This window comes from Nelumbo lutea, chromosome 3 (assembly GCF_056320005.1).
Source record: "Nelumbo lutea isolate HS-2025 chromosome 3, American lotus-T2T, whole genome shotgun sequence".
Classification (NCBI taxonomy): Eukaryota; Viridiplantae; Streptophyta; class Magnoliopsida; order Proteales; family Nelumbonaceae; genus Nelumbo; species Nelumbo lutea.
The window spans coordinates 102,509,139-102,653,317 of NC_142686.1; the positions used below are offsets into that span (position 1 = coordinate 102,509,139).

At 38.7% G+C, this 144,179-nt stretch overlaps 4 protein-coding genes across 7 annotated transcripts; 1 reads left to right on the top strand and 3 right to left on the bottom strand.

Annotated features, from left to right (window-relative positions):
• The first annotated feature begins 219 nt into the window (after positions 1-219).
• On the top strand, positions 220-2,619 carry LOC148867250 (scopoletin glucosyltransferase-like). Its single transcript, XM_088981639.1, has one exon. It carries the CDS (start codon positions 827-829, stop codon positions 2,363-2,365), a length of 1,539 nt encoding a protein of 512 aa, XP_088837765.1. The 5' UTR covers positions 220-826; the 3' UTR covers positions 2,366-2,619.
• Positions 2,620-6,827: 4,208 nt separating this feature from the next.
• Positions 6,828-7,403, bottom strand: LOC148867251 (uncharacterized). The gene has a single exon (XM_088976473.1). The coding sequence runs from the start codon at positions 7,401-7,403 to the stop codon at positions 6,828-6,830; it is 576 nt and encodes a 191-aa protein (XP_088832599.1).
• Positions 7,404-31,367: 23,964 nt separating this feature from the next.
• Positions 31,368-34,311, bottom strand: KPL (kokopelli). Its single transcript, XM_088980884.1, has one exon. It carries the CDS (start codon positions 34,150-34,152, stop codon positions 31,543-31,545), a length of 2,610 nt encoding a protein of 869 aa, XP_088837010.1. The 5' UTR covers positions 34,153-34,311; the 3' UTR covers positions 31,368-31,542.
• A 10,316-nt stretch (positions 34,312-44,627) lies between these two features.
• On the bottom strand, positions 44,628-115,004 carry LOC148867253 (protein ENHANCED DISEASE RESISTANCE 2-like). 4 transcript variants are annotated; one of them, XM_088978916.1, is made up of 23 exons: positions 114,522-115,004; positions 114,040-114,323; positions 113,629-113,703; positions 111,611-111,664; positions 100,567-100,632; positions 94,088-94,191; positions 71,616-71,683; positions 71,406-71,522; positions 71,208-71,248; positions 71,004-71,104; positions 68,057-68,152; positions 67,878-67,942; positions 67,715-67,786; positions 67,362-67,517; positions 59,055-59,287; positions 58,942-58,981; positions 58,674-58,822; positions 58,460-58,561; positions 50,401-50,445; positions 50,172-50,312; positions 46,307-46,402; positions 46,100-46,201; positions 44,628-44,967 (listed from the first exon to the last, which is right to left on the bottom strand). In XM_088978916.1, the coding sequence occupies exons 2-23, from the start codon at positions 114,175-114,177 to the stop codon at positions 44,854-44,856; spliced, it is 2,175 nt and encodes a 724-aa protein (XP_088835042.1). In that variant the 5' UTR covers positions 114,178-114,323; positions 114,522-115,004; the 3' UTR covers positions 44,628-44,853. The 4 variants fall into 4 exon arrangements, with proteins under 4 accessions (XP_088835042.1, XP_088835039.1, XP_088835041.1 ...); XM_088978913.1 differs by having other exon boundaries at positions 71,406-71,525; XM_088978915.1 differs by having other exon boundaries at positions 114,423-115,004.
• Between the last annotated feature and the right edge of the window lie 29,175 nt (positions 115,005-144,179).

A 144,179-nucleotide genomic window follows, 5' to 3' on the forward strand; every position in this document is an offset into this window, starting at 1 on the left:
CCCAACTGGTGGCTTGACCCATATATATTTATAGTTATATATTATATATATATTCATATATAATATATATAATATATAATATATTATAATTATATAATAATATATAATAAATAATATATTAATAAAATAAATAATTATATACATCAAAATTCATATAAAATAAAAATTTTTAAATTTTCTTTTTCAAATTTTTAAATAAACCTCATAACTTTGGTCCAATTCATAGCCTCACCTAACCCAAGACTGAATCTATAAATCAACCTGCCTAGTGGCATGGCATCGCTCGACTTAAGCCGGGCAACCTCAAGCTGCGAGGCTGATCCCCAAAATATCGTAGGGGAGGGCGGTACAGCCCGCGTGATACAATTTTATTGTCAATCCAACCCAATTTTTTCGAATTGAGTATAAAGGGAGCTCGGATCTCCCGTTCACGAGAGCTCTGCCCACCTTTATCACAGCCACAGATGCAGAACATCACCTCTGCATATCCGGAGTCGTACAAAGGATGAAGTTATGTCGTGGACAGATTTCTCGCGGGCAAAGATATCCGGAGTCGTACAAAGGATGAAGTTATGTCGGTCGTGGTCGGTGATGTTAGCTTCATCTTCACTTCCTCCGACGACGAGTAAAACAATAATCTAACAGTCAAAACTCAAACAAATCGTCAATCCACTCTGTTAGTCTTCCCCACTTTTTCTTAACTCCTAAGCTTTCTCTCACTCTTTCTCTCTCTCTCTCTTGTTACTTCAAGTATATAACCAGCTTCGGGCCTTCAGCGTGGCAAGAGATATCATCGAGTTGATCGGCAGAGAGAAAGAAGCAAAAGATGTCAGCACACATTTTGTTGGTTCCCTTCCATGGACAAGGCCACCTATTCCCCTTCTCGGAGCTTTGCAAGCTCCTTGCTTCCCGTAATTACAAGATTACCCTCATCGTCACCTCTTCTCTCTCCTCTTCCATCTTTGCCTCTCTTCGCCACCACTCTCTTATCCAAGTTGCTGAACTCCCTGCAGTTGTCCCCTCTCCCTTGCCGTTGCCGGATTCCGATCGACACCACCACCACCACCACCCCGACCACCACATGGCCCAACCCTTATCTGATTTCCTCGCCCGTCTATCCGACGGCCCTTCGATGCCTATCTGTGCAGTAGTTGACGTTATGATGAGCTGGACCCGTGATACCTTCGGAAAATTCAAGATCCCCGTCGTTAGTTTCTTCACCTCCGGAGCTTGCTCCGCCGCCATGGAATACGCCCTGTGGAAGCTCCAGCCCAAGGATCTTGCTCCCGGGGAGACTCTTGAGCTTCCTGGCTTACCGGAAGACATGCGCCTGACGTTCTCCGATATGTCACACAAGGATCCGCCGCCTCCTGCTCACCGTCCTCCACCCGGCGGTGGTGGTGGCGGAGGCTTCCCTCCACCTCCCGGTCCAGTACCTAAACCCGGCCATAAACCACCGTGGGTTGGTGAGACAGAAGGGTCCATCGCGTTGTTGATCAACACGTGTGATGATCTAGAACGTCCGTTTATCGACTACGTTGCTAGGGAGGTCGGGAAGCCGGTCTGGGGAGTGGGCCCGCTTTTGCCGGAACAGTACTGGCGTTCTGCTGACGCAATTGTTCACGATCGCGACACCCGCACTAAACGCGAATCCAACGTTACGGAGGATGAAGTCAGTGAATGGTTAGATTCGAAGCCACGTCGCTCTGTGATATACGTATCTTTTGGTTCTGAAGTGTGTCCCTCCGCGGAGGAGCTCTCTCAGCTGGCCGACGCCTTAGACGAATCGAAGCAGCCTTTCATTTGGGTCGTCCAATCAAATTCAGGCCGACCCGGTCCACCTGGAGGCCCTCCAGGTCCACCGGGTCCACCCGCAGGCCCTCCCGGTCCACCCGGCCAATCTCATCTACACCTACACGGAGGTGACAGTTTCTTTCCAGATGCCTTAGCCAGCCGAGTAGGAGGGAGGGGATTGATAATACGTGGGTGGGCACCACAGCTTCTTATCCTGAGCCACACATCAACGGCTGGATTCATCTCGCATTGTGGCTGGAACTCAACAGTGGAAGCAATGGGGCGAGGAATGCCGTTGCTAGCATGGCCGATACGCGGTGATCAGATCTATAATGCAAAGTTGGTGGTGAGCCATCTGAAGGTCGGGTTGATGGTCCAAACCGAGAGCCGGGCCGAGCCGGTTAAGAAGGACGAAATCTTGCGTGGGATCAAGAGGTTGTTGGCTGATGAGGAGACCAGAAAACGGGCAGCTTCGCTTCGAGCCACATTTGATCATGGCTTCCCGGCCAGCTCTCTGGCTTTTTTGGATGCTTGCAGGGACTTCATCAACAAAACTTGTGGGGATAAATGAAATGACAACCCTATCCTCTTCCACGTGCATATTATTATGGAATATGATCATGTATTATTCGTGTCTGAAATAATGAAATCTGAAACTCTGGATAGGCAGGCAATAGTGGGATTATGACGAAAGGAAGGTAGTGTATTGTCCATTCCGATTTTTTACCCTTTTCTTTCAAAAAAAACTGATTTAGGCCATCTTTGATACTAATACATGAAACATTTTGGGTTCATCAATACATAAATGATGGGTTTTGAATTTAATAATATTTTGAAATTTATGTGAATGATAATTGATAGTTTATGTATTTTTTATATGTCTTAATCAAATAATTTGAAATTTTGATGTTTATTTGTATTGTTTTGCTTATTTATCGCTTATATATGACAATAAATAATAGAAAATTAGATGTAGGTTTTAAACCCAATCCACCCCTATCCTTAAATGCGGGAGGGTATGGTTGGGGAGGGTTTTGCACTTTCATATGCAAGGAGGGTTTGGATTCTCAAAATCCAACTTGCTAAGGGTTTTGGAGTGGGTACATGTTTAGAGATTTAAGGAAACGGGTAGGGACTAGAATTTATAAAGCCCTCCCCGAATCCGCCCCATTGCAATCACTAGACATACAAACTGTTATTTGAGGTTGCTTATAGTAATGTGAGGCTACTTGTAGATTTTGCCTCTTTCAGATAGAAACAACAATGATTTCAAATACAACGTACTCTTTATGAACCCAAGTGAGAAGATTCATATTGTTGTTTTCAAAATAGCCTTAAAAGATCACATTGGTCACGACAAGGATAAAGCATATCAACATTTAGAACAAGTTCTACCATACAACAAAGTTGGTTTTTATTTCATTGGAGCATCTTGTATTTCAGGTTATTTGGCTTTAAACCCATGATGGAGATTTCCTGCAAACAAAAACTTTGCACATATTTTCCCTATAGATAGAGTCGAAGACCTCAAAGAATAATTGGGCATGATTAGAAGAGCATCGACATTGATCTTATTTATAATGAGAAGATGTTTACAACAAATGGAACTCCATCTTTAATAGAGTTTTACAAAGATAACAATAGGAGAGTACATCTCATTAGGATAACAATTATCCTAAGGATTAAAGGGTAATTGTTATCCTAAGGATAGATATCTGGCTGAGCTAAGAGATAGAGATAATACACATGGAGGTGGTGTATCTCCAATATGCCACCTCAAGCTCCATGTTCATCAAGAACATGGAGTTTGTCTCTTAAGAAACATAATTGATTACTAGTGAGAGGTTTGGTGAGAATGTCAACAATCTGATTGTTGGAGGAGATAAACCGAACACTCAACCTACGTGCAAAAACAAGATTCCAAAGAAAGTGAAAGTCAACATTGACATGTCGAGTGTGAGCACAAAAGATGAGGTTGGCAGCAAGATAGGTAGCACCAATGTTACCACACCAAATAGTAGGAGCCTTGGAAAGAGTGACACCAAGATCTCGAAGGAGAGATGTAATCGAAAGAACTTCAGTAGCTGTGATGGCACAAGCACGAAATTCATACTCTATGCTAGAGCGAGCAACTTTAGCTTGTTTGTAGGAACTCCAATCAACTAAGTTGGGACCTAGATAGACACCAAACCCCCCTGTAGATCTTCGATCATCTGGACAACTGGCCCAGTCAGTATCATAATATGCATGAAGGGAGAGAGAAGAGGAAGAATCTCGAGATAAGTTCAGACCAAGCATGACAATGTGTTTGAGGTAACGCAAGATCTGTTTCACTGTTGTCTAGTGTTCATCAATTGGAGATTAAAGAAACTGGGAGGCTTTGCTTACGACAAAGGAGATGTCTGAACGAGTAATGGCCACATACTGGAGGGCACCGACAATGCTTCTATACTCTGTAGGATCATCAAGAGGACGACCACTGTATTGAGAGAGCTTAGGGTGAATTGCCATAGGAGACAAGATGGGTTTAGCAAATTCCATGTGAACACATTGAAGAAGATCGATGATGTACTATCGCTAACTAAGTACCCCATGAGGATGTCGAATGAACTCAATATTGAGAACGAAGGTGGTAGGTCCCAGATCTTTGAGAGAGAAATGACAAGAGAGCTCCATAATGCAGCAGTGGGTGGCATTCTTGGAGTTCCCGATAAGTAGAACATCGTCCACATATATGAGCAGATAAAGAGTGACGGTTTTGGAGAAGTACACAAATAAGGAGTTATCGGTTGTAGAAGCCCAAAAACCCATATGGATTAGTTGGCAAGTGAGACGAGTGTACTAGGCCCGAGGTGCTTGGAAAAGCCCATATAGGGCTTTGTGTAACTTGCAGACATTAGTTGGTTTGGAGGGTCTTCAAAATCCTTAGGTTGTTTTACATATATATCCTCATGAAGTTCCCCGTTAAGAAAGGTATTGTCAAAATCAATTTGATGAATACACCACTATTGGGAGACCGCAAGAGAAAGGATAGTGCGGATGGTTACTGGTTTCACATATGGGTTGAAAGTAGCAATAAAGTCGACCTCGGAGATTTGATTGAAACCCTGTGCAACCAAACGGGCCTTGTACCTATCAATGGTTCCATCGGCCTTCCATTTTACCATATAGACCCATTTGGTTCTTACCATGTGCATGTGAGAAGAGTATGGGATAAGACTCCAAGTACCGTTGGTGACAAGAGCATTGAACTCCTTTGTCATAGCCTCATGCCAATGAGCAGATTTTACTACTTTGGAATAGTTGGATGGTTCTGTAGTATCATCCTGTGATTGAGCCAATAATGACTGTGGTGAGAGATACTTGGTAGTGAGATGAGAATGAGAAGGGAGAAAGTCGTGCATGGACTGAGTAACCATAGTGTGTTGGCGAGAAACTATAGAATGCTGAGGTACGATAAGAGCCATATTATCAAGAATGTCCTGAAGAGGACAGGTTCCACATGGTCCAACATCATGGGAGGTGGAACTAGTTGGAGAAGCTGAGGAATCGCTAGTACTATTAGGAGGTACGAAACTAGTAGTAGAATCATTTTGTGGTAAAGATGAGGGAATTGGGGATGCAGGTGCTTGGGAGCAGTGGGAGACGTTATGAGGGTTTGTAAATAAATACCGGTTGGCTGAACTGGATCTGATGAAGAAACCACAGGAAGCCCAGGAAAATGATGTTCATCAAAGATAACATGTCGTGAGATATATTCTCGCCCAATTGTGAGGTGCAAACACTGATAACCCTGGTGTTTGTAGTTGTAGCCAAGGAAGATATACTATTGAGAGCAATAGTCAAACTTGTGTCGATTGTATGGTTGAAGCAATGGGTAGCAAGCACAGCAAAAAATTTTAAGAAACCGATAATTTGGAGGAGAACCGAACAAAACTTCATAGGGAGATTTGTGGCGGAGAGTGCTGGTCGAAAGCTGATTAATTAAGTATACAATTGTAAGAGTGGCATCCGCTCAAAAGGAAAAGGGAAGAGACGAGGAGGTCAGTAGAGACAAAGTTGCTTTGATGATATAGCAATGTTTTCATTCAACACTTCTGTTTTGTTTATGTGTGTGAGGACATGCAAGCTGGTGAGCGATGCTGATGGATCCAAGTAAGTAGAGAGTTTCCGATATTCTCCACTCCAATTGATTGCAAGGCATTGATTTTAGTATTAAATAAAATTTCAACATGACGTTTAAAAGACAAAAATACACTAAAGACATCTGACTTATGTTGCAACGGAAACAACCAAGAAAATTTGCTATAAGCATCAATGAAAATTACATAATAACGAAACTCTGCATTGGATAAAATTGGGGCTAGTCCCCATACATATGAAAAAACCAAATCTAACAGACTGGAAATAAATGTAGAAGAAGGGGGGATAGATAATCTTTGACTCTTAGTTATTTGACACGACCCATATACTAAATTAAGGCTGAAATTAAGTTGACTTTCATATGGTAATCCGAACTGAGACACTACTTGCCTCAAAAAATAAATTGTTATCACGAGCAAACTTGTGAATAGATAGCAAATTTTTAGGTAATTCTGGCACATGAAAAATATTCTTTAAAGCAAACTATTGAGTAGCAATTCTAGTAACTGAAGAACCAATATTCTTAATTGCCAAACTTGAACCGTTCCCCACTTTAACTTGATCGGTTCCTCTATACTCAAACCATACTTGTAGGTTATCAACGTCAGGTGTCATATGATGTGTGGCACCACTATTTGGATACCAAGCTGGGTCGAATGGTTAAGAGGGAGCAATGCTACTGTTGTAGGTGGATGGTTCTGTCTCTTTGTTCTTGTAATTCAGATCATAACGCCGATGGCATTTCACAACTCCATGTCCCAGTTTATTGCATAGTTGACAAACAATTTGATTGCCGCGCCCTCTACTTCCATTATTTGTGCGGTTGTCTAAAGAATCACGCCCCTACCTCTGGCACGATTATTCCCGGGAGCAGTGTATTGATAGTTGTTCTAATTTTTGTTCTTAAAATTAGCAATATTAACTGCAGGGGGTGTGGAGTCGATAGGAGTAGCATTATGTTCTAGCCAGCCCTCATGGCCAAGAAGAATGCCTAAAAAATCATCAACATCAAGGTCCTCCATATCGGACCTATTAGTAATAGCAGTCACAACAAATTCATATTCAGCTCCTAATCCAGCAAGTATGTAGAGAGTTAAACCACTCGTGTTAATGGGTTTAACGACAACAGAAAGGCTATCAACTATAGACCTAGCTTTCCAAACATATTTAGAAATAGTCATACCTCCTTTCTTGAGACTTTGAAGTTGTCTTCTGTACTGAAGCAATATGGAGCAGGAATAATTGGCGAAGGACGTAGCGAGGGCATTCCAAACATCGCGAGACGACCGATGTCCTACTACTTGTGCAAACATGTTCTCTGTGAGAGATGCAATAATCCAAGATAGTACTAGCTGTTCTCTCTCAAACCAATCTGAATATGCTGGATTGAGAGTCATCCAATTGCCATCGATCGGATCTGGTATATACTGCACTGGTGCAACAATTGATCCGTCTATGTACCCCATCAACCGGTTAGTGTAGAGGATCAACAATTGTTAGGCTTTCTAGAGCATGTAATTATCATCGATAAGCTTAATGGGAAGATATTGTATTCCATTAGACTGGGTTGAATTCGAACCTGATATGTTGTTGGTGGCGGAGGCACCTGTTGAGTGTTCAGTCTCAAAGCTGAAGCCGCTAGAAGCCATGGGAATCGAAGAAGGCTCTGATACCAAGATAAAGTCGAAGATCTCAAAGAATAATTGGGCATGACCAGAAGAGCATCGACCTTGATCTTATTTATAATGAGAAGATGTTTACAACAAATGGAACTCCATCTTTGATAGAGTTTTACAGAGATAACAACTAGGAGAGTACATCTCATTAGGATAACAATTATTGTAAGGATCAAAAGATAATTGTTATCCTAAGGATAGATATCTAGCCGAGCTAGGAGATAGAGATAATACACGTAGAGGTGGTGTATCTCCAATACCTATGAATTTCATATACATCTATGGTTAGAAGAAAACAAATCTTTAGAGTCAGTAGCCCACAACCTGTCCTCTTGAGTCTTGTACTTTGGATCTACTACCCACAAATTGTTTCCACATCCTGTAATGTCTCGTGGGTAGTAGATCCGAGCCACTCATCTTGCCCAACCAAGAGAACCTCCACCAAAAGATTTGGAAGATTTATAACCACAACAACATTTATTATTATAAAATAATTCCAAATATTACCAATCAAACAACAAAAAAGTTAGCAATAATCTCTCTGGCTTCATGACATTCTTGCTAAGGACAATAAAGTAAGGTAGGCTCAGTTTGGAAGGAGTACAAACACAAATATGTATAGTGCAAATACATACAAAATATTACATTTTGCACTCTACATATTTGTATTTGTATTCTTTCCAAACTGAGCCATAGGAAATGCCGAAATTGGACAATTTATGAGGACAACATACAATCTGTGGAATGTGGATTTCAAAGTAGAGTCTTCAATAAAGGCCTTTCAAAAATGTAACTCTAAATCTATAGATGAGTCATAACAAACACAAATAAGAAAGTCGTCAAGGTAGATATCTTTCCAAGGAGATAACAAGTTTACTCTTCTTAACAACCCCAGATTCCCATCCATTTCAACTTCCATTGCCTCTTTCAACTCAAGTTCAGAATGTGCCTTCACAAATGAAACGAGCTGTATATTTCTGAGGGATCGATGCAAGCAAAGAGTGTATATTTATTCATTCAATTTCAAGTATGTATATTTTCAAGTGATGCAAGCAAAGAGCGTGGACACAACTGTCTTTGGAATTGCACAACTTCATCTACTATACAATGCAAGCTGGGCAACTTCTCTAACAAATCGAATGTTAGCATAGAAGCTTTTGGCCTTGTTGGCCAATCAGAATATCCCACGAAAATAGTGGGGCAGGCATTGTTCTTCTGGAGTTTCCAAACCAAGTTTGCATGTACTTGTGTTTCCTCCATGGAGCCATGTGCAACTTGTTTTCTTTCAGCAACAAAAATAAGCAGGTTCTAGTATAATGTATAAGAACTCGAGCTGCCGAAGAATCTTTCCTTTCCGGCGATGATTGCTGGTGAGATAGTCCGAATTTCTCCTTTTCCATTGACGATTAAAGGTATTCTTAGGTCAGTTAGATTTAAAGAGAGAATGGCAAGAAAAAGAAAATAGACAAAGTTTAGTGGGATATTTTGGTAATTTGAGGCCTTTCATCACCAGACTTAATGGTAGAGGGGGTATTTGTTGCAATGTAAAAGTTTAGAGGGGTCTTTGTCACGAACCCCATAGTACATGGGGGTTTGTGTAATTTACCCTAATTACAATTACCTTTATGCAATGTAATGAGAAAATTAAGATCACAGGGACACAATGTAATGATAAGACCAAGATCACAGGGAGTAGGACATGACAAATTCCTAGGACAAGATATAGGATGAGAAATACCTGGATAGTCCTATACAATCAATAGGATGAAAAATACCTAGATAGTCTTATACAATCAACTAGAAGGGGCAAAGACTAGTTTTCACTTTTCAATGGGAACACCCAAAGAAAAAGAGAGTAATAATTAGAGACAATGAGAAAACACTTGTCTCTTAACTTGCACTATCCCCTTGAAAGATGTAAAGAAAGAAGTGTCATTAGGGTAAAGAAAACTAAAAAGAGTTTTAAAACCTTGAATATGAGAAAGCATCTTGTTGATGGGATAGTTGGCTGTATAAAAATATTCCTAACATTACCAATATCCCGTCATTTTTGTCTTTGCTATTTAGGTTTACTTTTCTCTCCTTTTGGCTGTAGGTGGAATCCCCCATCATATCCAAAGAGGCTATTTAAGAAATTTTTTTTCTCATCATCCAAGAAAGGGGAAAAACAATATGGAGGTGCTTGAGATCTGTAGTTCTGTGGACAATATGGGGAGAACAGAATAGCAAGATCTTTGAAGGCAAAAGCCAAGCAGAAGAGTCTTTAATTGAAACAATTATATATATATATATATATATATATTGATATATTGGGTAAAATTGTTAACAATCTTTGCCTTTGTATCTGATGACACTGCCAGGAACTGGCAAACCATAGCAAATTCTTCCAAGGCAAGAGTTAAACCATGCACATCTTGGAAACCACCTGATTTACTAAACTTGAAAATGAACTTTGATGGCTGCAGCTTAGGAGATCTGGGGAGGTCAGTCTTAGGAACGTTGTTTAGACGTCATGGTGGAAATGGAACTGTAATGGCACTCTACTCAGGACCCATTGGACACAAAGGCTCAATGATGGCTGAATTGATGGAAGTCTCACATGGATCAAGAATGGGAAGAGACTTAAATTATAGGAACACCATTGTGGAGGGAGATTCAAAAGTGGTAGTGGGATGCTTATGAAACAATGCCTTCGGAACTTAAACATACAAGTATTTGTTAAGAGGAGTCAGGTCTTTGCTAGTAGTACTGAATGCTGTTTATCAATGGACCCCTAGATGTAAAAGTAGTATGGCTGACGATCTAGATATACAAGGGGAAAATAGAGCAAAACTATTTTGGGATGAGATTCTAGGGAAATCTGATGAATGTAATGATTGGGGTTGATGGTGCAAATTGATCTATTTTCTTTTGTAAACTACAACTTGTATATTTATTCATACAGTTAATGAAATCATGACTGTTACTAATCAAAAAACATAATACTTCCTGCCACCTCAAGAATGTATTTACAATTCTTTCTTTCAACCACTCCATTATGTTGGGGAGTTATAGGCACAATAACATTAACAAACAACTCTATAATCATATGATGAAAGAGTTTTCTTAAAATATTCCTTGGCATTATCAGAACTAGAGATTTCTATTTTGGTACTGAATTGGTTTAACACCATTTGATGAAAATGATGAACTAAGAAACCTCATCTTGATAACAAGTATAGCCAAGTAAAATAGAAAAAAGAATTATCTACGAAGATTTACAAAGTAATGGTAACCACCCAAAGACCAAAGTAGGCCATGATATTGTTCCCACATATCAATATTTTTTTTGATAAGTGTCCCACACATCAATATGAACAATATCAAAAGGTCAGTTTTACACTCTCTATAGGGGTGTCAATTGGACGAGACTTGGTCCAATCTGATCCAGTCCAATGTGAGTCTATTATAAATGGATCAGGTTCAACCCAATCCAATGAATATTTTGGATCGTTCTGAAATGGTCCAATTCAACGTCTGGACCATCCAATCTATTCAAAATTGTTCTAATTTAGATTGATTCTAACCCAAACGTAGTCCATTGACACCTATATTCTTATACTCTATCAATGGGCCAGATATTGGCTAAATTCAACCCAATCCAATATAAATTCATTATGGATGGACCAAGTTCAATCCAATCCAATAAATACTTTGGATCATTAAGTCTAGACTGGTCCAATTCAATGTCTTGTTGGTCTGTCCAATCCTTCCAAATTGATTTTGGTTTGGACGGGGCCTAATCCAAAACCAATCCATTAACACCCCTATCTCTCTATCATCCTCCTAGAAACTGGATCCTAGGAAACATAGTACTTGGGAAAAAATTGCACAACAACTGGATCCTAGAAAACACCCTTAACTCTCTGTCCAATCCCTCCAAGTTGCACATTGACAGTAAGAGACCCATCTTCAATTGACACCCTATCCCTACTAAAGAACAATTGATATAAATGGATAACGAAGAAACCCTTTCATATGATCAAACACACCAGGAACACAAAAATAAATTATCCAAGGAAAACTAATAGAATTATCTAAGATTGTAGAAAGATCCACAATAGCATCAATACCTAAGTGAGCAAAAATAGTACATCTTGGAGAGAAAGATGTTGGAAGTAGCAACTGGAGCATTTGTACTTCTAGCAACACTTTTGAGAAGTAAAGTATCAATTCATTCAATAAAAAAAAGTACAACTAGAGGCTGTACAAAGGAGTTACAAGTATAGACTTAAATCATAAATCCATTGGGAGATACAAACAAACTTTCAAAATTAAACAGAGATCTATATAAAGAACTGTCAACTTTAAGCTGAGTTGATGACTAGGAAAGGAGCTTCCCCACGATCTCCTGCCACACTTCATCTTCTTGATAACTTTTGTTTTGAAATATTCTTGAATTTCTTTCTTGCCAGATCACCCATAACACGACACCTAGACCATAAAAATTTCCCTTTCTTGCTTAGGCCTTTTAAATTCTAGATGTTGACAAAAGAAGCCAAAGATTTTGGATAGCAACTTCTGATTGCAAAAATTCTGAGAATCAACACCTAGATTTTGTGAGTGAAGCCACAGTGCAATCCATTAGAGTTTGTTGTGTCTCAACATCCTTAGAACTTTCCCATTCCACAATTTCAAGGTGATTAATTTGTTACCAAAGTGACTTGAGAAAAGAGAAGCAATGATGATTCTCCCCTTGTTTAAAATCATTCAGCTCAGTATGAAATTGGTTGGCACATACAACGTTTAGTTGTTGGAGTAGGTTTCAAAGACACCATCTTAAATTTCTTTGGAACTTTTCATCCATAAATAATTTCTATTAAAATGTGGTTGTATGGAACATACCAACCACAACAGGTATCGTGAGATTTTCTTGCATCCACCAAGCAGGCTTGAACTTTTTTGAGTTATGTTCCTTATAGAATCTAATAATAAAGTCAAACATACCATGACCCTCAATGTCCATTCCAAATAATCATTTCCATTTAACCTTATAGTGATTATTTAGGTATTCAAATGCTCCACAACACCACCCAAGATGGACCCAAAATCCATATTTTGCTTGGATTCACTACTAAAAAGCTCCATTGTGCTAGAAAAAAAATAAGGGATTTACCACTACCAAACAAGTAGCAAAGAAGATTTTTTTTGAGAAGAGGTAAAGTATTGATTCATTAAAAAAGAAAAAAAGGAAACCCACTATCCCATTTGTCATTAAAAAAAGGATTTCAAAAAGAAAGAGGGCACTAAGGGGAACACTGTTTCTTGATAGATGTGCAGATGACTAGGAAAGCAGTTTCCCAACTATTTTTTGCCACACTTCTTCTTCTTGACAGCCTTTACTTAAAAAGATCCTTGAGTTTCTTTCCTGGCAGATTGACCAGAAGACTGCTCATGGTCAAGTGATACAATGACCCAAAGATGCTTGAATCAAAATAGAGAGAGAATCCTTTACAAAAATTGATGCCGCTAATCAAGTTACAAAATTTACAAGAATCCAAAAAATACTTCATTGCCGAGTTGAATGAAGCCAGACTGCATCAAGCATTAGAAAACTTTAGCTTCTGCTTTTTTTTTTTCTGATTTTTGAGAGGCAACAATCAGTCTTCCCATATCTCCATATGATTTGGCTAATCCTAGGTATTCAAGTTGCTTACTAGGAACTTATCTTTCCTTAGTACATGTGCGAACTTCAAAGATATCTTTCTTGCTCAATTCAACTACCCAATCATCACTTGTGAATTTTAATCTCAATATTCGATATACATGAAGTTTCCTATTCGCCACAATCTAGTTTGTGGCATAGGAATTTAAATATTTAAAACTGCATTTAGACATTTAAAATCATGATTGGTTTTTCGGAAATGAATTGTGCCGTTTATGAAGGCATAGTATATCCTTGTTATTTGAAATAAAACTCAAACATGTTCCTATTTTTGGTCAATACATATTAAAGATAAAAAGGGTACACAAGTATGTATACAAAGCATACTAAATCCTTACAGAATAATAAAAGCCAAAGAGAGAATGGAATACTAGATAGATGAAAGAAGGAAAAACCCAAACCCCAACCACATCTATGCAAAAAATTTCCAAGAGACCACCTAGCCTCCACCAATGCAGAAGTCATGGCTCTTCTCATAGGTACAAGGATTGCATTGAATCTATGCCATCCTTGCAATTGCATTAAGGGGATTTGGAAATGCCATCAAATGGAGTTATTGGAAGGATTGGTAATGGATTGTGGAGGATTGCCCACTTTCTTGGTAAGATTAGAGGCATTTGTTTAATGTATGTCTAAATTTCTTGGACTCCTAGAGTATTAAGCTCAGCTGCAAAATGGCTTACAGGCTTAGCTAGATCAGGTATGTGAGGGGTGGTGCTATTTAGTGTATAGTTATAGATCTATGCCTCTAGCTTTTATCATTACTTTGTTTTTTGATCGATCAACTTTTCTCATTAGTACCAACATACATATCAGTTTGTCTTAGGAAAAAATATTATTGTGAAAGTAATAGCAGAGTATAACAATTACATAAAGAAGATGGAAGAAGTTTCAAAACATTAACATATGATTACGTGCGTATCTCCATTAACTTTCCAAACTGAAAAGAACACATTAATTATAGGAATATACCAGCTACACAACTCTGCATCCGGAGAAAACAATGCTGCTAAAAAGATGGAAAATAACCTACTCCTCACCCTTTTAGATCAATTTGCATATGATGCTGCATCTTTACTCGCAGTCTCCCATTTCGAGATTTTAGAGGGGAAACAATTAATCCACCACCTGCATCAATCATAGTTTTAGAACTAAACGAGACAACTTGGAACTCGACCAAGTCAACTCAACTCAAAAGCATACCAAGTCAAATCTGAAGTAAGTTTTAGCATACCACCATGCAATTCTTATGCTCATGAATCCTGAGCATAAATGAGAAAGAAATAAAAAGTATACTCACGACATGAGCCCAGACAAATAATATTGACTGTGGATCATAGTTTTCATGCTCTTGCAAATGAAATAGAACAACTGCAAAATAACAAGAAAGAATCATAGACAACTCAGGAATTAAACAACAAAAGGAATCTAGTAACTAAAGCTAATATAGAAAAATATGCACCATAACAAGCTTTGAATCACCTTCATTTGCCAACTTACGAATTTGCATGTCCTTAGCTTTCTACATTCCTTCCAAGACAACCAATATTTAAAGCTAACTCTTTGTACATATATACTTGGCTTTACAGATAAACTTGATTTCCCTTTATGAGGCATTTAAGACACAATTAAACTCACACTGTTATTGGAAGATCCTCAGGCAATGTAATAAAGAATTAGATGTTCAATGCGATTCATCACAAGAGATTTTTTGACCCAATCCCTTACAAAGTTGAAGCATCCCAGCTGAATATAATCCTAGGTGACTCAATTATTAAGTCGACACATGCATAGGTGCCATTGGATGGGGGTGATGATATCTTAGCCATTTGAGAAAAACTCCCAACTTGTGTGTGGGCATATACAGGGTACACAACATTTCTTATTTGGCCTATTTGTAATTCTAGTAAGTCTTTCTAATATTGATTGCTGATAATAATGAATTATTGGAGATTCCATTTTGAAGTCCAATAGATAACTATCTCTTTGCTAAACCCCAACCAAAAGAGATAGTAACCCTAATAAGATCTCACACCATATAGTTGGGATAAGGCTTGGACAGTGATGAACCCTAATAGGACCTCACACCCTCCATAGGAGTCTCTTAAGATTACAGATACTCCTTATAGGCCTCACTCTGAAAACAGTTTGCTAAGACTAAAGGGTTTACAACATGGATCCCATTAGAGGAGATTGAGAAATGGCTAATCATATGAAACATGTACATCTTCAATAAAAAGGTATGGATTAGTTAGAAAAAAATAAAAATAACTACACATGGAGATCTTGGGTTCAAAGGTTAAGAGCTACTTAATTTTTTCTTGTTTTTCAACCTCTAGGTTGAGATCATCCAGCATTTCAAACAAGATCAAGATGAAAGGACAAGTTCACTTGTAAAAGAAGTTAACTTCTTGAACTGATGTGTGTGTGTGCACGCGCATGTGGAAGGGTCCAGTCTAAAAATAAAATATATCAAAAGTAGCAAAAAGTGTTATACAAGAGGCATATGGACAAAGAACTCATAAAATTGGAGAGAATAGAAAAAATGGAAAGAAAGTGGAGAGAGGCATAATAGAAAGAAAAGAAAAAATATAACCAGCATGTAAATGCCTTTAGAAAAATTTAGATGCAAAAGCAGAACACCTCAAGTGTTATGGTCCTGCATGTAGGATCTCATCATGGGTCAGTCCATGGGGAGAAAGCCCTGCTTTCCCTTGTGCCTTCTCTTGGTGCAGACCCTATTGCAGAAGCTGAATGGGTGATTTGTCCAAGAGACCACCCGAACTCTCCTTACTCTTTTCTTGACTGGAAAAATGAATACTTTATTTCAACTCGTAGCTCCTTAAATAGGAGATTACAGAAGGGAATTCCTAGTTGGATTCGGCTAGGCTAGGGTAATCCAACTCAAACTCAAACTCCTAATTACCTACTCCTAATAGTAACACAACTCTTACTTAAGATAAGATAAGGATAAGGGATAAGATAAGATAAGGGATGGTGAAGCTGGCGGGAAGTTGTGAGGAGAGCTGATGTGATAAGATAAATGTGGACCCACCCTGATGATCTGTCATGTGGGCCCCACCCTACTGTTGCTACTGGGCAGTGCGCGCGTCTCGCGGTGCTGCTGTCGTGTGGTGAGTGCTGCTACCATGCAGTGCATGCTACGCACTGTCAGGCGGTGCGTGCTACTGTGCGGTGCGTGCTGCACTGTCGGGTGGTGCGTGCTACGTGCTGTTGGGCGACGCGTGCTGTTGTGCGGCTCTGCCAGGCGGTGCGTGCTGTTGCCTATGACTGCGTCGCAGTGCGCTGCGGGTCGGTGTGTCCATAACATCAAGCTTCAAACAAGACCACCCAAGCCACCAACAAATAGAAGCAAACACCAAGAAATCCCCAACAAAGCACCAACAAAAGAATTCAACTTACTAAACACCCACACCTGACCATCTCCCAGCCACCTCTTCAATCCCTTGCCCTAAACATTACCTCTTCTCTTAGTGCTTCTCACGCCTCCTCACTCAATCTCCTTTTTATTCGACCACTTTTGTCACATGGTGACGCAGTGTGGAAGCACTGAACCGGGCTGGCTATGCAAGCACCGGGCAAACACCAGCTTCTAGTGAAGCTAAACATAAATCTCTAGAGGAGAGAGAAAAGGTGGCGAAAAACTGAAGTGTCTATTAGCTTGGAAAATAACAATATTTATAATACATCTGGAAATTGTAGAATAACTAGGAAAGAAAAATTGTGATAGATCTCTAATCTGCTAGGATCGAACTCTTCTTGATCTTGATCTTTGTCTTGATAGGATCGAACACTCCTGGGCTTGATCTCCACCGTCCGATCTCCCTGGACGCATGAGTTATCCTGTCTTCTTGGAATTGCCTTGGATCTTGAACTTCCTTGAGTCTTAGATCTGGATGTGTCTTGAATTCTTGAATTATCTTGGATTCTTGAATTCTTGATTTATCTTGAACTCTTGAATTATTTATGGATCTTGAATTCTTGAATTATGGGATAATCTTGAATTCTTGAATTATCCTTATCCTACAAGTTCCCTAATCCTATGAACTGCCGCCCATATGGTGAGATGGGCCTCCATCATTCTCCCCCACTTGTAAAGAACTCGACCCCAAGTCGTGACTAGGATATGCAAGTGTCATCTCTAGTAGGTAGCGATGAAGGTCAGCAACATTGAATGTTTTGGAGATACCCATATGATCTGGTGGTCCACGACATAGGCATTGTCGTTGATTTTCTTCATGATTTTGTATGGACCATACTTCCGAGGCTGTAGCTTGTTGTACTTTCCTACGGGAATCATTATCTTCCTCAAGAATACCATAACTTCATCACCGACATCAAATACTTGGTGCTGACGATGTCTGTCTGTTGCCAACTTATACTTGGCATTGGTTTGTTCCAGTCTCTGCTTCACGGCTTCTTGAACGGATTGGACTGGTTTGCCATCTGTTCAGCGGAGGTGCTGACACCAGGCATTCTGGGTAGTTTTACTAAGTCCAGTGCATGATTAAGAACCTTCATGTAGACAATGGAGAAGGGAGACCTACCTGTAGAGCTATGGACTGCATTATTATATGCGAACTCGGCCTGTGCTATGGCAAAATCCCACTGTTTCAGTCTCTCCCGATAGATACTGCGAATTAAATTACCAACGGTCTGATTCACCACTTCTATTTGTTCGTCTATTTGCGGATGGGTTGTGCTGCTGAAATTTAGTGATGAGTCAAATAACCTCCATAGGGTCATCCAGAAGTGACTTAAGAACCTTGTGTCTTGATTTGATGTGATAGTCTTGGGTACCCCATGTAAACGGACAATCTCTCTGAAAAATAATTTGGCTGTCGCTGATGCATCTGCTGTTTTCTTGCATGGAGGAAGTGAGCCATCTTAGAGAACCTGTCAACCACTATGAAGACGGAATCCATATTTCTTTGGGATTTTGGCAAGCCTAGCACAAAATCCATGGATAAGTCTTCCCAAATAGCAGTAGGAATGGGTAGAGGTATGTAGAGACCAGTATTTTGGGTTTGTCCCTTAGCTGTCTGACAAATATAACATCTACTCACAATAGTGGTCACATCCCTTCTTAATTTTGGCCAGTAGTATCGCCCCTTAACTGTTTCAATTGTTTTGTCCCTTCCCAGGTGTCCTGCTAATCCACCCCCATGCAAATCCCTAATGATCTTTCCGTAGAGGGAGGTGCAAGGGATGCACAATTGTTCCCCCTTCATAAGGAACCCATCATAAATGTAAAAATCATCTGCTGGCTGTCAATTCACACACTTCTCCCATACCTGTTGGAAGTCTTCATCTTGGGCGTATAGGTCCTTTAGGCACTCAAAACCCACAATCTCAATACTGAGGGTCTTGATGAGGGCTACACGTCTACTAAGGGCATCAACCACTTTATTTTGCTATTCAGCCTTATACACAATTTTGTAGGGGAATTTGTCAAGGAAAGCAGACCATCTGGCATGCAAATCACTTTTTAATTGTTTATGCCCACTGAGATACTTTAGGGCCTGGTGGTCAGTGTAAAGAACAAATTCTTTCGTAATTAAATAGTGTTCCCATGTTTTCAAGGCTCTCACCACAACATAGAACTCTTTGTCATAAGTGGACCACTTTCTTCTGGATTCACATAACTTTTCACTGAAGAAAAGCAATGGGTCTCTTTTTTTGGGACAATACAACCCCTATGCCAACTCCACTGGCGTCACATTCAACTTCAAATAATTTATCAAAATCTGTTAAAGCAAGGACAGGAGCAGTACATAACTTTTCTTTTATGAGAGCAAAACTTTGCTCTTGCTCTTCCCCCCATTGAAATTTTCCCTTTTCAAACATTCAGTGATGGGAGCTACAATACTGTTAAAATGTTTAATAAATCGCCTGTAGAAAGTTGCTAACCCATGGAAGCATCTTACATCTGTGACATTTGATGGGGTCGGCCACTCCCTAATGGCTTTCACCTTTTCTTCATCTACCTTAATTCCATCCTTGCCCACAATGAATCTCAGAAATAACAAATTATCACTCGTAAAAGTGCATTTCTTCAAATTAGCATATAATTTATTCTCCGTTAATGCATTTAGGACCTCCCTAATATGTCCAATGTGCTCAGTGATAGATTTGCTGTAAATTAAAATATCATCAAAATATACCACAACAAATTTACCGGTAAGGGACGCAGTACCTGGTTCATCAGCCTCATGAATGTGTTGGGTGCATTGGTTAGTCCAAAGGGCATGACTAACCATTCGAACATGCCATCTCTAGTCTTGAAGGTTGTCTTCCACTCATCTCCGAGGCGGATTCTGATATGATGGTAGCCACTCCTAAGATCAATTTTTGAGAAAACCATAGCTCCATTAAGCTATTCTAGCATGCCGTCCAGCCTAGGAATGGGGAATTTGTAGCCAATAGTAATTTTATTAACGGCCCTGTTGTCGACACACATCCTCGAACTTCCATCATTCTTTGGTGTTAGCAATGCTGGTACTGCACAAGGACTCATACTGACTTGAATGTGTCCTTTTTTCAACAATTCTTCTACATTTTCCTGTAAAATTTCATTCTCTTTAGGACTTATCCTGTAATGTGGGAGGTTAGGTAGACTAGCTCCAGGAACAAAAACAATATAATGTTGTATATCTCTCATGGGTGGGAGTTCATTTGGTAACTCCTCTGGAACTACATCATGGAACTCATCAAGTAGTCCCTGCACTTCCACTGGAATTTTATTCCCATCCAGGGTATCATTCATATCTTCTCCCTTTACTACCAACAAATGTACCTCGTGGATATCCTTATATTCTTTTACAAATTCAGCATGATGATGAGTAATAGTAAGGAAATTTTTCTCATTTGTTTTTGGGACCTTTGGAACATTCTTTTTAGCCATGGGTAACAAAGTGTAACGTATACCCTCTTTTTCAAGTCGGTAGGTATTCTTCCTACCCATGTGTCTTGCATCTGTATCAAATTGCCAATGCCTACCTAACAAAATATGGCAAGCATCTATATCTACAATATCACAATATATTTCATCATTATACTTACCAATAGAAAATGGTACCTTGCAGCGTTCCTCCACCTGTATGCCGCCTCCTTCCTTGATCCACTCAATTGTGTATGGGTTTGGATGTTTTTCAGGAAGTAGTTGTAATTTTTGTATTACATCCCTGCAAATGATATTTTCTTGACTGCCACTATCAATAATTAAATCAAATAATTTACCCTTAACAGTACATCTGGTACGGAACAATCTGTGCCTTTGTGAGATATCTTTATTTCTTTGGGACAACATTAATTTTCTCACAACACATGTATATTCTTCATGTTCGTATGGACCTTCTTCATTTTCCCCATTAGGTCCACAATATACTTCCTCCTCAACATCTTCCTCCTTCTCCGTCTCTATCATATTAACTGCCTTCCTTTTGGGACAGTCACTGGATCTATGCCCAACCTCATTACATTTAAAGCATTTAAAATGAGCAGGTTTTGAATAGGGATTTCTAGGTTTAGGAGGGTTGGAAGAGTTACCTCGAGTATTTCCCCCCGTGATGGCCTTATCGACGTTAGCTGTACTTGTCGGGTGAGAATGTTGTACTATCGGGGCTGATTTGTTCCTGTCGATAGTTGTCGGTCTGTTGTCGCTCCCGCTGTACCGGCGATAATTATCACTATGAGCCATTTCTTGGAACATTAATTCAGCTTTCAAGGCTAGGTCCCTTGCTTCCTGCACACTAAGAACCATTTGGACATCAATTTTATCTCTGATAGCCGGCCTCAAACTGCTCAGATAATGGGCTGTCTGCTGGTTATCACTTTCAGATAATTGATTTCTTTCAGCTAATCTTAAAAATTTAGATGTATATTCATTAACACTCTGGGAACCCTGCGCACACCATTGATATGATTCAAACATATACTGTTTATAATCTGGGGGTAAAAATCTACCTCTTATAAGCTATTTCATGCGCCTCCAGGTTCGAACAGGACCCCTTCCTTCCTTGATCCGAGTCTCCCTCATGCGTTCCCACCAAACAGATGCGCCTCCCTTTAACCAGAAAGCTACCAATTTTACCCTTCATTCTTCTGGTATCTCCATGTACTCGAAGAAATGATCGACTTCTGTGATCCAATCTAGAAGTCCCTCTATGCCAAGATCCCCACTAAAAGTAGGAATGTCTACTTTGAGTTTAAATTCATCATTATTCGGGTGAGGACTGAAATTACCTGGGTTGCGCCAATTCCTGCCATTTTTGCGGTTGTCGGGAATAACTGAAGCAGCACCGAACTCTAACTCGTCGTCACTGTCATCATCGAAAACTGGGTGCCGGGATGTAGTGTTGACGGGTGGTCTGTCGTGGTCGTCTCCTTCGATTGGTTGTGGATTTTCCCGGTTCCGTGGAACAACCTCCCGTAACAAGGCTCGCAGTTGTTCATCCATCTCTGCTAACTGTTGTTCGATGTTATGTGTGGCCGTGCGCTACTCTTCAATTGCTCTCCAAACAGTTGGGAACCCCTGATCTCTGTCACGGGGTGGGTTGTGACTGCTACCGTCTTGGTTGGCCATCTGACTGGACGAACTCCCTGCTCTTATACCACCTGACGCAGCATGGAAGCACTGAACCGGGCTGGCTATGCAAGCACAGGGTGAACACCAGTTTCTAGCGAAGCTAAACATAAATCTCTAGAGGAGAGAGAAAAGGTGGCAAAAAACTGAAGTGTCTATTAGCTTGGGAAATAACAATACTTATAATACATCTAAAAATTGTAGAATAACTAGGAAAGAAAAATTGTGATAGATCTCTAATCTGCTAGGATCCAACTCTTCTTGATCTTGATCTTTGTCTTGATAGGATCGAACACTCTTGGGCTTGATCTCCACCGTCCGATCTCCGTGGACGCATGAGTTATCCTGTCTTCTTGGAATTGCCTTGGATCTTGAACTTCCTTGAGTCTTAGATCTGGATGTATCTTGAATTCTTGAATTATCTTGGATTTTTGAATTCTTGAATTATTTATGGATATTGAATTCTTGAATTATGGGATAATCTTGAATTCTTGAATTATCCTTATCCTGCAAGCTCCCTAATCCTATGAACTGCCGCCCATATGGTGAGATGGGCCTCCATCACATGGCTCGATTGAACCTCATTTAAGAAGATGATGGAACTCCCCATAAACATCATCATCCTCCCTCTCAATTGTATTGGGTTCAAGATAACCATGGTTTGCAATTTTGATATCTATAGATGTTTATCATGCAGAATGGGATGTTTTCAAGAATATTTTGCTAACTTCATTGAGATATTTCGATTACATAAAGAAATTAGGGGAAATTACTAAAAATATGGAATTCGTTGGTGAAACTTAATGGATTATTACCAGTATAATTTCAAACTTAAGACTCAAAAAACAATAGAAAACAACTATATATGTCAAACAAGTGAAGATCAATATACTAAAATAGGTATCTCTTCCGGTCTCCGTTTTAGTTTTTTTTGGAAATCTTCTCTTTTGTATATTTCACTTTATATTTTGATGTGTCTTTTTCATACTACATGTTTTTATTAGATTGAAATCCTCTTTCTAGTTGTTCATATTTTTGTTTTTCTTTTTTGAATTATAGTGACTTAGTAAATAAATCACATTGAAAATAATAGGGCAGTCATCTTCTTATAGGAAAAAAAAGATTTCCAAAAATTTGACTTTTGATCATCAACGAAAAAGGATTGCTTTCATTCAAAGATGAAAGCATATACAACCAGTGGTTGTGGTTACAATCAAGGAAAACAAAGTGAGCATAGCCTCACCTCTCTCATCCCAAAACTAATTTTAACTTTTACATTTGTGCCCAAAACAATTGATGCCTGTTAACCCCTTGCTTTGACAAACCATCAACCAAGCAATTGGCCAATCTTTCTACCCATTGAATTTCAAGTTCATGTCCCTTGATGATATGCTAATTGTTTTTTACTATTTTAATGAAATATTAGAAAGAATTGGTGATATTCTAAAATTTCAGATCTTATGTTTTTAATTCATGAATGAAATTCAAAATATCGCTGATACATTAGCAATATATCATAGATATGAGGCAAAAAAGTTTCTAGGAATATTTCATATCACCCCAAGCACAATAGGGAGATTTCATAGGGATTGTGCAAAATCTAGTTGATATTCCAAACCATGAGCACATCCACCAACCTGCTGCTAACTGCATCCCCTTGTTACCACTCTCCTAAAAGTAGCTACAATAAATACATCACTCCCTATAAAGAAGAGACCACTTACAATTAAACTGCTTGCTTTTCTATTTTTGTTTGCAACCCTTTTCTATAATTATTTGTGTCCTTTCTAATATATTTCATTGATAAAGATCCAATAAATAAATATAATTGTTGGAATGTTAGTTTTATTTCTTATGTTTGTATTCTGCTGAGTTAGGGTCCATTTGGACTATTTAAAAAAGTGTTTTCTTTTATTCTTTATACTGCAATTTCAGTAGGGGCGTAAGGGTTCTTTCCCTTCTAATTATGGTCACCCTATATATATTAATATAACTGGCGCCGCCAATCATGTTTGTTGACTCCAAATCTCTCTCTTCTCTTCTCTCTTATCTCCTCTCTTCCTCTTCTCTTCTCCTTCCTCTCTTCTCCTCTATTCGACTATTAATATGGTATCAGAGCGGTTTTGCTAGGCCTCTGAGAAAATCGATCAAGTTTCAACCCACTACCTTCTTCAACTGAGATCAAAAGTATAGACCTATGATTGGTACAGATTTTTTTAGTATTTTTTTTTATCTTGGTCGTGTACTAAGAAGAAACCATATGAATCCAGACTGTTGAATGTCTTCTGAGAAGCTGTGAGGTTTGAAACTTTTTTTTATGAATCGTGTGATCCCATATCTGAGAATTCAGATATGTAGGTCGTGGATGACCTGATTTTTTACTTCTGGTGGTGTAACTATATTGGTTTATGACCCCTCCTAGCAGTCGATGTGTTTGGGTGGTCTGGAAGATGGTGGAGTGTGACTGCTAGGTCAGTTCAGCTCTGAGATCACCCTAAAATCTTGCCATTTTTGGACAATCTAAGCTGGTTTGTGCTCAGGTTTTGTCCAGACTCTAGTGTGTGCATGTGGTATTCATCCTTGGTGTGTTTCTAAGACTATTTTTTTGGTGATATGAGGGATCATAAGGTGTGTGTAAGGTCTAAAAGGTGTTTGAATAATGTCCTCTGAGAATTCTACAACTTTAAGACTTTCAGGAGGTCAAAATGGAATGAGTGGGGGGATGGATTTGAGTTTCACCATGGCTGTAATCCCCTTTGATGGACTAAATTATCTTGAATGGTCTAGGGGAATTAAACTTTATATTAATGCTAGAGGAAAAATTGGGTATATTAATGATAAAGTTAATGAACCAAAGACTGGTAGTGCTGAACATGATAGATGAGACCAAGAAAATAGTATGGTGATGTCATGGCTCTTGGCTTCCATGCTGCCACAAGTAAGGAGGACTTTTATGTGGCCTGAAACAACTTGTGAAATATGAGAACAAGCAAAATCTACCTAGTCAGAATAGAGACACTATGCAAAGATATATTAATTACAAGCTGAATCCTCCACTTGCAAGCAAGGGGAGAGGAGTCTCTCGGTGTATTATTCAGATCTGACATCAATTTGGAAGGAACTAGATCATTATCAAAATGTGAACTAGAAGTGTGATGATGATGCAAAGGCCTACAAATCACTTTCTCCCAACAACATGTGTTTGCTTTTCTTTTGGGGCTGAGTCCTACATATGAATCGATGAAATTACAAATCTTAGGAAGTAAGAATCTACCTTCAGTTCAAGAAGTTTATGCCCTAATTTAGTCTAAAGGGAGTAGAAGAAGTGTGATGAATTGTACAGAAGGGGAACTGATTGCACTAGCTGTCCGAGGGGGTACAAGTTCAAATGTTGGAGTTCTTTTAAAAATGGTGATTCATAGAAGAAAGTGGATGACAAAGACAAACTTCGGTGCACTCATTGTCAAAAGCCCAGGCACAACAGAGACACATGTTGGGATTTTCATGGCAAGCCTAAATGGGCTCAGGAATTGAGTAAGAAGTCTGATCCAAGTCACAAGCCAACCTAGTAGAGTCAGAAGAAATATAACTCAACAAATGTGGCATCTCAAGAGACTAGTACCATGGTACCCCAGGAGTGACGCTTTGGTTCTAACCCCAAGGAAGAGATCATCAACTCCTTTCATGACCACTTAGAATTATATGGTAGGACACTCCACTAGATGAATCCTAGCCCTACTCCTTCTACATCCTTTGCGTCTACATTAGGTAACACTACCACTGCTTTCCATGTGTCATCTCATACATTTGATTCCCCTTGGATAATTGACTCCAAAGCCTCAAATCACATGACTGGTAAGTCAAATTTATTTCAGGAATCTCCTCTCTGGGAGAGATAAGGTGAAACTGGCTGATGGGGCTTTTTCCACCATAGCCGACCAAGGAACAATCTCCCTTCCTCTTGGTCTTACCCTCTCTAATGTGTTGCATGCTCCTAAATTACCTATCAATTTACTTTCCATTAGCAGTATTACTCATTCCTTGAAATGTTCAGTGACCTTTCCTTCATGTGTGTTTTAGGATTTGACATTGAGGGAGACAATTGGTAGAGGAAGCATGGTGGATGAACTTTACGTGTTGGAGAATAAAGCTGGTCTTGTGGTTATAAAGTCCTTAAGTTCTTCTAGTGAGAGTCATGCCTACTTGTGGCATAATCTTCTTGCTTGAAGGGATGAGAGATCCATCCTATGGATGGCCGAACCCTACAGGAAGGTTGGGCGAAATTTCAAAAATTTCTCTCTCCCATATGGAAATTACATTCCCTATTTTAGAAAATTGCATTTTCAATGATCGTTCTTGAATCCAAAACTGGACCAAATCTTGAACCAAAAGAGGAGGAGAGGGATATACCTGATATGAAGTAGCAGTAACTCCCAGTGAAGGTGTTCACGTCCAAGGAGAATACCAAAACCCGCTTCCACCGAAGATGATGTAGTGTGTAATGGAGCAGGATCAGCAGGATGGCTCTTCAGCAAGAACCAGGATCCTTCAGCAAGAATTGAACAGGGGTTGGGGAGCACGACTTCAAATTGTTTCTTCAACTAAGAAACAATATCAAGAACCTTTCTTGATCAATTCCTCAAGAGGAGATCTAACTGGGTAGGGATGACAAGAATATGAGAGAATTCTGCAAGTTGCTGTGTTGTGTAACTGAGGAATTCGACTCCTTTATTTATAGCCTTCTCAGGATCAGCCTCCTAATCTAATTAGGAGAGAGTTCCTTAATCCAAATATGATATTTGGATCTGGATTCTTGAATGGATAAGACTTATCTTATCCTTCGGCTAATCCTAATTAGATTATAAATCCTATCTTGCGTCCTTTTAATTAACTAATTTAACCCCAATTCGAATTAGGCTTTAGGACCATTAATCTTATGTGCTCACTTAACCTCTTAACTTGCTGTCCAGTTGACTCTCTTTGTATGGCGTGAGACCTAAACATTGATTTACACATCAACCACATGGGTTCAGCCCAACCCTTGTTACAAGGCTTGGCTGAATTCACTGTAGGAGACAATGAACCCCTGAGTCCATCACCATGGGCTCTTAATGGGCCTAACATTTACACTAAATTGTCCTTGGGTCCAGCCACCTTATGAAAACCCTAGGACTGTGGGTAAATGCAAGATTAGCCCATCAGGCATTACCCTCAATGGTCTTACACTTAACCTCCTAGCCTATAATGATCAAACACTGTCCGACAAGAGAGGACCTCTCCCTCGGCTGCAAAGAACAATGTTGCACTCTCTACTCACATGGATCCCAGGAATTAAAACCTTTTGTAAACATTTTGAAACCATAATATATATAAGTATATCTCTATGTAAATATATTTTGCAAAAACAAATTTCAACGGTTGAAATCAACTGCCGGTAGTTTAGGTTTCCATCAGAGAGAGTGCATTACCCGATCATTCACTTTGTCCGACAAAGGGGCTGATCCTGTCACTATGATCACCCACTCAGATGAATTCTCGGACTGTCCCAACATACCTTGGTTTTGACCCTCTCTAAGGATCTCACTGATTGGCATATCAAAGACAACCCAATCCGACACCTAGTGCAGTACCATAATCGAGTCTAGGGGTCAGGTGTAACATTCCAGTTTTGTCCATCTGTTTCCAAGGTCTAGGGAAATACTGGAATCTGTTCCGGTTCAGGTTTCAAGAAAACCCACATTGCATGTACCTCAGGTCTCACATTGGCAGCTGAGACAAGCCACCCCAACCAACTTGGTGACACATCAGTGTCAGCCTTGGTAGGATAAATCTCCCCAGATCTATCCAACGACTATGAAGATTCTAAACTTACACGAGTCTTACAAGTGTCCAGTTTAAGGGTATTACACAGAAACACACCACGATGACATGAATCAATTATGTACTTTTATTCATTTACAAGAAATGTCAAAAGATACATCAATCTGATTAGAGATAAGGGCATAATTGTCTAACATTGGTCACCTTTCGTTTGAGTCTTTAAAACTTATGTTTCCTGAGTTGTTTAAGTCTTTGTCAATTAGTAAACTACAGTGTCATATATGTCAACTAAGCAAACATTGTAGAAATTTCTTTTCTTTAAGAAATAAATGATCTAAATTTCCTTTTCATATTGTCTATTCTGATGTTTGGAGCCCTATTTCTCTACCTACTGAGACTGGATATAAATATTTCATTACTTTGACTGATGACTACTCTAGATATACTTGGGTTTTTCCTATGAGATCTAGAGATGAAGTGCCAAAGATTGTGAAAGACTTTCAACGAATGGTTTTCACTCAATTTCAAATTGAAATTCACATTTTCCAGTTGGACAATGCAAAAGAGTACTTCCATAGTGATCTCACGGAGTTCTTTGCTTTGTGTGGATCCCTTCATCGAAGCTCTTGTGCTAGGACACCTTAACAAAATGGTGTTGCTAAAAGAAAAAATCATCATCTATTTGAAGTAGATCGTGGTTTATTACTTCATATGAATGTTCCAAAATGTTTTTGGATTGATGTTTTTATGTGTGTTACATATATCATCAATCGTATGCCACCTTGGCTACTAGAGTATAAGACCCCACATAAATTTTGGTTTCCTACAACCTTGTTGTCCCCCATTTTAATGCATGTCTTTGGGTGTCGTTGCTTCATTCATGGCTTGTTTCCTACTCATGGTAAGCTCGACCCCCATGCCACTCCTTGTATTTTTCTTGGGTTATCCATTATCTTAAAAGGGTTACCGTTGCTATGATCATTCTCCACGCAAGTACTATGTCTCCATGGACATATCATTCTTTGAGAGTCAACATTTCTTCTTCATTTCTCCTCAGGGGGAGAGTAGAGTTGAGGAGAAACACACTCAGGTTCAACTACCTCCTCTTCTTGACCCTTCTCCATTTCATGTCTTTCGTTGCCACCATAAGAGCCAACAAAGTTCAAGAGCCATGGAACCTAAAATTATGCAACCAATATCATTGGACTCTCCAGAGGTAGATCCTCCTCATCATCCAAATACAATTGTTCCCATTGATATGCCTGAACATCTTAACATTGATCCTCCTGTAGTTAATGATCTTGATGTTCCTATTGCTAAGAGAAAGGGTGCTAGATCTTATACTATTAATCATCTTATCTCTCACTTTGTGTCCTATGATCATATTTCACCTTCATACCGTGCGTTCCTTTCCTCTATTGATAATGTCTATGTTCCTAAAAATGTGGCAGAAGTTTTATCCAAACCTGAATGGATAGATGCAATGAAGGAAGAAATTAATGCCTTATGCAAAAATGACACCTGGGAGTTAGTGGATCTTCCTGAAGGGAAAGACCAGTGGGTTGAAAGTGGGTATTCATAGTAAAGTATACTGATGGTTCAGTAGAAAGGTACAAAGCTAGATTTGTGGTCAAAGGGTTTACACAAGTGTATGGAGTAGATTATGCAGAGACCTTTGCTCCAGTAGCCAAGATGAATTCGATAAGAATCCTTCTCTTACTCGCAACTAACATTGATTGGGAACTTCATCAGTTGGATATCAAGAATGCATTCTTGAATGGTGACCTAGAGGGGGAGGTCTACATGACTCAACCTCCATGTTTCTATGCCAATGGTAGTGAGAAGAAGGTGTGCAAGTTGAAAAAATCATTATATGGGTTGAAGCAATCACCTCAGGCCTGGTTTAGTAGGTTTCATTTAGTAGTACAGTAGATATGATTCAAACAGTGACAGTCAGATCATACTTTGTTTGTGAAGAAAGGTGAAGGGAAAATTGCAGCTTTATTTGTGTATGTTGATGACATAGTAATCACTAGAGACTGGAAGACTGAAATACAGAAGTTGAAGAAATTTCTAGCCACTCAATTTGAGGTGAAAGATCTAGGCCCCTTATGTTATTTCCTTGGAATTGAAGTTATCCGTTCAAAAAAGGGCATCTTTATTTCCTAAAGGAAATATGTACTAGATCTATTAGAGGATATAGGCAAATTGGGAGTGAAACCAATTGATTCACCCATTGAACCCAACCATCAGCTAGGAGACAATCAGGGGGAGTGTTTGAAAGATGTGAAGAAGTTCTATATTTTTCTATGATTAGACCTGATATTGCCTACATAGTGGGTGTCCTTAGTCAGTTCATGCATAACCCTAAGACAACTCACTTTGAAGCTACAAAAAGAATCCTTAGATACCTCAAGAAGTACATAGGAGCTGGTTTGCTTTTCTAGAAACATGGGCATTTGAAAGTGGGGGTATATACAGATGCTAATTGGGTAGGGGCAATCAATGACAGAAAATCTACCAATGGGTATTGTACATTTGTGGGAGGAAACCTAGTCAATTGGAGAAGTAAGAAGTAAAGTGTGGTGGCTAGATCCAGTGCTGAGGAAGAATACAGAGCCATGTCTCATAGAGTTGCTGAAATTATGTGGATAAAAAACTTGTTAGGAGAGTTGGGTTTTGCAGTTGATAAACCTATGTTACTCTACTGTGACAACAAAGCTGTTATCAATATTGTTGCTAACCCAATCCTCCATGATAAAACAAAACATATTTTAGTGGACAAGCATTTTATTAGAGAAAAACTTGTGAGTGGAGACGTGTGCACTCCTTATGTTAATTCAGAGGAATAACTTGCAGACAGACATCTTCACCAAGGGCGTTCATCATGTGCAGCATAATAATTTGTGTGACAAGTTGGGCATGATTGACATCCATGTCCCAACTTGAGGGGGAGTGTTGGAGTGTTAGTTTTATTTCTTATGTTTGTATTCTACGGAGTTAGGGTCCGTTTGGACTAGTTAAAACAGTTTTTTCTTTTGTTTTTATGCTATAACTTAAGTAGGGGCATAATGGTCCTTTCCCTTCTAATTATGGTCGCCCTATATATATTAATATAAACCGGGGCTGCCAGTCATGTTTGTTGACTCCAAATCTCTATCTTCTTTTCTCTCTTCTCTCCTCTCTTCCTCTTCCCTTCTCCTTCCTCTCTTCTCTTTTGTTCGGCTGTTAATAATAATCAAATAACGGTCAAAGGGCAATTTCAACATTTAATCATTATTTGACACTTACTGTATACCCCTTGATGCATTGTAATTCTTTAGACACTAGAACTTTTACCCCACCATTCCTGAGCTTCAAATTTCTAAGAAAAAAACTCCAGTTTTATTGGAGATCCATTTGGTCCTATTTTCAGTTTTAAAATCATCTTAGACCACAACCAACCTTCAAATATACTATGTATACCATAGAAATTTCTCCATACACAAACACCATAAGAAAGGAAAACTGCATAAGCTATATGATAAGTTCAAATTGAAATTGATAATAATAGTCAATGACTAGAAAGCAGCAGGACTATTGAATAATAGCAACAGTACCAGACAAAAACTTAATTCTAAGAACTCCTTTATTACGAGTCCAAGTGAGAAATAATTTCCATCGTTGTTTTTGGATGATACATAAATTTGAAGTTTCAAAATAGTGTTAAAGAAGATCACTGGTCACTGCAGGGCTGAACTACTGTATCATATCAACATTTAGAAACAAGTTCTACCATACTTACACAATAATGCCAGTCCTTATTTCATGTGAGCATCTCGTAATTGAGGTTTTTTGGCTCTAAACCCTAGTCTGATACGTGGCTTTATTTTATTGGCAAGCTTCAATCCTCCACGTTTGTGAAAGTTCTGCCACCAGTGTAACTTCTTCACATCCCCTTTACCATTATAGGCTTCTCCTAACCGTTTGATATTAGTCATTGATGGCTTGGATTTCTTTCGGTGCCAAATGTGCCTCAACAGTCCCTCTACAAGTGCATGGAGGTGCCCTTGTTGGACCTTACGTGGCATGTTCCTGGCTTTAGATCTTGTGAAATTCTCAGCTGCATGTTCTCCATATACCTCAGCCATCAGTTTCCCGTGATCTGCTGCTTCGCTAGAATGGTGTAAGATTTTTCCCAAGTGTTTCCAAAGAGAACCATGGTGCTTTTGTAATGACCTATGGCCTTTAACGAATTCATCACCATCATTGTCATGCTTGTTATGGTGGTGATGGTGATGGTGATGATGGTGATGGAAGATGATTGCAAGTTTGTTTTTCAATCTCCTCAGCCGTCCGATCTTTCTATCAGGGGGGCTATCTGAACATGATGATGACCTCTCAGCTGTGATATACCGTCTCCGCATGTGACAAGGAGGAGGAGAGTTCTCCTGGATGCCTTTTTCCCGGCTCAGATTCCTTCTCATCCTTGATGTGGGACCCACATGCCATGAGGGCGACCTTGCTGTGTGTTGCATTGGAATCCGTTGTGGTGGTGATGGATCATCTTCCCTTTCGCCAGTACTGGTGCTACTTTGCTGCTGGCTCGTCCAGCTGGAGAAAGAGTCTGATGTGGCCTCGTGTTGCCGTGGCAGGTTCCTTCTTTGTGGGGCCATCTGAGAAATCTTGTGGCTCCTCATTCTTGGTCTATCCAGTGGATCTTTAGCTTTACTGGGGCTGGGGCTTATTGCCATTTGATTTTGATGATCTCGCATAGTTGGACGACTGATAACCTCATGTGTCTGATCCTTTTTGCTACCTGATCTAGATCTGTCCATCATCTTCTGATTCAGCTTAGAGGACCTTCTCTCAATTTTCTCACTTCTTTGGTCTTTCTTGGGATGAGGATCCACCAGGTCTTCTAGCATAAGAGTGGAGCCTACAAAATGATGAGATGGCTTTAATGGCTTGGACGTGGTAATCTTCATCGTTTTATTTGTCGGCCGGTCTTTAATTTTACCGTGAGCGGGAAACCCAACCTTCTGACTTGGCAAGAGATGTTCCTCTTGAATGGGTTTGGAGCTCTGGCACACTTTCTGATCTTTCTGACTCAATATTATTTGACTAGATAACTCATTTCTCTGTGGATCAAGCTTTCTGGACTCACTTGCATTGGTCATAGTCACTACCATGTTTCTCCTATCCTTCTGACCCGTCACCTGGCTCAGTGAGTCATTTATCTTGAGAGCAATCTTGGGAGTCTGACTTAGTAACTGATCTGGTAGGGCGGTTTCCTTGTTCTTCCCTCCCATTTGGCTCAATCTGCGACTCTGGAAATCATTACATGCTGGAACCTGATTGCTTTCCTGATTCACTAACAGCTGATCTGTTAGAGTATTTTGCTTGGCCTTCCCATCCTTCTTACTTGTTAACTGATTCAGCACTTCAATTTTCTCTGCCACTGGGTTGCAAGACTGACTCATCTGACCAGTATGCAGAGTGGCATCCTTGTGCTTCAGACGCTTATGACTCATCCTCAGACTCGGCAGATAATTTCCATCTAGAACAGATTTGGTAGTCTGATTCATCACAAGATCTTGTTCAATAGGGCCACTTGTTTGAGTGGCCCCATCTTTCTTCTCTACTAACTGGTCCAAAATATCTTCATCATTGATCGAATTGACTGTCCTACAGGACTGATGACAGTGGGTTACATTCCGAGTCAACTCCTGATCACCTAGGATACAAGCTTCTAATCGCTGTATTGCAATGGCTACTTCATCTGCTAGGGAAATATTCTTCTCATCTTTCTTCCCATTCTTGTCTGAATGATTATACTGAGACTCTGATCTGACCCACATTGCGGGAGAGCCCATGGGATCAAGTATTGAGCTAACAGTGCTTAGATTACGCTGAATTTCACGAACTCTTTTCATCCTTGGCTTCTCACTCTTGTTCTCACATTTACTTGTCCTCTGTTTTGATTCCAAGTCCTTAACAGGCCCTCTGTCTCCCTGACTATGACGATCAAAATTGTGAAGATGGAGATGCTCATCTCGGGGTTTGTCCATTTTCTCAATGGCTCCATCTAAAACCTTCTTATCCTTGGTCGAATCCAGTCTCTTTAGCCTTCTTTTCTCGCAACCCTGGTATTGTTTGGACCTGTTTTCTGATGTGGTGGCACTGAATTTGAGTACTGGCAGTCCTGGAATGGTTGATAGAAGTGTCTGCTTGAACTCTGACTGATCAACTTGCAATGTTGCTGGATGACAATTCAGATCTTTGTTCCGGATACACATGGGAGAGGTTTCTGGTGTACCCATGACAGATTGTAGCTTTAGCTGGCCTTGAGATCTTTCAGGCTTTATTGCAACTGACTGCTGTGCCATTATCTGTTGCAGCAACATATCAAAATTAGATGATACTGTCATCAAGCAAGAATGGTCAAGCCTTGGGCCAGCATCAAGGTTGAAGCTTTCTAGGTTCAATGGATGACAATGGGACTCTGCTTCATGCAGGTTGGAGCCCGTTCAGTTGGTTTGAAAATGGGAGTGATGAATTCCATGGAAATTTACCTTGGAATGGGATTGCAAAACCTGTTCAGCAGCACCATCCAGTAGTTTCTTCAATAGAAGTCTTGCTTTCTCATCCAGCTGTTTACATAGAAAATACTCGTTTTAGATGTGCAAGTTTAATTTGATTACTACCAGCAGAATCCACATGGTCTTGACTAACCCACAAAATTTGCCTAGAAACTTGGCTAACCAGATGCTTGCTTAAGGACAGTTTGATTATTTTCTGACCTAAACGGCTAAACCCATTTCCAATTCTATTTGCTTTGCTAGATATGTAGCTAGCAAGAAAGGAAAAGAAAAAAATAATAATAAAACAGACCTGTAATATGTTTAAAAACTTACATTTATGGAGGATGCCTTTTGATCATCGTTTCCTTCAACTAGGAGAAGTCCATATAGTTTCTTCAAAGAGTGCAGATTTGACTGCACATCCCGAAGTTCAATCTCTCTTGATCCACGGCCTACAACAGATTATTGAAACTGAGTAAGAAGAAGAAAATGAAATTATTCCAATACAGAAAACAAGTCTTGATCATATATTTTGTTTATGACCCGATTGTGAGCCCCCTGATCATCAGCTCAATGAGCAAATGGGTACCCACTTCAAATCATTTTCACTCTCTCTGGTTAACCCCAATCTCAACTCCACAGACAAAATCATATTGTTGCAAAAGCCGGAAACAGATTGCACAATGCACAGAGAAATATATAAATAGAATACAGAACGTTCACCAGATAGTCAAACAACTTTTAAACCAAATTTATCTTCTTTATTTCTGTTATTATATGGCATCAGAGGCAATGGCATTCTCAACCATGGCCCCAATAAGATAGTGCTAACGAAGAACATGGAACCAATTCATTGCTTCAATCTTTCAATACTTGGTAATTTGGGGTATAACTTAATAACAAAAATCCTCACCTTGTCCCGGGTTTTGTGTATTAGCGGGCACAGAAGGTGTTTCCTTGATAGATCGTGGACATGGCGAAGATTCTCTCTGCGCAGTCATGTCGCCTCAAGTGGGTGTGGGTTATCACACAAAACTGAAAATTTCAGAGAGAGAGATAGGTAGTTGTGTCGAGTGTGGAAGTGGAACGGTTAATTGGCCAACCGACGGGACGCTTTGCATTATTTTAAACTGATTTATAATGACAGAAATACCCTGAACGTGAGATATCCAACTCCAACTGTGTAAATGGTGAGCAACGAGTTGTGCAAAGAACACCATGGACAAGCAGAAAAGCCAACTTTGATTCAAGAACATAATTGGCTCTTCACTGTCGGCTTCTTGTTTTCATTGTCCTCGCCGCCGTCGGAAACCTTTCTACCTTCTACGGGACTACGGGAGGCCACCCCGATGCCTTACAGCGGCAGCGATCGAGCACGATCATTGCTCAAGTGTCCTTGGATATTGACATCAACCACCGGCATTCCTCGGAAGCTTCTTCATCGATGACCATAGAACGACGAGGCTATTTTTCCATGGTTCTCTTCTGGAGATAACGATACCCAGTCCAGAGGAATTCGGATTATCTGAGCTAGATGGCTGGAACGTCATGATTGATGGTAGAGTGGCAATATGCCCTCGTTGATCTCAAACATTTTGGAATATATTCAATTGCCAAGCCACCTGTTGACGGAAGATTATTATTTCATGGTTATCTCTATTTAACACTTTCACACATAATCATTTACTTCTTTTCTTAACTATTTATTGTTTAATTGAAAATCTTTTAAGGCTTTTTGAATAAAAGTTAACAAAGTTTCTTGAATTGGCAAAATTAGATATGTTTCAAAATAAATTGCAAGAGCAGCGTTAAGAAAAAAAAAGTCTTTACTTTATAGGAACCAAATTGCCCCTAGTTTAAAAGCCCGCCATTCTCTCTCTCTCTCTACTTCACCTCTCTGTTGACATCTCAATCAAAAAGAAGGAAAGCAACGAAAGCAAAAGGGGAGTTTGTGCCATTTTTCCATGCCTCTATTGGTCCTTAGCTCGCCTCTTATGCTTAAAGGACTGTTTTCTTTGAAATAACATGTTTTGCTGTTTAAGACGTTCTCTTTTTCTATTTGTGCGTTCATTGTTTCTAAATTCATAATGGAATATAAATGCCACACCACCTTGTATTGACAGAGGTCCCATTTGACATTAATTCATTGGTAAAATCCACCCTTGTTGGGTTCTACTCTTAGGCATAAATTCTTGTAGAAATCTTTAAAATGGCGTCAATACAGGTCAAACAAGTTGCTAAAACTTTGGTACAAAAAATCACTTCACTTGTGGATTATTGCATGGGAAAAAAATCAGGCATCTGGTTAACAACTTGGTACAAAAGATAGTTCTTCAAAGGGAAAAAAATTAGGTATCATCTGGCAACCAACAGACCGAATGGTGTTTTATAGGCTTGGCAAGCATCTGATATTACAAAAATTGGACGGTTGCTTGCAGTTTTGAATCATCAATTGCAGTTGCAAATATCTATCACTCAGGTGACAAAATAATATTTACACTCTCAAATTCATCTAAAACCCAATAGGCCACAAGGTTTTGTATGATTCTCACAACTGTACAGGCCATCCAGTATAGTGGGGACTGGGTGGTGTTTTACAGACTTAGAACCATTTGACATTACACAAGCCAGATGATTGCTTACAATTTTGAGTCATCAATTATAGTTAAAATCGTTAATTACACAAGTGATCTAACGCACTCAAATTCCTTTAAAACCAAACAAACCACATGGTTATATATGATTCTCATAGGTGCATACACCATCTGGTATGGGGAAGATGGGATAATGTACAACAAACTTAAAAATCATTTGACATTGAAAAGGCCATATGATTACTTACAATTTTGGAATATCATTTATAGTTGCAAACATATATTCCCCTAGATGGTCTAATTGTAGTTACACCATCAAATGCACCTAGAACCTAATAAACCACAAGATTCTATATGATTCTCACAAGTGTATAAACCATCTGATATAATGGAGAACGGCTAGTGTTTTACATATTTAGAAACCATCTGGCATTACACAAGCCGGGTGGTGTTTCACAATATCAATCTAGCGAGTGAGGAAGTTCCATTTTCCCCGATTGTTTGAGATGAGTAGTGTATGCCTTCATGAACTCATGAGGCAAAAGATCCTTCACCATTTTAGCAGTATCCATGACTACAACAACACGTAGAGTTATGAGAAAATGATGAACTTCTAGGGTTTTTACTCTCTAGGAAGTGTAGAGGGCATTTTTGTGGGAGATATTTGTGATTGGCTACACAAATCCTATCGGAGCTTGAGCCATGTTTTCTACAAATATAGAAGCCTTTAACTTCATTCCAACATACAATAAAAATATATATATAAAAAAAAAAAGATAGAGAAATAAACGAATGGTCTAACAAAGTGAGAAGAGGGAGATACAAAGAAATAGAGTTAGATCCGAAAGGCTGAGACAATGAAAGAATGAAAGCAAATTTTAATGGGCGGGATTTTAATAAGGAGCAATTTGGTAAAAAATAATAAGCTTTTGTATGGCTCGCTATTTTTGCAAATCTTTTCAAAAGGTATTTGATTTTGTCAATAGTTGTAACTTTATTAATTTTTATGCAAAAAGCTCAATCTTTTATGCATAGAGATATCAATATTATTGGATTGCTTTGGACCCTGGTTCCAACTCTTATTAAGGTCAATGGAGATCCATTTTACTTGGTCTAAGTTGGATGACCAAGTGATTAGATCCTTGGTCAATGAGGCATTTGTCTCATTCTGGTGAAGCTTTGAATTGGTCGTCCCCCCAACATTCAAGTTTGTTAAGTTCCCACCTCAAAACAAGGAAGGGATTGTTGGGTTGAGACATATATATATATATATATATATAGCTATCTCATAATGATAGCACATGCATGAAAAATCAAATATTTTGGGAGGTTAAGAAACCTCCAATCATATTCAGCCCCAACCAAATTTGGCAGCTCCTTTTTGTCTTTTTGCAAGAGAGGGTTAGTGTCTCAGATCTATTGTGTCGTTGTTCTCTCTTGTTTATGTGCAGGTTTGGAGAGCCCAAGTATCAGCCGTCCATTTCTGCATCTTCAAGTTCAACAACAATTGGTTCCATAGCCCACCAAACAACCATCGTGTTCACTTCACAGTATGGAATTATCAACCTTATAATGAGACCTACCTATGTTTTCAACAATAAACTAGGGTTGTGTTTAATACCATTGCCACTTCTACTTAGTAACATTTTATCTTGTCAATACAAATTTTTGAGAAATTGTTTTGTCATATCACACCAGATATAAATACTTCCACTAAAAAAGTATAAGTTTTGGATCAGGTGTTGGCATTTGCAGTAGAAACACCAAATTTGATGTTTCCTTAAAAAACAATGGTACTAAAACTAGAAGTGGCAATGATACCAAACATAACCTAGATAATGACCTGATTTCTGTATTACTTATGGGGTTGTGAATCTGGATTATTTCGTTTTTTATCTGACCTAGTTTCATTTGATACCCATTATCTATATTATAAATTTATGGTAAGTTTTTTTTTCTTTTTTGATAAATAGATTTTTTATTTGATTTAAGAGATTAAATTGGGTTTTATTTGTAATTAATACCCTACTTTATCTGAAAAATGGGCCCTGCACCATTTAATATTTTGTATGAGATTTACTACATATATGATAAATTTGATTTGGATTTATTATTTAATTTTAAAAAAATAGATCATGCTTTATTTATATGGATTTAAAAAAAATAAAAAAAATAGAAATTTACAAAATCATATATATTTTGAATAAGGGCAAAGTGTGAGACGAGGGTGGCAAAGGGGAGCCATGGCCCCCTATGCCCTGAAAATCCTCATTGTCTATCTATTAATATATATTAAAACAAAACTGGCCATGTGGCCTCTCCTTTCTCTCCTTTCTAGTAGGAATAGCAATTTTCCTATCCCCGACGGGTACCCAACTTCCCCAAGCCGATGGGGTTGGGAATGGGGATTACTTTGGCAGGGTGGGGTGGGGGTGGGGATGGGGATGGGTGCCCTAACCCCAATTAAATATATTAACTATATATTATTATATATCAAGGTTTTAAAAACTAATTTGACCGCTAGTTTTTGGGCAGTGGTTCGACCATTTGGGTTGATCGGTTTGGGCAGGTTGATTTATTTGACCTATTAGTGTAAGAGGATGATGCATATATGTATGTATGTATGTATATACACACACTACTCATTTTATGAGAAAAGAGAGAAATTGTTGTCGGGTGGGAAAGGAAAGAAAAGAAAGAAGAAAGGAAGGAAAGAAGGAGGAGGAGGAGGTGGTTCACCGATCACAGTACCGGAGCAACGACATTACCAAAGCAGCGGCGACAGCGGTGAAGTTAACAAAGCAATGGCAACTTAGATCTCATAGATCTCTTAGTCTCTCTCTCTCTCTCTCTCTCAGATCTCTCTTTCTCTCAGTAGTGATTTCAGATCTAAGATCTAATTTCAATCCCTCCCCCCATCTCTCGATCTCCTCTCTATACATGCTCTCTTAAAAAAAATTAAATAACAAATATTTTTTTAAACCATGAACCATTGCCCGGGTCAAACAGTTTAGCAATTTTATGATTAATTCAATGGTTTTTTTTTTCAGAAAAAATAGTCCACTTGAAAACCAAACCCAAAAGTATGGTCGTTTCCCAGGTCCAACGGTTCAATTGTCCAATCTGGTCTAATTTTCAAAATAATGTTGTATATATGATATTATTTATATTATTTAAATATATCAAAATATATTTAAAATATTATTTATATTTTAAATCTTTTATTCATTTATATATATATCAAAAATATTATTAACTACAAAATTTTGGGGATCTAGGTCCCCATGGGAACCCATTCCCGTCAGGGATTGGAGATGGAGGACAACTTTTATTCCGACGGGGATTTATTCCAAAATCGGGATCGGGGATGGGGAATATGATCCCTGCCCCATTGCCATTCCTACCTTCTAGTATCTCTCCCTCATTCCTTTATTAAGTCTTTCAAATTACCAATTTAGCATGGCCCTCTCTAGTCTCTTCCTTCCTCAACCCCCGAGTAATATAGTTGAAATCAAATCGTGATATGGTAGAAAGCCACCTAAAAAAATTCCATGATGTACATGGAACATGATACGTTCCATGTACATGACGTATCATGTTCCACCATAGATATGAGAGTAAGGCTGCATTTGGGAACGATGCAAATGGAGTGTAAATCCTGGTTCAGAGTAAATTTGCACTCTGGTTCACTTTTGCCTATGTTTGGTAACATTATATTTATGCATTGACAAATGACAAATCAATGCATATTTACATTGAAAGTAAATTTGCATTAAAGTGGGCTTTTGATAAAAAAAAAAAAAAAGCATATGCTTTACTAGACTTCATGTTTGCATCCATTTCAGCTAAAAGTCTGTTTGGTAAGAGGGTAAATTTGTCAGTGCAAAACTAACCCAATTTTACAATTCATATGAACCGTTTTACACTCTATAATTTGCATTCACACTTATTTGCATCGTTTCCAAACACAGCCTATGGAATAAAGGATGACTCATTGTTTGTGAAACTCAAAGCATAGAATGGGGAGGATAGGAGGTCAAGGACAGGAGGTTGTGGTTCTTCAAGTACTAGGAAGAGAAGTAATTTTTTTTTTTTTACATGGAAAACTAATATTCCAGTTTGCAATGTATCGAGTGTGGAAGATGATGGTATCTAGGTTGACGGGTTGATATTTTGGGTTTGCTATTTAAAATAATGGGTTTTGGGCTTTTGTAATTCTTGGACTTTGCAAAATAGTCAATTTCAACCCTAAAGAATAAAGAAATTTGTATAGTTCAGTCTACTCTTAGGGTGGAACTAAGATTTTTAGGGATGGGCTGAATCCTGCCCATGGATTGATGCCAAATTTACGGGCAGGATGTGGTTTATAGGGCGGGGGAGAGGGAGGGTACTAATAGACTAGGAGGGGGCTGCAATTCAAATTTCTGAGGTGGATTGCAGTCCACTTATCCCAAGAATAAAAGGGGCCATTTTCTACTCTAGATTTTGATGAAAAAGCCATTTGTAAATAAAAATGGATGACGTTTAAAGCAATATTAATAGATCTCTTAAACAACATTATGTAGCACTGCTAAAGTTTGAAAACCAATGATGAACCCACCTATGTCATAAGTCACCCTAACAAGACCATTTTTCTATGGTTTTCTAGATACCCATTTCACAATATCAATGTTACGATGAATAAATTTGCCCAAATTCCACAACTCATAAGTCATAGCAACCTAGAACCCTGCCAGGGTTCCCATATAATCATATAATCCAAGACTAAAAGCCATAAGACTTAAGAAAACGACTAAAAAAGCAATGAGACTAAAAAATCTGTTGAAGGGATAAAAAAAAAAAAGACTAAAAAAAGTGGATGAATCAATAAATAAATTATAGATTACCACCTTAAATTTTGGGGATATTGATACTTAGCCCTCCAAACTTTCATTTATTGCAAAAACTTTGGGTTCCGGCAGTTTACTTTCAATGTACTTGTTAAATATTTATATTCCAAAATTCCCTTTTGGAATATATGGGAAAATCTATGATACAGGAAAGATATGATATGGAAAAAGCTTTAACCGATCAAAACCCACCCATGAATTTTGATAATTAACACCTGATTCACTATAACGTTTATGGTTCCAATTTATTAGTTGGTTGTTTTTCCGATATCATTTTTCTATATCATAATCGAACCCATTTATATTTCAATGTACTTGTTAAACATTTATATTCCCGTTTGATGGAGGAAACTTTTTTTGTTTAAATCATTATTTTAATAACCGGAACAGATTGGATGGTTGGACCAGTTGATATGGGAATCTAAGAGCATTCCAGATCCAAATTGTTTTTGAACATTGGAATCCATATAGTATGGCAACGGTTTAAAGTAAATCGGGATCTCCTACCCACAAGAGCTCTATTCATACCTACCCAGTGATGGAGATGGCGATGGCGGTGGCAACAGCAACAGAAAGTGCATTAGCAACCATTCAGATCTCCCTGGGATCTCAGATATGAGAACTGAGATCTCAGATTTGAGATTTGAGAGCTGAGATTTCTCTCCGATTTGAGATCTCAGCTCCATCTCTCTCTCTCTCTCTCTCTCTCTCTCTGCAATATGGTTTGTCTCTCCCCATCTCTGAATCTGCATTTAAATGCAAACAGCTGTCTTGGTCGAACTGGTTGATGGTTCGACTGCCCGGGCCAGTGGTTCTTTGACCAAATCAACGGGTTTTGGCCTAAGAATGAGTTAAGGGTGAAACGGAACTAGTTACCTGAACGATTTCTGACTCAAACAATCTGACCATCTGAGTTAATGCTGGTTATTTCCATTCTTATGAACTCTTTTCAGCATGTGCTACCAACTTTAATTTACACCGAGTGAGTGATAAATCGATAATTAGGAATGATAATTTTGTGGTAATTTTCAAATACTCTATTTGTCCTTAACATAATAGGACCCATTTATCAAAACCTGTGGCCGTAGGATTTGGGATGGGCTTGGAATTTTAAATTAAAGCTCTGTTGTTTGGGTTTTAACATTAGGGTAGCTGATACCCAAACCCAATGTACTTGTAGTGTGAAACCCAAAAAATTTGTATTACTAAATATTGTATTGATGTGTCTCTCATTAAGTATTAAAAGTTTTGAGAATGTGGTATATTAACACCCTGAATTTAGGTATTGGAAAACTTAAATATTGGAAATCTGCAAAAAAGAATTGTTTGCAGACGGTTATAGACAAAAAAGAATGGTCGTCTACTAGGGGATGTATCATCCAGTGGCTTCCAGCCTTCCACATTGAAGAAAAAATAATGCATCTCTTCTAACCATTTGACAATGAGTCAATGACCATTCTGAAGAAAAGTGGCATGCTGTATAGTTTTGGTTAGGGAAACCTGGGAAAAGAAAAAGAAAAAAAAATTAAAAAGTATATAACTAGAAAGATATGACATCTAAAAAATTTATGACCAACCAACTGGTGTCATAGACGTGTTAACCAATCAGGTGATATCTACAAAAATTAGTGGGTGGATTTTGATTGGTCAAAGCTCTTCTGGTACCATGTAAATAATTAGAAAGACATGATATCTGAAAAATGGGTTGGAATGACGCCATAAAGACATGATAATTGAAAAACCTATAATCAATAAACCAGTATCACAAAAGAGTTGACTAATCAGGTGGTATTCATAAGAATTTACGAGGTGTTTTGATTGGTCAAAGCTCATTCGATACCATGTCTTTATCAATCAACCAGTATCATAAATGTGTCTTTTTGGCATCATGGATTTTTCCTAGGTGTGTATAAGAGCACGTGCTATTGTATGTGTTCAAGTAAAAAGTGAAGATACAAGTTAACATTATCCAAATTTAACTTTAATGAAATGCATCAAAAGAAGGTAAGTATCCAGGGCCATATCTATCATTAAATTATAAACATACCATTTCTTATTACTTTTAGGCATGTCTTTTTTGGTCTTCTCCTCTCTCTTCTAGCCTCGAATTTGTGTTCAGGTAGGAGATTAAATACATTGTCGTGCAGCCTGACCATTTGATTTTTGTTAATTCTCTTAATCTAAATTCTAAGGGGGTGTTCTTTTTTTTTTTTTTTAGATTCATGTTCAGTTTTCATATTTATGTGGGCACCAAGGAAAGTTTATTTTATTGGGCAAGTGATACACATCTTTTAAGTGGGTAAATAACTTTCTCAGTTCTCATAGATTTTTATATCTAAAATGATCATCACCTTATTTACCTAGGAAATAAAAGAATATAAATAAAGGCACATTATGCACTTACCTGGATAAGTGTTTCCAGAAAAAATTTATCAAAAAATAACAGGGACTAAAAGGCTTCTCTGTGCCTTCATCATGCTTTGATAAGATTCAATGCATGTATGGTATGAAACAAGTTCATTTTATTCATAAAAGTAGAAATGAAAACGTGTCTAGTTATATGACACTGAGTCTGTGACTTCTGGTTTTTAAATTAATTTCTTAGTCCATTAGAAGAAATACTAGTAGATAACGAAGACAACATAGACGATGTAAAGCTATTTCCCTTAAGAGATGCATCATAAACCATAATACTGGTTAGGTTACTTTTCCTCTAGTTGTATCGCTGGCCATTTGCTTTGCAAAGTGGAACGCTAGAAACACTATTAACCTTTTCTTAAAACCGCTTAGCAAGTCAACAGAAAAGAAGAATAACTGTCTGTTAAAAGAAAAGAATCAATTGCGAGAAAAAGAATGAATGCTTTCTGTGATTTCTCAGTGTATGCTGAGAGAATTCGAATAGACATTGTGAATCTGTGATCTTACATTATAGTACATGAGAAGTGGGTGGATCAGATATGTACTGGATTGGCACTTCTATATCTAATCAAATCTGTAGTTTAGATCAGCTACTTGAGAGATCTATTGTGAAATAAGTAGAATAAAAAAAATGCTGCACAATCAGGTCAATTGGGTCCCGGACTGGAATCTAGTACTGGTACTTTGGCAGATGACAGCTCAACATGTGCTACACGAACAGCACCAAGAAGCCGCTCTGGCAACTCATCTACAGTATTTGCCTACAACAGTAAAGAACAGCAGCGTCTTCTCAGTTCAAGATAGATCATGGAAAATGTTGCAATAAGAAATAATTACAGAGCCCTAGTATTCCAAAGTAAGACAATTGGGGTATTCAATGCAATGGTTGAGAAAGACGTGGCATTTGAATGCACAGTAATCCCTTTGAACAAAGCAGGTTGACCAGAATAATGTGGCATTGGTAGTTTTCTGTTCTATCCTTGTCAAAAACATTATAACCCTTTTTCTTTTCTTGATAACCTTGTGCACTCATGGAAGAGGGACTGAGTATCACACAAGAGAATCTGGGCCATTGCAAGAACCAACAAAAAAGAGAAAAAACCCATGAAAACCCCAGGAATTCTGTAGTGTTGAACACTCAATAGTGCAGTTGGTATTACTAATCTGTTTTCAACATCTGTGTATTAACTATATGGGGTGGTTGATTCCATATTGTCCTCATGCTTAGTAAGCACCCATCAGTAATTAATATTAACTTGAACTGCTTTAAGAGGCATTCTAAAACGTGGCTATACTTCCAGGTGGCAAAGCTATGGCATGACAACAAGAGTCTGCATTTTCCCATCCAGTGAGTCCAAGATCTTGTGATTTGCCATCTGTTTGAGGAAGTTATTATGACTAAATCACTGATTGGATATGGCATTTGAATTTCAGAATTTTTAATTTAATCAAGTATCCTATAGGTTATCATGTAAGTAGAAAAGTCAAGTCTTTGCAAGATAATAATTGATTGGTCAAGCAAGTAACAACCTCTGATTTTTTTTTCATATTTTTGAACAAGTTTGATCTTGTTTTTATTTCTATTGTCGGGAGGATAATAATTGTGCAGCAATCGTTCTCTTGGAATGAACATTTGTGGTCATGCAACATAAATGGTGAGTTCATGAATATCTTTGGCAGTTCCTGATTCATTTTTCTAGTACTCCTTGTTTGTTAAAAGCAAGACCTTGGTTTCTTCAATCAATATCTTGTTCCTGCTTTGTCTAAGGGAATTTGTTGGGTGGTTCAACAGAACAATTCATGTGAGCAAGATTTAGTGGCGAAACCTACTTTGTCCACTTTTATATACACCATTTTTTTTTTTTTACAGCCAGATCACCCCTTAATACTCACCTGCACAAGAAAAGCCATGTCAACCACCAATGTTGTAATTACACCACAAACAAGCCCCAATACTCCGTTAGCAACAGTAGAAGAACCAATATCAACATCTATCTGCAAGGTGACAATTTCTGTAAGCAATAACATTTTACATATACTACAAGCCAAGTATCTTCAAAGAAAAAAATTGTATTGAAGATAAAAAAAGGTAGTACTTACTTCCAAGTACTTAGGACCACGAATGTAGTTACAATCAACTGCCTTGCCCAATAAACAAGGGGTCCTTCCAACACTCTGGCGCACAATCCATGAGCCCTGCATCATTTTACACCTAGAATCAGGAAAAAATATGGAACACAATTACACAAGACAAAGCCAATAAAGTAAGACATAACCAGGAGGATAAATAGATGATCCTGTCCAGCAAATACATAGATATGTAAGTAGGTATTCATGCAATTTCCCTAATGGGAGATTCCCTAAATGGATGAATAGATTGAACATCTTTTTTTTTTTTTTTATCATTTGAATAGATGGAACAGCTTAAGATTTGTTTTCTAGATTGTCCACAAGCAGTTGGACTATACAATCTTGTGGAACATGGTTCTATTGTCGTTTTCTTAGGGAACTTGAAATAAGAAAAGAAATAAAGAGAAGAATCTTTACTAACAAGTTTGGCTTTACTAAGGATATTCCTAGATATATGAGACATTTAGAATTTTCCACTCTGGGCAACCCAAAATGTCATCTGGCAGAAACCTTCTTGACAGGTCATGTACGTGCCATTGCCCACATGAACTTCATCTCCTAATGACTGACACATTCCCCTATGTGAAGCAAATGGCAGAGTTCCCAACCACCTTGTTCTTATTGTCCTCTAAGTTTGTTCCTAGATATGTATCAGAAGCATATCTAGACCTGAGTGGAGAGTAGCTATGTCAGATGAGATGGGTGCACTAATATTAAGGGCTTAAAACATGGGAGATTGTTAATTTGGCTAAAGAAAAGGAGATGGTGAATATAAGTGGGGATTCCATCAAATACATGGTTGACGGGTTGATTGAAAGGTAGAACCATACAAGGCATGATTGGTGGCTAAAGGCTAATACACAAATGTATAGGATTGACTACATGGAGACTTTTGCATCAATTGCAGAGTTGAATTCAGTTCAGATTCTACTCTCTTCTATTTAGTTATTCTTGGCCATTGTTCCAGCTTGATGTTAAGAAAGAATTTTTGAATGGTGACTTGAATGTGTGAAGAATCCAGATGTTGTACCTTATTTCTATAGTCCTTGTTGTACACTATCATGTATTCTTTCTTTCTTATTTTCTCTTCTTTGCCCCACAAGGGCCTTTCTGTAAATACCATATTTCATATATATATATATATATTCTGACTCTCTAGGGTGGGGTCAACAGTTTCTGTTTTCACCCTAAACTGGTTTTGCTCTCTTGTTCGAACTGGTTGTGTGACATGGTATTAGAGCAGGTTGCTCCATAGACTGTCTGCTCCATGTTCACTCATTAACCTCTCAAACCTTGCTGGTTTCTGGACTCATCAACTGAAGATAGGGCTGTTTCAGTCAACCCTAATCCTGTTTACATTGTTCTGTGATTTCAGCAAGGGAAATCTTCATAGAACTCCTTGGGGAAGCATCTGTTCGAAGTGAAACTTTAACTGGTGTGTTGTCGAGATCTGGTTTACCTACTTAGAAAATCTCACTGTGATTGGACAAGTATTTGGGGAGTTCTGATCTCTCCTCTCTTGGATGGCAGTTTCTGGAAATCTGCATATCAGGTTGGTGAATCTGACCTATCTGCTCAATCGGATATCCTTTGTTTCTGAGAACCCTAGTTTTAGTGTTGCCCTAGGGCCTAGGGTACTCTCACTCAATAAACCACTCAGGTGTATTTCGGATTCAGTTCTGGAGAGTATTTTCTTTCTCTCCAGTTCGACAGTTCTGAAACTCTGCTGGCTTGGATCCGTTTGGCATTTTCTTCGAAGGATTTTAATTCCTTCACAGCTTGGCATATCTCTGTGGATTGCATAACTGCGGTGAATATTGTTTGCTTTGGCCTTGCTGTCAAGGGTGTCTCTTCTGAGGGATTCTCTTGGTTGATTGCTGGGACATTGATTTCAGCAGTTGGTTAATCTCTGGATCAAGTGTAGAGATTAAGAAACCTTGAAATTAGTTACCAGGGCTGCTACTTCTCTTGTAGATTATTTTTCTTGACTGGAATGGCCGAAAAGGTGGACACTGTTCCAGTGGAGTTCGATGGAAATAACTACAGCATGTGGAAGTTTCATTTTGACTTCTTTGTTGAAGGAAAAGGGCTCAAAGGATACTTAAATGGGGCTGTTAATAAACCTGATGAATCAAACACTAAGGCCTTTTCACAATGGAAAAATTGTTTCTTGGATTCTCAACACTGTTTTTCTCACATTGCTATTCCTATGAGGAGAATGCGAACAGCCTATGAAATGTATTTTTATTTCAAGAAGGCCTATCATCAGTCCAATATGTCAAGACAGTACCAAATTGAATCTAAAATATTTACCTATTGCCAAGGAGACAAAAAGATACAGGATTTTTATGCACGCTTTCTTGACTTGTGGGCAGAATATGAATTATTTCACATCGAGCCATCTGATTCAGTAGAGTGTGTTAAGTATCTATAGAAGCACTTTGAGAGGAGGAAAGTGAATCATTTCCTCATGAGACTGAGACCTGAATACGGGACTATTCGGTCCAATATTCTGAGTAGGAGTACATTACCAAATTTAGATTCTGTGATGGGAGAGTTGCTGTGATAAGAGACTAGACTTATGGCTGCTGCAAATCTGGAAGGGAAGCAACTTGAACCTGGGGTTGAAACAGTTTTTATTGCACAAGGGAGTAAGAAACCTGGTGGAAAGGATATGTCTAAAACCTGATGTTATCAATGTAAAGGTTTTGGACATGTTGCTTCACACAACAGGAAGAAGAATGTTTGCACATACTGTAACCAACATGGTCATATCATTCTAGATTGCCCTGTTCGTCCCTCCAAAGGTAGTATGAAGAAGAATCAGCCATGAACTTATCAGGTATCTGAAGGACAGATGATTAACACACCTAGTGCACGCAACATCAAAGGTGAACCTTCTGCTCCCATGAACAGGGAAGAAATATGAGAACTGGTATCCTGTACTATCTCATCTGCATTTTCTGCTATTATCTTATCTGGCGAGTTCTCTGGATATTGTTCGTCTTCCTCACATGTTTGGATAATTGATTCAGGAGCTACCAATCATATGACTGGAGCCTACCCCGAACTTTCAAATAAATCTTCGAAGACCCATCATACGCATATTGTTAGTGCCAATGGTGAGAAATTGAATATCATTGAGAGTAATGACTTGTGTTTGAAGCTCTCACCCTCGTCTTCACTCTCCCTTACCAAAACCTTCTTTGTTCCCAAACTTACTACTAACCTTATTTCAGTTGGTCAATTTGTTGATAAAGATCTAAACTGCCCTACCATTTTTTCCAAGACACTTTTTGGCGTCAAATCCCGATTTTTAGCTTTTTGTTATTTATAAAAAATTAAAAACTGAAATAAAAGACATAAATTAGACCTAAAATAAACCATATATATACATATATTACATGTAGAATGTAATTATATATTATTTATCCTATATATGTTTATACATATTATATTTATATTTATATATATTTATTTAAATTGATGACACCACGGTCTAACCCATCCAACCCGGATGGTCAAATGGCTGACCCACAATCCAGAGGAAAAAATGGTTCAGCCTCTGGGTTGGTTTTTAAAACACTGGATCAGTGGTGAATAGTAAAATTTGTAGGAGATTTGCTATTCCTTAAAATGTGGGGAGATCAAATATTTGAAGTACCAATCATTGGGTTAGTCTTAAATGAAGCTTCCTCATTTTGTGCTATTTCTATACTGTTCTTTACCACTTAATTACTTCCTCTCATTCTTAATAAAAGATTTTGTTACAAATCAAAAGGGACTGTGTCGTGCAGTCTTGGAAATTGAGAAGTGCACAGTAGAAGAAACAGACCTTGGCAACTGACGGAATGAGCTTCAGCCGGCTGTTGCGGAACTCATCATCACCATCAACAAAACGTTGCAAAAGTGATCCAGGCACCAATTGTTTTTTAACAAAATAAAACACCATACTGTAATGAGTTGACCCTGGCACCTGTAATGATACTGTGTTACTCTCTCTCCCATTCTTAAGAAGATGCATAAAATGACATTATAAATAAACAACATAAATGAGACCTTACCTGCAGATTAATAGCCAGTGAGAAAAATCCCTTTTCCGAGGCAACCTACACAATCAACCAATTAGATTTATAAGTCAAGTCGCAACCACAACTTATGTACTTTTTGTTTTCTTCCATATCAGTACATAGGTCAAGATGTATTTAATTCTTTGTACTTCACATAAATGTTCACTATACCTCACAATTTATAGGTGGGGCAGTTTGGACTCAGATAATTGATGAAGAAAAGGTCATTCTGGGTACAAAAGCTAATGAATAAGAAAAAACCTTAGAAATTCATCTATTAAAATTTTTGTAATTCATTTTTTATTGATCAGTGACTGTCTTATTAATGACCAAATGAGGTTAAGATAATGGAACATGATATATGATGGTGTATCCTGGAAATCAAGAGCAGGGAGGTGCACAGGCCCAGAGGCCACCCAATATAACTAGCAGTGCAACTTGGGCAGGGTTAGCCTTAACTGAACCCAAAAAAGTTGGATAGAGTTGGGTTTGGTTGAAGTTCAGACTGGGGTAAGGGTTGAAAACTAAGAATCAGACATAACTTCACACTTGGTTAGGATTAAAGCCTTCGATAACCGAACCCAACCTGAATGTAACATTCCATTATATTTGTATATATAAATATTATATAAACATATGCATGTATCTATTTATATGTATCGACAACTTTAAATTTAAAAGAAAAAAATTGTCTAGTCTAATATATGTGCTTGATTTGTTATAAAAGACAAGATTACTAGGAGCAAAACTGGTACACTCTCCTATTGATCTGAATGTCAAGATATCTGATAGTGAGGGAGAGCTCTAAGATGACCTGGGAGATACAGGAGACTAGTAGGAAAACTCATCTCATCATTACTAGACCATACATTACTTTAATGTGGGGTTATTAAGCCAATTTATGAAGAGACCAAGGACAAACCATTAGGAAGTTGCTCCAGGTCAAGGGTTGTTTAAGAAAGGGGAGAATTATCTTTGGAAGTGTATACGGATGCAACTTGCACAAGATCAATCATTAACAAAATGTCTACAACTGGCTATTGCACGTTTCTTGGAGGAAATTAGGTTACTTGGAAACAATGTTTTAAAACACGGAGGCGTGATGGGAAGTGTTCCACTACCTGGAGGCATGAGGTGTTGGGGTGATTTGGCAATGTTGACTCCAGCCCAAACTTTATTTCCCCTTCTTTTTCTTTTCACTTTCTTTACTTTCTCTTTCTTTCTTTTTTCGTCCTTTTGTACAAGGCATAGATGAGGCGCATGAGCCATATGCCTCTAGCATGCCTCATGCAATCCATATTTCTTCTAATCCAGTGTTTCATGAAAAGACGAAGCATATAGAGGTAGATTGCCACTTTGTAAGGGAGAACGTCACAAGTGGAAAAATTGTTACACCGTATGTGAGGTCATAAAATTAGCTAGTGGATCTCTTCACCAAAGGCTCAATCCGTACTTGGATAAATCATATGTAGCAAGTTGGAGCTTTATGACATTAATGCCAACTTGAGGGGGAGTGTTAGAAGTTATATTTTGTTTATTCTTCTCTTTTATACCATGGTCGACAAGGGGGCACTTTTGTAATTCCATTCTTTTCTTTTATTACTTCAATTTGGGTCACAAATGTAAGTTTACAAAGCTCTTATAATTCTAATAAAAGTGGGTGGCACTTGGGTTGACACAGCTTGAAATGACTACTGTTAGCCCAATTCTTTCCAACTTCTCTATTCTTCTCCACTTTCTAACAACAAAGATTGATTACAAATGATATTTCTTTTATTTTTCTTCCTTTTTATTGATCTCTAAGGTTGTTCGCACTTTTGAATCATATTGAATTATTATTTGAATCATATCAAAATGGTAAGCCAATCATCCAATCACCAAAGCCTTATTTGTTCTTTTAGGAAAAGATTTTTAAAAAATGTGATGATATTAATGAAAAATCAGAATGTTTCTAATAATAGTCTAGAATTTTAAACCTAAGGTACATAGACTATTAATGAAATCTGTAATATCATCAAAATATCAGAGATATTACAAAAAAAAAATCTTGTAAATTTCATATCACCACCTTGAAAAATGGGGAAATTACAACAAAATCTCATTAATACTGCAAACCTTGCTTAAAAGAATAGAAGTTTCAGCTCAAGCATGTCAAAGAACCTAACAAGATACTGTGGTCACCAACTATATTCTATCAATCGCTACAGTTGAAGTCTTTAAAACTTCTAATCAATTGTTAAAGCCCATTGATTAGTGGCTGTTGTTCCTTCATTGGTTATCTTTTGTTTGTTTCATCCACTGTCTGCATTACAATCACACTAAGCTTGAACTAAGTCAAACTGTTGAGTTTTTATTAGTATGCAAAATCCTTCATACCCAAGTACTGAACTGGGCTAATCGAGAAAGAGGTCTGAATTGCCTACCCAATTGTGTGAATATGATAAGCCCAGCATGAAGGTCCAGTTCCAGCTCATATTCGTCCAGGCCAGATCCATGCCCAGCCAATTCAGGGCCTAAACACCTCACACCCAACTCAGTTTAGAAAACCTCCTATCAGGTACACGTATGCTAGAGAGCCACATCATCCAGGCACAGTTCATGCCTTAACCGAAGCAAACAATGAGCATGACCCTATTTGATGTATTGAGAGGCTATAAGTAGCAGGATCGAGATCTGGATAACAGAAAAGAAAACAGAGATTTCTTCCTCTCTCTCTCTCTCTATCTATCTATCTATCTCTGTGTGTGTGTGCATGTGATTTTCAATTTCAGGAGGCTTGGGCCTCCCTCAAAGTAGCTCCAATTTGTATGTTGTTATCAGTTTTTGAGTTCGAGCCTCATCAGAATAGTATGTATTTGATTGTTGAAGTTGTATTCTCTAACATTTTACTTTACCTAATAGAATCCCAACGGATGGGGAACTTTGTGCCATTATTTTTCCCTTGTTGGTCCAGAAGATTGCATAATTGGATCAGCATTTGACCTAAGAAATGTCCCATCTTTTATTTTTTTTGATCAATAACAGTAAAACTTTATTAATGATGCAAATATTTGTGAAGATTTAGATACAATAGGGGAGGTCAAAAGACTTAACTCCCCCACAACAGAATACAAAGAAAGTCAAAAATTAGCCCAGAATATAGCCTCCTTATTCACCCCCTGCTTGGTCAGCCCATCTGCAAATGAGTTGGCTGACCTCTTCACCCAGCTATAGAGTATCTCAATGTCTCTGCCCAACCAACAGAATTTTTTCTTTTCATCGTTATATCTCCACAAGCCACTGTCCTCTTCCTTCAGCCAGCTAATCACCACCTTTGAGTCACCTTCCAAGACCAAGTGTCTGATATTTAGTTCCCTTGCTCTTTGAATTCCTTCCAGAGCTGCAAGGATCTCAGCCCTGAGAGAGTCTCCTTCCCCAATGGGGCCAGAGAACAAAGCAATAATAACCCCCTCCTCATTCCTGAACACTCCCCCAATCCCAGAAGGTCCTGGATTCCCCAAACTACTGCCATCAAAATTCAGTTTTATACATCCAGAGGGTGGAGGGGGACCATGAGGGACTAGGAGACCTCTTACACAGCAGAAGTAGCTATCTCTTTCCAATTTCTTAATAAGTCAGCCACAGGAAAGTATGAAAACTGCTCTGATTTGATCTAATAGGTTTTCCAGGGATCTGTCCATGTCTGAGAAGATTCGTAAATTTCTTTCTTCCCAAAGGGACCAACATACAGCTGCCCTAATGCTCCTCCACATAATCTTCCCTCTCTTCTTAGGCTAACTGAAAAACATAGGAGAGAACAGCCTCTGGACATTCTCAGGAGGATTCCAAGAACACCCAAAGAGGGAAAGAGCTCACTCCCAAACAGTTTTAGCAACCTTACAAGAAACCATAAGGTGGTAACCAGTTTCCCCATCAGCTTTACAAAGAGTACACCAATTAGGAAGTAAGCAAGAATTGGGTCTCTTTTTTTGAAGTAAATCAAATGTGTCAAATCTTTCCAGGAAAATTTCCCAACAAAAACTACCAACCCGAGGAATGGGCTTGCTCCAAATCTCTTTAACCGGAAAGGACACCCCTAATGTAACAGGAGGCTGAGTTAGAGTTTCAAGAAACGAAGCACAAGAGAAAGTACCTGAGGTGGAAGGAGTCCAGAATCTAGTATCCTCCTTATTAGGATCCAGAAAGACATTCTCAATGATGGATAACAAAGATAAGATGCTTGTCCAAGTCTGTATCCCTAATTGCCCTTCTCAGGCCTAGGTTCCAACCAAAACCAGAGGTGGAATCTGAAGGACCTAAGAAAGAAGAAATAGGTTCATTTTTCAAGTCTGACAAAGCATACAAGGAGGGGAACTGGTCCTTCAGAGGTGAATCCCCTACCCAAGTCTGTTCCCAAAATTTTATTCGATTACCAAAGCTAAGACCATACCTGACCCAAGGGGAGAAAGATGGAAGCAAAGCATGAATGGATTTCCAAGGAGAAGTAGTTGTAGCCCTTGTAGCGATTCCCAAATCCCAACCGTTGTCTTCCGGCCCATGTATGCTAGCCACAATCTTAGCCCACAACTTATCTTTTTCCATTGTAAATCTCCACAACCATTTCCCCAGCAAGGCCATATTCCTTTTCTTAATGTTATCCCAAGGCCTCCTAGCTTTTTACCTCTAGTTACCACCTCCCAACTCACCCTAGGTCTTTCTTTTCCTCTCCAGGATCCCAAAGAAAGTTTGTCATTAATTTTTCCAAAAGATTGGAAACCTTAGTGGGGATCTTAAACACTGACAGAAAGTAGACCGGAAGGTTAGCTAGGGTAGATCTAATCAAGGTGACTCTCCCCCCCAAGGAGAGAGTTTTTCTTCTAGGATGCAAGCCTCTTCTCAAATCTCTCCACTACCAGGTTCTAGAAGCTTTCGTTATTAGGATTATCTCCTAGGGGGAGGTCCAAGTACTTCAAAGGCCAATCCGACATTGCACACCCTAGTACACCTGCATATTCACTTAATTCCCTCTCCTCCATATTCACTCCCACTACACAACTCTTATCAAAGTTCGCCTTAAGGTTAGACATCTGCTCAAAAAGTTGAATTACCAATTTCAAATTCCGGATCCAATCTATGCCCCCACCTTCACAGAACAGGATTGTGTCATCTGCAAATTGCAGATGTGTCAATGGAACCTCCTCCCTTCCTACACGCCAACCTTTATTAAATTCCTCGAGTCAGCCCTATAATTTCCCAAGTACATCAGCAATTAGGGTGAACAGGAAAGGGGAGAGTGGGTCTCCTTGTCTTATACCTCTCAAGGCAAGAAAGAAGTCAACCACAACTCCATTCACCAAGATAGAATAGTGACAAGTCCTAACACAACCCCATATCCATTTACATCACTTGTCTCAAAACCAAAACCTCTCAACACCTCCAATAAGAAAGACCAATCAACTAAATCATAAGCCTTCTCCAGATCCAATTTGTAGACCACTCCCTTCTTCTAAGATTTCCTAAATCTCTCCACGCTCTCATTAGCAATGAAGATTTTATCTGTGATCTGTCTTCCCTCCACGAAAGCACCCTGCTTGGGTGCAATAATGAGGGGAAGGATCTTCTTTATCCTGAGAGACAAGACTTTTGCAATTATTTTATATAAGTTGTTCACCAAACTGATAGGTCTAAAATCCCTTGGTTGTGAAGCATTTTTCTTCTTTGGGGCTAAGGCAATGAAAGTTGAGTTCAACCCCGGATTAATTATTCCCCTTCTGTGAAACTCATCAAAGACTGACCCAAGATCCTTCTCCACAAACAACCAACAATCCTAATAAAAAGCCATTGTGAAACCATCTAGGCCCGGAGCTTTTGTCCTATCCATTGAGAATACAACCTCCTTTATCTCCTCTAGATCAAAGCTCTTTTCTAACCACTCTATGTTCTCTGCACTCAAAGTTGGCCATTCCAAACCCTCCAACCACACCTTATGTAAGTTCTTCTAAAAGTGGATTTAAAATGATTTACAAAGGCCTCAGCAATTTCTACCGGGTGGGATAAGACCGGTCCTTCTACTTCCAATTTTGATATGAAATTCTTTTTCTCCTACCATTTGCCACTGAAAGGAAGAATCTAGTGTTTCTATATCCCTCCTTTAGCAACTTACACCTGGACTTTTGCCTCCAACTTATTTCCTCTTTAACAAGAATATCCTCCATCTTCCTCCTCAACTTCTTGTCTTCCTCTCCAAAGGATCCCCTTTCTTCCTTCATATCCAATTCCTCAATCTGCTTTAGCAATACTTGTTTTCTTTCCTCTTTTCTTCCGAACTCCAACTTATTCCACTCCTTTATTTGTGATTTTAGGAATTGAAGTTTTTTGTGGAATTTCATTCCCTCCCAGTCTACTACCGGATTAAACTGCTCCCACCACTCTCTGATTTTCTCAATGAACCCCGGATGGGTCAACCACATATTCTCAAACCTGAATGGGGTAGGTCCATCACCTCTCCGTTCCTCCTTGCATATCGCTATAGGCCAATGATCTGAAGTAAGCCTTAGGAGTGCTCTAGATGTTAAACCAATCTATTGAGAACAAAAATCTATCCAACTTAGAGCATATTGGCCTTGATTCAAGGTTGGACCATGTAAAGTTATTATTTAGGAGTGGAAGTTCTTTCAACTCCAAAGTATCCACGAATTAGTTGAATTTCCTCATACTTGTTGTCACTCTCTGTCTAGGGTTGTTGGTTTCCTCTGTGAACTACACTACATTAAAGTCCCTTCCCACACACCATGGTCCTTCCCAGAGGCCCCTAATATCACTCAATTCTTCCCATAATTTCTTCCTCTACCTATAGTCATTGGGGCCATACACATTTGTTAGTACCCATTCAAACCCATCTTCCACCTGTCTGAACTTCAGAGAAACAGAATGATCACCTATTAGTTCCTCGACTCCTATTAGTACCCCTTCCTTCCACAAAGTTATAACCCCACTTGAGGATCCCCATGAAGGAGCAGCCGCTCACTTTATCCCCCTAGAACTCCACACACTTCTTGCCCATCTGCAATCGAATTCCATTCTTTTGGATTCCTGAATTAATACCACATCCGGGTTAAACTTCTTAATCACCTCTTTAATTGTTGCTCTCTTCCTGGCACTACCCAGCCCCCTCACATTCCAACTTAGGATTCTCATTTTAATTTTGAAGAGCAGCCCTAACCCCTCCAACTTCTATTTCAACCCTTTCCTTCTATCCCCTCTCACCTCAAACTTCTTGTCCCTCTCAATATCTCTTCTTAATCTCTCAACTTCACTCAACTTGGTTGGGACCAACTTGGTCTTAAAACAAACTTCTTGACCCACCTAGTGGTAGATTTTAACATCCATTTACCCACTCATCACAACATGTGCAGCATAGACTAGAACAAAGACTAGGGGTGCAAGTTGGGCGGGTTGGGTCCAGATTTGACCTCAACCCAGGCCCAACCCTAAGAATTGGACCAAGGTTTGACAGTTCAGGCCCAACCCTAAGGATTGGACCATGGTCAAAACTGGACCAAACCTGAGGTGAAGCCCAAACTTTCAAACCTGGGCCCAAGTGCCCAACCTGCACAAAAATTTGATGCAATTGGGTTGGGCTCAGGCCAGGGTTGGGTTGAGATTGGTCAATCAGCCCACACTAATTGATATATGTATGCATGCAATGCATGCATGCATATACGTTTGATTTACCCAAACAAACATGTACGTATGCATGTATGCATGCAAATATTCACCTATATATGCATATATGCACGAACATAATCGAGCCGGACTTGGGTTGGGATAAGGTCGGGCCAGATTCAGGCTACCTAGGGGTTAGGCCTGAGCCCAGCCTGAAAAATATAAAAACCCAAACTTTTGGGCCCATGCAAACTTAACAACCAAAAATCCAAGCCCAACCCATGTAAAATTGTGGGCTGGGTCAATCAGGGCTCAGGTTGCACCCACCCAAGTTGCACCCTTAACAAAAATGTCTAAAATTAATGCAAAAATGCCATTTAAACAATAGGAAAGAAGTTATTCAATATACCTGCACTGCACAGCCCTTACGCCTTGCAACATGATCCATCCTTTTTGTGTCCTTGAACCAATCAACTGCAACAAGTTCCATCAGATACTTCCCTGCAGGAATCTGCAAATGCATATTGAAAAAAGGGAAGCCAACCCAAGCTTGACAGTCATAAAATAAGGAATAGAACTCAGATGCACAAATGCAAGTGTAACAAAGAAAGCATAAGGATAACCTTTGTTTTGTTGAAACAAAATGTCTTGCTGCGGACACTAAAAAGGTTGGCACCAGGTATTTTCCAACAATCACGACTACCATCACGGTCATCCCGTCGTAGATTAGCAGAAAATAAGGACAAATCAATTTGCTCTGCTGGTTCTTCATCTGTGATTTCAATGTTTCAAAGAAATATCACACTAGAAGTTCAATATAATTGATCATTTGAAAGGTGAAGCATCAAATTACAAATGAAAATAGGATGAACCCGATGTATCATCACCAACCTATCCGTTTAACTTCACTCACTTGCCCATGTGATTCAACCTGAAAAGTGTGAACAAATTCATATTTAGACAGAAAACACCAGAGTTTCTGAGAGCATAGGCACAATACAAACCTCTTGTTCCCCAGCTATTTGATATTCTTCATCTTCATCCGAGTCTTCATCCATCATCACAGAGTTCCTGCTAGCAGCATTAATATGATCCAATGATGGGACAGGTGGAACAGAAGACACCTGGCTTTTCTGAACCTTCTTTGAGGAAACAGAATCTGAGGTCATATTTACCATGACCGGGATCCTCGGAATTGGATGTCTTTCATCTGTTTGAGCAAACCATTCACGTAGCCCTGCCATGGTGGAAGCACCAGTACAGGTATACCAGAAAATATCAACAAAAAGATATATTTAACATCACTTAAAAGAAAAAAAAAAAGAAGAAGTTACAAATAGCTTGGAGGTAAAATAAATGGAATCAACTTTTCAACATAAATGTTAGTTTAATCAGCACAAGAAAGTTATGAAGAAAAGAGTATAATAAGAGATTTTCTTCTTTTTGTTTCTACAACTACTCTCTTTTACATAAAATAGAATAGAGGCTCCACCCCTTGTTCTTTTCTCTTTTTGTTACCCTATCTTGAAGTTTTATTAGTACAAAATTAAAGCATTTTTTAGTTGCTAATTTGACATGAATTTTTATATTCAATATTTATTATACAATAGTGTTATTTTTGAAAATATTGAAATTAATAGATTTAAAAAACTATTATCTTTTAGATATAATCATTTTCAAAGTTTTAAGATTAGAAGAGAGAGTTGCTATTTTTCAATTTCTATGCATGCTAATTGGTATATAAAACTAAGGAACTAACCTACTAACCTAGAAAACTATTATCTTTTAGATATGATCATTTTCAAAGTATTAAGATTAGAAGAGAGAGTTGCTATTTTTCAATTTCTATGCATGCTAAATGGTATATAAAACTAAGGAACTAACCTACTAACCTAGTTGACTCGGTTAGTAGGTGCTCCACTATCACCTAGAATTGCCCGTGTGCCTTACGAACTATGCCAGAACTAGAGCATATGCTTTAAATTAGAAAAGCTCCTAATATTTTTTGTTACTCTTGTATTTACCACTAGCAACCATACTAACCATACTTCAGATACCACTGATAACCATAGTTGTTAAGGTAAATGGGAAAATTCTAGGTTTACTGCCACATTCTGCAATGGCCAACCACTCTTGACAGAAACAGAATTTGATTTTAACAAGAAATAGGAGAGAAAGAAACACTAGAAGTCTAGAAGAAATGAAAATTTTATTTTTGTTCAATTTAACAAGCAAAACTTTTAATTCTATTTAAATCTGAAACATTGGTGGTCCCACATGACCTTGTTTTATGAAATTTGCATATATATATTAAGAACATTTTATAAAATAAATAATCGGTGGATCCCACACAACTATAAAATTTGATTAATGCAGTCCACCTCAACCTGTACAATGAATAGCCGTTAATAGTGATTGGTTTGGTAGCAGGTAAGTTCAATATGGACACCCTTGTGTTCAAGGTCTATCTTCCACAGCATGACATCATTTGAAGTGGATGGCAAACTTTATCTTTCTGTTTTGTCATGGAGGAGAATACAAACAGTATTTTTTTGTAGGTAAAGATAAAATTTTATTAAAATAAAAGAGTACATAGAAAGGTGATAACTGATAAGCAATTACCCGAGAGAGAACAAAGCCCTATTAAACTCAGTCCCATTGCACCACTACCATCAACCCTAGAAAACCCTTACATCAGGACCCCAAAATTGACAAATCCATAATGAAGATATTGAGTTGGAACGTTAGGGGTCTAGGAGGGAAATTGAAGAGACGCCTTGTCAAGGAAACCCTTCAAAGGGAAAATCCTGATACTTTGATCCTACAGGAATCAAAAAAAGAAACTATGGATAGAAAATTAATCAAAGCCATTTGGGGTATCCGAGGGAGGAACTGGATAGCTCTTCCAGCTATAGGAGCGGCAGAGGGATTATTGTCATTTGGAAAGAAGAAGTTGTGTCCAGTCTAGAGGTAGATAAAAGAAACTTCTCCGTCTCAGTTCTCTTCACCAATGTCACAGATGGATTCAACTGGATCTTGACAGGTGTTTACGGTCCAAACTCTCTACATTAATTCAAAGATTTTCCTTGGTGCATTAAGGGTGAATTTAATGTCACAAGATTCTGTAATGAGAACTCAAACTGTAGGAGGATAACCAGAAGCATGAAGGATTTCTCTGCTTTTGTCACAAGGCATAACCTTAGGGACCTCCCCCTCAATAATGGTTCCTTTACTTGGTCAAATATGCGAGAACATGTGATTAGCAGCAGACTTGACGGATTTCTTATGACTACATACTGGGAAGAACATTATCCTAATCTCCTGCAGTTAATAAGTTCCAGGTGTATTTCTGATCACTAGCCAGTGATTCTCCAAAATGAAGTGATGAGAAAAGTAAAGGCTCCTTTCAAACTAGAGAAAATCTTAACCACTCACAGGGAGTTTCAACAAAAGGTGGCCGTCTGGTGGGAGGACTACAGAGTGGTTGGTTAGGCAGGATTCCAATTCCTCCAAAAGCGGAAATATCTAAAGAGCAAGCTAAAAAATTGGGGTAAAGAGGAATTTAAACTTTTCACAGAGGAAAAGAACAAGGTGATCCAGGAGTTAGATGACTGACCAAAAGGAGCAGTGTTGTAGTTTGGATGGAGAAGGCAGAGAAAGAAAGGAAGATCTAAAAAGAAAAGTGGGAACAGTTCGTCAGGAGGGAAGAAATCTACTGGAGTCAGCAATCTAGGGTGATTTGGTTGAAAGAAGAAAATGACAACTCTAAATTTTTCCATAGCTACGCTTCAAGGAGGAAATTTTTCATCTCAAAATTGAGAGTGGGGCAATCAGACATGGATGATCCAAATGAAATATCTGATGTTATAGTGAATTACTTCAAGGACTTGTACATGAAGGATGATCTCAGCAAATTGGCACACTGTGATGACCCTAAGTTGACAGAGAAAAGAAATATCGGTTGGGGAGACTCTTTGATGAGGAAGAAGTGAAGCAAGCTGTATTCAGCCGAGATGGTGATAAAGCCCCTGAGCCAGATGCTTCCCCATCTTTTTCTATCAGACTTGCTGGAATACAATCAAATCTGACATATTACAGATTTTCTCAGATTTCCACCAATCAGCAATTGTGAACAAAGGCAATAACTCCACCTTTATCACCCTAGCAACAAGGCTGAAGGAGGTAAAAGGAAGCTAATTTCAAACAATCAATATGCATTCGTGAAAGGGAGACAGATTATAGACAGCGTCCTTGTGGCCAATGAATGTGTTGAAGACTGAAGACAAAGAGGAAAATCTGGACTAGTGATAAAACTGGACTTGGAGAAGGCATTTGATAAAGTGGACTTGAGAGGCTCTGGCAACAAGTGGGTCAGATAGATAAGGGCAGTATCAGTTCTGCCTGGTTTTTGGTTCTGCTAAATGGAGAACCAGGTGGTTATTTCAGTGCTTCCAGGGGCTTAAGGCAAGGCTGTCCTCTCTCCCCTCTACTCTTCACTTTGGTAGTTGACATCTTCAGCCACCTAATTGAGAAGGCGAGAGCTTTAAGCTTGCTAAAAAGCCTCAAAGTAGGAAGGGAAGGGGTTCAAGTCTCTCACCTAATGCATGCAGATGACATAATTTTATTTTTGGAAGCTGACTGGGATAACATCTCCAACCTTAAGCAGATCTTAAGATGTTTTGACACTTCATCAAGAGCAGCATTGTGGGAATAAATGTGGATGAGCTCCTTCTAGACGGGTACAAGGATTTATTGGCTTGTAAAGTGAAAAGACTTCCCAACTGCTCTCTCCGACGACCCTCAAGAGAGGCAGTTGCAGGTTCAAACCCACGCTCAGTCAATGTTTCCCCCTTCGTCACTGCTTTCTAACCTACCAACATACTTCCTCTCGGTCTTCCAAGTCCCTTGTAAAATAAAAAAAACAAGTTAGAAAAATTTCAGCGGGATTTCTTATGGGACAGAGGTGGTGACAAGAGGAGCCAAAGCTACTTAGTTTGTTGGAAGCAGGTCACTAGAACAAAGAAGGCCAGTGGATTAGGGATATGCCACATCAAGGAAAGGAACACTGCCTTCCTTGGGAAATGGTTGTGGAGATACCCCCTTGAGCCTGAAGCCACTTGGATTGCAATTGTTAACAGCAAGTATGGGAGGGATGCCAATGGCTGGGACAACAAGGTCCACTTGACTCAGGTAAAGGCAACCACTCATTGGAAAGGTATCTCTTCCACCAGTTTTGAACTGACCTTTGGTGGGGGGAAAACACACTTACACTCTCTTTCCCCAGAATCCTTAACCTCTCCCAATCCCAAGAAGCCACTGTTTCCACTTGTCTCAGCTCCTCCCCTTCGGGCACTAATTGGAATTTAAACCTTAGAAGGTCCCTGAGAGAGGTAGAACTTGCAGAAATAACAAACCTTATAAACACTCTAAGAGAGGCCTATATCTCCCCCACTACTCCTGACCTTCAGATTTGGAAACCTAACCCAAATGGCATGTTCACTACTAACTTCTTTTTCAAGGCTCTAGTTTTGGATGGTCAGGACACCACCTTCCCAGTCAAGAAAGTTTGGTCTTCTCATATACCTCTGGAGTCTCCTTTTTCGTTTGGGAGGCCTGCTTAAAGAAACTAAACACCTGTGATGTGTTGCAGAAGCAGCTTAGAGACAGATGCATCTCTCCCTACATTTTCCCTCTCTGCCTCAACAATGGTGAGACAGTGGAGCACCTATTCCTGCATTATTCATTAACAAGGAAGATCTGGTGTTTCTTCCTCAACTTAGTGGGGGTACAACTGGGTCTTTCCTGAACAAATTCTGGATCTACTGCAACAGTGGCATAGCAAAGGACTAGGAAGCAGGGGTAAGATTTATTGGATCATGGTGGTTCATGCAGTAGTGTGGGGTGTTTGGGAAGAAAGGAACTTCAGAACCTTTGAAAACAAAGCCAGGAATTCTGAAGACCTGATCTCTCACCTTACTTTCTTATGCAACCTTTGGGCTACTACTAGTGATGAATTCAATGGTATTTCCTTAAATGACCTCCAGAGAAATTTAGCAGAAGTTCTTTACACCTCTCCTGGGTGCACTTTTACTCAAACTTTCTGCTCCAGTAAGGAGAATCTGATAACTCTAAGCTTTGATGGAAGTGCCCAAGGATCTACTGGCCAAGCAGGAATTGGAGGTGTAATCTGTGGGGCAGGGGGGAACATCCTTTGGGCTTTCAGTGGGTTGATTGGGAGAGCTGATGCTACTAAGGCAGAAATCTCAGTGGCTCTCACAGGTCTCCACTTTACCAAAATGTTAGGCCTCTCAACCCTCTCCATTGAAGATGACTCTGCAAATACGATAAACTGACTAAAACAGAAGAGTGGAGGTCCTTGGAGACTCGCCCACCTGCCGGCTGAAGCTAGAGATACTTTGGTCTCTATGAATGTCAAGCTAGTCCGGGAACTTAACACTGTAGCTGACAGCTTAAGCCAAATCAGGAGCCCATAGAGTATCTTTGTTTTCTGATACTTCTTTGCCTCTGTAGTTATGTTCCTGCCCTCTAAGGCTCTTGTACACTGTTAACTTTTCTCAGTTAACTTTTAATAAAACTTAGTTAACCTTTCCCAAAAAATAAAAAAATAAAAAAAATAAAACAAAACAAAAAAATGTTACCAAAGTGACTTGAGAAAAGTAAAGCAATGATGCATAGTTTTCAAGGCACCAAGGTGAGGGTAGGCGACATGGGGGCGCCTAGTCGCCTAGCCACCTAGGCGATGAATTTTTTTTTAAGTAAAAACATGTATCCTAGGGTAGTTCCCTAGGTTCCATAATCATATTTCCTTAATAAATATCTATAATTTTCATAAGAAAAGTATAAACTTCATGTTAAAGTATAGAAGATCAACATATTCCAACATATTCATAAGAAGAAAAAGAAGAAAGAAAAGAAAATTCGAAAAACATAGGGGCTGAACCCCTATTTCTGTTATAGGAAAAGAAAAGGTGGAAGAATAAGAAGAAGAACAAATCGGTATATAAAAACACAGAATTAGTAAAGAAAAAGAAGAAAATGTGTTGATTGGACAACATTTTATTCTTTCTTACTTATTGGTTCAGGTTTTGAAGTCTTTGAGGGTTCAATACAGCATTTAGCAATGTTTGTGTTGATTAAACCCTAACAAATAAGAAAATAACAAAAAGAAATTAGTATATAAACACACAAAATGAATATTTTAGTTTAAAAATGTCTATTTTATAATTATAACCTCAAAAAATTAAGAATATAAAAGTTTGTTATAACACGCTATAGAAAACTGCTTGGTGATTAGGTGAGGAAAGACTCCAAGGGCACCTTGTCGCCTAGGTGTCGCCTTGACAACTATGCAATGATGACTCTCCCCCTGTTTAAAATCACTCACCTTAGTACAAAATTGGTTGGAACATAGTCTAGTGCTTGGGAGTAAGTTTCAGAGGCACTATCCTAGATTTCCTTGGCACTTTTAAACCATAAATAATTTCTATTGAAATGTGGTTGCATGGAACTTATCAAACATAACACTATCATGAGTTTCTCTTGCTACCACCAAGCATGCTTTAATTTTTTTGAGTTAGGTTCCTTATCTAATCCGATAATAAACCCAACTTACCATGTCCCCAATATCCATGCAAAGATATTGTATCCATTCCAGAAAATCATTTTCATTTGACCTTATAATGATTATTTGGGTATTCAAACTCTCCCCAACACAACTCTTGAGTCAAGACAAACCCAAAATCCATATTTTGCTTGGAATCACCAATAGAAAGCTTCATTGCACCAGAAAAAAAAAACAAAATAATGGATTTACCACTAACAAACAACAAGTAGCAAAGGAGATTTTGATAATAGACAAACAACAGAGTGACCTAGAGACGCTTGAACCAAAATACAGAGAGATAGGCACTTGTTCGGTTGTTCCCTCCTTCAAAGAAATAGATGCTGCTAATCAATTTCCAAAATTTACAAGAAACTAAAATAATACTTCAGTGTCAAGTAGAATGAACATAGACCGCAACCACCAGAAAATTTTAGTCTCATATTTTTTTCTGATTTTCGGGAGGAATTCTCTAGGGTTCCTTCCAAGGCTCAGAAAATCTGTACAAAGAAACCAACAAATTAAGAAGCAATAGCCAGACCTGTGAACATTTTTCAATGCCAGACCTGTGAACATTCAAGATATCTTTGCTTCACAATTCAACAACCCAATCACCACCAGTGAATTTCCATCTTCATCTTTAATATATATGAAGTTATCTATTTGCCACATCTAATCCAGTTTGTGGCTTGTATACAGAAGTTCAAATATTTAGAACCACATTTAGACATTCAGATCATGACCTTTTTTTATATGTAGAAATAAATTTTATTAACCAGTCAAAATAGGCATTACAAGCATCACTTAGATAGGCACAAGATGCTACATCTCCCAACATTACCAAAGGTTCCCAATTATAATTGAGCCCAATACAACTGATTTCTACTCACCCCTTGTTTGGCTAGAGTAAACCAGGGCTTTATTCTTAAATTGTGCATTCCAACATCATTTTGGTTATTAAGCTTTAGTATATCCAATGTTATTTGAGACAAAACTTAGACATGTTCCAATTTTTTGTCAATACATATTAAGGATCAAAGAGGGTACACAAGTATGTAAACAAAGAACATAAAAGTCTTAAAGAATAATAAAGACCAAATAGAGAGAATGGAATACGAGCATATAAAACAAGGGTAATAGCCCCAACCACATCTAAATGTCCCAAGAAATCACCCTACCTCCACCAACACAAAAGTCATGGCTCTTCTCACAGGTACAACGATTGCATTGAGTCTACATAATCTTTGCAATTGCATTAAAGGTATTTGTAAATTTCACCGGAAGGAGTTGGATCATGGAGACTTGCCTTGCCCACTTTCTTGGTGAGGGCATTTGTCTAGTTTATGTCCAAATTTCTTGGACTCCTAGAGCATCAAGCTCAGTTGCAAAATGGCTTAGCTAGATCAGGTGTGTGAGGGGTAGTGTTGTTTGGTTTACGGTTATAGATATATGCCTCTAGTTTTTATCATTACACCTGTGTTTTAATTGGCTAGTTTTTCTCATTACTACCAACATACATACCAGCTTGCCTTAAGAAAAATATTAATGTGAAAGTTATAACAGAGCATAATGATTACATAAAGAAGATAGAACATTTTACCAAAGATATTAATACATGTCTGTATGCATATCTCCACTGACTCTCCAAACAGAAAAGAACAAATTAAATGTATGAAATGTAAGAACATACCAGCTACACTATTCAGCATCTGTAGTAGACAATGCTGCTGAAAAGATGGAAAATAACCTACTCCCCACCCTTTCAGATCAATTTGCATAAGGTGCTGCACCTTTGTTCGAGGTCTCCCATTTCGAGATTTTAGAGGGGAAATAGTAAATCCTCCACCTGCAAGCACAAAAAGGAGAATGTATTTGCTTGAAATAACTAAATATAGGGATCAATCATAGCTTTAGAGCTAAATGAGCCTTGGAGCCAACTCAACTCCAAAGCATACCGAATCAAGTATGATTTTTAAAATACCACTATTCAATTCTTAGGGTAATGAATCCTGAGCTAAATGAGAAAGGAAATAAAAACTATACTCTCAACATGGGCCCGGACAAATCCTGGCTGTGGACCACAGTTCTCATGTTCCCGTGAACGAAATAGAACAACTGCACAATAACAAGAAAAAATCATGGAGAGTTCAAAAGTTAAACAGAAAAAGGAAAGTAACAACTAAAGCTGATATAGAAAAATATGCACCATAACTTCCATCATCATTACGGCGCCAATACCGCACATAGCAAAGGTCACGAGGCCAGACAAACCTGCACAAGCAAATTCCGGTGGAATAGTAATATATTATTTATAATTGCTAAGAATAGAGCTAAGCAACTATTCTCAATAGTTGGATAAATAATCGGACTAGGAGAGAATATTACATGGGAAACCAGTCCAGCTGTAGTCTGTGATAAAGTACCGCTGTGTGTCCATCTACCTCCTCAACTAAGCTACCATACTGGAAACTACAATCCCACCTACAAGACGCAAGAAAAGAGATATTTGCTACCATGATAGCATAGTGCAAGCATTTTTATTCAATTTTCCTTTTTCAATTCAACAATAAAAATGAGCATCCCTCATTTTTATTTTTACTCCATTCTCTCAATTGGTGGTGAACTGTTTGAAAACATCAATTGGTAATTATGCTGAATTTGAAAAATGCTCCTTAGCAATCCAGAGATTTCCATGCATTTCAAGGTCTTAGTTTAGAAATAACCATGCAATTCCGATGACATAAAAAACAGCAAATGCAACACTAAAAGGCTGAAACAATAGTGTTTTTCATAAATTTCGAGGCCTAAGGATACCTAGTGGCTCAAAATAACCATATCATGGTGGGTGGGGATTCCAGTAACGTGATTGTGTTGGAATGTGATTTCTATGTGCTCATTTAAAGCTAATTCTTTGTATATGTATACTTGTCTTATAAATAAAAAACTTCGTTTTCCCTTTACAAGGCATTTAACACACAGTTATACTCACAGTTAACTGAAGGTCCTCAGGCAACACTATATGACAATAGATAATTAAGTGTTCAGTGTAACTCATCACAAGAGATTCAACGACCCAGTTCCTTATAGAGTTGAAACATCCCAACTGAATATAAGTCTAAGTGACTCACATAGTCAATACATGCATAGCTTCCATTGAATGGGGTGCTGATATCTTAGCAACTTGAACGAAACTCTAGACCTGTATGTGGGTGTGTACAGCATACACACCATGCCATTGGGCTTGTTTGTAATTCTAGTAAGTCTTACTAATCCTGACTGATGATAATAATGAATGGTTGAAGATTCCAATTTGATATTTGAAGGCCAATAGATAAAATACCTCTTTGCTAAACCTCAATGAAAAGAGTTAGTAACCCTAGTAGGATCTCACACCACAGTTGGGATAAGGCTTGGATGATGATGAACGCTGATAGGATCACACACCCTCCAATATACCAATATCAACATGAAACAATAATGTACTCTTATTCATTTACAATAAATGTATCTGTACATCAATCTGATTGGAGCTAAAGGCATACACTATCTAACATCTACCATCCCATTAGCTGATCCTCCCCCATTCAACCCTCAAGTTCATACTTCTCGTGAGCCATTTATACTTTTTTTATCCCATCTCTAAAGCACCAAATTATGAATTCTAGTTCCTTCAACTACCCCACCACCAGTTTTGAATCCCCTTCAATCACCACATTTAGCATGTTCAACTCAATTGCAATTTTAACTCCTTGTAGTAAAGCAAGTAATTTAGCTCTAGTCGAGTCAACCATTCCAACTGGGCCTGAGAACAAAGCAACGGCATGTCCTTCTATGTTACTCAAACTCCTCCAATTCCAAAGGGGCCCAAGTTACCTTGACTGCTTCCATCAAAGTGTAGCTTTACAAATCCTTCCAGAGGAGGTTGCCAAACCATTTGCAATTTTTCCTTCTTAGAGGATCCCATTTGAGAACATTATGGACCTCCCAATAAACATCATTATTCAAGAAAACCACGGCTTGAAATTTCAATATCTATGGATGTCTCATTGTGCAAAAATGGGAGATTTTGAAGAATATTTTGCCAATTTTGTTGGGGTATTCCAAAAATATAAAGAAATTAGGGGAAATTACTAAAAACATGGAATTTGCTATTGAAGCTTCATGGATTGTCAGAAGTACAATTACAAACTTAAGACTCAGAAAACCATAGTAAACAACTATACATGTCAAACAAGAGAATATCAAGAGACTCAAATAGGTATCTCTTCCAGTCTCCCATCTAGTCTGGCCATCTTCTCTTTTTAAAATATGGTATTCACTTTCTATTTTGGTTCATCTTTTTCATTACTATGTTTGTATTAGATTACAATCATCTTTTCTAGTTTCTTGTCTTTTTTGTTTTCTTTTTGAATTAAAGTGACTTTTTTTATCAATATTTGAATAAAGTGACTTAGTAAATAAATCACATTTAAACTAATAAGTCAATCTTCTTCTTTTAGGGGAAAAAAAAGATCTCCAAAATTTTTTACTATTTTAATCAAATATAAGAATTGGTGATATTCTAAAATTTTGGATCTTAAACTTTCAATTCATAAACGAAATTCAAAATATCACTCATATCACCCCTGGATCAATAGGGAGATTTCAGATTGATTTTGTAAAATTTAGTTGATACTCCAAACCATGAGCACAACCGCCAACCTGCTGCTAACTGCATCCTCTTGTTCCACTCTCCTAAAAGTATCTTCAATAAATACATCGCCCCCTAGAAAGAAGAGACCAATTAGAATTAAACTGCTTGCTTTTCTATTTTTGTTTGCAGCCCCTTTGTAATTATTTTTACCCTTACCAATATATTTCACTGATAAAGATCCAGTAAATAAATAAATACAATCAAATAAAGGAAAAAGGGTAATTTCAACTATCTAATCATTATTTGACACTTATTGTGTATCCGTTGATGCATGGTAATTATTTACAAGCTAGAGCTTTTACTCCACCATTCCTGAGCTTCAAATTTCTAAGAAAGAACTCCCTTTTAATGGAAATTCATTTGGACCTACTTTAAGTTTTAAAATCATCTTAGACCATAAGCAGCATTCAAATATACTATATATACCATAGAAATTTCTACATACACAAACACCATTGACAAAGGAAAGCTGCATAAGCTATAGGAGAAGGTTTGGTGTACCACAAGAGAGAACTAGAAAATAGAAATTGATAATAGTCAATGACTAGAAAGGAGGACTATTCAGTAATGAATGTGTACCACGAGAATGAGCTTCACAAAAAAACTGAATGAATATATTCAAGCTTAGAAAATACTCACTCAAAACGTGTCAGGTCCATGCTCATTACAAGCTCAAATATTTCTTCACATGTAGCATCTACCACCCCTACAGCCTTCATCGCTCTACTGCAGCTCCTTGGCTGCATGTGACACACTATTCATGACAAGCATGACTTGAAAATCAACAGAAATTAATATATAGCAAAAGCACAATATACACATAAGAATAAATATGCACCATACAAGGTAATCAACTTCAAGCAACTCCTCAAAAATGCGGAGTCCTGCATATTTCCCCCAAAAACATTCATTAATGACTCACAACTAAAATATTTTCATAGACAAGATTTAAATATCCTGCACCACAGTTACTAGTAGATCATCATAACTTAACATGGAGGATTAGCAATAAAGAAAACTCTGAAATGAACATTAGCATACCATTCTGACACTGAACAAGACGCCAATGCTTTGTGGAGAAAACCTGATTACTGGCATTTTGATTTGACAATTCTGAATCAAACTCTCTAGTCCAATCAAGCACTGAATCAGGAGGACCTGCTAGTTGAACAGAAAATGTTCTGGTTCAAATGTCACCAAAAAAAGTTCATTTCTATGGAACCTTGTGCGTTTAGATAAATCTTAAATTACCATTCCCTATAGTTGTTCTCCGCAATAAAGTACGATTATTCTCCTCTTCATCCTCCTGAGCACTACCCCTAAGAAAATGTTCAAAGAATTGAAATTTCAAATCTAAGCATAACATAAACAAAATGATCATAAAGAAATCGTTGTTCCCGAGAAAAGAAAATACCAAAGGATGTTAAAGTTTTTTTTTTTTTGATAACATGAAGGATGTTAAAATTAACAAGGATTTTGTTTCTTTCTTTTTTCTTTTAATTCACTACTTATAACATTTTGAGTCATGATTGAATGCATGTCATTAAAGAAAAGCATGAAACTGCAATTATATCATGAATTCATATGTGGACAAAGCTACAAGACAATAATTAGCATTCATGACTAACATTTCAATGAGCCAGAATACTCTTTCTTATCAATAGCATAGCTAGAGCACCCACCAACAGGATGACAAACAAAGAAGGGATAAAGTAAAATAAACCAAAAACAATGTGGAATTGATGGAAAGCAAAATGCAGGGTTATACCATATCATATGCCAAATAACAAAGCCATATGTCAAGCCAACTCCATTGTTCTGTTCATATGAATGGAGAAAACTACTGAGATCTATTTTTACCCTCAAAAATCAAAATTGATTAGCTTAGCATCGAACTCTCGAGAACCACAAGGAAAAGAAAATTAAGGTGATAATAATTCTGGAAGGTTTCCAAGTAAAGTCTCTGAGGGAAGACAATTGAAGATAAATTTTGGTCTAGGAATCTCATTTGGGATTCAGGTATCCCAACCGCATCATAAAGCTGCTCGGTATAGAAAATTAGAAAGATGTTAACAAGAGCTATGTATCATTCATTCAAGGTATTAGTAGACGATCAAGATTACAATCAGCCTTGAACCCTAATAGATTTCAGATTAGGAAAAGTAGAAGAAAAGGAAGAGAAAGGAAGAAAAGAGAGGAGAAGAACTGGAGAAGCAAAGGTTGAAAGAAGGGACAGATTCAGAATGATCTGCCGCCGCCACTCTCTTAGTATTTATAGGTTATGTTCAGTACATAGGGAAAAGGAGAGATCTGCCCTTAGTACTTACATGACAAATAAAGGAAATAAATAACTGAAATAACAAACTGACCACCAGCTGACACTACCATGACTGAAACAAATAATTACACATACTGTCCTACGAACACAGTGGGGACCATAGCTGTGGGGCTCACATCAGTGTTCTCTACACTCCCCCTCAAGTTGGGAATAGATATTTATCATTCCCAACTTGGTTAGTGTTTTGGAATGGTAGAATACTGATGTATTTCATTCTATTGCCAATCGGCATATTTATACAGTAAGCTGCTGCAATAAATAGAAAGAAAAAAAAAATAGAAAGTAGAAAAATAGAAAGAAAAGAAAATAGAAAGTACAAGAATAGAAAGAAAGAAATAGAAAGAAAAACTTTCTAAATCAATCCTTCCACAATCCTAGGAATATATACAATTCTATTTTTACACAACTACCAAATATAGATCTGCACTAGTAACCCCACGTTTTCCAACACTCCCCCTCAAGCTGGTGAATAGAGATCCTCCATTCCCAGCTTGGCTATAATTCTTCGAAAGTCTGTACTATTGAGCCCTTTAGTAAGTACGTCGGCCAGTTGTCCTTTTGTAGACACAAGGAGTGCAAATCAACTTGCTGTCCAGTTTCTCTTTTATATAGTGTCGGTCAATTTTGATGTGCTTCGTCCTGTCATGTTGAATAGGATTGTGAGCGATATTGATGGCTGACTTGTTATCACAATATAGTTTCATAGGCTCTGTTAAAATAATTTAGTTGCTGATGTTAGGGCCTGTTTGGCTAATTAAAGTGTTTTTTATTTCGTTTTTTCTTTCTGTTATGTTTGTTATTGTACTCAGGGGCACAAGGGTCTTTTTCCTTGTTATTTCTGCCGCCCTATATAAATTAAAATAAAGGCTGGCACCGCCAGCACTATTACATTGCAAAACCCTTCTTTCTTCCCTCCTCTCTTCTCTTCTCTTCTCCTCTTCTCTTCCCTTTTCTTCCTCTTAATCCTGGCCGGCCATACAGTCAAGATGGTATCAGAGCGACAATACTGATTAAAAGAGAGCAGATCAAACAACCTTACTGAGAGAACAGATCGAACAGACTAGCATAACCTGGGCGGAACAGAAATCTGATTCGGGACTGAAAAAACAGCTACAACTGGTACAGTTCTCCCGGTTTTTCTCTTCTTTACCCTCCTTGGTCATGTGCCGAGTGAAAACCCTATGAGTCTAGGCGGCTGAATGCTGTTGAATCTGTGTACCCCCTGTTTTTTTGGATCGTGTGATCTTGTTCATGTGTTAAGACAACTGTAGGTCGAAGATGACCTGTCTTCTCAATGGTTTGATTTGACTATGAGTAAGAAGGATCTCTCCTGCTGATTAGTGGCTGTTAGACATTCTGGAATTCTGGTAGATTGGGACTGTTAAAACTATGCAGGTCTAAAATCTGCCGAATATTACCTCTGTTTTGTCCGGAATTTGGTACTGTTTGTGCTCAACCTGCTTGTTAAACCCAAGTGTGTGGGTGTGAACTGAGTGGAGCATTATTTTGTGAAGTAAGGAGGGGTCCTAAGTCCGGTGTTTGGGACTGATTTACTGTCTGACCATGTCGACTGAGAATTCCGCTACTTCAAAGATTACAGGGAGCCACAATGGAGTGAGTGGGGGAATGGATATGAGCTTTCCCATGGCTGTTATTCCCTTTGATGGTCTGAATTACCTTGAGTGGTCTAGGGGCATAAAACTCTACATCACTGCTAGGGGGAAAATAGGATACATCAATGGGAGAGTGAAGGAGCCGAAGTATGGAAGTGCTGAGCATGATAGGTGGAACCAAGAGAACAGTATGGTGATGTCTTGGCTCTTGGTTTCAATGCTGCCACAACTAAGGAAGACTTTTATGTGGGCTGAAACTGCTTGTGAGATATGGGAACAAGTGAAGTCCACCTATTCAGAGCAGAGACACTATGCCAAGATATATCAACTACAAGCTGAATCCTCTACTTGCAAGCAGGGAAAAGGAGTCTCTCAATGTACTATTCTGATTTGACATCAATATGGAAAGAACTTGATCACTATCAGAATGTGAATTGGAAGTGTGATGAAGATGCAAAGGCCTATAAGTCACTTGAATCTCAGCAACGAGTGTTTGCCTTCCTCCTAGGGCTGAATCCGTCATATGAGTCCATCAAGGTGCAGATCTTGGGTAGTAAAGACTTGCCATCAGTTCAGGAGGTGTATGCCTCGGTACAGTCAGAAGAAAGCAGAAAAAGTGTGATGAATGGTGTAGAAGGGGAGTCAGTTGCCCCAGCTGTCCGGGGAAATTCAGATGCAAATGTCGGAGGTGGTTTTAAAAAGGGTGACACTCAAAAAAAATCAGATGATAAGAGCAAGCTTTGGTGCACTCACTGCCATAAGACGCGACACACGAAAGATACATGTTGGGGTCTCCATGGAAAACCCAAATGGGCACAAGATTTGGGTAAGAAGTCAGCACCTGATCAGGACAAGAAACCAGGCCAGTAGAATCAAAAAAGGTATAACTCAGCTAATATGGCATCGACAAAGACTAGTCCTTCAATAACTCAGGAGAGACATCCCAGTTCTGACCCTAAGGAAGATATTATCAACTCCTTCCATGAACATTTGGAATTGTATGGTAGGACTCTCCGCCAAATGGATTCTGGGCCTACTCCTTCTACCTCGTTTGCGTCTACATCAGGTAATGCCAGAGCCTTCCATGTGTCATCTCATACTACTGATTCTCCTTGGATTATTGACTCCGAAGCCTCAAATCACATGACCGGTAAGTCTAATTTGTTTCAGACCTATAACCTTCTATCTGGGAGAGATAAGGTAAGACTGGCTGATGGTTCTTTTTCTACCATAGCTGGCCGAGGCACCATACCTCTCCCACTTGGCCTTACTCTTCCTAATGTACTGCACATTCCGAAGTTACCTATTAATTTGTTGTCTATTAGTAGTCTGACTCACTCCTTGAACTGCTTAGTCACTTTTTTTCTGTCTTCATGTGTGTTTCAGGATTTGACCTCGGGGAAGATGATTGGTAGAGGAAGCATGGTGGATGGTCTCTACGTGTTGAAGAATAATGTTGGCCTAGTGGCAACAAAGTCCACAAGTTCGTCAAGTGAGAGTCAAGCCTATTTATGGCATAGTCGTTTAGGCCATCTTTCTTTTGAGTCGTTAAAAGTTATGTTTCCAAAGTTGTTTGAGTCCTTGTCAGTGAGTCGGTTACAGTGTCAAACTTGTCAGTTGAGTAAGCATTGTAGAAGTTCTTTACCTTTACGAAATAAAAGATCTGAATTTCCATTTCATATTGTTTATTCTGATTTTTTGGGCCCTGTTACTCTACCTACTACGGCTGGCTATAAATACTCCGTTACCTTGATTGATGATTATTCTAGATACACTTGGGTTTACCCTATGCGATCTAGAGATGAAGTGCCACAAATTGTCAAAGATTTTCAACGCATGGTGTTCACTCAGTTCCAAACGGAAATCAATATCTTCCACTCGGACAATGCGAAGGAATATTTCCATAGTGATCTCATGAAGTTTTTTGCTTCGAGTGGATCACTTCAGCGAAGCTCTTGTGACAGGACACCCCAACAAAATGGTTTGGCTGAACGGAAGAATCGTCACCTTCTCGAAGCTGCTCGTGGCTTGTTGATTCATATGAATGTGCCAAAACAGTTCTAGATGGATGCAATCTTGTGTGCGACATATATCATCAATCGCATGCCCTCTCAACTACTAGAGTACAAGGCCCCACATCAGCTCTTGTTCCCTACAGCCCCGTTGTCCACCATTCCGATGCGTGTTTTTGGGTGTCGTTGTTTTGTCCACAACCTGTCCCCTACTCGTGGTAAGCTTGATCCTCAAGCTATTCCTTGTGTTTTTCTTGGTTACCCTTTATATCAAAAGGGGTATCGTTGCTATGATCCCATTGCTTGCAAGTACTATGTTTCTACTGATGTCTCATTCTTTGATAATCAACCTTTTTTCTCGGTTTCTCCTCAGGGGGAGAGTAGGGTTGAGGAGAAACAGGCGACGACTCAAATTCAACTACCTCCTTTACCCGATCCTCCTCCATTCCGAGTTTTTCATCGTCGCCATAAGAGCCAACAGAGTTCAAGAGCCGTGGAGACTGACACTATGCAACTATCATCGGATTCACCCGAGGCAAATTCGTCTCATCAGCCAGGTACACTTGCTCCCATTGATATATCTACTCCTTTAAATGTTGATTCACCTGTCACCAATGATCTTAATATTCCTATTGCTAAGAGGAAGGGTGCTAGGTCTTGTACCACTAATCATCCTATCTCAAATTTTGTGTCCTATGAGCATGTTTCACTGTCGTACCATGCCTTTCTCTCTTCTGTGGATAGTGTCCCCGTTCCTAAGACTGTGGCAGAAGCTTTGTCAAAACCTGAATGGACAGATGCAATGTAGGAAGAAATTGATGCTTTACACAAAAATGGCACTTGGGAGTTGGTAGACCTTCCTGAAGGGAAGGAACCAGTGGGGTGCAAGTGGGTGTTCACATTGAAACACAAGGCTAATGGAATTGTTGAAAGGTACGAGGCTAGACTGGTAGCAAGAGGCTTCACACAGGTATATGGAGTGGACTATGCAGAGACTTTTGCTCCAGTAGCCAAGATGAACTCTATTCGGATTCTTCTTTCCTTGGCAGCAAATCTTGACTGGGATCTTCACCAATTGGACATCAAAAATGCTTTCTTGAATGGTGACTTGGAAGAGGAAGTGTACATGACCCAACCCCAAGGGTTATATGCCAAAGGCAGTGAACAAAAGGTGTATAGGTTAAAAAAATCTCTATATGGGTTGAAACAATCACCTCGGGCTGGTTCAGTAAGTTTCATTTAGCAGTTCAACAGATGGGGTTCAAACAATGCCAGTCAGATCATACTCTATTTGTGAAAAGAGGTGAAGGTAAAATTGCAACCCTTATTGTGTATGTGGATGGCATAATGATCACAGAAGATTGGGAAGCTGAAATCCGGAGACTGAAACAATTCTTAGCCACTAAATTTGAGGTGAAGGATCTAGGCCCCTTACGATACTTTCTTGGAATTGAAGTTGCCCGCTCTCACAAGGGCATCTTTATTTCCCAACAGAAGTATGTACTAGATCTACTAGAAGATACAGGCAAGTTGGGGGTAAAACCATTTGATTCACCAATTGAACCTAATTACCATCTAGGAGACAGTCAGGGAGAGTTTTTGAAAGATGTAAAGATGTTCCAGAGACTCGTGGGGAGACTTTTGTATTTGTCTATGACTAGGCCTGATATTGCCTATGCAGTGGGTGTCCTTAGTCAATTCATGCACAGCCCTAGGACAACTCACTTTGAGGCTATAGAGAGGATCTTGAGATATCTCAAGAAGTTTCCTGGAGCTGGTTTGTTGTTCCAGAAACACAGTCACTTAAAAGTGGAAGTATATACTGATGCAGATTGGGCAGGAGCAGTCAATGACCGAAAGTCTACCAGTGGGTATTGTCTTTGTAGGAGGAAACCTTGTCACATGGAGAAGCAAAAAACAAAGTGTGGTGGTTAGATCCAGGGCTGAAGCAGAGTATAGAGCGATGACTCATAGGGTTGCAGAAATCATGTGGATAAGAAATCTATTAGGTGAACTGGGTTTCGTAGTAAGCAATCCTATGTCACTCTACTGTGACAATAAAGCTGCCATCAATATTGCTGCTAATCTAGTTCCGCATGATAGGACAAAGCACATTGAAGTGGACAAGCATTTTATTAGAGAGAAACTTGAAAGTGGATAAGTGTGTACACCATATGTCAGCTCAAAAGAACAACTTGCAGATATCTTCACCAAAGGTCTCCATCATGTACAACACAAAGATTTGTGTGACAAGTTGGGCATGATTGACATCTATGCTCCAACTTGAGGGGGAGTGTTAAAATAATGGTAAAATAATTTAGTTGCTGATGTTAGGGCTTGTTTGGCTAATTAAAGTGTTTTTTATTTCGTTTTCTCTTTCTGTTATTGTACTCAAGGGCACAAGGGTCTTTTCCCTTGTTATTTTTGCCGCCCTATATATGTTAAAATAAAGGCTGGCACCGCCAGCACTGTTACATTGCAAAACCCTTCTTTCTTCCCTCCTCTCTTCTCTTCTTCTCCTCTTCTCTTCCCTTTTCTTCCTCTTAATTCTAGCAGGCCATACTGTCAAGAGGCTCTTCTCGTGGAATCTTCAGGTCTTCTAAAATTATTTTCAACCAGAGTAATTCACACACTCCTTGTGCCATAGCACTGAATTCTACCTCTGCACTTGACCGAGCCACTACATTTTGCTTCTTACTCCTCCAAGTGACTAAGTTTCCTCCCAAGAAGGTACAGTAACCGGAAGTGGACCGTCTATCTACTGGAGATCCTACATAATCGGCATTTGTATATGCTTCAAGAGCCAGTCCCCCATTTCTTCTTAATAAAATTCCTTTTCCTGGATTGGCTTTCAAATAGTGCAGAATTCGATGAGCAGCCTGCAAATGAACTTCTTTAGGATTATGCATTAACTGACTTATTACACTTACAGTGTATTCAATATCTAGCCGTGTATGTGCAAGATAAATGAGTTTTCCAACCAGTCTTTGGAACATCTCCTTGTCTACACTTGCATTCTCGCTGGCTTCTCCAAGTTTATGATTGGGATCTATAGGCATGGAAGTTGGTTTACATGCCATATTTTCTGTTTCTCTCAAAAGATCAACAACATACTTTTGTTGAGAGATAAAGATGCCTTGTTTAGAATGTGCGACTTCAATTCCAAGAAAATACTTTAGTCTCCCCAAGTCTTTTATCTCAAATTCTCTGGAAAGGCAGTTTTTCAATGCTTCCTTCTCCTTTTTATCATTCCCAATAAAGATTATATCGTCCACATAGACTAATAGTGCAGTAACTCCCCCTGAGGCTGTGTATGATAAACAATGTGTGGTCACCTTGACTTTGCTTGTAACCTGTACTAAGCATCACCTTTGTAAACCTTCCAAACCATGATCTTGGAGATTGTTTGAGGCCGTATAGTGCTTTCTTCAACCTACAAACTTTGTTCCCCTTAATGCCTTCTCCAAAACCCGGTGGAATGTCCATGTATATCTCCTCTTATAGATCACCATGGAGAAATGCATTCTTTACATCAAACTGTTGCAAATCCCAATTATAGTTAGCAGCCAAAGACAGCAACACCCTTACTGTATTCATTTTAGCTACTATGGCAAAAGTTTCTTGATAATCTACCCCATAAGTCTGTGTATATCCCTTGGCTACCAGTCGTGCTTTGTACCTTTCTAACGATCCATCAGATTTGTACTTAATAGTGAACACCCATTTACAACCTACAGTCTTCTTGTTTCTTGGTAGATCCACAACTTCCCATGTGTTATTCTTTTCTAGTGCCTCCATTTCCACTCTCATGGCTTTTTTCCACTCCTTATTAGAAAGTACCTCGGCTAGAGTATTAAGAATTGGAATGGTGTTAAAGGTAGCTAGAAAACTTTTATGGGATTTAGAGAATCTTTGGAACGACACAGATTTGGCTAAAGGGTACAATGGGCATTTGGTACATTCTCTTGTTCCTTTTCTCAGTGCAATAGGTAGGTCATTCTCAGACTGTGAAGGTGCAGGTTCAGGTTCTGCATATCCCTCAGTTGCAGGATTAGAAGTTGAATCTTGGACTTGCACAAGTTGAGGATCTGGATTTCTTCTCCTAGAGTAAACCTGCATATATCTCACATCATCATGCACATCATTGGTGGGGTTAACAGTGTCTGAATTTGGTTCAATGGTCGGGTTGTTGGACTCTTGCTGAGACTCAGGAATGTGGGGCTCAGAGGGATGCGATTCTTGACGGTTGGATGACTGTGAGGAAGGTAATACATCTAAGGAGAGTAGATTCGAAGCCTTATCTTCAATTAATGAGGGCTCCCCTTGAAGATAAGGTTGAGTGAAAAAGGATTGTCCCTCCTCAAATGTGACATCGATGGAGGTGTAGAATTTTCTGGTGGCTGGATGATAACATTTATAACCTTTCTGAGTTGGGGAATATCCCAAGAAGACACACCTGATTGCTCGTGGATCCAATTTTCCCTTATTATGGACATGAACAAAGGCAGTGCAGCCAAAAATTCTTGGTGTGAGATTATTTAAGGTTTGAATATCAGGGTAGAATTGAGAAAGGACTTGTATTGGGCTTCGGTTGTCAAGAACTTTAGATGGTAGTCTATTTATGGTGTATGCAGCAGTAAGGACAGCTTCCCCCCAATATTGTTTTGGCACCCGGTTTTGAAAGAGAAAGGCTCGGGTGGTTTGCAAAAGATGGCCATTTCTCCTCTCAGCTATCCCATTCTGTTGAGGAGTGTTAACACAGGAGGATTCATGCACAATGCCTTCTTTCTGAAAAAATGGGGACAAATTCTGATTAAAATATTCTGTAGCATTATCAAATCGAAACCTTTTAATTCTCACACCAAACTGAGTTTGGACCATGTTATGAATGTTGGGAAGAATGGTACCCACATCAGATTTAGACTTAAGAAGAAAGATCCATGTGACCCTAGTGCAATCGTCAATAAAGGTAACAAACCATCTAGAACCAGTAATGTTGAGAATTTGAGAAGGGCCCCATATATCCGAATGAATCAAATAAAAAGGAGTTGAAGATCTTTTATTGCTGATTGGGAAAGAAACCATTTTGTGCTTAACAAGTTCACAAACATCACAATGAAAGGTTTCAACATCAATTCCTTTAAACAAGGAAGGAAGCATTGTTTTTAAAACAAGAAATGAAGGATGACCGAAACGGAAGTGATGACGCCAAATTAAATCTTTATTGGAGGTAGATAAGAATGACTCGTGTGTGACATGCATAACAGTGTGAGATGGTTTGCCGGTTGCTTCAAGGTAGTAGAGTCCATCCCTTTCCTTAGCAAGTCCAATCTTCTTCCCCGAAACCTGGTCCTGAAATACACAGTAAGAAGGAAAGAACACAACATTGCAGTTCACATCCTGGGTGAGTTTATGTATAAAGATAAGGCTAGTGGATAACTTAGGAACATGAAGCACATTTTTAAGCAATAGGGATGGAGTAATTTGAATATTCCCAATCCCTGCCACTATGGTGAATGAACCATCAGCAACAGAAATTTTTCTATTACTAGGACAGGGTGTATAGGTGAGAAAATGTAGTGAAGAGGGTGTCATGTAGTCAGTAGCTCCAGAATCAAGAATCCATGGAAAAACACTAGCCGAGGCATGTAATCCTAGAGATAAAGACTCACCTAAGAGAGCAAGAGAGGTAGAACAACTTCTTTGTTTCAAGGATTTCAGGAAGCTCCTTAGCCTTTCAATTTCTTCATCATTAAATGGTCCCTGACTTGAGTGTTCTTGCTGCGGGGTTGTGGAGACATTATGGGCCTGTTGAACTCCTTTTGAAACTCCTCGATTTCCCCATTCCTTGTTGGATGTGGGAGGTTTCCCATAAAGTTTCCAGCACCGATCTTTTGTGTGTCTGGGCTTCTTGCAATAGGTGCACCAGAGGTTATCGTTAAAGTCACAGGTAGTTGCGTCACGAGCCAAGTTGTGATTGTTCTCACCCTTTGAACTATTGTAACTTCCTCCCCTTGCCACCATGGCTGAGCCTTTGGGATCTTTAGGTTCAAGCATGATTCCACGGCGGCTTTCCTCAGCTCTGACAAGGGCTATGACTTCATTCAATGGAGGCACTTCTTCTTTGCCAAGAATTCGTATTCGAACCTGATCAAATTCAGCATTTAGTCCGACCAAAAAATCATACACCCTATCTTTTTCAATAAAATTCTTCAAGCATCATCAAGGCACTTTGTCTCAAGAACCCGATAATGATCAAGCTCATGCCATAAATTTTGTAGCAGATTTGCATACTCTGTAACACTTCTGCTCCCTTGTTTGGCCGCCATTGTCTTCACTTTGACCTCATAGACACGAGCAGCGTCATGGGTTTTGGAATAGGTTTGTCAGACAGCATCCCAAATAGCCTTTGCAGAGGGAAGAACATACAAGTATCACTGATCTCGGGTGTCATTGAAATCCACAACCATGACATAATCATGGAGTCCTCTTCGTCCCAAGCATCAAAATTTGGCTCGCCCAACTTTGGCCCTGTTCCAAGAAGGTGACTAATTTTTCCTTTTCCCTTCAAATAGGTACGCACTAGTTGTGACCACTTCAAGTAGTTCTAGCCATTCAGTCTATATGTTGTCTGAATATTCTACAAATCACCAGTGTGAGGATGAGAATTTGTTGCTCCTTCATCAGTTTGGACGGGAGCACTTGTTGTAGTCATGTCGGACATTGTTAATGGAGGAAAAATAAGGCCAGCAGGAAAGGAGAATAAAGGAGGGAAGAACTGGCCGGAATAAAGGAGAATAAAGGAACACTTCTAGTTACAGATCAACACTGAAGGCCAGAAGAGAAAGACACGAAAAACTGGCAATGAACACCGAAAAAAATCTCAAGGTTGACAAACCTAGAGATCTGATACCATGTTTGGAATGGTAGAATACTGATGTATTTCATTCTATTTCCAATCGGCATATTTATATAGTAAGTTGTTGCAATAAATAGAAAGAAGAAAAAAATAGAAAGAAAAGAAAATAGAAAGTAGAAAAATAGAAAGAAAAGAAAATAGAAAGTACAAGAATAGAAAGAAAGAAATAGAAAGAAAAACTTTCTAAATCAATCCTTCCACAATCCTAGGAATATATACAATTCTATTTTCACACAACTACCAAATATAGATCTGCACCAGTAACCCCACGTTTTCCAACAGATAGGTCTGCCTCTAACTTCTTCCTCGGTACTGCCTTGGTGAGGACATCTGTGAGCTGCATGTTGGATGTGATACACGGGAGACACACTTCTTGTGATGAGACCCTCTCTCGCACAAAATGTCGATCAACTTCAATGTGTTTAGTTCTGTCATGTTGCACCGGATTGTGGGCTATATTAATAACCGCCTGATTATCACAATACAGCATCAAGGGCTTCTCATAATCAATACCCAACCTTTCAAGTAGTAATCTCAGCCATAGGATTTCAGCCACTCCGTTAGCCATTGACATGTACTCAGCTTCAGCACTAGAACGGAAAACAACACTCTGCTTCTTACTCCTCCAAGAGACAAGGTTACCTCCCACAAGGGCATAATATCCAGAGGTAAACCTCCTGTCATCAGCACTCCCAGCCCAATCGGCATCTGTATAGACCTCCACTTTCATGTGATTATTGTTCTTGAACAGTATACCCCTACCCGGGCATCTCTTCAAGTATGCTAATATTCTCTCTGCGCAAGAAGATGAGTAGTTCTAGGGGAATGCATGTACTGGCTGACAACACTAACTGCATAACTGATATCTGGCCGAGTGAGGCAGAGATATAGGAGCTTTCCAACCAACCGTTGGAGCATAACTTTGTCTTCAAGAGGCTCCCCGCCCTCTGCGCTAATCCTGTGATTCTATTCAATGGGTGTATCAGCAGGCTTAACACCTAACTTTCCAGTTTCTGCCAACAGATCTAGAACATATTTTCTCTGAGAGATAAAGATCCCTTATTTAGATCTAGCAACCTCAATACCCAAAAAATACCGTAGTGTACCAAGATCTTTCACCTCAAACTCTTGATGAAGGAGATGTTTGAGGGACTCAATCTCACTACAATATCATCCACATACACAGCAAGCAAGGTCAGAGAGGAGTCCACCCTCTTAATGAACAGTGTATGATCTGACTGGGCCTTTACATAACCGAATTTTCCAAAGGCTAGTCTGAATCTATCAAACCAGGCTCTAGGTGACTGCTTCAAACCATGCCTTGTTCAATCGGCAAACCTTCTTACTTGTCTCTATATCATAGAATCCAGGAGGCAACTGCATGTAGACCTCTTCCTGTAAGTCTCCATTCAGAAAAGCATTTTTAACATCCATCTGGAACAGGAGCCAAGAATGACTTGCTGCAAGGGATAACAGAACTCGGATAGTGGTCATCTTGGCTATTGGGGCAAAGGTCTCCAAGTAGTCTATACCATAAATCTGGGTGAACCCCTTTGCAACCAGTCGGGCTTTGTACCTTTCAATGGAGCCATCAGCATTATGCTTCACAGTAAATACCCATCTACATCCAACCGGTTTCTTTCCTTTGGGTAGGTCAACTAGCCCCAAGTATTATTTTTCAACAGGGCATCCATTTCAACTTGCATTACATCTTTTCACTCTGGAACTGATAAGGCTTCTTGCACTGTTCTTGGAATAGAGACATTGGCAATGGAAGTGAGATAGGACCGGTAAGAGGGAGATAGGCGATCATAGGATAATCTCTGAAACAGGTTCATAGTAGCAATAACCCTTTTGAGTTTGTGCATAGCCGAGGAAAATGCATTTAGAGGCCTTAGGGTCAAACTTGCAATGATGGGGCCCGAGAAGCTGAACAAAACAGGTACAACCAAAGGTTTTAAGGGGAACAGTAAACAACTCCTCGTTTGGGTATAGAAGGGAAAAAGGGGTTTTCATATCAAGAACCCGGGAAGGAACCCGATTAATGAAATATACTGCCGTGATGATGGCATCACCCCAGAAGCGAATAGGTACATTGGAGGTAAACATAATGCTTCTAGCCACCTCCAAGATGTGCCTATTCTTCCTTTCGGCAACTCCGTTCTACTATGGTGCATGAGGGCAAGTGCTCTAGTGAATAACTCCATGATGAAGGAGGTAAGAGGTTAATGGCTTAGCAAAGTATACATTTGCATTATCAGATCTAAGAACTTTGATCTTGGCCCCAAACTGGGTTAGAATCATCTGATGGAAGTTTTGGGTCAGAGTAGGAACCTCATCTCGAGAACGCATAAGGTAGACCCAAGAAAAACGGGTATGGTCATCAACAAACAACAGAAAATATCTGTACCCACCCATAGAAGGGATGGTGATATGGCCCCCAAACATCAGTATGCACAATATCAAAAGAATAATTACTCATTTTATTACTCAAAGAATAAGATGTTCTACAATGTTTGGCAAGCTCACAACTCTCACATCTCAACTTTGACAACTCAACAGACTCAAATAAAGCAGGAAACAGACTCTTCAAGGACCGGAAAGATAAATGACCTAATCGGTTATGCCAAAGCATGACCGGACTCACAAACTGAGAACCAAAGGACTTCTTATCCACTAATCTTCCCAACGAGAACTCTCTCCGAGCAGATAGATCCCATTCGTCTCATGGCCAGTCCCAATCACCTTCCTCGTCTCCAAGTCCTGAAAAACACATCGGTCAGAGAAAAAGGTTATTGAACTATTCATATGTTTGGTAATACTACTGACTGAAAGCAGGTTAGTATCAAGCTTAGGAACATGCAAGACCGAAGATAAAGAGATAGTATCCGATAACTTGATGTCACCCTTGCCAAAAATGGGAACAAGAGTGCCATCAGCAAAGGATACTCTTTCTCTACCGGAGGACAAGTGATAAGTAGTGAACAATGATGGCAAGCTAGTCATATGGTCGGATGCACCTGAATCTATTACCCAACAGTGTTCAGTATTACTTGGAGATGAAGCATGGTAAGATGAGGCTCGAGTACCTGAATGTGCAAAGGCAGATGTGGCAGAGGCCGTTGGTGACTGAGATGGCTGAGCTGAACTCCCAACTTCCTTTTCCATCTGTATTAGGGCAGCCCGAACTGCAGCTAAGTTCTCTAGGGGTGTGTCTTTTGTGCCTGACAAGGATGTTGAATCAGTATTCACAGCCACATGAGTAGTACCCTTCTTCTTTATCAGTTTTACTGGGACCAAATGAGGATGCAACTTCCAACAAGTATCTTTAGTGTGCTTGGGTTTCTTGCAATGTTCACATACCAGGTCCCATTTATCTTCCTTCTTCTTGTCCCTTTCTGGATCACCCCCTGACTTAGGTTTAACAGTTGTCAGGGCTAGGGAAAGAGGCTAAGGTTGCATCATGACTTTCCGCTTGGTCTCTTCACTATGCACCAGGGAGTATGCTTGAGAGAGGGTCACACTATCTTTGATCAGTATCTATTGCCGCACAATGTCATATTCTGAATTCAGGCCAGCCAAAAATTCAAACACCCTATTTGTCTCGACTTGCTTTCTGTGAGTCTGTGCATCTCTGGGACTCTCCCACTCAAGAGTCTCTAAGTGATCAATCTCATGCCACAGGGATTTCAAGGTAGAGAAGTAGACAGAAACTGATTTCTCTCCTTGCTTAAGACTATTCACTTCACACTTCAGTTCATAGGCTCTAACAACATTAAGGGGTTGGGAATAGGTTTCTTTCATAACATCCCATATCTCCTTGGCTATCTTGGCCCACAAGTAATTTCGGCTGATATGTGGCTGCATAGAATTACACAGCCATGCCATAACCAAGTAGTTCTCTTGAACCCACTTGGTGTACATCGGGTCCTCCTTGGAAGCTTCTTTCACATCTCCCAAGAGGTAGCCCAGTTTTCCCCTTCCGCCAATAGCCATCATGGCTGATTGGGCCCATTCCAAGTAGTTTGACCCGTCAAATCTCGCAGTTGTAATCTGAAACCCAGTTTTAGATATACTACCATAACTGTTGTTCCCAAAACTACCTTCTCCCTGATTTTTAAACTCCATCTTTGGTCAAGAATCATTACGTACGAACTGTTAGGGTCACTACAACAGAAAACAGCACTTGGACAGTCGATCACAATCAGAAATCAGTATGGAATCAATGCAGGTCTGATCTGAAACCAATCGGCAACCACAGTATATGCATGAAACCAGTATAAATCTGATCTGAAACCAATCGGCAATCACAGTACCAAGCAGTCCGTACAAGTTTTCACCCCCTAAAAGAGCTCGAAACCAAAAATAGGTCTGAAACCAGCTTAGAGAGTGTTGGAATAATGTTAAAATAACTTAGTTGCAGTTGTTAGGGCCTGTTTGTCTAATTAAAGTGTTTTTTATTTCGTTTTTTTTATTTATGTTATGTCTGTTATTGTACTCAAGGGCACGAGGGTCTTTTCCCTTGTTATTTCTGTCACCCTATATATAGTAAAATAAACACTGGCACCGCCAGTACTGTTACATTGCAAACCTTCTCTCTTCTCTCCTCTCTTCTCTTCTCTTCTCTTCTCTCCTCTTCCACCTATCTCTGGTCGGCTACACTGTCAAGAGAGAGCAATATGAGATGCTAGAACAGAATTAGGGTTTCAATCGTAGGTCTGAAATAAGTGCTCAGCCACACTTTCCAAGCGGTCCGTATAGTTAGGTTTTGTCATAGGGTCAATGTGAAACCCTAAAACTGATCACCTCTGGAAGAAAACCCTAAAACAAGCACTTCCCAAGAGGATAACAAGAGTTCGGCCCAACAGAAAGGTTTGCTGCAAAGGTTAATGTCAAACCCTAGAACAGGGAGAAAACCCTAAAACAGTTCAGCCGCTCCTAGATAGGTCCAACCTATCTTGACTGATAGCAATCTCGAGAAAATAAATAAGACTTACCCAGAGAATGTTGTTCGCTACCTTCCAAGGTTGCCTGAACCCTAGCCTTCTCTGATTCTTCTTACAAACACAGTGGGGACCACAGCTGTGGGGCCCACATCAGTGTTCTCTACAGTATTAAACACATCATGGGAAATAAAATTTGATTCAAGAAGCCACAAGCTGTTCAGGAGGCCAACATGTGTCTGTCTCCTACTTTTGATAAACTACTATTGATGGTGTGACCATTTTCGGTTTCAGCCTAATTGGAGGAGGGGACTAGCAGTGAGATAGCATTTCTCCAGGACCTTAGGTGGACTTTTTCATGGAAAATTGAGAGAATTGAGATAGAGGAAGATTCTCAAGTGGTTAGTCTGGAGTCACTGGACATCCTGTCAAGCCACTGCCCACTGGATAAGATCCTGTCTAGAGAAGGTAGCAAGAAGGCTAGGAAGCTTTGGAGTTGCATACTTTCTGCTATTTGCAGAGTCATCTGGAAAGAAAGGAATATAAGGTGAAGAGAATGTACAAAGGCAGGGCGAAGAGAGTTGCAGTAGATGTTAGAAAGGCAGAGAAGATAGAGGAGAGAATGAAAGTCTTACATGTGAGTCTGGTGAGAAGAGTGGTGGGAAAGGATTATGGGGCGGAAAAGTTATATGAGTGGGGAATGCTAGAATGGGGAAGAGAGAAGGTGATGGGGGTGAGAAAACTGAGTGTTGGGTTATTGTTGTTCATGTTTCATAGTAGGCAATTTGCAGACTGGATGTTGGAAACAGAGAAAACAAAAGAAAGAAGTTTTGATTTAAGGTTGGATTGGTGGTACCAGACAGTTGGATAAGTAGCTACAGGAATGCCTAGAGTACCAGGCGGTTGGACAAGTGGTTGGTATCCTATACCATGCCTAGAGTATCTTGACATTTGAAGACATTGCTAGATGTTGTGGTTGGTTCTTGAAGTTTGATGACAGGAATCGAACCTGGGAGAAGCTTGACATGGCAAGATTACTACTTGAAGTCTAGGACACCGCTGCAATCCCAGATAGAATAGAACTGGGTTTTACAGGGGAGCACTACAACCTGAGATTCATCATTGAAGATGTTGTTGGGTCGTTCTGGAGTGAAAAGGAGGAAGCTTCGATGGATGGAAAACATTTTGAAGAAGTGGTGGTGAAGAAGGATGGAGTGGAGGCTGAGGTAGGTGAAGGTTCATCTGGTTGTAGTGCAGAGGAGGCATAATTGAAATGGAAGCCAAAAAGTTGTCTGGGAAGAGAAGATAATGAGGTGGACACTTAAAACACTAAAGAAGCACATATGGCCAAAACTAGGACAAGTGGTTTGCAGGAGGAGAGATAGCAAAGGGTTAGAGAGGAGGGCTCAGTGGAAGGCCAAAGGTCAGGAGGTTTAAGTGGGAAAGAGGGGGAGAGGAAATTGGCGGTAGCAGGTGTTAGTGGAAATTTTTTTTAGTATAATTTCACACATAACATAATTCACACAATTAGACTAATAACTGGGTTTTTTGTTATTTGGGTAAACCCCATTCGGGAAATCACGTAGATATTCCCTTAATTATATCTCTGCTAGGGGCAAAGAAAACCTTTTAATTCTGATTCAGAAGTACCAATGAATAAAGACTAAACTAAGTATCATATGAAAATTCTGGTATATATTCCCTCTTTGTTTAAAGAGAAAACCAGCATATAAAGAAACAAACTTTGTATGCATAACAAGTAAATAGGCATCATAAGCATGTTTCATCAATAAGGCTACAAATGGCCTTTAAATTTTGGTTGTGTGCATTATCATGCTGTGAGGAATCATAATCAGCCAAGTTTCATGAACAAGGCTGTAGATGGTTTTTCCCCTCACACATAGGTTAAGAGGTTGTAAGGAACCATAATCAGCCAAGTTTCATGAACAAGGCTGTAGACGGTTGTCTCCTTACATGTATTTCAATATGAAAAAGGAATAAAAGAAAAATAAAAGGAAGAAAGAAAGGAATGAGAGGAATTGATAGAATATGGGCTTCCATCCCATGTGAGAAGCACAAGGAGTATTATATTGAAGAGGTGTAGGAAGAAAACAAGATTCCCTACCTTCTTCTTCCTTTTTTTTTATGCTCTCCACACCAATCTTCTTCTCTGTTCTCCTCCCACTTGTTTCTTAATGCTAGAAATCCTACAAATCAATTAGTAATAGCCAACAAAAAGGCATTAGCCCCTTCTCCTTGTAGGAGAGGGGTTTATATAGAGGAGGGGGGTGGTTAACTAACTCCCCACTCCTCACTTCTTAGAGTGCCAAGTGTCACCCCACTTAAAATGGGTTAAGGAGGGAAAAGAAAATTCTTCCTTCCTAAGGTGACAAGTGTCCCCCCACTTAAAGTGGTTAGAGGAGAGAAAATAACTCTCTCTCCCTTAGGGTGACATGTATCCCCCCACTTCAAGTGGTTAAAGGAGGGAAAATAAATCCTTCTCCCTAGGGTGACACGTGTCCCCCCACTTCAAGTGGCTAGAGGAGGGAAAATAACTTTTTCTCCCCTAGGGTGACATGTGTCCCCTCACTTCAAGTGGTTAAAGGAGGGAAAATAAATCCTTCTCCCTAGGGTGACGTGTCCCCCCACTTCAAGTGGTTAGAGGAGGGAAAATAGTCATCTTGTTAGAATAAGACAAGTGGCATCCCCACATAAATAAGCGGGACACCTCATCAGAAATTAATCAAAATGGATTTATTCTTTTAGGGCATGCTGTTCCATTAAATGGGCTCTACTGCAGGCCCATTAAATGCTTATTGCATTATAAATAAGCCCAATTAATTTGGGGCCTATTGTTCACTAAACTAGACTGCAGGCCCCTTTCTTTATTAAAATGTTTCAGCCCACCAATAGGACTGACTGGGCTTATAAGAAAGCCCTTTTTTTCTTCTTTATTATTATTTTTTTAAGTTGTGACTGGAGTATCTTAATAACTTGCTCCCAGTCCAGTAAACTTAAGGACTGAACAGCAGGTAACACTCAAGCAAGTAAAGGGAGTGGGGTCCACCATTTCAAACAAAAGAGGTTCAACTTTAAAAGGGAAACTGGGGTAATTGGGCCAAAACGTTGAAGGGCATTTTTGTAATTAACTTGTCTTCGATGAAAAAGGGGTTTAATCCCTTTAGATCCAAACGAACAAAGACTGAAGAAATAAATGGCAATGATGAGTGGGTTTAGGTGCTGACAAAGTACAAGAATAGTAGGAGAACACGAGCTGGCCAAGTAGAGGTGCAGGTGAACACAAGCTCATCAGTTCCAATCAAGAAGGAGAGGGAGCAACAACCCAAGAACATAGGAGAGAAGAGAGGTGAGCATTCAATTTTGATTTTCTTTCAAATGGTGAGGGAGAGTGGAGGTGGGGACTTACAAATGTGTATGGGACAAATGAAGAAGGGGCAAGGGGGAATTTTTGAAGGAACTGGAGGGTGCAAGGCAAGTTTGGGTGGTAGGAATACATTAATTAAATCCACTTTGGCCAATTTTCCTGTTTTTTTCTTGTCAGTGTTTAAGATACCAAGGGGAGTGAGTATAAGTATGGAAAAGCTGATGAGGGATTTCCTGTGGGAACCACGGGAGGAGAAAAGAGATCATAGAGTTAAAGATGCTTAGTAGAAGTAAGAGTGATAGTGGATTAGGCATAGGAAATATCCAAAAGAGGAATGAGGCTCTATTGGGAAAATGGTTATGGAGATTGAAAGTGGAGAGGGATAAGTTATGGGACAAGGTAACTATAAGCATTCAAGCCTATTTCCTTTGAAAGAACAATTTCCTTCCTTTGAAAGAACAATTTCCTTCCTTGTATTCCCTCTCAATATTTAAAAACAAGCCTATTTCCACTTATTTGGTTCCTTCTAACTCAAATTATGGGTTTGAGTGGGTTTGGGTTTTAGAAAGGGTATCAGAGATTCTGAATTGAATAATATATCGACCTTGATTCAAGTTTTGGAAGGGGTGATATTAGATCCCTCAAGAGTGGATAACCGGATTTGAACTTTATCTCCCCCCGATGTCTTTTCTTGTACCTCGTTTTTTAGAGCATTAGTTCAGCCCTTTGATGGCCTTGGGCAATATTTTCCAGTCAAGAAAGTTAGGGATAAACCGATTTCTCCCATGATTGGAGCCTTCTATTAGGAAACTTTCCTAGAAAAGTGCAACACTTGTGATTTTCTCCAAAGAAAAAGACCTAATTGGTATTTATGCCTTAATTGGTGCATCCTTTGCAAGGCTAATGGTGAGAATTGCTATCACTTATTAATCTCCCGCTTATCTGTTTCAATGATTTAGGATTGGTTTCTCTCTTTGTTTTGTTGCAGATAAACCCCCTACCAAATGTACAAAGCTTGTTTGCTTCCTTTTCTGTCAAGTGGTCAAGGGGGTAGAATATTGTGAAGATCTGCAACAGTTGCTATTTGTTGGATGATTTGGGAAGAAAGGTATCAAAGGATTTTCTCTGAAAAGGAAAGTAGAGATGCCATCGTTGAAACCATCCCTGTTAGGGTGGTTAATTGGGTGAAGTATTTGGACTTGAGGGTATATCTACAAATGATCTGTCCAAGAACTAGAAAGAAGTGATTAAGTCAGCCCCTCTCAAAACCATGACTTGTTGTCCACTTTGGTCCCCACCAGATGTTGATTTCACTAAGTTGAATTTTGTTAGAAGCAGTGAAGGTAGCCCAAGTCCTTCAGGTATAGAAATAATTTTAAAAGGATGCAAAAGGGAAAGTTATTGCTCTATTTTCAGGTCCTATTGGTGTAGGTGATTCTCTTAGAGCTGAGATCATGACGGTAATGGAAGGGATTAAAAGAGCAAAAGAGTTGAATATCAGAAAACTGATTGTTGAAGGTGACTCAAAGTTGGTCATGTTGTAATTTGCCAATGAAAAAAAGTTTAAGTGGCTGACCCAGGACTTGGAGATAAAGCTACAGTGGGTAAAGAAAACTGCTAATTCTTTTGCGGATACACTTGCAAAACAAGGGGTGACAAGGGAAAGTTTATTTTGGGTCATGTTGTAATTTGAACTCTTACTTGGGGAGGGTTAAGAGAGTTTACCTCTCCCCTTAGTATATTGTCGTTAGTTCTCATACAAATTAGTAGAAATGGTACATTCTTAAAAATATAAAAAAAAAAGAAAAGAAAAGGCAAAATAATTTCCAGCAACTCTTCATGACCAATATGGAAAAAGAAATAAAAGGTAATTTCCATTTACTGACTTTTTTATCAATAACAGAAACTTTTATTAAAGAATTAATAGAAAAGTACAGAGGAAGAGGGGGAGAGGTAAAATCTCTTAACCCTCCCTGAGAGAAACAAAAAACAGAATTACAATACAGCCCAAAACATTTAATCCATTCCCACCCCTTGTTTAGCAAGAGCATCCACAAAAGAGTTAGCATTTCTCTTAACCCATTGCAACTGAATCTCTATATACTGAGTTAGCCAATTGAACTTTCTTTTTTCGTTTGCAAACTTCCATAATCCATTTTCCCTTTTTGAAACCAACCTACAACAATTTTGAATCTCCTACAATTAACTTTCTGATATTCAATTCTTTAGTCTTCTTTAACCTTTCTGTTACTGCCACAACCTCGGCTCTAAGTGAATCCCCTTCTTTTGCCACTTACTGACTTTTTAATAAAAGTTCAGTTATTGATAGAAAAATATAGTTTCTAACTGTAGATGGGTGTTACAATCAATTAGTATATTGCTGTTAATTCTTATACAAATTAGTAGAAATGATACATTCTTAAAAATATAAAAAAAAAAGAAAGAGCAAAATAATTTCCATCAACTCTTTATGACCAATAGGGAAAAAGAAATAAAAGGTAATTGCCACTTACTGACTTTCATGATCAGATGAAGAAGCAGTCCTTCCATTATCCCCAGATTTATATTCAAATGACAAGTAAGGTTTATTCCCATTAACATTCAGTGACTCTTGATGCTGCAATAAATGAAGCACATGCATTCCTTAAAAAGATGCATAAACTATTCCAATTAAATAGGATCATATTAAGAATAAATAAATAGTTGGTAGAGGAAGATAAACATCCAAAAAGCATGGACTAGAAGTCATCTTTTCAAGTCCTTTTTGTCTCCTCCCAATCCTACATCTCTTGGAACTTGGAAGTGGATCTGGAAATTCCAAGTTCCACCAGAGATGTCTTTTTATATGTAGGCTGCTGTTTTGGACAGGATTTTACTTCAGAAATAAAAGGATGGTTATTGATGACTTGTGCTGCTTATGCAAGAAGTTTGAGGAATCTATGAAACATCTTCTAATTAACTGCAAGATCCAACACAGTTTTTTTTATGAATAAAGTAAGATCCAAGATCCAACATAGTTAACAATTGCTAACCCATAATTAGGGTTTCTTGGCATATATTATTCTTGTATATCATCATATCATTCTTTCATCATCATCATCAAGCCTTGCCCCAACTGTATATGGGTCAGCTACATGAATCCTGTTCTGCCATTCCATTCTTTAGAAAATTTTATTTCTTACCCATATGAGGTATGGTCTCATTTCCTACAGCAATTTGCCAACCAATTGATTATTCCAGAAGACCATCAGAGGTTGTATTGGCAGGGATAGATTTAACAGAATATGCTGCCCACTATCATCTGTTGGTCTATACAGGAAAAAAAAAAAGAAGCAGATTTTTTAGCCCAAGATGTCTGCTACAAGGTTCATCATCAGCAAAGCTGGAAAGGACCCTCCCTCATTGATCTGGCACTCTTAAACCTTTTGAGTGAAACAAGCAAGAAATTTCAGGTCCACAAAATTTATAGGAAGTTGCACCCCCTGCTTTTTAGTCATGCATATGTTCAAATCTGTATCAGCTCGTGTTCTTGTCTCATTGAGGGAAACCCCGCCCTCCCTTTTAGCAATAAAAGTTCTGGTTATCAAAAAAAAAAGTTTGGATAAGAGTGTGAAGAATCCTGTGGTACCTTATTACTATAGTCCTTATTGTACACTATCTTGTTAATTCTTTCTCTCTTATTTTCTCTTCTTTGCCCCACAAGGGCCTTTCTGTAAATATACATATTTCACATAAATATATTCTGACTCTCTAGGGTGGGGTTGATTGATTCTGTTTACACCCTAAACTTGTTGAGCTTGTACGAACTAAATGTGTGGCATAATATCAAAGCAGGTTACTCCATAGACTGTGTCTGCTCCATGTTCACTCATTAACCTCTCAAATCATACTGGTTTCTGGATTCATTGACTGAAGCTAGGGTTGTTTCAGTCAACCCTAATCCTGGCTATCAGTCTGCTAGTTCAGCAAGGGAGACTTTCAGAGAACTCTTTGGGAAAACATCTGTTTGAAGGGAAACTATAACTGGTGTGTCACCCAGACCTGGTTTACCTACTCAGAAAATCTGATCATGACTGGATACGTATTTGGGGAGTTCTGATCTCTCCTCTCTTGGATGGCAGTTTCTGTAAATCTGCACATCAGGTTGGTGAATCAGACTTTTCTGCTCAATCGGCTATCTATTTTTTTCTTGGAGCCCTAGCTTTGGTGTCACCCTAGGGTAATCTTACTCCACAAACTACTCAGTTGCATTTCGGTATCAGTTCTGGAGAGTATTTCTTTTCTCTCCAGTTCAACAGTCCTGAACACTGCTGGCTTGGACAGTTACCACTGAGAACCTATCAGGTTGGATCTGTTTGGCATTTTCTTTGAAGATACAGGAATATTATGCAAGGTTTCTTGACTTGTGGGCAGAATATGAATTAGTTCACATCAAGCCATCTAATTCAGCAGAGTGTTTTAAGTATCTATAGAAGCACTTTGGGAAGAGGAAGGTGAACCATTTCCTCATGAAACTGACACCTAAATATGAAATTATTCGGCCCAATATTCTGAGTAGGGGTACACTACCAAATTGAGATTCTATGATGGAAGAATTGCTGAGAGAGGAGGCTAGACTTATGACTGCTGCAAATCTGGAAGGGAATCAACTTGAATCTGAGGCTGAGATAGTTTTTATTGCACATGTGAGCACGAAATCTGGTGGTAAGGGTATGCCTAAGACCCAAATACCCAACGTTATGAATGCAAAGGTTTTGGGCATAATGCTCCACACTGCAAGAAGAAGAAATGTTTACACATACTGTAAGCAACATAGTCACATCATTCCAGATTGTCCTGTTCGTCCCTCCAAAGGTAGTATGAAGAAGAATCAGCCACAGGCTTACCAGGTATCTGAAGGACAGACGACTGATGTTCCCAGTGTCAAAGGTGAATCTTCTGACCCCATGAACAAGGAAGAGATACGAGAACCGGTATCCTCTGCTATCTCATCTGCATTTTCTGCTATTGCCTATCTGGTGAGTTCTCTGGCTATTGTTCCTCTTCCTCTCATGTTTAGATAATTAATTCTGGGGCTACCAATCATATGACTGGAGCCTACCTCGAACCATCAATTAAATCTTCACAGACCCATCAAAAGCATATTGTTATTACCAATGGTGAGAAACTGAATATCGTTGGGAGTAATGATTTGTGTTTGAAGCTCTCACCCTCGACTTCCCTTTCCCTTACCAAAACTTTCTTTGTTCCCAAATTTACCACTAACCTTGTTTCAATTGGTCAATTGGTTGATGAAGGTCACATTCTTACCTTTTTCTTGGTTGTTTGATTCAGGACCAGTGCATTGGGAAGGTGAAAGGCAATGAGCGTAGGTTGGGCCGCTTGTCTGCTCTAGAATTCGAGGGATCTGAATCAGCACAATCATCTGCTTATTTTAGTCCTTCATTGAATTCTAGTTTGGGTCAAAGAAATAACATTTGGGATTTATGGAATAAACGTTTGGATCACCTAAACTCTGAAAAACTTAAATTTTTGTTTGTCTATGGTTTCATTAGAAATAAAATTCCCTCCTTGCAAACATTTAATACATCTTGTGTTACTTGTTGTTTGAATAAAAGTCATACGTTGCCATTTCCTCACAAAGTTGAACACGCTACTTTACCTTTTGAATTTATACATAGTGATGTATGGACTTCCTCTATTGTTTCACAATTGAGATACAAGTATTTTGTAATGTTCATTGATGATTGCACCAGGTACACTTGGATGTACTTCCTCAAATACAAGTTAGAAGTTTTTCCAACCTTTCGGTTGTTTCATGCTATGGTCCGAGTTTGGTTTCAATCCAGTGTTCGTATCCTATGCTCAGACTCAAGGGGAGAATACAATGATGGTGAATTTCTAGCCTACCAAAGAAATCTTGGAATACAAGTTCAACGGAACTGTCCAAACACTCCTCAGAAAAATGGTGTGGCAAAACGCAAGAATGGGCACATCCTCAATGTTGTAAGAACTCTTCTTCAAGAGTCACATGCACCATCTTCATTTTCGGTGGAGGCAGCTAGTATGGCTGTGTATCTAATTAATTGTGTTCCTTCATTTGTTATGGCTAACTTGTCTCCTCATCAAAAACTGTTTGGTTGTCCTCCTAATCTCTCCAACCTTCATGTTTTTGGGTGCTTATGTTTTGTGCGTCTTCGTTCTTGAGAATGTTCTAAAATCTCAGCTCAGTCAGTTATGTGTGCCTTTGCGGGGTATAGTCCCAACTCCCAACCACAAAGGACTTCTTTGCTACGATCCTTTTGCCCATCGCATCTGTATTTCTCAAAATGTCATTTTGATTAAGCATATTTCCTTGTTTTCAAGAGTAGTCAAGTTATTTGTACCTTCTGTTTCTGTTTTGTATGACTTTGATTCATAGGATGCTCCGCCTTCAACGACTATAAAGGATCTTCTCGTTTTCGCTCACAAGTGAGTCATAATTCAGCACCTATGCCTACGACCCTCCTTCTTCCCGGTCCAGATCCTCAGCCTGCCACCAACAACCCCGTAAGTGATACCCCTGTTTCAGATTCTTCTATTGCTCCATCTATCCCTTTGTGACATTCTACTCATGTTTCTAGACCCCCTGATTGCTATGGTTTCACTTCAAACCATAGTTCCTTTTCTATTGTCTTATCTTCCACAGATACTCCCCGTTCTTACCAACAGGTCATTAGCGGTCCCCACTGGAAAGATGCCATGGAAGCAAAGGTTCAAGCCTTGCATGAGAATGACACTTGGGACCTTGTCCTAGCTCCTTCTGATGGCTCTCTTATTGGAAGCAAGTGTGTTTATTCAATCAAGTTGAAATCTAATGGCTCCTTAGATCGATATAAAGCATGTCTTGTGGCTTAGGGTTATACACAAGAGTATGGCATTGATTATGAGGATACATTCACTCCGGTTGCCAAGATCACTATAGTTCATTTTCTTTTAGCCCTCTCTACTATGCACTCTTGGCCTATCTACCAATTGGATGTGAAAAATGTGTTTCTACATGGACATTTAGGCTATGTTTGGTTTGAAGGAAAAGGTAGGGAAAGGAAGGGAAAGGCAGGGAAACCAATACAAGGTTTGTAAAGGCTTCCCTACCTTTCCCTACATTTTCCCTTAAACCAAACATAACATTAAAGAAACAGATACATGAAACCCCCTCCAGGGTACTATAGTGATCCATCTCTTGTTTGTCGCTTGAAGAAATCTCTCTATAGGCTGAAGCCGAGTATAGTCAGAGTAATTCTAATCATTCTCTCTTTGTTCAGAAAAGGCCACAGGGTATTACAATTCTCCTCTTGTATGTGGAAGACATGTTGTTGATTAGAGATAATGTACAAGGAATTCAAGATTTTAAGTCTCTTTTTCACAGACCCTTTCACATGAAGTACTTGAGTTCTCTCACCTATTTCTTAGGACTTGAAGTCCAAAGAAATAATCGGCAATATTTCATTTGCCAACACAAATATGCTTCAAATATAGTCAAGTTGGTCGGCCTTACTGATAATAAGCAGGTCGATACTCCCTTGGAGCTGAATGTTAAATTGTCCAAGTCAGAAGGTCCCTTACTCATTGATGCCACCATCTATCCTCAACTTGTGGTGTCCCTTATCTATCTTACTATGACTCGACCTAACATCTCTCACACGGTCCAAGTTGTCAGCCAATTTGTCTCTACTACATCGGATTATCCACTATGTTCGTGGCACTTTATCACAAGGACTATTCTTCTCCTCATCCTCTCCTATCCATTTGAGGGCCAATGTTTATGCTGATTGGGCAGGTTGTCCCAACACTCGTCGCTCCACTAATGGGTGGTGTGTTTTCATGGGTGATTCTTTTATCTCATGGAAATGCAAGAGACAACAAACTGTCTCCAAGTCCTCCACAGAAGCTGAATACAAGGCAATGTCATCGCTACTTAAAGACCTTGGTCATCCTATCTCTATACCTATCCCTCTACATGCAGATAACACCAGTGCTATAAAGGTTGCTTCTAACCCCGTCTTTCATGAAAGGACAAAGCACATTGAGGTGGATTGCCACTTTATTCGAGACTTGTTTCTTACTAGCTCTATCACTCTTCTTCATATGGCCTCAAACATGCAGATTGCTGACATATTCACCAAGGCCATGACGAGATCCAAACATCTTTTTCTTATGGGCAAACTGATGCTAATGCACTCACATCAATTTGAGGGGGAGTGTGAAGAATCCTAATGTTGTACCTTATTACTGTAGTCCTTGTTGTACACTATCTTGTTAATTCTTTCTCTCATATTTTCTCTTCTTTGCCCCACAAGGGCATTTCTATAAATATACATATTTCATATAAATATATTCTGATTCTCTAGGGTGGGGTCGAAGGTCGATTGATTCTGTTTTCACCCTAAACTTTTTGAGCTCTCTTGTATGAACTGAATGTGTGACAAAGAGTACGGGAGACCAAAAAAATAAATATCCACATGACAGCTCTAGATGGTTGTTTAGAAGAAAATGGTAAAGGAATACTAATGTCAAAAGACTTATTGAGGAAAGTTAACTGGCTCACAAAGAGCATGACTGCTACCTCTCTTTGGGTGGGAAGATCAGAAAATACCTTAAGTGGATGGGTTGGCTAAGCAAGGGGCTTCAAGGGAACATTTATTTTGGGCTGCACTGTAATTTTTATTCCTATTTTAACCTGATGTAATACTTTGGTAGGAGAGGTAACGGCTCGTGCCTCTCCATGGGTTTCCTGTAATGCCTTAATTCTCTGGTTTAATAAAATTATCTTCATTTATCAAAAAAAAAAATAGGAATACTAATTTCAGAAGTGAACAGTAAAAGTACAAATATAAAACCTTTTATTGTCACCCACTGATTAGGGCTTTACTATAATACTAAGATGTCATGAACAATCAAATACAACTCTAAGATGTCATAAAAACAGGCAATATTAGAAAAGGTAGTGAACCTGGTCGATAATGAACTCAATTTTTTCCTTCCAGATCAGTGCTTCCTGGATGTTGAATGCTGCCATCTAGAACAAAAAACAAATCCAGCAATAAGAAGGGGGAACTCCATTGGTGAAAGACAATTCTAATGGTACAGTTACGGACAAGTGATCACCTTCAACAAACTGGAAAATAATGTTAGCATATCTTGTTAGTACTTAATACCTTAAATCAGTGTTTAGAAAGCATTCTATGTGCACATGTTGAAGCTCACTTTTAGGTGGGGCATTAGTGCTAGTTGATGCAGAAGGAAAAAATGAAACTATGGAGAGAAAAAACAAGTCCCCCATCATTTTTCCTTTAATTGCAGCAGTCTTTTCTTTTTGTGAGTGTTATTTTTCTCAATTTGTGCATGTCATCCTGGCACAGTAACTGTTTAAAAGTTTATTTATAATGAGTAACAAAATTATATAAATCTGTATAATGCTGGTTTCCTATATATGTGGGTAGCCTCAGTTAACCACCCTTAAGTCCTCAATAACAAATCACCCCTTTGGGGTATTAGACACTAGAACATCTGAATTCCTGTTGCTTCTTGTTTTGCCAGACCATCTACTAGGCCATTTGCAGATCAATGTGCCCACTTAATGCCTACTCTCATATCCTTCTTGAGGTCTTTAATCTCTCTGTTGAGAGTTCAGGGGTATTTTAGTCATTTTAACCTTATCCAAATTATATAATTACTTGGAAGTGTTAGGGGCCTTTTTGTGATTGATGCTTATTATCATATGTATTTTTTTATCAATTACAGAAACATTTCATTAGATAATTAAGAATAAGTACAAGGGCAGGGAGAGAGAAACTCTCTTAACTCCCCCAAAAAACAAAAAGAAAATTAGAGAACAGCCCAAAAAACTGATCCCTTCCCACCCCTTGTCTGGCTAGTGAATCGCCAAATGAATTAGCACTCCTCTTAACCCACTGCAATCTCATTTCCATACCTTGAGTCAGCCACTTGAAGAATCTCCATTCATTAAGATAAGGCCACATACCCTCATCCTCCTTCCCTAACCAACCTATCACCAGTTTTGAGTCTCCTCCAATGATGAATCTATTAATATTTAATCCCTTAGCCCTTTTTGCACCCTCCATCACAGCCATAACCCCAACCCAGAGTGAGTCCCCAAATCTAATCGAGCCTGAATACATAGCAATGACTACACCTTCCTCTGTCCTGAGAACTCCACCAATCCCTAAGAGAAAAGGGTTGTCCTCACTACTGCCATCAAAAATTCAGCTTAATGACACCAGAACATGGCAGATTCCATGAAGGAAGAGAGACATTTCTACTTGGGGCTGAATCTGCCACTCCTTAGCAACTATTCAGCAGAACCACTGTGGGAATATTATCAGTAGATCACTAATTGCAGATTTAGTCAAGTTTCTTGTGAAGGAAAGAGGGGGAAGATGAAGATTTCAGCAGTAGAGAAGAAAGGAGAAGAAGAGAGTAGGAAGTCAACCAGGATTGTGAAATTAACCCTAAACGCCCCCCTCTCATTATATTTATACTTAACTTAAAAAGATGAGATATTACAAGGATGCCCTTAGTAGAGCAGCTACTAAAAGCTGAATAGTCACAACTTAAAAAAACATAAACTAATGGGCCTAAAGCCCAACAACTTCCTAACTAAATAAAAACAAACCGGACCAACTCAACACTTCCCCTCAAGTTGGGAGTAAATGTCACACATTCCCAACTTGCGTAGATCATGCTCCAACTTGTTCTTTGCAACACCTTTTGTGAGAACATTAGCGAGCTACAGATCAGAACAGTGTATGGAAGACAAACTTCTCCAGAAGTTACCCTTTCTCTGATAAAATGTCTATCAACTTCAATGTGCTTAGTTTGGTCATGCTGGACTGGGTTATGGGCAATGTTAATTGCTGCCTGGTTATCACAATATATCATCATAGGTTCTTCTTCCTGTACACCAATTTCTTCTAATAGGGAACAGATCCAGAGAAGTTCTGAAACTCCATGTGCCATGGCCCTGTATTCGGCTTTAGCACTTGATCTTGCCACAACTATTTGTTTCTTACTCTTCCACGAGACAAGGTTACCCCCAACTAGGGTGCACACTCCTGAAGTTGATCTCCTATCATCAAGGCATCCTACCCAATCTGCATCTATATAAGCCTCTAGTTTCAACTGTCAATGATCAGTAAACAAAATGCCTCTGCCCAGGTGTCCCTTCAGATAAGCAAGAATCATGTCAACTGCCTCCCAATGCTGGACTCGTGGAGCAAGCATGTATTGACTTACTACACTTACTGCATAGGAGATGTCTGGTCTTGTCATACACAAGTATAACAGCCGACCCACAAGTCTCTGATATCTCCCAATGTCCTTTACTAGTTCACCTTCTTATGCATTGATTTTATGGTTCTAATCAATAGGGGTGTTAATTGCTTTTGTTCCAAGCTTCCCTGTCTCTTGAAGAAGATCCAAGACATACTTGCTTTGTGAGAAAAAAATTCCATGTTTTGATCTTGCAACTTCAATGCCTAAGAAGTATCTCAGTTCTCCAAGATCCTTAATTTCAAATTCTTTATGTATGTTCTTTTTCAGACCATCAATATCACTCAGATCATTCCCGGTGACAACAATATCATCCACATAAACAATTAGGACTGACACCAAAGATCCCCTTCGCTTCACAAACAAGGTGTGATCGGATTGAGTCTGAGTGTAGCCAAAAGCAATCAAAGCCTATTTGAATCTGTCAAACCATGCTCTGGGAGATTGTTTCAAGCCATAAAGTGACTTCTTAAGCCTGCATACCTTTCCCTTTTCAGTATCATTGTAAAAACCAGCAGGAAGATCCATATACACTTCTTGCAGATCCCCATTTAGGAAAGCATTTTACACATCAAGTTTAAACAAGGGCCAAGAGTATGAGGCAGCAAGAGAAAGAAGTATCTGAACGGAGGTCATCTTTGCAACTGGCGCAAAGGTCTCTAAGTAATCAATGCCATAGGTCTGTGTGTACCCTTTTGCAACAAGTCTTGCATTGTACCTTTCTATACTTCCATCTACCTTATATTTTACCGTGTAAACCCATATGCTTCCAACTGTCTCCTTGCCTTCTGGTAGATCCACAATGTCCCATGTCTGATTCTTAATCAAAGCTGCCATCTCTTCCTGCATAGTTGTCTTCCACTCAGGTATGGAGAGAGTCTCACTAACACCCTTGGGTATAGACACTGAATTAAGAGATGAGAGAAAAGCACGGTAGGAAGGAGAAAGTCCACTGTAGGATAAGTACTGTGAAATACAATGAGCAATACACTTTCTCTTTCCTTTTTTGAGAGCAATAGGGAGATCAAGGTTATTTGCAACAGAGTTAGTAGGATCAATGGGAACTGAAATAGTAGTAGGACCAAGAGGAATACCTGAATCCATGGCAGCCGAATCTGGAGTCTCCAAGGAATCGACGGGAAGTGATATGAGTTCTGCTGTAGTGGAATCAACCTCCTTGTGAAGTCCTTGTCGTAAGTAATGCTAAGAAGCAGAACGCAATGTAGGTGGCAAGGTAGGTGCCACAGGGTGGTGGTCAAGCACAGGAGTAGACACAGGGATTGGAACTGGGAGAGGAATAGATTGCTGACTCACTTCCCCAAAACAATCCCCCTGAGAAGGATTCTTTGAGAAGTATGTGGATTCAAAAAAGGTGACATCCATGGTAACATACCGGCTCCCAAAGACTGGATCATAGCAGCAGCACCCTTTCTGATTCTCTGCATATCCAAAGAAGACACACTTCTTTGCCTTGGGATCAAGCTTCAAGCAGTGAGGACCAAGGATTGTGCAAAGCATACACACCCAAACACCTTGAGAGGAATATGAAACATCTCCCCCTGAGGAAAAAGAAGACTGAATGGGGTGCTGAATCCAAGTATACGAGAGGGCACCCTAATAATCAGATATACTACTGCGTGAACTGCATCACCCCAAAACCGAACTGGAATTGTAGATGTGATCATCATGCTTCTTGCAGTCTCAACAATGTGTATGTTCTTCCTTTCTGCAACACCATTCTGTTGTGAACTGTAGGGGCAACTGGTCTGATGGAAAACACCATACATATTCTAACAGATATGAAGCAAGATGTCTTGCAAAATATTCCCTAGCATTGTCAGATATGAACATCTTTATTCTTATTCCAAACTGTGTTAGTACCATCTGATGAAATTGTCTCACCAAGGATGGTACTTCATCGTGGGATCTCATCAGGTAAATCCAAGAGTATCGTAAGAAATCATCCACAAATAAGAGAAAATAACGATAGCCTTCTATAGAAGGAACATGGTAAGGGCCCCACACATCCGAATGAATAACATCAAAAGAAGAATAACATCTTTTATTACTAGGTTTAAATGAATGTCTACAATGCTTTCCAAGTTGACAACCTTCACACTCCAAACTTGACAAACTAACAGACTCAAAAAGTTTTGGAAACAAAAAACTCAAAGAAGAAAATGGTAAATGACCCAAACGGTTATGCCAAAGCATAATTTGACTCACAAACCCTGACTCACTATCCCTGCTGACATGATGACTCTGATGAAAAGGAAATACATCCAGGAGGTAGATGCCATTCACTTCACGACCACTCCCAATCGTCCTCTTTGAATCCAGATCCTACAAAATACAACGACTAAGAGAAAAAATTACTGCGTGGTTAAGGTTCTTAGTCAAACTACTAACAGATAACAAATTAGTGCTCAATCTGGGAACATGAATGACAGAGGGTAAAGAAATAGAATAACTAATCTTGACAGATCCCTTCCCAGCAATAGGAACATGGAATCCATTAGTTGTGGACACCCTATCTCTGCCAGTACAGAGCTGGTAAGTTGAAAAAATAATAGAGCTCTAGGTCATGTGCTCTGAGGCTCCAGAATCTATAATCCAAGGAGGTCCCTCCTTACCTGAAGTGGAAACATAATTTGCAATGACGTGTGAACTACCTGTGTGAGCAAAGGAAGTAGAGTGGACTCCACCAGTGCCACCTGTACCTTGCTGTCCACTTGCGGCTGAACTGGAACTGGTTGTATCCCACTGGTTTAGAAGTAGCCCGTACCTCTCAAGTTCGGCCCTTACTGCAGCAGTTGCAACAGACTCCAGAGCAATTGTAGTAAGAGGGGCCGGAATGTCACCAGTAACTGCCATGTGCGCATTTCCCTTCTTATTTTTCAATATAGTCGGCACAAGATGTAGGTGAAGCTTCCAGCAAGTATCTCTTGTATGTTTAGTCTTCTTATAGTAGTCACAGATCAGATCTCTTTTATCTTCCTTCTTGATGTCACTACCACTTTATTTAGGTTTCACAACACTTACCATGGAAAACTGATCAGAAATAAGGTTTTTCATCATCACATCTCTCTTGCACTCCTCCATTGACACAAAGGCATATGCTTGGGAGAGAGTAACACTGTCCCTGGAAAGAAGGTGTTGTCGTGCAATATCGTACTCAGGATTAAGGCCAGCAAGGAATTCAAACACCCTATACTTCTCTAGATGTTTCTGATAGGTAGTTGCATCCTTGGTGGTTTCCCAAGAAAATGTCTCTAAATGATCAATCTCCTGCCACAGGGTTTTAAGGACTGAAAAATAGGTTGCAACAGATCTATCTCCCTGCCATGTAACAATAATCTGATTTCTCAATTGATAAGCCCTAGAAACATTCTCCCTTTGTGAATAGGTTTTTGCAACCCCATTCCATATTTCCTTAGTTGTATTTGCCCATAAAAAATTTTTACTTATATGTGGCAACATAGAATTACACAACCAAGTCATCACCATATAATTCTCCTGTACCCACCGGGAGTTGCTAGTTTCGGGTTTCACCTCTTCACCAGTGATATACCCTAATTTCCCACGAGCACCAATGTCCATCTTTGTAGATTGTGACCATTTTAAGTAATTTGCACCATCCAACCTAACTGTAGTAATGGTCCCAGCCCCGAAAGGGTCTCTAGCACCTCCTCCTACTGATCCCATTTCACTCCCGGGCTAATTTTCAACTTCGTGGCCCTCCATGCTTCTCAAAAAATATAAAGAAAATAACTGAAATTTGCAACAAGATCAAACAAAACACCTTTTGGAACCAACAACACCCTTCTGGTGTCCTAGACTTTCTTCCCACAAAAGATTCATTTTCTGTAGGACGGGAGAAGAGAGAGAATAGGCAATTGCCCTCTCTAGAAGCCTCCAAATCAGGCAGGACTTGAATCGCCCCTTACAAAAAACTCCAAGGAACCCTAAAAAATTAGGGCGCCACTTCCTAGTTCAAAATTGAAGAGTCCAACAAAAACAGGACTCTTCCCCTTTCTCTAGTTTTTTCTGATTTTGATGAGAAACCCTAAACCAACTACAGGGCACACAGATTCACCAAAAAAATCCAAAAACTGGGCTTACCTGAGGGCTTCGATCAACCTCTTAAATCACCATGCAGTCGGCCGATCTAGGGCTGCATGAGAGAACAACTTCAAGGAACCTTCGGCCTGCTCTGATACCAAGTAGAGATCACTAATTACAAATTTAGTCGAGTTTCTCATGAAGGAAAGAGGGGGAAGATGAAGATTTCAGCAGTAGAGAAGAAAGGAGAAGAAGAAGAGAGTAGGAAGTCAACTAGGATTGTGAAATTAACGCTAGCCGCCCCCCTCTCATTATATTTATACTTAACTTAAAAAGATGAGATATTACAAAGATACCCTTAGTAGGGCGGCTACTAAAAGCTGAACAGTCACAACTTAAAAAAACATAAACTAATGGGCCTAAAGCCCAACAACTTCCTAACTAAATAAAAACAAACCAGACCAACTCAACATCATCAAATGGGTTCACTAGTTTTATCCAATGAACCACCCTAGCAGTAACCACCTCAATATGTTTTTAATAGATAAAAGTTCATTAAAATTCATTATCAGCAAAAAGATAAATGTCTGTTACAAGCGTCCCAAGGGGAAGCGCGAGGTGCAGCCTCACTCTTTAAAAGACAAAAACAGCACAAAATTACATTTGGACCCAATAATCACCTCAATAATTACCCCTCTATTTCTCTCCTTTTCTACAAAAATTCTTTGGTTTCTTTCCTCCCACACTATCCAGAAAACTGCAGCTCTTGTGCCTCACTCTTTGCATGTTTGGTGGGGATCCACCTGCGGCCAAACAGAGAAAAAAACCAAACCCAAATAGAAGAAACAAAGTGGCAGGAGATTAGTAGGTGGTAGCAGGACTCACCATTGGCCTTGCAAAGAATGCACCAGTTAGGGGAAAAGTACCAAAAAAGCCTTTTTTCTTTGAAGAAGATCACAGAAGTGTTAATTATTTCCGAGAGCTTATTATCATAGGTATCAAGAGAATAGAGCATGTGAATATGACTAATATGTGGAGAGCAGAGATTGAAGAAGAATGTAACAATGTGAAGTGTTCTATCTTGCATCACATGCCCTATGTATTAGTCATGTAATGCAAGATAGAACACTACACCTTGTTACATTCTTCTTGAATCTCTACTCTCCACATATTAGTCATGTTCATATAAAAATAAAATAAAAAAAACTATTAGATCAATCACTGATTTGGTGTGTTCAAACAACATCTTGGTATCAGAGCAAAGAGTTTTTGGACTCAGAGACACCATCTGGCAGTTCATGCCATTCAACCAGTAGGCCATAATGTCTGAGTTCTGACATCTATGGTCTTGCTCTGATTTTATAGTAGGCCCTGATTTTAGGATTCTTTTTGTTATATGTTTTCAACTGATTGGATGAATAAAGAGCTATTATCCAATGTTAGTCCCAACTATCTATGATCTTGCTCTAGGGAAGAATGGACTAGAATCTGGATACAATCCTTGCTTTGGGCATTTTTCTGCACAAAATGGCCGCTCTCAGACTCAAACCCGCGTTTTCACACTTGACAGCCTATGATTTTACCATTATACCAAGTAATGGCCCCTTGATTGGATGAATACTTGATATTTTATATATTATTCACATGATTAATTGAGAAAAATCCAGTTTTGATCACCTGGATTGGTTGATTCTGCATGTCAGTTTTTAATGGGATTGGCTGGTATTGTCTGGTGCGTATGATTTTTTGGGAAACCATAAGAGGTCCCATGCTATTTGGTCATTGTGTGTGCCTCTTATGCTGTGACTAATTTTTTAATATCAATCAGTTGGTTTGTGAAGACTATGGCTGTCAATGGATCAGTTCTGCTCTGGCACAGGGTGGACCCAGTCCCAAATCAGAACACATAGATTCTATAAAACCAGACCAAAAAGCGAACTGGTTATTAATTGGGATACTCGGGCCTTGCCCAATTGGACCCATTACATTTGGGTTTCTATAATAAACTGTAAAATAACAATTTGAAACTTCATTTTTTATAATATAACCTTAATAGGTAGCCAGTAAATAGTAAACAGTTTATATGTTAACAAAACAAGTGCCATTAACTAAAATTATTTTACATACTGCCTATGAAATTTAACCTTTTGGACATGAAGTGTAACAAAGAATTACAAAAAAAACCATGAGACATTATATTTTGGGTCTTATTTGGTTTTGAAAAGCAAAAACTAGTCCCAACCCGATAATAATCAGGACACAAAACTCTGAACCAGAATTGGTATAATCAGTTCAGCCTGATTCTAGTCCCAACCCATTGACAGTTCTAGACTGTTTGTGCACATGCCTTCAATTGCTGCTTAATCAAAGTTGTTCCTGGAGATGGCTTCCTCGAAAGAGATGAAATCTGGGAAGCGGAAATGCACAAATTTGCTACAAAGGCGGCTCGTAGCCCCTGGCCCACACCAGGCACGTGCCTTTTGAAAGTGCTGCATCTAGGACCTAGGTGAGGCACATACCCTAAAATGCACCTCGCTGTGCGCCTAGGCACACCTTTAAAATTACACCTCAGCACAATGGAGTTGCAGAAAAGAAGAATAGACACATTATGAGGTTATCAGAAGTCTACTCTTCCAGATGCATGTTCCAGTACATTTCTAGGAAGATGCAATGTAGATTATTGTATACTTATCAACAGATTGCCATCACCAACATTCCAATTTCAGTTCCACATAAGCTTCTATGTCAAGTTGAGCACCCCTTCATTTACCCTTAACAGTGCTTGGTTGTGTATGTTTTGTTCATGGCTTTAGTCCAAATAGGGAAAAGTTTGATCCAAAAGCTCTTTGATGTTTTTTCCTTGGGTATTCCTCAAGCAGGAGGGTAATCAAATTTTTTATCCTAAGTTCGGAACGTTGTGTCAAAAGATGTTACTTTTCTCAAGTCTACCCCTTTCTTTTCTTACCTGACCTCTATTCAGGGGGGAAGTTTCAATGAAGTGTGTTAATTTTATCCTGTTCAGATCAAAGGTGATGTGAGTAGCCCTATTTCTACACCTCAATTAGTTGATGTCCTAAATTTACAGTTGTACTCTAGAGGAAAGAAGGTAACACTAGAGACTAATCAGCCACCTCAATCTGAAGCCCTTAGTTTAGGTAATCAACCTTCCCTGGTTTTTCTCGTAATTCATCTCGTACTAATGTTGATAATCTTGACCTACCTATTGTTGCCTGTAAAGGAAGAAGCCAATGTACCAAGACTTCCTCTGCTTGTGTTGCTTATCCCATCTCCAATTATGTCTCTCATGATTCCCCCATGCCTTTGTTTCTATTATATCCTATGTGTTCACTCCACACGCTATTACAGAGGCAATGTAGGTATCTCAGTATAAGGAGGCAACGACTCAAGAGATGGATGCATTTACTAAGAATCAGATATAGGAGTTAATTGAGCTTCCCAAAGGGTATGTTCCTATTGGTTGCAGATGGCTGTACACTACAAAGCATAAGGTTGATGGATCCGGTCAAATGTACAGCATAAAACAGGGTTAGTAAGAGTTAGGCTATGTTTGGGATGACTTATTCGAATAAGCACTTATTTTGGGCTGGGACCACACCAATAAGCATTTATTTGCATTTGGAAAATAAGCCTGTTGAGAAGCCCAAATTTTGGGCTTATTTTTAAGTGTTTATTTCCTTTCTAGCCTATCTTGGCCCACCATGTCATTTTAAAAATACCTCTATTACCCCTGTTTAAAATAAGTGCTTTTTCACCAAATGCTCACAAGTGCTTATTAGAAATAAGCACTTATTTTTCAAATAAGCACCCCCAAACTTGGCCTTATATACAGACTTTTTGATGATCAAGAGAACTTTGCACCTGTTGCAAAGATGAATTCTGTTCGCTTTATTTCTCTCTTACAACTCATTCTTCATGACCATTGCATCATATGGATGTTAAAAATGTCTTCCTCAATGCTCATTTGCAAGAGGAAGTTTATATGATTACTACCAAGAGTTTGTTTTCCTAATAGTCAAGGGAAGGCATGCAAGCTTCAGAAGTCAATTTATGGCTTAAAGCAATCACCTCAGGTTTGTATTAGTTACTTTGGAAATTGGAACAGATGCAAATTTAATCAAGATTATTCAATTGAATATAAATAGTTTAAATCCCCTAAAAGGCTACACTAATGAAATTTAAAAATCATAGTATAGAGTTGCTCCCTTGGAAAAAAGTTTAACAACCCATAAAAAAAATATTCAATTTGAAATTTAGCAGCCTCCAGAAGGAAATATTTTTTTGTTAATATATGGAAGGAAAGATTATTCAAAGAATAACTCTGATTTGAATTCTGTAGGTGGGCAAATTCCAGACGATCTTCTATTGCAAGTGTATGTGGAATAAACTTATTGCCATTCCCAAACAACAATGCCAATCCACTTCAACTCTAAATTTTAAAGGTAAGTAAACTAAGTCTCTTGTCATCTCAAACTCTGTTCCAACTTAAGCATTGGATAAACACATGCTTATATTGGCACTAGGACACAAATAATGCATAAATACCTAATAGAAACAAGGAAATAACAGAGAAAAAGGAATAGCTTGGTTTAGATTTCCATAAAGAGAAAGTAAAGATCACACACCGTAATCCGATGGTACTTCTCCTTCTTGTTGTAAACAGACAAAACATAGACCATCTGTTAAAGACAAAGAAAGTTAATGATCAAAAAGGAACTGATGAAGAGAACAAGAGAAGACCATAGCTACAGACAAATAAGAAAATCTACATCAATGGATTTGTTGTCGAGAAGGGGACACCTAACAGTAAACTATGGTCTAGAATTCAATCACTGCTGGTATGAAGTAGGTGATGAGATTTGAATGAAGAAAATAGCTGATAAAATATCCAGGTTAGACGATGTCATAAGTTAGGAAAAAAAAGATAATCAATTTCTATTGGTGTAATTGAATGTAATTCCAATCAGTTACCAATGCTACGATCCATAAAACCACTAAAAAAAACCTCCAAATAGTAATAAATAAACCTACAGCAGTAAAATACAAACCATTGCAATTAAAAGATACAGAAAAATCTCTCTTGATAAGCATATGGCAAGAAAAGTCTCTCTTGAAACCATTTTATGCCTGTCTTTGGCTCTCAATGGAAGTCTCCTGAGATCAGCAAAACCTATTTGGAGGTCTTTCCTGTTCTAGCTTTTGGCTTTGTGAGGTGAGCCCCACTCCAAAAGCATATAAGTAATGTTTGGTGAAAAGACTGGAAAGCCCAAAATTTGTTGTCAGCACAACCAAAGCTTCAGCCCTCCCCAACAGAACCTCAAAATCAAAAATAATCTTATTTTTCTTGATATAGCTAGAGAAATTTGGGAACAAGTTTGTTGGAAGTGTCACAAGAAGGTTAGCACCTTCAACACCTTGCAAAAAGGAAAACAATTTCTAAGTTTATCCCCAAACTGGTGTAGCCTTTGCAAATACAATGGTGAGAGTTGTTACCACTTACTAATATCTTGCCCATTTACTGCAGATATTTGGGAATGGTTGTTTTCTTTATTTGGGTGCTGATGGAATTTGCCAACAGAGGTGAATCATCTCTTTGATCTATCAACTTTCATGTGGCCTAAGAAAAGAGGAAGAATCATGTGGAAATACATAAGAGCAACTTTGTTTTGGACTATCTTGGAAGAAAAGAATGCAAGAATCTTAGGAAAGAATAAGGAAGCGGTGAAAGAATGTTTGATAACTAGGGTAATCCGCTAGGTTAAAACTTGGGATACTATCTCCAAATTCTCCTTTGAGGACTTTTGGAGAAATTGGCATGTGGTGGCAAGAAGCACTTCAAGAAAGGAAAAAAGCAATTTCAATGTGGAAGCCCCCTCTGGAAGGATTTGTGAAACTGAACATTGATGGGAGCAACCAAGGCAATCCAGGTCCCTCTAGAGTTGAGGAGTTATGAGAGATATAGAAAGACATGTCATTGCCATATTCTTTGCACTGTTGTGAGTGAGAGACTTTATTAGGACTAAATTGTTTGCAGTGTTGCAAGAAATTGCACAATGAGCTGAATTTGGAAAATTTGATGATTGAAGGTAATTCTAAATTGGTGGTAGGTTGGTTGAAAGAACCAGAGTATGCCATTTGATGCTACAGTAATAAAATGAAGAAATTTAAATGGTTGAAAGAACCTCAGAACATATCCACTGTTAAATTATTGGTGCTTAAATCATTTCTTATTACTTCTACCCATGTCATTTTTGGTCTGCCCCAAGCTCTTCTAGCCCCTTCAATGTGTAACAAACCACTTCTTCTAACTGGCACAATTGGTGGTCTTCTATGCACGTGCCCAAACCATCTTAATCTATTCTCTCTCATTTTGTCACCTATTGAAGCTACTCCTAGGTTCCTATTGGTAACTTCATTCCTAATCCTATCCTTTATAGTTTTCCACCCATCCATCTTAGCATTCACATTTCTACCACATTCATTTTCTGGACATGTTTCAGTGAAATTTATAGTTACCTTTCTCAAAAAAATAAAATACTATTTGTAATTGGCTTCAAAGAGGTACAAATAGACCAAGAACAGCCTTCTCTTACAGATCATGCAGTTCTTATTAATAAGGATTAAGAAGACAAAATAAACTTACATGCCCATGGTGTGTCTTCAGGCCTCGATCCTCCACCCTACAATTGCCATCAATAAGAAGGGTCTTGATTGGAACCTAAAAAGTGTTCAGAGAAGATCATAGTCGTAAACTCATAATATGGATGATAGGTAGGGTCAACCATAGGAAGTAAGCCATTACAAGAATAAAAGAAATCCACTACAATTTCTTTGTTTCCTAGACTTGGATTTGCATGTATTTGTAAATTTTTTCCCTCAAAAAAGAAAGAGTAAGATCCCAAGATATACTGACTCATATTCCAGAAATTAAGGGGGAAAAAAACAGAGCAACAGTTCCTGAGAATAAGATAAATCAAACAAACTTAAAGGGATCCTACATAGCTTAATTACGGGGGAAAAAAGGTATGAGAGAAGTAGAAGGCAATAGACCTACCACATTATCTTGTGGTTTCTTCTTGTAATAAGCGAGAAGCCGAGATTCGAGAACGAAATACCGCATATGGATGTAGGAACGCCCAATCTTCCTTCGTCCATATCGGACCATCCATCCTTCATAAATGACCTTAGACATCGCTGTCTCGTCCAAATACTCAGAAGCAGCAAATGATCACCCACCTCATGGTCAAAACCTCCAAAAATTCCAAAATCCAACTAAAGAGCCAGAATCAACTCCGTAAGCTCAAAAAGAAATCGACACTTGCTGCAGATCAACAAAACCTATACAACCGGGAAAAAAATCAATCATTAATTTCGAGAAAACACATCGTTTCTACTAATAAGTCCACCAATTCTGCACAATCAGCTCATTCATCGTACTATTCAGAAGAAACGATATAGGAATCAAGGTCGAATCGCCCATGCACAACTCTTATTCCCAGCAAAATTCTTCAAGTCCAAAATCCAAACCTAAATTACCACTACATGTATAGGACAATTCGGAGGAGGCCGACGAGTTTCTAGTCCACAAATCAGAAACCCAGCGAGCGCACGATCTGTACCCGAATCTAACTAGACCGTGATCAGAAAAACCGTGATTTGAGGGAATAACCAGTAGCCGGTGTGGTCAAGTAGTATCTCTCTGTGCGATCAGATATTTAAATGGTGAGGGCTGAGTCAGATAAGAAAACGGTTTCGTTTTCCTGATCTGAGACGCCCGCGGTTCATCAACCGATAACTTTCCCGTTAGATAGCCCGGCGACGGTGACTTCTGAGTGGCGGGAAGTACGGATTTGTTGGTCCGACGTCTGTTTTGAAAGGAGGTATTTCCTTTACGCCCCCCCCCCCCCCTTTTTTTCCTTTTTTGTTCTTATTTTTTCTTTTTTTCCTTTTTTTTATTTTCCCTTTTAGGGAAGGGGTTGGGAACTTGGGGCCTTGGGGGAGGAAGAATGGATCTGATCTATCTGTGTCCGATGTGGACGAAAATTATTATTAGGTTTTGAGGGTGAAGTTAAAGAACTGCCCCGCCCAATAACAGGAATTACGAACACGACCAACGATCATGGATGAATTATCTTTCTTTTTACAAAATAGAAATTGAGCCTGCAAGATCATCGGACCGAAGCGAATATAGGTAAATACAAATTAGATTCGTTTTAGCGCTTATTTTGAGATTCGAATCGAATCTTTATCTGTCGGATTTCGATGGGATATTCTTTTGGTAAATCAAATTTCGATGGGATTGTTTCCTAAAAAAAATCGATGGGATTGCTTCTCCCAAAAAAAAAAAAAACGACCCCATGGGATCGACAGGAGAACAGTACAATATCTTATATCAGCATGATCAAAATATATCAAAAATAACTTTGAAAATTAGATATCCATTTATTTACCAAAAAACATATATCAAAAATAACCCGTATGAACTTTTTGAATAGAAAAAATCAACTGATATGGAATTTGATCCAAATGTTCTACTCAAAAAACCCAATAACTCTATTTTTGCTTAATTGATATACCTCTATTGCTTGACTATTTAAAAATAATTACTATTTAAAAATAAAGGATAAATTTTTTAAACTACCTTTATGGTTTACCTAATTGATATACCTCTATTGCTTGACTATTCTCTAATGCTACCCCTAATGTCTCTTAACAACTTATTAACACTATCCTTTATATAATTTTTTAACCCAAGTTTACCCTTCATATAATTTTTTTAACCCAATTTTACCCTTCATCCATCTCCCTCTCCCCCCTTATTTTTCTCCTCCTCGTTCACAATCTTCTTCAAGAGAGCCACCACCACCTCCTGCCAATCTGCCAATGAAAACCTAGAAGCTCCACTTTGTGGTGAAGAGAAAATTCGTCTTGGTAGCAAAAAGAGTTATCCCTCTTTTCATTGGTTCTCTCCAATCATCAATCTCACCAGAGACAACTCCTTATAGAGACAACTCCACTCTATAGGGTTCAAGCATGAATGTGGAGGGGTCGGTGGTGATGAAACAAGGGCGAGAGTGAGAGAGAATGAAGGAGATGGAGAGAGAGAGAGAGAGAGATGAGATGTGGAGGGGTCCACCACTTTGCAGTAGTGGTGGTGATGAAACAAGGGTGAGAGGGAGAGAGAATGAAGGGGATAGTGAGGGAGGTCGGATGTGGAGGGGCTTGCCACTTTGCAGTAGCGGTGGTGATGAAACAATGGCAAGAGGGAGAGAGAACAAAGGGGACGAAGAGAGAGAGAGAGAGAGAGAGAGAGGGGCTGGTTTTGTTCTGCATATGTTCAAAGCTCCTCTGTACTTGTCCACCTAGGCAGTGAAGACAAACCAAGGAAGATGAAGAACTAGAGAAGCTTTCAATTTGACCTAATGGCTAAATGGGCATTTCAGCCCTTCTATTAATATTTTAACAGTAATGGTAATTTTCCAAAACAATAAGGGTAGCATTAGACAATAGTCAGAACCATAAAGGTAGTTAAAGAAATTTGCCCAAAAACAAAACATTCAGTCCAAATTAATTAATAAATCTATATTACTGTTTTGACAAATTCTTATTTTTTAGTTTAGTATGCCTAGAAATGTAATTTTAACCCCTACCACCTTATCTTTCACATCATTAACTCCCTCTCATTGATTCTTTATATCTAAGATACAATGATAAAAATTTCATCACATATTGCTAATACATATCATATCGGAGCTTTCTCCATATGCCTCTACTGGGGGTGTTTTGGGTTGACGAGTGGTTCAAGGGGTGGACTGTCCTTAAACCTGCCCCTCTAAACCAATTTCGAAAAAAATAAAAATTAAGTACTGATATAGGCTGATACGCCCTATTGGCTTATCGCCCTATATCGATATTTTGAACCTTGCTAAGGTATTAACCCTCATTCCCTCTCATTAAATTTTATAGTTATGGCATTTTTCTCACTAATAAATTTTATTAATTATATTTATATCCAATGCTTTTATTTAACAATAAAACCTATATTTTTTTGAAACTACACAAAAAACAAAACCATTATTATGTGGTAAGCAATTCAACCATTCAGGTCAAATGGATCAACCAATTATGTCGTAGTTAAATAATAAATTAAACATAAATAAAATCAGGCACATCTTTGATAGTTTATATTAATAGTATTAGAAAATAAGTATGATAAACTATAATTGTTTTTATTAGTGATGGAAATTAAGCACAAATTTTAAAACAACCAAATGAAAAATAAGTGTGATGTATAACAATTAACAATTACTTTTAGTTTCAACTACCACTTTTCACCACATTTAATTCTCTCTCATTAAGTCTCTTATTTAAGCAATAGCAAAAAAGAAAGTCTTATATTTAAGCTATTAATTCCCATTCTTTCCCGTTAAAACTTACATTTATAGTATTCTTTCTCAACAACATATTTTATTAATTACATTTACATCTAATAATTTTAGCAATATACAACCCATGTTATTTTAAATTAATCCAATAACGGAACTACTATTTTGTCCATGTGACAATTATGCAATTCAACCATCAAAGTCAAATGGGTCAACCTATGATATCATAATCAAATAATAAAAATAAAAATAAATATACAAAAGGATGTGTTGGGCACTTAAAATTCTATGTTTAGAAAAGATAAATAAAGTGTGAATTGAACAAAAGGGTCACAATATTTAAAAGGCAAATCCATGGTTCTAATCAAGATTCAATATATTAACAAAACACACATAATATAGCGTGTATCATATCAATATTTGAATGCATGGACACATGGCATATATGTGGAAACATCACTAGGGTGATCCTATGGGTTGGGTTGGTTTAGGATTTGCACCTATGATAAGGGCTAGTTCGTATTTCAATAAGTCATTTATTTGAGTAAATGCACTTATCCGGGCAAAGTTCCCCAAGAAACTTGCCCCCCAGATATGTGCACTTACCGGTATTTTTTTATTGCCAAATAAAGTTGTGCAGTGGCCATTTTATCAAAAAAAAGTAACATTATTAAAGGGACAATATTATCCCATCACATATTAGTAATTCTTTGTACGAATGGGCAAATGAGCCACTCAGAAATCATTTTTTATGCATATGACCCACTAATACCAAAATACAAACACATGTTTATTTCTTTTCCTTTAAGACCCACCAACTTAACTGCCCCCCACTCCCCTCAAAACAAATGAGGCCAAAAAAAAATCAAGAAAATGTCTCATGGGATGTGGTGCGCGTCAAATCATCCAGTTTCAACCAAACCATATATAGTGGTATTGTTTTTTTTAATTTATTTATTTTACTTAACCATAATGGTAAGGGTTGTTAATGGATGATGCTACTCTAATCCAATCCAATTAAATTTGTTTGGATGTCCAATTAGCTATTAATCAAATTATATCGGATTGAAACCAAAAGTTATTACTAATTATTAGTTGGGTTTGATTAATTCAATAACAATACAATAAGTATATACCCTAATGGAAAGAAGAATTCTGGAGGGAGAGAGAAAGAGAGAGGTAGGTGAATCAATGAATGGCAAACCTTTTCGGTACTTTTCTACTTAAATGTTGGTTTGTCCAAACCATCCCATTCCAATGGGTTGATTGGATTGAATTATATCCATTTGCATATATGTCCACCTTCGATTGGACTGGATGTGAACATTTTTATTGTATTACGTACCATTATTGGATTCGTTCATTAGCTTGAAATTGAAAAAAAAAGAAAAGAAATTGCAGTAATTTCGTTCATTGTCCGAAGTTTTCAATCAATGAATGTTGAAGAACGTTTGGTTTCCAGCCATTATTCATGATAAAGATCCTTTTAAATCATCTCATATATCTAAACTCATGATTATTCTTCATCTCATACATAGATTCTACTTGTAAATATACATATTATTATCTCTATGTATTATTGTATTTAGATTCATGACTTCTTTACCATAGAGAATCATGGTATTTAATTTAATCAATGGCCCGAATGATTCTGAATTTTTTTTTAAGCCCACTTTGCTTTTCTTTTTAAATATGATTCTGAATTGATTACAAACTTTTGGAGAGGGATTTTATGCCACAAAGTGTTGACTATTGACATGGGTCCAGATAATAGATATCTAATTTGTATCTACCAATTTGGGCTTTTCTTTCTTATAAATGGACTTCCTATATCCTCAACCAACCAGCCATTCCCGAATCAAAGAAATAATAAGTAATTTAAAGGAATTGCAGTAGATTTTGATGCTTTTAGACCCTAAGCCTAGCGCCCCCTACCCACACACCCACACACAAAAAGAAAAGAATAATTTGTCCAAAGTTATTATCACCATGAAATATAAGGAATCTACACAAGTGTGGAGAAGGAATGTCTCAACTCTTATTGCAAAATATTTATATCTATACTATTTTAAAAAAGTATGAATAGCCTCAAGAATATTTCTATAATTTTTTAACACAAAATTTATCTATTTATATTTAAATTGATTGATAAAAAATGAGGGAAAATAGAATAATTAGTTATTGTATTAAATGAGCTGAAAAGAGGTCATTTAAGATATTCAATGCATTCAATTCTCTCACATTAAACCTAACATTTAAAGTATTAATTTGCATTCACCTTCATTGAATCATATATTTAAGGCTTTTTTGTTTCTTCTCATCATTAAATTCTATAATTAAATCCATACATAATAAATTAATAATTTCAATAACATAAAAATTTATACTTTTAAAATCTACTTGGAAAAAATAGCGTTTTCATGTAGATGGTTTTAAGAAATTAAACCATTTTGGTCAAATGAGCCAATCCATGTTGCCACAATTAAATAATAAAATTCAAAAATATATAAAATGCAAAAAAAATATAGAAATTAAAAAAATTGAGAACGTTTTTAACATCATATATTTGACATATTAAACAATAATAATAAGTATGATATACAATGTTTTAAAAACTGACCCGGAGGCCAACCCATTTTTCAAGTCATAGGTCATCGGTTCGACTATCAAGGTCAACGAGTCAAATCGCTCTGTGTCAACACTATATGTGTGTGTGTAAAAAAATACATATTTTATTAATAAATAGTATAATTATATTTAACATACATTAATTATATATAATATATGTATTATGTTATATTTATTAATCCAATTTTTATTTTTTGTATTTATAAAAAATATTAAAAATAGCAATTTGGGGTCAAAAAGGAGCCTAAGGCCCTTTAGGATGTATAGATCTTGAAAAGCTACTAAAAATAATAATAAAAAAAAGATAACCCTAATTGGACATCAAAGTGCAAAGTTATGGCTTCAAAAAGTTTGCACATAATTAAGTGTGCAACCTACGACTTGCTTATTAGGTTAATCAAGTCAATGGTTGAACCACCTGGATTAGATGGCTTTTAACTGAAACATGGAATTTCAACAGAACCAAACCCAGAATCAAAGCTGATCGCGAGTGACGGTTTGAAAGATTTAATTAGCCAAGTCAACAATAGGTTAAAAACATTGATGATAAATAAGAAATGTTTTTATTAATGATGGAAATGGAATGTAAAATTTAAAACCAATTGGAATTTTGAAGTAAAACTATTTTCCTATTACCTCTGATTAAATCTCATATCCAATGTATATTCTCTTATTAAATCCTATATTTAAGATATATTTTTCCCATCATGAAATTCTACTAATTAAATCAACAACATTAATTTTAATAATGCAAAAAATAAATATTTCAAAAAATAATTTGAAAACAAAATCATTTTCTTCCCTCTTGTGGTGGATAAGCAATTCAACCATTTTGGGTCAAATGCGTTAATAAATAATTACACAATTAAATAATAAAATATATAATACAAAAAATAAAAATAACTAGGCATGTCACTAATATTGTATATTCATTATACTGAACAAAAATAAGTATGAAATTTAAGAAGTATTTTTATAAATGATGAAAATGGAATGCCAAAATTAAAATCAACCTAGAAATGATAATAAAATTTTTAAAAATAGAAACTACAAAGAATCACAAAAATAAATATTATACATAAGATATAATGTAATCAAAAGAATATATAAAAAATGATATATTAATTATGTCAAACAACAATCAATTGTGATAAGTAAAAATTATTTATATAATATTGATGAAATATGTAATGTAAAACTGATCTAAAAGCAAAGCTATTTTGTTATCTAAATAGTGGGTCAATGATCCAACTTTTCAAAGAAATTCATGATGTCATAATTGAATAATAAACATTTTAAAAAGATAGAACATAAAAAACAAAATAGTACATAGTTTTGTCAAAGACATTTTGGAACATTTCGAATGCTATATAGTCATCATATTAAATAAAAATAATTGTTAAAATAAAAAATATTTTTATTTAAGATAGAAATGGAATACAAAATTTAGTAGTAGTAGTAGAAGTAGTAATGATGATGATGATGATGATGATAATAATAATAATAATAATAATAATAATATAATAATAATAATAATAATAATAATAATAATAATAATAATAATAATAATAATAATTGTTATTGTAATTTAAAATTTCTGTAGGTGTATATTTTGTACAATTATTTAAGTTTATTTTTAATCATATTGTTACTTTTATTAATTTTCAATTTCTATCTTAACTATGATATATCTAAAATTCAAGTAATTAATATGAAAAAACGCACATGCTTAATTACTAGTAGCATACTCAAGTGGATATGTCCACTTTTATATTTATATATTGATTGATGGATGTGTAGATGGGAGAGAGGAACCATGAGAAACCTATGCATTAACACATCTAAATGTAAATTAAAGCTACCTTCTTATAATCTACCTATATCTATATATCTTAAAAAATCTATGATGCCAAAAAGATGTGCTACTAGAAAGGATTTGACCAATCAACCCACCCAATTGGTTGCCATTTCTCTAATATCAGTTGATTGGTTATAAGTTTTTTTTGGTATAATGTCTTTCCAACATTATATTCGAATCCCTATATATCCATATATTTATGTGTTCGGTTCATGGCTGAGCTGGTCCTGAGAGACACGTGGCCACACAGTCATCGCCTGGCCATGTCATCCTAGCTCGACCACGTCAGCATAGCTCGGCTAAGCTACACTATTATTATGCCCCCCCCCCGTCTTATCCTTTTAGCCACGTCAGCTACATGTCACACAGATGAGCACAACTACGGATAAAGAGGAGTAAGGAAGATGACTCCGCTGGGGAATGGGACTATCCCGAATACCCCGGTGGCTAACCTCATCTTGATAACCTCAGAAGCCCAATCTGACCAAGACACGAATCTTCGGCTATTAAAAGGCACTCCATGCTCAAGGTAAGGGATCCGACTTTTGACACCCGTACTGCTACTTAGCTCACACTAGCGTCCTTATAGCTCGACCTGACCATCTACCACCCCTATTGACTTGAGAATCGAAGTACTTACCAGGGTCTAACTCCTCCGGCCTCTGACTTCTCCTTTCTTGATCATAGGTCTTGAAGTGCGACCTCATCCTTGTAGCTCAGTCCCGCCCTATTAGCAAGGACTATCTAGTTGCTCTCCTAAGTTTGTGCACCACCTTGGATTGAGCAGCATCAGATTGGTGCCGTTTGTGGGAAACACATGAAAAGCCTTTCCTGAAAATCCATCATTCCTCATCGCATAATCAAGAAAGCGATCAAGATGCCCAAGAACCAGGCCGAATGATCAACAGGCTAATCCCCATCTCAGGAGTCCTGGCATCGCAGCCCTACTAATCACAAAATTCCACAGCCTCTAGCCGCGGTTGATCCTGTGCAGTTCCAAGCAATGCAAGAGAAGGTTGACAAGATCTTCAAAATGATGCAGAGCCTAGGATCTGCGGCACCGCCCAACAAGACTGTCCCCCCTCATGCCCCAACGCATATGAAGGATGATCCTCACCTCGAGGACCCCAAAGCATGCCGGGTGGACAAGGGTGTAGCACGGTCCAACCAAGAAAAGCAAGACACAACAAGAAGGTCAGCCCCCTCCACCCGCTCTCACAGCAAGACGCACCAAACCACATGGATCCCCACCAAGGAAAGGCTCGGTAGATGAACGCCACCTCACATGATCTCCTTGTTGAGTCCAGCTCCATGAAAGACCGCACCGTGTGCCCTAAAAAGGAAAGGGAAACGTACACTACAGTTTCGGATCATAGGGATAATGAGATTTAGGAACTGCAACATTTCTTGGAAGAGCTAGAGCACAACCAAGGCCAAAGAAGCACGTCTTCGATTGTAGATCAGCTCGCACAACCCGCTGCACCCATTGCCAAGGAACCTCCTTTCACCCAGGGGATTGTGGATGAGGTACCTCCCACAGGATGGTGGGCACCTCAGATTGACAAGTACGATGGAAACACCGATCCCGCTGACCACATCGAGGCATTAAAGGCTCAGTTAATGTTGTATGGATCTTTTGAGGGCCTGATGTGCAAAGCCCTAGTGGCCACCCTCACAGGTCCAACCCTAACCTAGTATTCATCTTTGCCTCCATGCTCAATAGTGTCGTTGGAGCAGATGGAAACTCAGTTCCGTGGAAGGTTCATAGAAAGCCAAAAGCATTGAAAGACCTCGACCAACCTCATGTAGGTATGACAGAGGAAAAACGAATCTCTCAGGGACTACCTGGCGAGATTCAACAAAGAGGCACTGCAGGTCAGAAACCTGAACCAGTCCGTGGTTGTCACCGATATTCAACACGGCCTCCGCCCATCGCCATTCAACTTCTCCATCTCCAAGAACCCTCCGCAAACCCTGGTTGTGTTTATGAGCCATGCACAGAAGTACATCAACGCAGAAGAAGCGCAAACACAACAGAGGGATGAGGAAGAGAGGTCCGACAAAAAGAGGAGAGATACTGAGAAGCGAAAGTCAGAAAGATCAGACCAGAACCATAAGAGGCAAGACCATCGACCCGATCATAAACCATAGAAACCCCCGCCGACCTATTGGAACTTCACGCCGCTCAATATGTCACGTTCTGAAGTCCTGATGCAAATTTACAACCGCAATTATGTTCATTGGCCTGAGAAGATGAAAACGCAAAGCAACAAAAGGAACCACGACAAGTATTGCGAGTTCCATAGAGATCATGGCCACAACATGGAGAACTTCTTCGACCTAAGTAACCACATCGAATACCTAACCAGGCACAGATACCTCGGTGGGTTCATCAACAAGAGTAAGGAGCCGGCACAGGAGGAACAATGCGTGAAGAGTGCTCGACGACCGCCCCGAGCCCCTCCTGCTGGTGTGATCCATGTCATTTCAAGAAGAATCGTTGTAGGAGGGGTGAGTAGCAAGGGGCACAAGAAGTATGCGCGACTATGCGAGATCGACAACTGGGGGCACAAGAAGAAGCGCGACCAATCTATCACATTCACCGACGATGACCTCTGGGGTTCAGACCCTACATGACGATGCCTTGGTAATCACAGCCGAGGTTTCCAACTTTGAGATAAGGCAGATCCTAGTTGATATAGGTAGCTCCGCTGATGTACTCTTCGAGGACACGTTTGAGAAGCTCGGCATCGACAAAGAGCGCCTCACCCCCGTCGACACTCCCCTAATGGGCTTCTTTGGGGAGTCCCTCCTACCCACTGAGAGAATAACCCTTTCCCTACTAATCGGAGACGATGACATTACTATGATGACCATCGTGGACTTCATTGTGGTTCGTTGCCCCTCTTCGTACAACACCATCCTTGGTAGGCCAACCCTTAATGCTCTGCATGCTACGGTCTCCACATTTCACCTTGCCATGAAATTCCCCACCAAATATGGCATAGGGGTAGCACGTGGGGACCAAAGAACTGCACGGTAGTGCTACTTGCTCTCTTGTCAAGGACCATGACCGGTCGTAGAAACATTAATTGCAAAAGCTTATGATCTAAGGGACGAGCTGAGAGCACAACGCGGCCAACCTGTCAAAGACCTCATCCAGGTACTACTCAACGAAGAAGACCCCGGGAGGATGGTCTAGGTCGACTCTCTCCTAGATGATCACATTCGAGAACTGCTTGTGTAGCTGCTGAGGGACCACGCCGACGTGTTTTCCTGGTCTGTGGCGGATATGCCGGGGATCGACCCTGAAGTCATCATACACCGACCCCCGCTATCAACCTATCAAGTAGAAGAAGAGGAGCTTCGCAACAGAACAGTGGCAAATGATCACAAACGAAGTGCAAAAGTTGCTTGACACTAGCTTCATTCGGGAAGTCAAATACCCCGATTGTTTGGCCAACGTGGTAATGGTGAAGAAAGCCAATGGGAAGTGGAGGATATGCATCTTATTCACTGACCTAAACAAAGACTGCCCCAAATACGGCTTTCCTTTACCAAGGATTGACCAACTCGTGGAAGCAACGGTAGTCCATGAACTCCTGAGCTTTATGGATGCTTTTTCGGGGTATAATCAAATCCAAATGCACCCTGATGACCAGGAGAAAACAACTTTCATCACTGATTGTGGCTTATATTGTTACAAGATGATGCCCTTCAGCCTCAAAGAATTCCAGTGTCACTTACCAACGGTTGGTGAATGAGGTGTTCAAGGATCAGCTCAGTCAAAACGTGAAAGCATACGTCAACAACATGCTTGTGAAAAGCAAAAAGGTCGAGCACCACCTTGCCAACCTAAAAGAAGTCTTTGGTACCCTCATGAAGTATAAGATGAAGTTGAACCCAACCAAATGCGCTTTTGGGGTCGGTTTGGGTAAGTTCCTGGGGTTCAAGGTGACACAAAGGGGGATTGAGGCAAATCCAGAGAAAATACAAGCCATCCTCGACATGCAACCACCCCGAACTCACAAAGATGTGCAATGACTCACTGGTAGAGTAGCCACCCTTAGCAGATTCTTGTCCAAATCTGCGGACTGGTGTCTTCCCTTCTTCAAAGCCCTCAAGCGATCAAAGGACTTCCAGTGGACCAAGGAATGTGAATAGTCCTTTCAAGAACTGAAGCGGTACCTCTCCTCACCAAGCCAAGCCTAGGGGATGAGCTATTGCTCTACCTCTCGACCGGGGATGAGGTTGTCAACTCAGTGTTGGTTAAGGAGGAAGACCGGGTACAAAGGCCAATCTACTACACCAACAAGGTCCCCAGTGGTGTGGAAACTTGGTACTCCAACTTGGAAAAAATGGCTTTGGCTCTGGTCACCTCGGCCAGAAAGCTCAGGCCATACTTTCAGGCCCATGGTATTCGAGTGCTGACAGACCATCCACTCAAACAAGTTCTCCAAAGGCTGGAAGCATTTGGCTGCTTGATCAAATGGAGCGTAGAACTAAGTGAATTTGACATCAAATACACACCCCGGCCCACGATCAAAGCTTAATCCCTGGCCGACTTCATTGCCGAATGTACATTCACTGCTGAGGATCTTGCCCCGCTGCCGCAAGTATGGACCCTGCATGTGGATGGCTCATCAAATCAGCAAGGCAGCGGGGCCGACCTCATTCTCCTCAGCCCAGATGGTACAGTGTTAGAGCATGCTCTCAAGTTCGAGTTTAAAGCATCCAAAAATGAGGCTAAGTATGAGGCCTTGATCGTCGGACTACGCCTCACCCTAGACTTGTGAGATCGGAGAATAGAAGCCTTCAGTGATTCTTAGCTGGTAGTCAACCAGATCCACAAACAATTTGAGATGTGAATGCCCACAATGGCAAGCGATCTATAGAAGGTGCAAGAGCTCATTCACCAAGTTGAGCACTTCAACATCCAGTAGATACATTGAGCCGAGAATATATAAGCCGATGTGCTACCCAAGTTAGCTAGCTCTCCAAAAACCGACATCAACAAGACATCACAGTTGGACACACTGGCCTAGACAAGCATCGCATTGACAACTCTCCTCATCCTCCCGGTATAGCACGGTTTGTCCTGGATGGACCCCATCGCACAGTATCTCCAAGGAGGTACACTTCCAGAAGATCGGGTAGAAGCGAAGAGACTCCAACACAGATCAGCTCGGTACTGCCTTATCCAAGGTCAGGTTTACTGCTGCTCACACACTCTCCCCTACCTGAAATGCCTCTCCCCATTCGAGGCAGACTATGTCCTCAGGGAGATCCATGAAGGTATCTACGGAGACCATCTTGACGCACGCACCCTGGCACACAAGGCACTCCGGCAAGGTTATTTCTGGCCGACAATGAAGCATGACGCAGCCTAGTTGGTTCAGAAATGTGATAGTTGTCAACGACACTCCAATCTCCATCATCACCCTGTAGTCCCCCTGAAGCCGATCACCAACCCATGGCCATTCGCACAATGGGGGATGAACATCCTTGGCCCCTTCCCCACCGTGGTCGCTCAGAAAAAGTTCCTCCTGGTGGTGGTGGATTACTTCACGAAATGGGTGGAAGCCGAAGCTGTGGCACGCATTACCGCGTACAATGCCCAAAACTTTTTCTAGCAAAGTATTGTCTACCGATTCAGTATTCCGCTCATCCTCATCACAAACAACGGGACATAGTTCACCAACCAAAAGTTCAAGGCCCTCTGTTCCGACTTGAAGATCAATCGCCAGACCATCGCTGTACATCGACCCTAGAGCAATGGGCAGACCAAGGTAGCCAACCGAACCTTATTGCATGACCTGAAGACTTGGTTAGGTCAAGCCAAGGGGAGGTGGGTCGAGGAGTTTCTGAGCATACTCTGGGCATATTGGACTACTCCGTGTACAGCCACCGAAGAGACACCCTTCAGCCTGACCTATGGAGCCAAAGTTATGGTACCTGTAGAGATTGGCTCTCCAACCCTCTAGATCGAGCTCTTTGATGAAGACCATAATGGCGAGGACCTCTATGTAGAGTTAGACCTGATCGAGGAAGCCCTGGACCGAGCACATGTCAAGATGGTAACACAGCAGTAGAGGATGACAAAATACTACGACACCAAAGTCAGAAGACGCGAGTTCAAGACAGGTGACCTCGTCCTCCGCAAAGTCATTGTGCCCGCGCCCGGGGAAGGTAAGCTCGGACCAAACTAGGAAGGGCCATATAGAGTCAACAAGGTTCTTGGTCCGGTTACCTACAGGCTCGATAACCTTGATGACTAACCAATATTGAGGAGTTGGAACACCAGAAACCTTCGGTGTACTATCAATGATTCGATGATAATAAAGAGCACCTTGTTCAAGCAAAGTGTTGATTTCCTGACACACCACATGCACGTACACCACACAGCACACACACCATTGCATGAGAATTGAGCTACAAGATCGAGCTATACAACCATGCTACAAAACTGAGCTACACGACCACGCTACGCGACTACGCAACACGTGTAGCTCGGTACAACTTACTAACTTGGCCGACCTTTGAACGGCCTGAGCCCACAACGCATAGCTCGGCAGTGTATTGTCGACCAACCTGACTTGGCTGACCTCCATACGGCCCGAGCCCACAATGCATAGCTCAGCAGCATATTGCCGACCAACCTGACTTGGTTGACCTCCAAATGGCCCGAGCCCACATTGCATAGCTCGGTAACATATTGCTGACCAACTTGACTCTGCTACCCACTGCTTGAGCCTAAAGTGGAGAGGAACACCCCCACCCATCAAGGCCTGATGATAGTCAATCAAACTCCGCTCACTTACTGACTAAGTCGGTCAAAACTAGCCGGGCAACGGCTAGCCCTCGAAGGGCCCCAAAGGCTATTGAGATCGGAAACTGAGTATCCCAAAGATGAGAGCTCGGAATACGCTCCCGCTTCACTAGTCGGAGGCTGAAGATCTTGACCAACTCAAACCTCGTCCTAAACATGGCCGAGGAACCAAAAAAGAAAGAGAAAAAAAAATTGCACACAAGTTTAGAACCAAAAAATTTCATTAAGTTAAATAGCCAGTATAGCAGATAAAATCTCAACATACCGAGCCATTACAGGAACAAAAAAAACAGAAAGAAGAGAAAGGAACCCGCAGTTGTTCAATCCGCGGAAGGGAGATTAGCAGTCTTGTCACCACCATCTTCATCGTCATCACCGCCTCCACCCTCCTCATCAACAAGTTCATTTGAGGCTGGGGGCGTTTCATCATCGTAGGCCTCCCAAGTCTGTGCACCATTGGCTAGCTCGGGATTGTGGCGCTGTGCTCTCCGCTCGAAAGACATTGAACCCAGCCTCGAAGGAAATTGAAGAATATTGATCCGTGTCCTACCGAAGCTCCACCGAGCCCTTGTACTATGCCACTACCTCCTCAGTGGCCTCTTGCTTCAGTCATTCCCTCTTTGCTTTTAGCTCGGTAATCTCGTGCTTCAAGCCATGGACCAACTCTACTTCCTCGGCTAACCGAGCCTTCAGCTCAGCAACCTCCTTCTCTAGTGCAGTGGATCGCTCCCTAGTTGCCTGAAGCTCGGCCATTTGGGCCTTCACCTACTGGTACTCAGAATTATCCTTCTCATACCATTGCCGCAACTCACGAAGGTGATCAACCACGACAATGGCCGAGCATGCATTCTGCAGACACAAGAAGCGTTGTTAGTACGAGGAAACATGTTTAAAACAACGAAGGCAGGTATGAACTTACCTGAGCCACAACTCGAATAAGTGAGCACTCCAAGGTGCTACTCCCAATATTCCCAGCCTCTTCGGTGATGTAGGCCACTATCATCCTGCGGAGCGGCTGCTCGGGAACCTCGGGGGTCTCTATCTCATCCCGGATGCGAACCGTCTAGTGTGGCACATGTATATCAGAGTAACTGCTCCCCACCTTAACTTATGAAGTGAAGGAGGCCTAGTGAGCTTCCTCGGGATCCATAACCACAACATCCATGTCGTCATTCCCTTGTCACTGAGCTCTTTTTTGGCGATGAGATGCCCCCTCGAAAGACCTTAGAGGAGGAACTACCTCAGGACGGACTTGCGGTGGCATGCCATCCCGATTCTGCCTTTGGCGATTCTCCTTCATCGGATGTACGATTTCCTCTTCACTTACCATTTCTACACCTACACCGCGGAAGCTTGACAATAAGTACAAGATCAAAGAAGCAAAGGAAGTACAGGCAAATAAAGCAACGAAAAGGACAAACATGCCACACTACACATCAGCCTTCCGAGCATCAACATCTCTGAGCATGTATACGCAGCTACGTCTATCTCGTAAATCATGCTCAGAGCTGACCTTTCCTCCCAAGTAAGTGCAGACCATTGAGGTTGGGGCATTCTCGTTCTCGGCTTTTGTAGCGTGGCCAGGAAGGGAAGATCCCCGGGACAGTGCACAAAGAAGAAAGTTTCCTTCCAGTGCTTTACAAAAGAGGGGGCCCCGACTAGCAATTTGATGTTCTTCCTAGTCGAGAAGTAGTAGTATCCCTGTTGGTGATGTTTGAACTGAAGAAGGAAGCTCACCATACCCAGGGTTAACTCAATATCATGAATGGCACAATAGGACAGAAGGTTGACCAAAAACCTAAAGTAGTTCGGCATCAGCTGCACCGGCAGTACTTGGTAGCATGCAAGTACCTCGGTAACCCCTTCATTCGGAGGAAACCTTAGCCTGGCCTCCAAACTATTCTCGTACACACAAATCTCGTTGGGCTGAGCATTGGTTGCCATCTCACTGTGCTATGGGCACCTCATTCAGAATTCCTCGGGGATGTCGTACTTAGCTCGGATCCGAGCCATGTCCTCGAGGGTCAACACACATGGTGTGGTCCTAAACAGACGACCAACTCGCAAGGGAAGCTTGAATTCCACCCTAGAGGAACCAACCTCGGCATCCTCGAAAGCCCCAACCTCAGACTCATAATAGGACTCACTAGAACCAGAAGAAAAATGGGAAGATGAGGAAGACATCTTACTGACCTTGAAGCCGAGGAACAAAAACAAAATGTTGAGCAACGCTGACAACACCCTGTCGAGCTATCTAAGCAACTTCTCTCATAAAAGGCAAAGGGGAAATCCCCGTCCACCCCTTCTTATAACCCATAGGAACATGAATCGACACCAGATCTATGGTGAGGATCAAGCGCTGCCCTGACTAAGATCGGGAAGACCAATCGACGCGATTGCTAACGCATGCGCAAGGCCTCAGGAATCTAAGGGACGATTGACAAGCAATGATGGCCAGGGCATTAATTGCCTAGGTCCACCCTGTAGTAGCGGTCCAACCAACGACGTAGATGCCTGAGGTTCATCCAGGCCGACTGGGTCAACTAGTTCTTCTGGTTTCTTCGGGACGCTCAACAACGAATACCGACCAAGGGAGGCCTCGTTGTGCCTTAGCTGAGCACCCCACTCTACAACTTTGAAACTAGGGGAGTGGTGATCAGATTCCAAAATTTCAAGCTCGGCATACCATAGATGAGCTTCACAATTGCCTCAGCTTTGTAAATCGACACCTCTAAGGTCCCCGACTTCGTAGCTTGGCACACCATGCCCGAGCATCACAACGACCTCAACTCCTAAGTTCGTCCTCCTACCAATAGCAGAAAGTCCTTCCTCGGCACCTAGCCGAGCTAAGCCCCAACTTCGGAGCTTGGCACATCATGGCCAAGCATCTGAACGGCCTCAACTCTGAAACTCAGACTCCAACTCCAGAGCTAGACACACAATGGCCGAGCATCATAGTGACCTCAACACCGGAGCTCAACTTCCACTGGGAATTAGAGAGCCATTCCTCGGCCCCACCAAGAAGATGGACCTCGAAGCTCAGTTTGATACCTCGACGCTCTACCGAGCTATGCGACCGTGCAACACTTCGAACCGAGCATTCCCCCTCCTCGGCTCTAGAACTGGGGGTGTGGTGTTCGGATTCTGATGTCAATGTTCTTGGAGTTTTGCAGCTGACGATGGAAAAATTCCTCGGCCACGTCCCATATTGCCTGGATTCCAAGATTACGACAAGCGTCGAGGAACATCAAAGGGACCAAACGCTCAACCAGACATCAACTTGGATGTTCCTTAGCCGAGGAACAAATTGGGACTACTCCATTCCTCGACTTTTGAACTGGGGGAGTGGTGTTTGAGTCATGGCTGAGCTGGTCCTGAGAGACACGTGGCCACCCAGTCATCGCCCGACCACGTTGGCCTAGTTCGGCCATGTCGGCATAGTTCGACTGAGCTACGCTTTTTTTGTGGCCCCCATCTTATCCTTTTAGCCACATCAGCTACATGTCACATGGATGAGCACAACTACGAATAAAGAGGAGTAAGGAAAACAACTCTGCTAGGGAATGAGACTCTATCCCGAATACCCCAACGGCTAACCTCATCCTGACAACCCTGGAAGCCCAATCCGACCAGGACAGGGATCTCTGGCTATGAAAAGGTACTTCATGCTCAAGGCAAGGGATCCAACTTCTGACACCTGTAATGCTACTTAACTCGGACTAGCATCCTTATAGTTGGCCGACCATCTACCACCTCCTACTGACTTGAGCGTCAGAGTACTTATCCGAGAATAACTCCTCGGGCCTCTAATTTCTCCTTTATTGATCACAAGTCTTGAAGCACGACCTCGTCCTTGTAGCTCGGCCCTGCCCTGCCAGGACTATCTGGTTGCTCTCCTCAATTCATGCACCACCTCGGATTGAGTGTATAGTTGCCTTGGACTACATGCAAGTCAAAAAAGTTAAATCTAAATACCATATATTATATGGTTAATTAATACCTGTACATGTACATACACTAAATGCATGTCCATTTATTTTTCTCTCTCTTTTATATGTAAAAATACATATATCACTCAACTAGTAATTTATAAGGAAAAATCAGGAAGCAAGATTTTTTGCCTAATGGAAAAGTACGAACATACTCAATACAAATTTCTGATTTGCACTACATAACTATAAACATTCAAAATATCAACAACCCGTACACCCATCGGTGAATTATCATCTACCCCAATAATAGTTTGGACCTATAAATTCTGACTGAACCGTGATTGTCCAAAATCTGTCTGTGGTCTGTGGTGTATTTTCCCCATTAGTAACATTTTCTCGTTATTTAATAGTATGTTTTGTTTTCTTGATTAGTATGTTAGAATAACTAGAAAGTATAAAATATGAGAAGAAATGCTGACGGTCAAAGGCCTAGCACTGATGGGTCCCACTTAAAACATCTCTAACATGGGTCCAAAAAGTGGTGCCATCAAGTGAGTTTGACAAACTCAATTGTATTAATTTTACTAAGTGATGCAAAAAGTTTCGTATTAATTATTTTCGGTGTATGAGAATCAAAATGCCAAAAGAAAAATTATATTATTTTCAATATTGAATGCTTGAAAACTCAAAATGCCAAAAGAAGTTGAAAATCTTTGGCCATATTAATATTTTTTAATATTCAAAACCTCAGAAAGCCCATCCATTTTATGAAATTGATGTAATTTGTTTTAGTTATTGACTCTAAATTTGACTTTCCCTTTATTATTCAAACTCGTGACACTCGTGTTAGAATAAAACTTGGTAGGTTAGTAATACTACAAAATGTCAAAACCTCAGCAAGCCCATCTTCTAACTAGTCAACTTAATTTATATGCTGATTTTTATTTTTTTGCTTATTGACTCCAAATTTAGCTTTCTTTTTATTCATTAGCCAACATGTGATGCTCCAATTAGACCAATATTTGGTAGGTTTACTAATAGTCTGATACTATGTATACAATATTGAAATTATTTTCTTTATCACAATTGAATCAAATAAAGATAGATCATAAAATGAAAATATTGGTATACCTACATCAAATATTGCAGTTGTCAATTTTTTTGATACTAGTGGGGACCCGTATGATGCACAAGATTTGTTAAGTAAAAGTGAAACAATATAAACTGATAACTATTATAAGGAAGGAGTGCAATATTACTTAAATAATTAATCTCTATTTTAGTAATTTGTTATAAAAATAAATTTAGTAATTTAATATTTTGGATTAATTATATTAATAATTTTAACAAAAATAATGAATTACTACTAACTAATTAATAAAATAATTATTTTTCCATATTACTTGTTTGTGTTCTGTTTTATTTATTTCACTTTATTAATGATTAAATGTTACATTTTTTGTAAATTTTACTTAAATATTAATAAATATGTAAAATTAGGTTGTAGTCATAATTAAATTAATCTATAGGTTAACTTCTTAGTCTTAATTAAATTAAACTAAACTTGAGCTTTAGGTTTAAGACTTCAGGTTGGGCATGGGTTGATCCTCAACGTGACCTAACCGTCCAAGTTTGCACCCTTAAGAGACAATGTGATATTTGTAATTGGACTGAAACAAACCGAGCAACCCATGCATGCATTATTTTTTGGGTTTTTAACTATTTTTAGATAAAAATTATTAATATTGAAGCTGAAGGAGCTATTGAGGATGGGCTACCCCATTGTGTAGTCTAATCAACCAAAAAGATAGAAGATCTTGGACCAAATTTTGATAGTGTATTAATAGTTTTTAACTTTTAAGGTTGTTTGACCTAACCCCGCCCACACCCCATGTGTAATAACATTTGTTTGGGCTTGGGACAGGGACATGCTTGCTCGTGTTAATTATAAAACTATATTTTTTTACAAATTGAAAATTTTATTTAATTCTAGTCTATTATAAAAAATATATAAACATTTCTATCTACATATTAATATAAAATTCATTATATAATTACTTGTTCTTTGCTTGCTAGGGTTCTCTATGGGCTTTAAAAGTCCAATACTTGATTTAACTCTGAATCCAATTATCCTGGATTTTGATGTTAGAACTTGCATTCGATTAATAGTTGGATTGGATGTGGTTTTAACTCCATTTGATCCGATTAAAATCTGAGTCCAATAAAATTTTTTTATTTTATGTATATATGTATTATAATTATGTAATACATATACATATTGTACATAACTAAATAAAGTGTATAATTGATTATTTAATATTTAATATTTTTATACATTTATTATGAATATATATTTTAAAATTAAATAGTTTTTTTTAACTTTTTTTTAAATTTTATCATTTTAAATGCAATAAGATGGTTGCAAATTAAATCCGAATATGATCCAAAATCCAACATAATAATCGAATGTAGATGCAACTAGATCCGATCCATATCCAATCCATTTATGGCCTTACTGCCTACATTATGTGAGGGCTTGATGTAGATCCGGGCTAGACCTAGCTTAAAAGAAAATAGTTGCTTGAGCCTAGAAATTTATAAGTCTATTCGGATTGGGTTAAGCTATAAACGATCATTCCTAAGTATGATTCTTATGACATTTCTAATTGGGGCATTATTAGTTCTATTTTAATTAATTTTTATAACTTTTACATGTAATACAAATGGTTTGTTTTATTACTTTTAATAGTTTTTTACTTTTTATTATTAGTTTTAATTATGCTATTAATGCTAGCTATTTTTAAATAGAATGCAAATGTATTTCAATTTTTGATTTATGAACTTATAATTTTTGTTACTTTCTTAATTTTTAATAATTGCTAGATAATAACTTACTAAAGTTTAATATTTTTTATTAATTTTAGTTATTATGTTTTAAATTATAACTTTTTGACAATTAACCAATTAAATTGAATTTGAATATGACACAAATAAATGGAATTTGGATGAGAGTAAAATTCTCTTTTTGGAATACAATAAGCTAAAAATGGACGAGACCTATTGAAATATGCTAAAATAGGTTAATGATGGAATACACGATTATTTGTTTATACGCTGGGTTGGACCCATGCCAACCTTGAAGTATTAGGCCCAAGCTTAGCCTTGACATTTGTCGGCCTGATGTAGACATGGACTCGGGTTGGACTGAAATGATCACGCCTAAGTAAATTGCTTTTGGTTTATTAGCTTAATGAGGAGAGGAAAGAGAATAAAATAAAAAAAGAAAAGCAAAAATAGTCAACAAATTTTAAGCAATTTAATGGAGTAGTTGAGAGGATAGAAAATTAATAGAGTGAGTTAATAGTAGAGAGAGAGCTAATGGAATAATTAATGAGGAGATATAATGAAAGGAGTTAATGAAAAAGAGAAGAGAGAACTAATGGTGAATTAATGAGGAGAGATGAAAGTCTTAAAGACTAAAAGTTGATTGGCTACTTTAGTTATTTTGTTCAATAAAGAATTGAAAAAAATACAAAATAGATAAATGGAAAGGGAGAAAGGAGAGCCATGTTGATGTGGCATGTCATGTTGTATGAGAGAGAGAGAGAGAGAGAGAGAGAGAGAGAGAGATTGCATATTAAAAGTATATGGGATTAAGGAGGTTGGGACAAGGCAGGATGTGCAACTTGGGCAATCTGATTTGGGCTTTTGTCAAATTTTTAATGGGCCCGTCTTGAAAGCCCAAACCCGGACCAATGCAAATGCCAACTCAGGCCAACCCAAGTTATATCCAATGTGGTCTACTATCCTTATCCTTATCATGGAGAGAATGTTTTTACACAAGTTTGATATTGTGCCTCCATATTCATAGAGAGGCTGAATGACCATTTAAGCTACTTGGTAATTTTTCTAATAAGCAGTTTTCTAGTTATGAACCTATCTTCAAGCTTTTTCATAAAGTCAATTCATTTTAGTAAGTTACCATGTTCATTAAGGCTATGTTTGGTTTGAAGGAAAAGGTAGGGAAAGGAAGGGAAAGGTAGAGAAACCTTTACAAAGCTTGTATAAGTTTCCTTACCTTTCCCTACTTTTTCCTTCAAACCAAACACAACCTAAAGGTACAACGAGATCATTTTTAAGAACCCCAAACTTTATCCGGGTGAAGGGGCGGCCACTTTAAATTTTAGGGAAATTGTCTAAAACTCACCATGAATTTTCAGCATTTTTCTTAAACTCACTACAAATTTTTAAAACATCTAAAACTCACCATGTCACTAAGTTTTTATTTTCCAAAACTCACCTTCCGTTAGTGCTATATTAATGTTTCTTAACAGAGGTGTCCATGTCAGCATAAATAACATTTCTTATGACCAAATCACCCTTGAATGGCTAGTTAGAAGAAAAGGGTCTTTTTCATTTTTCAATTTTCATTTTTTTACATTTTAGTGTTTTGTTATAATTTCTAATGTTCTTTATAATTTCTGTTTTTTATATTTTTCTTTTTTTTTCTATATTTCTATTTTCTACAACCTATAAAACCTGTATTTTTTGTTATTTATTTTCAATTTTTGTGTTTTTCTATAATTTTTTTTGTGTTTTTTCTATAATTTTTATTTTCTGATTTTGTTTTTCAATTTCTATAGTTTCTAGAATTTGAAAATAATTTTTTATTTTTGTGTGCAATTTCTATAAATTTTTATATTTTTTGCAATTTTTGTGTTTTTATGTAATTTATATTTGAAAATATTATTTGAACTTTTCCTTTTTTTTTCATATTTAAATATTAGAATATAAGTATATATTTTATATTTTTTCTATGAAGGTTAAAATGGTAACATTTTAACAGCCGTTAGTCTCTTTCATGTCAAGTTAGTGACATGGTGGATTTTAGACATTTTGAAAAGTTGTGGTGAGTTTAAGAGAAATGATAAAGACTCATGGTGAGTTTTTGACAATTTTTCTAAATTTTATTAATCATTATCAATGGGAATAAAAAAGATTACAAGGGAAAATATATCCTGCCTTGCCCCAAACCTAAGATACAAATGGCTTTCCCTTACAAACTGAACCCTACCCCTTACAATGAAAATCCAAAAGCAAAAACTACAAGAAGATACTAAATCACTAAACATTCTTCTATTAACCAATCGAGGGACAAGGAATACACATATGATTTTCTCTAATAAAATTCAATAATATAGTAGGGAAGGAATTATTTTCCTCAAAGACAACAAATCTTTCTTCTTCCACACTCAAATTTACTAAGAATTCATCACATTTATTGCCTTCTTGTAGAGTATGCATGAACTTAACTTGCATGCTGCCCGGAAAATGTACTGTTTTCCTTATGATATAAGTTATACTCCAATGATGGTGAGCAACACCCATCATAGCTTCAACAATCTAAGATCTTTCACTCTCAACTTTAACCTCTCTAATACCCCAATTGAAACAAAGATTCAAGCCATCATAGGGGGCCATAAATTCAGCTTGCACTAAGCATACATGACTAATGTAATTTGACAAGGCAAAACATGCACTGCCATCAAAAGTTCTCAATATACCTCGCTCCCAAAGATTGGGTTTCCACAACTTACACCACCTGTACTCAATTTAAATGCATAATCTCTTGAATAGTTCCATACAATCCATATAATATTTTGAACTAAAGGGTTTTTATCATGGTTTTCAAAACTGGACAAGATAAAAAAAAACCGGGAACCGATTCCATTTTCCCCAAAACTGAAATTTTGTCAAAAAACGTTGATTTGGTCAGCAAACCGATGACCTGGGCAGTTGAACTGTTCGAATCATTCAACGGTTTTGACCATTTTTTATTTTTTAATTTTTTTGTCAGAATGGGCCGTCTATTCGGTTCGAACGGTTGAACAATTCGACTCGGGAACTGGACCGTTGACCAGTTCGTTGTCCGATTTGATTTTAAAAACCTTGGTTTTTATCATGACATTCAAAACATAACGCTCAATTTGGAAAGAGTACAAATATAAATATGTACAATGCAAATACATTATACATACAAAATAATATAAAATACAAGGTTTTGCACTCTACATAGTTGCAATTGTACTCCTTCCAAACTGAGCCTAAAGAGCAAGTGAATCCCTATCTTTCTTAATAGGAGCCTTTTGTATAGAACTTACCTCTACTAACCATTTAGTAATTTTCTTAATGGAAGTATGGGTAGGGAGACCTTTACGGCTTTACCTTCATGAACGTACTTGCATCTTTCTTTCTAAAGTACCCAAACGAGAATCAAAGAGGTAGTGCTGATCATGTACTTTAATTGTGAGTTATCATCACCCACACTCTACCATTGCAGAACCTGACCATAACATGTTGAGTAGGATAAATGTGGATTCTATAGAGTGTACTAAAGTAGCTCCAAAGTTTATTCGCCATAACACTTGCAATAAAAATATGTTGAACTGTTGCTAATTGATGTTACCCACAATAAACACAATTAGAAGCCATAGAAACTCCCCTTCTTTTTAACAAGATCATGAGTTCTTTCAAGCTTCCCCAAAATATCATTGATGAAATTGATAAAAGCCAAAAGAACTTCTTATGGTCAAATTCTAGTAAAAAAAAATCGGTTCATTTAATTGGTTGGAACAAGGTGTGTACCCCAAAATGTTGGGGTGGTTTGGTGCTAAAAAAACTCCATTGGGTTAATGAAGCCAATTTAGCAAAGTTGGGTTGGAAAATATTAGTTAACAGTGACAACCTTTGGGTTAAAATTATTAAAACAAAGTACCTTCAGAAGGAGGACTTTTGGAATGTGAAGGAAAAGAAAGGTATATCATGGACTTGGAGGGGTATCCTTAAGGGGGGAGGTCTCCTTAAAAAAGGGTTAGGTTGGGAAATAAACAATGGCAAACCTATCAACTTTTGGAAAGATACACGGGTTGGTAATACCTCTTTGGACCAAATTATTCCTCCTGATAGGATTGAAAATGATAATCTCCTTCTTAGTGAGGTTATTGATCAGAATAGGAGTGTTTGGATTGAAAATAGAATTTGTAGCTTGGTTCCTTTGAATTACGGGGAAAAATAAAATCGATCTTATTCCCTCAAATAAAAACGAAAATAAATTAGTGTGGAGGCTTAGCTATGATGGAATGTTCTCAATTAAGTCTACTTATAAATTAAAATGTAACTTGTCTATTCATGAAGAGTTGAACCCAAAGTGGAATTTGACCGTTTGGAAGGTTAATTGTCCACCCAAATTGAAAACTTTTCTCTATCTCCTTCTTAATAAAAGACTCCCAACAAAATTGCTTTTGCAAAATAGAGGTTTAAGTGTGGATGGAAAATGTAGTTTTTGTGGAGATAACGAGGATGTGAAACATATTTTTAAAAATTGTACAGTTGTTAAACAAAATTGGGATGCAATAAATCCCATTTTGGAGGGTCCTTCAGGATTTAATATTTCATTAGAAGATTGGTGGCTTAAAATTGGTAAGAAAAATTCAAATTGAGGAAAAAATGAAAGAGAAAAGTGTGCATTCTTATTATGGTACACCTAGAAAAATAGAAACAAAAAATCCTTTAATAATGCGTCAACCCCTATTCAAGTGGTGATTGAAAGAGCTCTATCGGCCTTTTTGGAATACTATGAAACCAATTTGAAGACTAATGGGGTGGATTCCCATAAGTCGTGCAAATATGCTGTGTGGCAAACTCCAAAAATTGGTACTATCAAAATTAACTTCGATACGTCCCGGCTAAACAATGGGTTGTGCTCAGTCGCCTCCATAGCTAGGAACTTCATGGGTGAGGTGGTAGATTACAAGGCTTACCACTTAGGTTCTACGACAATCAATTTGGCGAAAGCTTGGGCCACACGGAAGGCTCACAACTTGGCAATGAATTTCCCAAACCATTCCATCATCATTGAAGGTGACTCCTTGATTGTGATTTCTTGTCTAAACGACTCATCGACCCCATTGGAACCTTCGAAACATCATTGACGAGTGTTTGGATTTGAAGAATCGAGCAAATGAAGACTTGGTTTACAACCATGTCTATTGGGAAGCTAATCAAGTGGCATACTGGCTCGCCAATCAAGCCTTTTCGTCCCTACAGGGTATTTTATGCCAAGAAACAATTGGATATTTTAATTGGAGTTTGCCACACAACATATTTACACGACTTATGGGAATCCACCCCATTAGTCTTCAAATTGGTTTCATAGTATTCCAAAAAGGCCGATAGAGCTCTTTCAATCATCTTTTAGTAACATTTGTTTCAATAATAGTAAGTAATTATAATATTTTATTAAATAATCAATAACAATACTTTTAGTAACATTTTTAATTATTTTTAATATAATAATAATTACTAAATTTGTTAACAGTATTTATAATTTTAATTTAAAGTAAATACCTATTTATTAACAATATTTATAGTAATAGTAATTATTAATTATAATAACTAATCATGTATTTATTGAATTGCTATAATAATCAGTAATTACTGTTATTTATAATAACAGTAATTATTTATAATTGGTAATGTCAATAATTAAAGGGAAATATTGCCCTTACTATGGATCCGGGTTGTTCTCACGTGGGATCTACTCGTAAGAGTAGATTCCATTTCCTGCACGCAAAGAGCACCCATTTCCTATTAATAGATATGTACTGGTGTGGACCCATGCAATGCTTGGGAAAACGAAATGCTATTTTTGACAAACTATTGTAATTTATTTAGGTTCATATTATTTGATAATTTGAAGTAATTATCATCCTAAGTTGTACTAATTTTTGGAATTTAATGGTTATTTTTACAAAGTTATAGTAATTTCATTTATTTTATGGAAATTAGTGGTTATTTTTCCGTAGAATCTACTAACTTTTGGTAATTTTTATTATATAATAATTTAATAAAATTCTTGGTAAATATAAAAATTTAGTGAAATTAGTGGTTATTTTTGGCTAAATTCTAATAATTTTTGGTAATTTCTATTATACTAATTTATGAGAATTCTTGGTCAATATATACTTATTTTTTATACTTATTATATGATAGTTTATTGGTCAATTAGTGGAAACTAGTCTATTATATAATTTCTACCAATTTCTGGTAATTTCTATTATATACTAATTTCTTGGTAAATATATACTAATGTATTATATTTATTATATGATAGTTTATTGGTAAATTATACTAATTTATTGATTTTATTGAATTTAGTGGCTATTTTGGACATTTTTACTAATTTATGATAATTTTTGGCAAATTATTTTAATGTATTTAGGATTATATTATTTGATAATTTCAAGTAGTTATCATGCTAGAGTCTACTAATTTGTGATAATTTATTTTGATTTACATTTAGTAATTTTTTATAAATATTGGTAATTTATGTCTAATAATGGTAATTTCTTTTAATTTATATTTGATAATTTTTATAATTATTTGACAATTGTTATTGTTACATTATTTGACAATTTTAGGTATAATAGTTATCAAATTTCAAAAAAAAAAATTAAATAGCAATATTTTTAACTTACAATATGTAACAATTTTCAAAGCACAAAATCTATAAATGTAAATCAAAGCAATTTGGGGTTCAAAGTATTGATACATATCAGCTCATTCTGGCCAATACGTATCATATAGGTGGCTTCCGAATACGCCCCTACAGGGGTTGTCCCGGATCAGTCACTGGTTCAGAGGGTAGCCAAGCTTTAAACTGGCTCCTCTAAACCAATTTCGAAAAAAAATAAGTAAAACATAAAGAAAGGCACCAACATAGGGCGTATTGACCCTTTTCGATATTTAGAACGTTGATACATTCATCAAGCTAAATGCTAATAGCATTTTTAATTAACATTATGTAACAATCTTCATAGCACAAAACCCAAAAAGTTAAACCAAAGAAATTCAATAATAAAAAAGATAAACATTAATTACTGCCATTACCGATTATAATATTGTTATCTATTTATTTTAACCCAGTTTTAATAATTACTAATTATTATAATAATTTAATAAATATATAATTAGTGATTATAATTAATGATTGTTGTTATTAATAAGTAATGTTAATAAATTTAGTAATTATTGTTATATTAACAATAATTAAAAATGTTATTAAAAGTAAAGGAATTGAAGTTGATTTGATATATTTGGAGTGAATAAATTTAGACCAAATGCTTTGATCATAAAAAATTCTGAACCAAGCTTTGAATCTAAAAGCATAGAGAATATCAAACAAAGACCTAATGCCCAGTCTACTTTCTTGAATAGGCTTACAAATTATTCAATGCATTTTATTTCCAAAATCTGAACTCCCCCTAAGAAAGTTATCAAACATGCTATGCATTTTATTTATGATACCTTTGGGTGGAGAGACAGCACTAAAAGCATGAATAATAAGACTTTGGAGCAAATGTCTTATAAGAGTTACTTTACCTCCTTTAGATAAAAGCTTGGCTCTCCATCCAGCAATTCTTTCACCAAATTTCTTTAAAAATCAATGTCGAAGTCCTATGCGAAGAGACTTGTTACTGTTGTGGGCTTCCAAATATAGAAAGGGAAATTGCTTCCTAGTGAAACCAGTCATCTGTTTCATCTTGTTAACCTATGACATTCTCATATTACTATGCACAATAAATACTAGGTGTATGTATTGATTTATATGTGTACCTGTTCGGTTATATTTAGTGGAGTCAAGAGTTTTTTTTTTTAGGTGTGTAAACATACCGAAGATATGTGTGGTCTTAGTTTACCTAATTGCTCATTTGGATAGTTTGAAATTGGGTCGATAGAGATACTATTTTAACATTGTTTATAAAAAAAAATGAATAATCAAAAGATGTATGCCTGGAATTAGGCTAGGCTATAGTCCTTATCATAAGTGCAAATTGCAAAGCCCATCCCCAGCAATAATCACCCTTAGGGTGAAGAGAGAGAGAGGGAGATTTATATTTATAAAAGTTTGATGGACCAGGGGCCCATTTAAAATGCCATACCAAACACTAATAAACACTTGTCATAAGCACTTATTAGCAAAGTCTATTTAGAAGCAATAAGTACTCCCAAACACCACTGATGCTGCACGATCCAGGCACTCCTAACTGGCGGAAACCTGGCTCCTAGATGGTGACGGACGGTACCTGAGGCGAAGAGGAAGGTGAAGAATTCCTGGGGAGCTCGCCCGGCGGGAACACTCCGATGTTTAAGTTAGAAATCTGAGAAAACTAAAGAATACAAATAAAGAGATGAGAATGCAGATGGCGCAAGTTCAATACCTTTTCTCTTCGAGGGTTGGGGTCTTTTTATATTGAAGATCTTTCAAATCCGGCGTAACCGCCTCTACCGCAACCGTTATTGCTAGAGCCGAGGTGGCGGATGTGGGCAGCCGTTGCAGGGTACAGACCTGTCAGGCATACCACATCTGGCAGAAGTGGTAGACACGACGACGCCTGACAAGAGATGTGAGCGCAACCTCCATATTTGGCAGGTACTATTGTCAGGCATATCTTTTCTGCAGGTTGCCGAGCTACCCTACACCGGGGTGCCGGGGTAACCGAG

Bases quoted from the DNA above. Each gene is read 5' to 3' on its own strand.
- LOC148867250 (XM_088981639.1), top strand. From the start codon at position 827: ATGTCAGCACACATTTTGTTGGTTCCCTTCCATGGACAAGGCCACCTA.
- LOC148867251 (XM_088976473.1), bottom strand. From the start codon at position 7,403: ATGGGGTACATAGACGGATCAATTGTTGCACCAGTGCAGTATATACCA.
- KPL (XM_088980884.1), bottom strand. From the start codon at position 34,152: ATGACAGTATCATCTAATTTTGATATGTTGCTGCAACAGATAATGGCA.
- LOC148867253 (XM_088978913.1), bottom strand. From the start codon at position 114,177: ATGTCTAAGGTCATTTATGAAGGATGGATGGTCCGATATGGACGAAGG. The intron at 71,526-71,615 runs GTAATTTAAGAT...CTGTTCAACTAG, and splicing joins GAGAACAACTATAGGGAATG to CAGGTCCTCCTGATTCAGTG. The intron at 58,982-59,054 runs GTTTGTATTGTG...CACACTTTTCAG, and splicing joins AAATAGCTGGGGAACAAGAG to GTTGAATCACATGGGCAAGT.